Source organism: Pomacea canaliculata, linkage group LG9 (assembly GCF_003073045.1).
Source record: "Pomacea canaliculata isolate SZHN2017 linkage group LG9, ASM307304v1, whole genome shotgun sequence".
NCBI classification, from domain to species: domain Eukaryota; kingdom Metazoa; phylum Mollusca; class Gastropoda; order Architaenioglossa; family Ampullariidae; genus Pomacea; species Pomacea canaliculata.
In genome coordinates, this window is record NC_037598.1 from 4,777,773 (window position 1) to 4,899,922 (window position 122,150).

Sequence of the window (122,150 nt, forward strand, 5' to 3'; positions counted from 1 at the left end):
TGTGGGTTTCAGATCCTTCTCAAATGTAGCCCCGCTTCTGTGGAACTTGCTTCCCCTCTCGACCAAGGAGTCTGATAGTCTTGCAGCTTTTCGGAAAAATCTTGACTCACTTGTTTAAAATTATTTGAAGTTGATCATTTGTCCTGCAGTTTGGTGGCTGCTGGGTTCACCGCGCATTGAGCGTATCTCTGTGATGCGGATACTAGCGCGTTATAAAACTAAATCATCATCCTCATCCTCATCATCATCATCATCATTAACTGTCTAACGGACGGCTAGTCGCTTACTTCCCGAGGACTTCCTCAAATGTGAGAGTAAACAAACATTTATTCATTGTAACTTGGTTGTTGCAGCCCTGGCCTACTCCTGTGGTACGAGTGCTGTAATATTATTCAATAATTTAGCTACAGGCTTTGTGGCTCACAGCCTGCTTGTCTTAGCGCTTACAACAGGAATGAGACAAGGACAACATGAACAGGGTACGACGAAAGGACAAAAAGTTCTTACGACGAATACAAGACAAATACAGAAAACACAGAGGCACCGAGTAACAATAACTGGGAAAATAGTGATTCTGTAGAGGAAGACGAGTAGGAAAGTAGCAATCGGCGGGTGACAGGACTAGCATCCTGTGGACTGTTGCTAATAGTCATGCTGAAGAAAGAAGTGCGTAGTCAGTGCAGATGTAAAGGATTCAGTTGTGGGTGTGTGGTGGTTATCGACAGGAAGATATTTTCATTAGTTTGCTGTACGGTAACAAAAACTGCTGTGACCATATGTTGTTGTTGTTGTTCTGGTGACAGGAATAGTCAAAATACGGTCATCCGACAAAGAGCGGAGACTTTTTGTACTCAATCCAACGGCGGGTGGGTATCCAGTGCAGAAGGCAAATGAGAGGAGTGACATGGCTCCGTTTCCTCGTTCTCAGCAGCTACCTGAGCTCTCTACCTTTTAAAGTCTCCGAATGAGGGATGAGGGGCAGTCTGCGAGCAGGGAGCTGCAATAATAAAGCTGAAAAAGAACAAAAACACAGACAACAGTGCTGGTGGCTCTCAAAAAAAGAATGTGACCGATGGCGCTGTTCTTACGAAGCTTAAAATAGACAGACAGCTGAAACTTGTTTATCATTATAGGTTGACTGAGAGACAACTATAACCTGTTTATAATAATGGTTAGACTGACAGACATCTGTAACTTGTTTATCATTATAGGTTAACTGACAGACAGCTGTAACTTGTTTATCATTATAGGTTGACTGAGAGACAAATATAACCTGTTTATAATAATGGTTAGACTGACAGACATCTGTAACTTGTCTATCAAGAGTCATGTCTACAGTGTCAATCAATCCCATACTTCTGACGGATGACACAAAGGTGATGTAGGTCTCCCTATTCTTGATGTGATTGGGCAGATCAACGAGCAAAGGTCGATATTTTCTTCTAGACAATGAGAGAGCTTCCTTTTTTTCCGTTACGTGTAAGTTTGTTTTTCCCAATCCAGACCTTAAGGTCGCTAATAAGGGTTTATATAGGGCCAGTAGCAGAGTAAAAGTCAGGAAAGTAGGAGCAGGGTGAGATGTTTGACCATCAACGAACACAGACTGGATCCTGTCGGTGAGGTAGGAGTTCAACCACGAGAGTGCAGGTCCAGAAATTCCATATAGAGTGTCGAGTCTTAGAAGGAGCAGAGGTTGATAATGTCGAATGGAGCAGACAAGATAGAAACCTTACTACTGTCAAGGGCAGATAATATGTCTGTGGTCACTTGAAATAGAGTAGTCTCTGTGCTATCAAGACGTTTATTTGCCCCCTGAGCTTTTGGAATAAGATGATGCATTGCCGGAATCAGGCAGTTCTTGTTATATCCGGACATGACTGCCTGCCTCCACTTTGTGAAGATGCGGGTTGCTCTCGTCCCATGTGAGGTCAGAAGAAGGGAGACTACTCGTGGCACTGAACGGAAAGTGCTCGGTGACGACGACAGGACGGTTTGGACAAAGACGGGTAAATTCAGTTTCGCTCACAGGACATTGGTTAGGACACTACGTGTCAATGCAAAATCAACAAAGTATATTTTATACATATAAATTATTACCTTATACCTGCCCTCTGTCAATAGATATTATTGATTACAATCTTAATTTGTAGGAACAAAAATTGCTAGATGTAAGCATTTTACGAAATTACCTTGCGTTTAAAAGAGAAAAGCTGTGAAGAAAGCAATGTTTTACACAGACAGTACACTTTGTTACAAGATGGCTGTCATGAGATAACTAGGAGCAGAACTACAGCGGTCGTGTCGCGAGACATCGTAATACACGAGACGAACACGCGGTCAAACGGATGGTATCGCGATAGACAGGCCAAGAAAAACTCTCGGCCATTATCTCCTCAAAAGTTTGGTCAGCAGCTGGTAGCCACGGATGACTACTGGGCAGCGCTGACCACTGCGTGTTGTGTAATTTACTGATGTTGACATTAACTCCGACTTTATTACAGCCGGCGTCAACGCTGACAGTGAATCAGAAGCTCGACTGTGTGGATCCTCTTCCTCCTTTTGCGGAACAGGAAGGAGAAGGGTGGATTGGATAGGCAGTAGGGAGCTAGAATGACCACCTGTCCATTATGTACGAGATAGGTAGTGATTAGTTGTAGGTCAAAGGTTGCACGTTGTAAGGAGAGGCTGTCAGGTGTGTTGACATCAGATCCTCTATGGGATGTTGGTCGGGTATTTGTGACTGTTTCAGCGCGACATAGTCGGGTGTGCAGACACCATCAGCAATAAAGTGCTGAACGATTCATCTCACCTGTGGCTGTCTGGTGTCGGCAGCGGAATCTCGAGGCTGGTTGTAGATAGTCTGTCAATGATGGTGTAGTTTTGTATTTCTTATTTTTTCTGAGCAAAAGAAACGAAAGTGACGATAAAGATAAAAGATTTAATCAAGTGTCGTTGAAAAGCGCTCACTACTTTAATTATACTGTGTTTTGTACTAATCATACATTAATAAAGATTAATAAAACTAACAGTCATGTCTTCAAGAAACATTTAAAGTGTGCAGTGTTGCTTGTAAATTATATAAAGCAGGCTGAATCGCTCTGCAGAGTATTGTATGATGACAGAAAGCCTTTAAAAGTTGTAGGAAGAGTTGCTCGTGAGGAAATGTATGTTCGTGGTACATGCAGGGATGGGCAAGCTACTTTTAATTTGTAGCCGGCTAGGCTACAGCTACTTTTTTTCAAAATGTAGCCGGCTACACTACAGCTACAATTTTGCAAAAAGTAGCCAGCTACTTTGGGCTACTTTTAAAATGTAGCCAGCTTCTTTTGGCTACTTTTAAAAGCGTGATGTTATAACAAGTTAGCTGTAGCCAGCTGGCTGTAGCAAATACACAAACATCAAACATACACACAAAACACTATTACTTGCTTTACAAAGTTTTTATTATAATAATGAAACGGAGAACTGCGATATACCGACAATTTTATTTAGTGAATCCATAAATGCTTTCATTCATTCCTTGCACCCTTCCTCCCCGGCCTTTTTCACACAATAAGTACACGTATTTTACGATTATATTAAACATTTCTGGATCTTTTTCCTCATCCTGTTTTAGTGACAAAAAAAAAATTATATAAGTTTTCCGATAAACATTTGTTTTCTATAACTATTTGTTCCCTATTACTTAGAAATGAAAACTAAACAGATGCTTAAGTATCAGGTACCTGGTGGAATTTTCAATAAGTTAGGTTATGTGGCGATGAAAAATGTCAACCTCTTATCAATACTGTGACAATGAACAACAGACCATTGAAATAAATGAGTTTGCATGGAATATAAGTAAAACACTGCTTAATCTAATTTAGGCAAGCAGATCATAAGGCTATTTTTTTTCTAACACTGACACTGAAAACAAAGAAAGGAACACAAACTAATTGTTTCCAAAAGCTGATAGGGTGAAAAGTATAGTCCTGGCATACTAGAATAGACTTTAATTATATAGTAGGATGTCAAATGTAGCATATAAACACTGAAATATATTTTTCAAAAATGATCTGATACAAGATATATTTATTTTAAATCTTTAAGCTTGAATTTCTCTGTTTGTCGTTTTTGACATCCAGTCCTAAACTATAAAAACATATTTCTCAAGATTGGCTTGTGCTACAGCAGAAAAATTTGCAATTTTGTTTAGAAATGCATAAGCTACAAAGTGATGCATTTGAGAATATGGTATAAACATTACTTTTGATAAAATTAACATTTTTCTAAATATTTTCTAAATATTTAATTGCCACATTCACACTGAGTCGGGGGGTACCATGTCTGATTTTTTTATATCTCCTAGAAATCTTGAGATATCAAAACGCCTTATGCATCAGTTTTCTTATCAGTGCCTCTAGTTTACAAAAAATCCAAAACCTTTGGTATATGACTTATGGTATTGTGTAAATTTGTTTTTTAAATGCTTGTACGTTTTGAAACAAAATCGTTGATTAAAGTCACAATTTTCACTTTAGGTACTCAAAAACAGTTTTAAAGTGCTATATTTATGTTATTTTGTTACTCTATATTTAAAAACCCTTAAAGATATTTAAAATATGGATTTTAATTTTTGGAGTGTACTGGTAACCTTAAAACAAATCTACATTCTTTTAGTCCTTCATGGAATTGAATTTGACCAGAACTTTGGCCTCGAAGTTGCTGTCTGTCACCCTAGTGCGCAGCTTTGTCATGATAAGTCCTGCCAGACTGAACAATCTCTCAACAATTCTTGCATTTGAAACTATACCCACATTTTGTGGCTTCGCAAAATGTAAAAAAATTTCAAATAAGGCTGGAAATTGATGGGTACGTCCATCTTCGTTTTTCAAATCGCTCCCGCCACATGGACGACCCGGTACTTCCGGTTACTGAGCGTGCGAGACACGTGGTGTCTGGCTGTCAAGACACCGAGCAGTGAGAGCAGTGGCTGTCGTCGTCTTGCTGACACGCTGTCGACGAATGGTCGTGTAACCAACACGTCAAATGGCTACGTAGAGTGGCTGTCGTACCAGAAATAACACAGAGATTGAATTCCACACTGAAGTTTTCTTTAATTCAGTATCTTTTTCTCAGCAGCTGGCCTAACTTCTCTCTCCAATTCACAAAGAGGTCCCACACCACTGTCAGCCCTGCTATTTATTCTCCCTCCCCTCGAACATTCTAGCACAGACATTCTATTTCGTCGCAATAAAGACATTTTTTAACATCACTACTTTGTTGAACATCATTTCCTCCCTCGCACAAAGACATTCTATCTTTTACATTGCTGCCCTGCTGAACATTCTGGAATATAGATGCAAATCTACAACCCAAAGACATTATACTTTGTACACTACTAGAGTGCTACAGTCGTGAAAGTAGCCAACATGTAGCCAAGCTACAGCTACTTTCTAAAATGTAGCTACGGCTACAAGCTACTTTTTTTAAATTTGTAGCCGGCTAAGCTACAAGCTACAAAATTTGTAGCCGGCTACAGTAGCTGTAGCTAGGCTACAGCTACTCCCCATCCCTGGGTACATGGATGAGAGCGCGCACACACACAAACACAGTCGCAAGTGCACGTGGACACACATTTGATGTTCCACGCAGATCATTGACTAATTTACTGTATTTTGGATCATCATCAATCATCATCGATCATCTTCGATCATCCATCAATAATCATCATCATCATCAATCGTCATTCTTCAAGCAATCATCATCACGTTTCTCGTAACCTTGACCATAAATAATTAACCAGGGTGGATTGTTTTCCAGGTAGAGACACTCTGGGAGGATGGGGGGCGTAGGTGCCAGCGTGGAGGTGTTGTGTGAGGTAGAAGCGCAAAGGTGTTATACAGGTGAGACAGGTGTGGAGTGTCGCCCCTAGTGTCGCCGGATGCACGCTGACAACCGCTCACACAGCCGGCACGAACACACACCCACCCGCTCAGCCAGAGGCGGGACACCACGTACCTGTCGAACCTTTGATGAACGCAGACCACACCAAGGACGAAATGAACGGTACAAATAAGAAGTTTAACAAAAAATGTAGATAAATATAAGAAAGAAAAAAATAGTGTAGAAATACACTTGCACGTACACGCACACGCAAGAAAAACGGAGACTACCCGTAGCAAAGAAAAGAAAGGGTAACGAGGAATTTTGGTAAGGGAAAATATTAAATGAAAACAATAATCACAAAAAAAACAAAACCCAAACAGTTAAACACCAGCACACACTGCGGCACAGTTATGTTAGAGTTGTTTCCCCTGAGGCCTTGGGACCTGAGGTACATCTAGAGAACAGTGTACTCTGTTGACACTGTCTCCTTCAGTTATGTGCCTTACGCAAGACATACAGAACCCTTATTGTCTATTTGCTGTTAAGACGAAAAGTTAAGACCGCCTATGCAACGGAGCCTGTCACTAAGAGCGACTGAGCAACTGAAGACCACATATTTTGATGACGTCACGTAAAACAGCGTAGTAGGGGAGCTGTGTCACGTGACCTCATGAGTCCGCAATGGAGTTCAAGGGAACAAACTCTACAACGGGAGGCCATTCCAGTTGATGTGTCGCCGGCGAACCGCGGAACACATTTTAACCCCAAAGCAAGAAGAAAGACTTCATAGCATTAAAAATAAATCCAGAATTGAAAGAATTCGCTTTTCCTGATCTGTGAAATCTAAGAAAAACGGACTGTGTATGATATTTCTGATGAGGTAAGGCTTCACCCGTTTTGTGAAATTACCTGGTTGTCATGGAAGCGTTTGCAAATAATTATGTTATGTCGAGTGGGCCGATGAAGCAAATATGAGTATGCAGGGCTATCACATCTCATCTTTAGCAGTTTAAAATAAGCTCCACTTTTATATCATTTTTATTTTGCGCTGTTGTTGTTCCATGTTTACTTAGTTTTTGGAAGACCAAGATCCAATTATCTCTCAAACTCAAGGAGCCTCATTATAGTCAATAAACCTTTAAAATAAAGATTAAAAAAAAAAAGTGAAAGCTGAAAACATTGGTAACTGCATTATCCACATTTACTTTGACAGTCACTTTTTGTTTAAAATAAGATGACAAATCTCACTATAAGAAATATATAATAACAAAATCTCCAGACTTCTGCATGGCCCATGCCAGCTCGTATTTAATGTAATATGCTGTAGACATATGTAGTTCTCATAATTTTATTAACACCCTTAAGCCATGCTATTATAGTATTATCCTGACCACTTTTACACTGGAATAACTAAAGGTAACACAACTTTTCCCAAACAGGATCCAGTGTGTTAAGTATACATGCTTTAATTTTCTGGCTTAACATTGTTGTTCAATACAGTTTATAAAGGAGATATCTAACCACATTCGACTGATTTTACTCTTTCTCTATCTCTCCCTCTCTCACACACACATGTATCTATACATATTACACACACCTTGCTTAAAGATGCTTTAGTAACACAATCACAGCATGTCAGTACATATTTTCACGATTTGTATGATGCATCTGTTTGTAGACAGTTTCACTGGATTATTAAAAAGTGTTGGTCAAGAAAGCATGATTTTTCTCCCAGAGGAAAAACCATGATCGCATTTTTGCTTGTTTTTCCCACAGATTGAACAGTTGTCTCCCTTAGATCTTGTGAATTCTATAGCCTGCTTTTTCTGACAAACTTGTGTAAACCGTTCTCACGTGAAATGAAGTAAAAGCTTTAATAATATACAGTGCAGTTTATTTTATAATTCATTGAAAACCTATAAGTGTGTGTACATCTTTATGTGCATTTGCATGTATGTGTACATACATATGTGTTTCGGGAGGTAGGGGGCCTGTGGGCATGCATTTTTTAATCTTGCCTAATTTATGTGCTTTAGTAAGAGTTGTGTATATATTAATTTGTTTCAGATAAGGATATTGCCATGAAGCTACAGAAGTTGAAGATGCCTCATACAGCTAAAGATTTTCTAGCAATGGGTGTCTTCTTCTTTGGTGGGATATTTTTGCTTTGGTATGAACTGATACATGTCTCAACCCATAACTTCCCCCAGTGGACTCTACTGTATACATGCCATCTACTCATAGCTGTTTACTTTGCTATAAACATTTACGGCAATTGGTTCATGGCTTTTCTCACTGCCTCCTCTGGACACAATATCATTTTCCCCTCTGGTCCAACACCACCAGGCTGGAGATACTGTGACAGGTGCATAGCCAATCGTCCTCCTCGCTCATACCACTGTCCCGTGTGCGAGGAGTGCATCCTGAAACGAGATCACCATTGCTGGCTTGTGGGACGTTGTATAGGATACAGCAACCATCGCTATTTCTTTGCCCTGGCTGTCCACATGTTTTTGGCTGGTGTGTACTGCAACATCTACAACTGGAACTTTGTCTGGTCAGTCAGAGGAAAGGTGACCTTTCTTAACATTTTATCCTTCATCTTCCCTCATTTCACTACCCTCATTGGTAATGAGACATTATACACTTGCTTCATTTCCACTGTCTCTATGATTGGCTTTGTTTTGACATTCCTGTGCAGCTGGCTTCTTCAAGTCCAGATGACACTACTAAAGTCTGGACAAACACAATTTGAAAAAAAGAAAGGAATCACTGAGTATAATCAGAATCTGTGGACAAATGTTGACGATATTCTTGGCCATCGAAAATTTCTAGTCCTCTTTTGGCCTTGGCTTAGGTCTAACGTGCCAGGTGATGGGCTGACATTTCACTCCCAATCTCAGAAAGAAATTTAAACGAATTGATTAAATGGTGTGCAAATGAAAGTGAAAAGTTTTTTTAGTTTCCTCTGATGTACAGGATAGGGCTTCTAATATACTAGGCAAAAAATACTATTCAAAAACTATTATTCAACTTCTGGCAAAAATGTATGAGACTGTTTTCTTAATTATCTATGGAAATGAATTTGACATACTGCAAACTCAAAAATATTAACCTTTCAATGTTGTATCCACAAGGTTTCACATTTTCTAACAGAGATATTTATATATTACATGTGTGTGTTCATTTGTGCTGTAGGCTTTTTTTTTTTTGGCCACACTTCATTCATTATCAGATCTTGGTATCTTTTCTGCTTATGTGCAATATCACTAATGAAAACTTTAGGCTGCATGAAGTAAAATTATAATAGTCACAAATTGTATCCATTTTTTTAACAGACAGGAATCAAAATAAGTATTCGAAAGAGTGAAACCCCATAGTTAATAATCTTATGCAAAATATTTCATATTGGGTTCTGAAAATATAGTTGGAGCGTTCAGATAAGTGCTACATGTATATGATTTGTACATATCATCCATTCGTACTAATTTCTCTCAAGGTTCATGCTGTACTTTTTTTCACATGCTTAACAGTTGTTAGATTTTATTAAAGAAGAATTTGTATCTCTTTACTATCAAGGAAAAGAGTGGGAGTATGATGATATTTACGAAGAACCAAACAAAATTTTACTATCAGAAGTTTAAATGAAAGTATGTGTATTTTGTGAAATATTTTGTTATTTTTTGAGTCACAATAACAGTGATGTATATTTTGTGTGCCTTTTCTACACTGTTTACTATTTCAACATGCTCATGTATTTGTGCCTTGTGCTTGTAGTATATGCATTGCAATTCACTTCACAAAATTAATGAACTGTCATATACTTTTATTCTCATTTTGGCCTAATTGCCAATAATGCAGTTCTATGGTGGCAGATTTTTCAGAAGCCTTTTTTTCACTTTAATTGCTTTCTTACAAAAAATCTCAGTTATTACTAGTCTAGGAGAAAATATAATTATGACTGACTGTGAATAAGTTACAAATGTGTTTGCCAGAGTTTTGATCCATGTTCGTGTGTTTAGTGACAGTGTCAAGGGGCTTGTGTTGCAAGATAATAGCACTCTCCAGACTAAAACACCCAACAGTATTCTCTGCATTTTCAATGAAAAATAGATGTCTTAAGGTCCTATGAGTAGTTTAGGAAGTTCAGCATCCTTTCCATTTCCAATATTATTTTTAAACTTGCACTTTAACATTCACTGGTTGAAGAGCTTTTCTGTGATAGTGATAAAAGATTTGTTGATGCACCCATTGGCTTCCTCTTATCCTCTCTATATAATTAGTTTTGAGAGACAAATTTTGATTCACTACTTCAAATACAGCTAGCATGAGTGATTTTACTTTTTAAAAGCATACTATTTGTTGAAAATAAGCAGTTCCTATCTTCAATTACTAACATACTCCAGAGATATTGGGAAGATTTGATATTTCTCATTGTTATTTACAGACAGAAGGAAATGCTGGTACTGAAGACAGTGATCAAATACCTGTGAATATTTTATGCTGGGAATAAAACTTTTCACGGATAGATGGAAGGATATGTTTTCTAAAAGACTGGAGGTTTTAGAACTGATGTTTTCATTTTTAAAGTGCATTGTCCTTTTAACAAATTTTGCTTATTTGGCACAGATAAGTCAAGCACATTAGCTATTGTTTACTGATACATATTTTGCATTTCAGCAAACACTGTTTTGGGCTGTGTTGTGATAGATATTTGTAATCTTAGAGGCTTAACATGTTACCAAAATGACTTTTTAGTTTTGTACACATAATAAATTACACAAAATAAATTGAAACTGTGTCGTAAAATCTTATTGTATATCTTATTGATCTACTTCGATTCTTTGGATGGTATATTATAAAATAACCTCTGAAGGAAGACCAGAAGTGGGACAATAGCTGATATCAACGAAAGTACAAACGACTGTCAGCAAGATGCGGAAGAGCAGACGACGCAAGACCTGTCGTATTAATATATTGGTGCAGATAAATCTCAGAATTCTTAATTATTATTGCTTCCTGTTGATACAGCTACATGCTACTGATCATTCGTGCATATCACCATGCCCGGATCCTTGATGAAGACTTTGTTAGACTTTGGCTTGACAATGACAGGTGTACGCTCGCCATCACGTTGGTCACGGAATTCCAATGCTGCGTGATTTTACTTTAAAGTTAAATGCTACTGCTTTAAAAAGTCATTTAGATGCTGAATTAATATACATAACATAAAATGAAGAGCTAGTCTATAATTATTATTTAAGAGCATCATCGCTGCATAAGAAAATCAGTCACAATGCAGGGTCCTGCTTTCTTGTAGGCAAGGGGTCGCAACTCTGCTCTAGCACCATAGACTTGGAGTGACGTCCCTTACAGTTTTCAAAATCAAAATCAAATCAAATCAAAACAGACTTTATTGTCTGCCCAGGAGGACAGAAATTTGTCTTTGCTCACATACCCATACAGACATTTAACAAACAGTTAGGAGTAAAAGTGAGGAGTAAAATAGTGTTGATTGCACCAGTCCATCAAGGCAGTGTATGTTTATCCTAACAACAAACCTTGGGTGACCAAGGGCCTAAAAGCACTGCTGAACAAAAAGAAACATTTGTTCATCACGGGCAGAAGCCCACGACAGAAGATTAGTACATAGAGAGGACCATGATGCTATCCGTTGGGTGGGCAGAGGCTCTACGAGCATACTAGTTAGTCCGCTTTCAGTAGTTTGCCGGTGGACCAACGAGTGTCGACGAGATTGAAACAGAGGTCGAGTTAGCTCTCGCCATAAACCCGATGTGTCAGAATGCGGCTCGTGGTTACATCTTGAGCTCGCTGGAGGGACCTGCCAGACGTCGAGTGTTGATGCTTCCGCATGACGCAAGAGATACGCCGAGAAAGATCTTGGGTGTCCTAGTGGAGGCGTACGGCGAACGGAAAGATGTCGACATCAGTGCCACAGCAACGTGATGAGGTGGTCGACGAATACGCCGCGAAGCTCCAGAATTTAAGCAGGCGAGGTAGAAGGCGGCGCAGAGCGTCGAAGTGGCGGCGATTGACACCATCTCGGATTCCTACCTCACCCATTCTCTCTCTTTTCCCACTTGATACCCTGCACCTCGTTGAGGTAAGACCCAAACCGCTAAAGTTCAAAAACGAAGTTCAGGGACACTTTATTTACTACCCATCCTCCCTATTCTTTTTATTACCCAATTAAGTCACAACTTGGGTTTGTAAAGAATGAGGGCTGGTAAGTGCTTCGAGTGAACAAGGACAACAATTTAGAATGCTATATAAAAAAATATGTTGCTACTTCTGGTTTTGTGTCATAAATCAGCAAAGTGATGAAATTCAGACAGGGTCGAGCACACTTCGAAAACACTCTTCCTACAATGAAGCTTTGCAACAAGCGTACGTGGTTAACCTTTTTTTTTTAATTGCATGATAGGCTATTGTCTTAATCCTTTATTAATTCATTTTCTGCCCTTTGGTAAAACATGTAGTATGGATCGTACTTTGGTATCTTATGTAAAACAGTAAAGAGAGGAGTGGTGTTCACTTGACATCAGTCTTGTTCTTCTTCTTCGACGCTGAAGACGATCGATGTCCTGACGATTAAGATTCTCTGTGCAGTGGAGACGGGGGTCTGGAGACTTTTTCATTACGCCATCAGTCGGCAGGCATACGTGCTTAGGTTCAGATAGCAGGAGCAATTTTTGCCAAAAGCAAGTGGGTGCAACACGCTCCTGCATGCTCTGTAAAACAATGAAAGCATATAAAAATCAGCCAAGATTGTAAAAAGCATCTTTCGTCAAGCCGTGTGGACTGCCTACGTTCAGCAAAGACTATTATGTTTTTTTATATAATAATATTTGTCGGATTGAGCAGAGATCATAACGTCTCACAACGGCTATTGCAGGGAAGATACAGAACTGAAGTAAACAATGGATTGCTATTAGTACTTTCGTAGACCTCCACACAAGAGTAGCAGGAAGCCATATTGTACTAAACGGCCAAGCACAATTAGGAGTTACATTTTTCGTATGTACAAAAACTGACATCATCGTCCTAGTTGAATTGTTGGTAATATCTTGTTTATTACACCGTCTCTTACAACGATATAGCAGCATGACTGCAACTCCCAGTAATGCAGTGGAGTAGAGCAACATTTTTAGAGCTCATTTCTCAAGAATATTTGGCTTATTTTAATCTTTTGAACACAACGCCAACATATTTCCATTTTGAAGCAAGTTCTTCTGACATGTTTGTTTTTACATTGTTACAAATTAGATTTGGTTGTCTACGGACACATCATTTCTTGGGTCACTTTTTATTAACAGCAATACAATCAATTACCTATTCGTTAACCTTAGGTTCGTATGTACTGTGTACCGATCGAGGGCCTTACGCTGACGATTTGTCTTTCGTCCAAACAGGCCTGTCAAGTTAAAGTGTATTTTAAAGTGCAAGGCTTTACATACTTCAAGCTCTACACTTGCAGCAGCGCCTGCAACATCTGGTATGGAGATAAAACACTTTAGAGACAGCTATCTGGGGAAGTGTGCGCGCGTGTGTGCGTGTGCGCTCGTGTGGGGGGAGGGAGGAAGTGGGTGTGGTAGCACTGTCGAATCTTTCTCAGAAAGGTATTATAGTGCAAATATAAAATAATGCACAGAGTAGATGAACTGAAAGATAATGTATAATTAACCCCAGACCATCAATATGAACGAGGTACAAGTTATCGTGATCATCAATTATTTGTACCAGCTTTTATTTTTATTGCTTTCTCCTCAAAGTCAATCACACCCTCGATTTTGACAAAATTTATTGGCCACTTTAAGGTAATAGAGGAAGCGATCTTCCCTCATTCAAAGTTTATGAGGTGTACGATTTGTAACAGTTACAGGTATTCAAGGAGGCGCGTGTCAAGATGGGGCCGGGACCGGGTGGCGCTATTAGCCTGCTCTTGACCTTACAAACATCGTTATAAGCACCGCGCATCCTGCCATGAAAAGTGTTGACATTTTCTGACAGGCGCTCCAGCATTATACAAAAATACTTGATTAACCCCCACCTACCCCTCCTCTCTCAGTCTTGAATACTCTTTGACCTCGACGTCCGTGTGCAAGTAGAAGCGAGACACGCGGCAGGCGGCAGCGGCAAGAGTCGTGACGCTTGAAGATGTGATTACTACGGCTGACAGCGGCGACGGCGCGGCAAAGCGGCATCCAGCTTACCGCTTTTGGTTAGTAGTTTCGTTTCGAGCTCCACTTTTGCTTAAATGTGTTTCGATTCGTGACTGAAACCCGTAGTCAGCACACATAGAAAACCCTGTCTGCTACCTACCTCTGTTAAATGTTAAATCCATCTACCTATGTTAAATATTAAATGTTAAATTACTACTTATGTTAAAAATAAAACAGGACCAACACGCCTGATCCCGCTTCTTCCGCATTCCCCCGGCTGAACACTTGTCACGACTGTCACCGTGTGTGGAGCATGAAGCCGTTTGAGAAACAAATACCTGTGTGTCTGTGTCGGGGGCAGAACACACCAGGCTGTTCTGGACGAGGACACTTTGTATTGTATTTTTATATTATTACTAAGAAGTAGAGGGGAGGGTGGCGAACGGTCAGAACACACCAGGCTGTTATGAATAGGGACAACGTGCATGTTTACAAGTAGGAAGTGTGTGTGTTTGTGTGCGCGCGCGCGCGCTTTCGTGCATCCATTCTGTCTCTTAGTCTCTCTCATTCTCTCTGCGTTGCTTTTCACTATCGAGAAACAATTTGAAACCACTTCATTCATTCTTTCTTTCTATCTTTTTCTTTCATGAAAATACAAAGCTTTCTATTCATGGCGATACCTGCTGTGGGGCAGTTTTTATTACTTCCGCGATAAGCCACACCTCCTTAACAACCGTTCGCATTGTTTGTAAAGCATCACGAGAATGTCAAATGTACAATCTCCAAACAACTTGTCTGACAAGCCATGTAGTTCTTTCCTTTTGGGTAGAACCAGAAACTATAGAAACAACACCACGCACCCGCAGTAGAGTTTGCAGGAAGTTGAGAGTTGTTGTACAATACGGAAACTTTTCCTGATATCGAAGTAATTTAACCCTGAATTATAGTTGGATACGTCTATTTATTTTAGTAGAGATTAATAAAAAAAACTAATTAACTTCTATATACATTGAGAGTGTTGTCATATTTATATTTTCCTGTTAGATGGTTTCACTCAGTAAGCTGATAACCAGGTTCTAGTGTGTTTACAAACATTTGTAACTATTTCGTTAGCTTTACTGGTGGGTTTAGTTCAGATTAAGTTAGTTTAAGGATTTATCCAAATTTCATTCATTTCTCAACTTGTAATGAATGTGTGATGACATTTTATGGGCACCAGTAGTGTGCAGAAAAGAAAGGGCGCAATAAGGATATTTTAATGCAAATTTATTTTATTATAGTGAGAATCAAAGGTTTATATAATATTGTAATATTCTTCAATATTTTATTATTCTGTATATTTTAATTATATTTAATTGATGGCTTAGTCCCTTAATGTTCCATGTAATGTCTTCCACAAATTAAGCAAGTGCAAATTAACTGATGGTGAGCTGCGGCGTGTTGTGGCCCCTGCCCTCCCTACACAATGGCCACGCCAACAAACACACGACCATATAGCCCTGTGGGAGTAGGTTTTCAAACCCTTGTTGGAGCCAATGTGCTTAAAATAATAAAATGTATGTCTATGTATTTCTGTGAGAGAGAGAGAGTGCACTCAGGTGTGTCAGTGAGTGTGTGTTTGTGAGTGTGACTGTGTGAGTGAGAATGAATGGAAGTTTGTCTATGTGTGAGTTAGAGAGATTCTTATACATTTGAATGCCTTAGTCCTCTAGCACTAAAATTTCATTTGAAACTAGATGTATCTTCTCATGCAGGACAAGTTACGTCCCTCTGGATCGCCCATTCCTACATTCAATTTAAAACAAACTCGAATGTCTTTTTTCGGGGTCACACGACACAAGTGTGTTAACCTCTGAACTGTCACGACACAAGTGTGTTAACCTCTGAACTGTCACTTGTCTCAAAAACAGACAAACCAAAACAAAACAAAAATGATGTGTCACCTCACGGAAACCAACTTCACTTATATTTTTAGACGGAGGGAAGTAGAAAGATGGCATTCGACTGCTGGTACCGGAAAAATAAAAGCAGAAAAAAGAAACGTTGACAGCTGTGACAATCTCACCACGAACTTGTATAACTGGACTGCTGGCAGACGATTTGTTCCATCTAACTACTAAGCGAGGCAGGTGTGTACAAAGCTTCCGGTTTATTCACATTCATTGTTTAGGCTCGCAGAGAACTTCGCAAGAGGCTAAGTGTTGGTCTCGGCAGACAGACAGCAGTCCACCCGTGATCTCACAACTCAGGGACTGCAATGAATTTTAAAGGGAACTGTTCTTAGAGTACATCTCGCCACCAAAACTCAGTGAGCTTTCGAAGCTATAAACACCATTACGCATTATCTTTCCTTCTGTCATCGCTCTCTCTCTCTCACACACACACTCGAACATAAACACTCAAGCACACACACACAGAGGGTAGAGAAAGGCAGGGAGAGAGTGGTATGGAGAGAAAAGGAGATGAAAGACATGGCAGGAGATCCGGATAAACACAAAGAGAAAAGCAATATTAATCCACTGGGAATTTTTTTTTTCTGTTTTCGTCTTCTTTCCAACATAAGGTGATTAAAATCTGTTCTTCGGTACTCAGCTCTGAGGGCATATTAGAGAAAGAGGGAGCTCTTACACTTGCACCATCTCTTGTCACCTGTCATGCTTCAATCAGTAAGACGCAGAAGAGACAAGTACTCACTCGTTATACATGACACATTCATCTACTCCACATGGCGATGACTAAATCTTCAAGTAGAAGATTGTAATAATGCGGGTGTGAGTGTCTCTGAGGCCACAGTTATTACTTTGTTTGTCTGTATAGTAGTCATGGCGACAGGACATGCTCAGAGGTCATGCTCCAGTCCTCAGGCGGAAGAAGAAGGCGATGATGGATCATCTTTATCATCATCTGCCCCTTAACCATCCTGCTCCATTTTTCGCCATTTCTTTTGTTGTGCACAGATTCCCCTTGTCCTGTCTGCTTTCGTCTCCATTTGCCGTGTACTGTCCCATGCAGGATCGTCTTTACAAGTCCCGATGATCTCAGGTGTGCCAATACCAGTTGTTGAGACTTCGTGTGCTCGAGGCAAGCATTTCATTGTGGGGAAAACTAAAACAGGCGGAACCCCTCTCAGTCTACACGGAAGGAGAAGATTTTGCTGTTACTTTACGAGAAAGGAACACTAAAGGGAATTTCGTACCTGAACTTTCAAATAAAAAGTGTTTGCTTTAGCTTTACGGTTTCTTTGCCCACGCGTGCAAGGCCCATAAAATTACAATCGTCTGTTTGCATCGAAGTTTCTAGACACGTTAACACTAAGCATTAAACAGTAATTAAAGAAGGCTTAAAAGTGAACCAAACACATTTCATTTCTCGTATGGACGTGTATATGTGGACTGCTGTCTGTCTGCCAAGACAAACGTTTAGTCTCTTGCGAAGTTCTCCGCTGTTAGTCTCGGCGAGCCTAAACAAAGAATGTAGCTAAACCGGAAGCTTTGTATAAACATGCCTCGTTTTAGTCGTTAATCTGAAATGTGAATAAACCGGAAGCTTTGTACTCTCATGCCTCGTTTTAGTAGTTAGCTGGAAAAAATCGTCTGCCAGCAGTCCAGTAATATAAGTTCGTGATTTTTTTTTTTTTTTTTTTTTTTTTTTTTGTAGCAGCGGGCGAAGCAACAAGACATCCTACAGGTGTAACAGCCAATCAAAATTGTGCAGTGGGGGACGTTTCGACGATGACGTGTCATCCGTTCATTGGCTGTGGGTCGCCCTTTGTGGAACAGTCGTGGTCCTCTAGTAACACTCGACTGGCAAAGTACAAAAGTCGTGTAGTACAATGGTCGTGGTATTTCGGTATTAATGGTTACGTGGCACGAATCAGAACAGAAGTGTACATTTCCGGTCGCAGGATGAGCGTAAAAGGCGTATCTTCCATTGTACAGAACATTCCAGTTTCGAGTGGTTCACCGGCTCTGAAAACATGTCTTCCAAGCAAAAAGTAGCCACAAGGTTGGCGTGTAGGCCAGAACACCTTAGTGTTAATTAACCACGTCTCGAAACTGTTGTTGTGGATGAGGTTCTCAAAATACAGAACAGACGCGGAAGCGTGAAGAAAAATATGCTGAGGGCGAGAATGTAAACGCCTAAACGGAATATGCCTGTCATCTCCGCCCCCTTTCCCCCTTGGTTAGTCACGACTTGCTGAGCAGGAAGATCAGCTTGAGCACAGGTGATAGAGACTGAGAGACGCATGACTTGCAGATACACGGCAATAACGGACACAAGTCAGAAAACGGGGGTTGTTGTTGGGGAGGTGAATAGAACCCAGTGACGGGAAAGGCTTTAACTGCTTTACTTGGCTGAAAAAACGGGAAAATAAAAACAACAGACTACAGCCCTCCCACTCATCTACCTACCGACCCTTCCTACATATACTGGCCACGGGAGCAATTAAGCACATGCCTAAGCATACATATATAAGTACACACGTGTGATGAAAGTGCGGGGAGAAGGGATGGAAAGGGGACATCTCTGCTGGCTCTCTGAAACCACACTTGGGACGTGTCCAGTTCATCTCCACCCTCACCGAGGAAAATGGCAGTACCACTCGGCTACCTGATGAAGGGTAGAAGGACAGCTGGTGAGTCGACCGTAGAGCACCGCTGTCACCTCTGACCCCTTTGGCCTCCATCGTTGCCTCACATCAATTGCTCCAAGCAATAAACGACAGCGGCGATGATCCGATAGGTATTTCCCGCAGATTACAAGAAGTTGTGGCGGTGGCAGGAAGGATTCGAATTCACCAGCCACTGCCTCGCATCGCTTGCTGCCGGCAAGGAACCGCAGTAGTGATGGTGGTTACAGCTGACCGGTGTCGGCGCACTTGACAGCAAATACAAAACCTCGCGGCTTTCCAGTCCCGGACTTGTCTCCCTACTTCCAGGTCTCTTCCGAAGTAACTCTTCCTCTCTCTCTCTTGCCATCTGTAGTTGATGGTCAACCTCATACATCACTGTGACCTGTCACTCATTAAAACCTTGAACCTTGACAGAAGAGCTTCCCTCTCAGTGACACACTTCCATACCTGACTCGACCATTTTGTTTTGGTCTTGAACCACGCTGATTAATGACAACACGTACCTAGGCACACACGGACACCCACAAATACTTACACTCATGCAAGCCCACACACGCACACTCTATCACACGCAAGTGCACGCACACACACACACACACAGATGAGAAAGCGAGATAAACACTTTCATGCGACAATGAAACTATTTACACACTACAGAGCCACACATAGCTGAGTGTGTGAACATGTTCACGTTAGCTCACACAGATTCTTTCTCTCTCTCTCTCTGACACACACACAGACACACACACACGCGCGCGCGATGTTGTTTGGAAGCGTTCAAGCTCGCATGTTTGTCTCTCCCTTGTCCGGGTCTACCCACCCCACACCCCGACTACCCGCTGACCGTTAACTAGTACACTAGTGGGACGAAGACTGTTTTTTTCCAGTGTGCATTATTTTGTGTTGTTAACTGCAACTACAACCGGATTTCCTCTCCACGCGTCTCCCATCCCTCGCGCCTCACCACTCCTGGGCCGAAACTTTGCATCCGAAACTTCGCTACAGCAGACGACAGTCGCGAGGGCCGTGGTTGGCGACGAGCCGGAACATTCTACGTGCTGGTCAGTGCTGACAACCTCAACAGCTGGCCGGAAATCCATTATTACAGACGAACCGAAACGTCATCGCTGGGATCGTCAACGACGTTTGCTTACATAACACATGGACTCCTGACTTCGTCTTTGACGTCAGCGCTCCTGGCAGACCTGTCGTCTGGTAACCAACAGACCGGAACCGTTGTCACTCTCCGGGGAAGATGAAGCGGACTAACAACGGTTGTACCGTTATGACGAGTTTGCAACTATTTCACTGACGCGGAACTCTGTGCGAGGAATTAAGATTTCCGAACGAGGAAGTGTACATGGACTGTCGAGTGTCGGTTAATCCGTGTTTACAGAGAGGAAACGATGATGTGCAAACCAACCAGGGTTGTCTGATCTCTGCTCCAGCTGACTGCGTTTCATGAAACTATTAAATGAAACAGAAGTCTGGTTCGTGCCTCGTAAACTGTAGCTGAACATTAAGAAATATTTTTCTTCCCTCCCGGACACTTTTGTTTTTATTGTTGATACTTCGGCTGATTGACGAGGTAGAAGGAAACATTTAGCGAAATTTTCAACCTTGTTCAGCTTCAGCCATCGTTTGTGACCCAACGGTCCGGAATTGCAAGCGCGTGCACGGAAGAGACTGGTCTGGTGAGACGACTGCGAGCTGTTTGCTGCTGCAGCAAGCGAGCGGTTCCTAGAGATCGGTGGCAGCGGGGTCAAGTGGTTTTCGCACAGCAAACGCACCACGACTGGTTTCCTTCGCACCGACTTGCTGCACGCGCGGCAGATGCCTGTTGGACATCGAAGGCCGACAACATGCGCGTGGTGGACAAACCGACCGCAATGACGGCGGCGACAACAACAACAACGACCGTCGCTGCCTCGAGCCTGACGTTCGTGTCTTTTCCAGGGGAAGACGACTGGTGCAAAGGAGAGGGAGGAGGAGGAGGCTACTCGTCTCTTAATCAGCTGTCGTCTGCCGGGCTGCCTGACGATGTAGTTAGTGATGGCGTGGAGGAAGTGTCGGCGCCTGAAGGGTAAGTCCAGGTTTGATTGAATTGTTTTAACCGAGGAGACGGATGTGTGGGTAGATGGATAAGCCTTTGGGTGGAGGAGTGTTGGAGAGGGAGGGGGCGGAGGTCAAGGGACCAAAGGGGAGTAAGTTGATGATGAGGGAGAGAAGGTGGAATACGGGGATGTGTCGGTTAGGTGCTTCTCCGGAAGGTGTGTAAAAAGGTGAAAGGTTAGCTAGAGTTAGTCAATCGTTTAGTCACCCGGCGCTGTGTACGGTTAAATAACACTACTTCGTATCCTGCAGAGGTCAGCCGTACTTAATTAACAAACAGCAGGTAAATAACAGCATGTAACACAGCAAAGAGCATAGAAAATAACAGCAATTAACATCGCAAGTGGAGCAAACAACAGCAATTAACATCGCAAATAGAGTAAACAACAGCAATTAACATAGCAAATAAAAGCATCTATCATAGCAGGTTACATTGTAATTAGCAGCAATTATTGTAGCATACAGAGAATAGCAAATAACTGCGTTTAACTCAGCAAATATTTTAGTCTCGTGTGGTTGTGACAACACTTTAATGATCTAACCTTTGTTTGTCATTTGCATGCACGTGGCTTATTTCTTCTGTTCTCTTTATTTCTGTTTTTTATTTCACACGATTCATCGTCATCATCGTCATCACCATCATCATCATCATCATCAGTTCACTGTATGGTCTAATAGTAAGACTGTTTACCCCCTCTTCACATACACCCGGGTTGACCTCATCGCGCGTGATAAGTCAGATGACCGAGTTCCAGTCCAGTCATGTCTGCTGCAGTATTCTGCCGTGAGTGTGGTAAGCATAGGTTGAAATAATGTTAAAGTCTTTGTGTGACATGAAAAATACAGAAATTAGTGTAAACTAAAGTACACATACACACGTGCTTGCCCGCTATGTTTATCTTGTTCAATATATCCTGAATGCAAATAGGCTTCTGAACAAGGATACACGTGTTCTTACAGACGTCATCATGATTTGCACTTTAATTACCGCCATGTGATCCGTCAACCTATTGCTTACATTCTTCCCCACCGTTGACAGATGCCCATGTATGTGTGTGCATCGTGCTTGGCCTTACATCACCCCCACGCCCCCAGGAAGCGTGGAGGCAGCATGTCGCAATCAGGAGGTCCAGTGGCTCATGACAATGACAGTTGTTTGTCGTAGGTTCAATGCTCGCCTCCACCACACACCTTTGTCTTTTCTGGAAGTGCTACCTGTTCACGAGGTGTAATCTTGACCACCTCTTCGTTATATCGTTAACTGCTGAGTTGGTGTAAAAAAAAAACCTTTATCCCCCTGTAAGCCTCTTGTCCAGCTCAAGAATTACTGCGTTAATTATCCAGTCAACATGCGTGTACACTAGGTCAAAGTAGACTTCAATCGTTATCCCTGTAGGTTAAAGGGTTAAAAAAAAAATGGGGGTAAAGACCCACTGCTCCGCACTGGTACCGAACCGGCCTGCCTCCGGGTTCAGACTTCAGTCCTCCAATCAGTCGGCTCGATCGCCGCTTCCTCATACCTGGCGTGTAGCAGGGATCAAAGGTCATCGAGGTTGGGCTACCACGTGACCATGCACATTGAAGGAAGTGCAGCGCCTCTGTGCTGTCCTCGACACACGACGATTAACGGATGCCTGCAGAGGTTGTCAACGCAGGTGCATCTTGCCAGCCGCCAACAGGCGCAGCAACTCACCGTGACCCCTCTGACGTCACGTGGGGACAAATGTGAGTAATGAAGCGTGTCGGACGAGACCTGTCATACGTCATACATCCCCGGTCATGTCTCCACGCAGGAAAAGAGGACTTGAGTCACGCGACGGTCGGTTTAAACTTAACGTCTGTTGTTTGGAAACAATGTGGTTCTTTAGTTTTCTTGAACCAAAATAACGAGGGCAGTACCATGTAGTTATCATGCAATTTCTAGGTGTTTAAAATATATTTTTAGCAACACTACGGATATGCATCATCTAGCTCGTGTTCTATTAAATCATAAACACACATTCCCCACCTCCCGTGCGCACTCGCACAAACACACGCACAAATTATTCATTCATACAAATACAGAGAAATAAGTGACCTATATCTTTTCGATACTTTTCCTGCCTTTTTACTCTTTCTTTATTCTATAAACGTATGTCATACGTTTGTCACTGGTTAATTAATTAGTTCTGCCACTCTAATGGCACGAAAATATCTATCCTCAATTTTTCCAGAACCTTCCCATCCCAAATCCATTTCGGACTTTATAAACAAGGGAAAACAAACACAAGTCTGTCAAAATTGCTTTCGTTCCCAAGACAGACCGAAGTGTCTCTGTGAATAACACCAACTGTCGTCGAAATACTTTTGCTAAGGACATTCCTGAAAAAAAATGTGTCCGTCTCCCCTTCATCCCAAGTCAAGTCACGCAAAATAGTTTAATTCCCTTTGGGAGAATAATTTTATGGACACTTGTGTCTGATGTATACGTAGACCGGTCTCATTCCTGTATTGCTCCTTCTTTGTTTGTTTTGTTTATTCCGTGCCTCCGACAAGTTCGTCGGCAGTGCTATGTATTTACGAACTTCTCCATGTTTGACCCTTGCCCTCTGATGCAGACCCAACCCTCTACTGCGCAGGCGACCTTCCGAGAACATGACCTACATCATAAACACTCTCGCCTCAGTTTTTCCTGTTCCCGGCAGCTGAACGGGGGACTCCGGGAGGAAAATCTCGTGTTTTCACTTTGCTACAGCAGTTTTTTGCTTTGTTTTGATGATGCCTTGCCTCCGACAAGTCCGTGGCCTGGCAGGATTTGAACGAAGGAGGGATGGGTGGATGGCGGGGTGTGGGGATACACAGCATGTATACCGGATGTGATATGTTTACATATGTACTCTCCAACTACAGGCTGCTGTATGTAATGACGAGACAGGGGAGTGCCGAAAGGTTTATGTTTCGATACTTCGGACAAATAGGTTTGAGACTATCTCTGTCTCACTTCCCATCTCCTGTTTGTTAACGACATTGTTGTGATTACCTGTACAAAAGCTGTTAAACCTATAACAGCCTTGGAAAGATCTTAGGTTAGAAGTAAACCTAGGAAACAAAATCATGGTATTTAACCTTTGGTTGCACCCACTGGCTTGGCCTTGGAAATGTTATTTATTGGGACTTGTGGCCAATGACAGGTGTGTGCGTGTTAGTGAGTGTTTGACGATGTATGTCCGGTTAAGGTTACTATATTTAGCTGTCCACCCGTGAGTGCATACAGGTACTCGTATAATTGCATTCTTCTTGTCTGTTTTAGAGGGAGTTGCTTTTGTGTGTTTGTGACTGATGAGTAGGAGTAATTACTAGTGAAGACCGCAGAATCGTGAATGATAGAAGGAAGAATTATTAGTGTAAAACTCCTAACACGGAATCAAAACAAGGATAATTAACTACGCCTGCATATCTTTAAAATAATCATTAAAAACAGTGTAGCGGAAGGAACAAGGCAAACGGCGACTTCCTACATCTTGTCGGTGGATGATGTCGTTTGGTCTGTGATTTATAGAGTGGCTCACCCTCGCTGTTCCGCAGTCTGGTTATTGAAGGTCGTGTTCAGGGCATGAAACTACACGTTACTCAGTGTTTTTGAGGAAAAATTTTAAAATAGTTAACATTGTCATTTTGGCGTGTCCAACAGCAAGTCTCAGTAAAGATGGTGTCGTTCTAGCAATTTCCGATGTCATGGAAGTGTATAGGTGGACTGCTGTCTGTCTGCGAAGACCAACACTTAGCCTCTGAAGTGATCCGCTGTTAGTCTCGGCGAGCCTAAACAAAGAGTGTGAATAAACCGGAAGCTTTGTTGTCTAATGCTTCGTTTTAGCAGTTATTTGGAAAAAATCGTCTGCCAACAGTCCAGGGATACGATGTGAAGGTGCAGCACTTGTAACTGCTGTCCTAACATAAATTAGTAACTTGAGGCTGCTTTGGGATATACAGACCCATGTGTGTCACGTGTTGTCTAGTGTTACGATGAATTGCCTAGCTTTCATCCCCCACCGTGCACATACACCGGAATTCAGTTCGGAGGACCCCATTTTTCAAATGCACACTAAATTAGTAACAGCGAGCATGCATCCTCTTTGTATCACATTCAGAATAATGGCCTCTAGCCAGGTTGTAGGAAGCCATCTTTCCCACGTGGACTAAACATGCCTCAGGCGAACAAAGGTCTTTTGTTTTATATCCAAAAAGAAAAATAAGCCGTTGAGAATGCACTGAAAATTACATTCTGATGCTTTCCGCCATCATTCAACTAATTTAACATTTACGTATTTCGAATTAGAAAAAGAACTAATCAAAACTGCTTCACGTTTTTAAATTAAGTCATGCCTAGGGAAACTGGCTAAAACGTTAGTTTAACCCTATGAGACAATATAAGAGTCGAAGAAAGTAAGATATTAAAACCTTAGAACGCCATTGTGACAAAGAGGTCAATGACTGTGACGTCAAGTTTGTACACAAACGCCTAAGGAAGATATAGTCGTAGCTCTCCCGTTGGCTGAAGCCCTCGGCATAAACGTGTCTGTGTACAATCATGTTTGTGTTATTTTCTGTGGGCGGAGAGAATGTATTCACCAAGATTTGTGGAAATGGTATCTTGCACTTTATCCAATAATGAAAACTATTCTCACCACTAGACCGTTACAGAGAACTTGCAAGGGCTGTAGGTACAGATGGAAAACAAACCAAAAGAAGGATGTAATTGTAGTTTATAATTGTAGCTCTTTGAAAGGTCTGTATTCAGTACATTTCTGAACCCATCTGTCATGGGAAGAAGGGAGTTTGGGCTTGATGTCCAGGTAAAAATAAAAGGAAAAAGTCACCATGTCATGCATGCCAATGATGCCACACCTCCCCGACTGCGGACCCTGCTTTCATCAGTGGAAATCATCCTCGTTGAACATTTGTTAATATTTTTCCTGGGACCCCAGGTCCTGGCTCCCTTCTACCCCACCTTTACGAACAACCCCCTTGCAAACAATAAATCCCGAAACTACCAGCGAATCACCAACACCAAACTGTCGTAAACAACGAGATAACCGTTGTCTTTTACAAACTACATAAATGGCATTGACACAACATCGGGATACATTGTCTTTCCACACGTATACTACTCTGTAGGAATGCTGTCATATTTTTAATACCGAATATTGTACTTTATTCCTTGCTTCTATGCCATAAACTCTTCACGTGTTTCTGACTGACATGGAGACGTGGTCTGTCAATTTTATAGTAGAGAAAGACTAAACTCTTGACATGACAAAACACATTACCTCTTCTGGTATCCAATGTTTTTCATTGGAGCTTGCGTCTCTCCAAATCAAACCAAAAATATGAACTGCATTGGTGATGATAACAATAAGAAAGGTGCCCAAAATATTTCCCGAAAAAGGTGCTAATCTCACACTTTCGATGAATTATAAAAACGTGAGTAGAGCATGGTTTAATGGGTTCGAGACCGTGTGAATTTAAAAATGCTTCCTTTCTGGACTTAAGGAACAATGTGAAAACAGAAAGAGAAAGTACATCTTAATTTAACAGGAAGTGAATTTTGAATGACTTTCACACAAAAATTAAAAGTGAAAAGAAACAAATAAAATACGTAAGGTTTCGCAGAGACACATAATAAACAAGTTAATATTGTAACTGAAGACTGAATAATCAAACGATAGGAGAAAAGAAAACTTTTGGAGTAAAAAGTTTGTGTCATCTACTTTGACATATTTGTCACCGTAAGCTTTGAACTTCACATTAGGAGAAAGTGAAACCCTTGTGATGCCAGTGTCACGAAAGGTCAAGTGTCGGAGAGATTTACAAAGTTAACCTTTAAGTGCTTGAGCAGTTAGGAGAAACTCAAGTAGAAAGAACTGATGAATCTTTAGTTGAGTGGCAGTGAGAGGTGTGTGTGTTTGGGGGCGGAGGATGGAGAGGGAAGTGAGGAAGAGTTTGGCGAGACAACATGGGGGTAAAGAGGGGTGGAGCTGCATTGATGCAGCCTGGAGTGCCTGAATGCAGTGAAAAGTTGTCCGTGTTTAGACCCAGGGAGAGAGGGGAAAACAAGGAAAGACAACAGTGAATAGATGCAATTTCAAGGGCAACACAAACACACACTTGGTCTTGAAGACATATAAGGAATGTAAATTTAAGGTATAGAGAAACACCAAAAATTGGAGGAAAATACAAACAGACGACTAAACGTGAGTTGTTGTTGCTGTTGTTGTTTGTTACGATCTGAAAGTGCTAGGCGCTTGTATGTGTGAATAAAACGAGTTGATGCGCTTCCTAATCCTAAATCCCATCTTTCAATAAGTTCGCCATTTTGTCCTTCAGTTCTTCCTTTCAATCCATAGCCGCAACCGGATGTATCTTTACACCCGTATTTCCTGGAAGACAAAAACTTATATAACTGGTGGGTAAGCGTGGAAAGGTATATTCTTTACTTTGGCACGGAACTGGCAGAACTCTGGCTTTGGGTTAGTCTTGACGACTGATGTTCGGGTAGAAACTGCGCTGTGCAGGCCACATCAACCATGTAAGTACCAACATTTCAGATCAGAAAACTTTCTCAGTGAAGCTGTATGTATGTGTGTGTAGTATAAAACACACCTCTTGTCTCCCTGACCGCTGTACAATGATATTCATCCCAATTTCCCTAAAAACAATGAAAATTAGTTTCTTCTTGAAATGCTAATATGGAAAAAATAATGCGATGCTGACTTAGTTTCCATACAAAAGTTTTAGTTGAAGAAAGTTTAAAATGGCCATCGAGTTATATGGTATCATTATCTGTTATCTACAGTAGCATACAATAAATGATATGGTGTAATTCTTGTACCTCCAACATGTAAATGTTTTGTAAAGATAAACAGATGTGTTTGTGTGTGTGTCGGTGTGTTATGCTAGATTTACTTTGTAATAATGGCAGTAATGGATGGATGACAGTATGAAGTTCTCTTTCACATATCTCACTCATTATCTGCAGTTATGGATCCCTGTATTTTTATCACATATACCTTTCCCGTGCAAAGATGTCTTACCCTTTTCTGCCAGGGGCACAGAGATAACCACTTTCTTCTCAACGGGAAAGTACACCCGGCACCCGACTGCAAAACTCTGCTCATATTTCGATGCCTTTTGCAGCTGCGATTCCTCGATGGAAGAGAGATATAAATCAGCTATAAATCAGCCCCTATCTTCCCCTTTTCGCCCCTAATTCTTTCTCTTTCAGTTTCTATGAACTTGTCTGTGAAACCCACAATGAAGATTTCCTCATTTTAAGTGATGTGAGCATTTCCCATTCTTTCACCACTCCTCCCACACACACACTGACACACACACACCTACGCATGTACATCTAACCCCATAGTACACAGCTCGAAACAAAATAAAACAACTGCGTGAAGAATCTTGGCATTTGGATGCACCCAGTCTTCCATGTCCTCTCCTGACACTATCTTTGTATCATCGGGTGCTGATGTTTGCATAAAAAAAGTTGGCGATACGTCCTGTTGTTTTGTTGAACCCGACTATACCATGGTGGTTCACTTACTGCCCCACCCAGATAAGGCCTAGCACGTCCAGTTCCCATTGTGTACGTGTGTGAACTTTGACATTTGTAATGCTGCAACACGGTGTATTTTCCGTGTGAACGTGACTCAGTCACAGTTGTTAACTGTGCCACAGTCTGTAATCTCTCGGTGTATCGTCACTGGCAAGATTGGTGTTTATGTCTACTCTCACACTGTGCCTGCGCAATTAACGTTTGAACCCAAAGGTCGGGTGTAGACACCTGACCTTAGCGGTCTTGTGGGGTACGATTTGCATTCCCTGCTAAACGACAATCAGAGCAGCCGTTAAAGGCAAGCCCCGGTCGAAAAAAGGAAATTAAGCTCAAACTGCTAATTACTAACATAGCATTCTCATAAGTTGATTTTAAAAAGATGCGTTACTATTTTTTTTTAAATTATGCAGACATTGATTTACTTAAATTGCTCTTTGACCATTTTTGAAAATCCTATCTTCCCATGCGCACTAAATCAGAAATTAGTTGACTGGTTACATGGAGAGCATTCGACTGACAAAAATTAGCCAATCAAAAAAGTTCTAATGAATTATGAGCTAATGCTACTTTTCAACTTTTAAAACCGGAGGTTGCGTAGTACTGCTACAACTACTAATATGCGTAAATCATTGTCCAATCAGTTTTCCTACTTTGTGACGTCACAGGAAGTGAAGTCATAGTTTCAAAACCTGAAAAACGCGACCAGAGTAGTTTTACACTTAATTACCAATTAGTATAATTTGTTAAATGCACTTTAAAAAATTGCGCTCGGGTCAGCCTTTAAAGGTTGCACGGGTTGGGGGGAGCGGGGAAAGAGCTGAGTGGAGGGAGGTAGAGAAGCCTATGCTATCGGCAGAATCAACAGCTCCTGAGAACTTGATACACTTCCCCAATTTTTTATGAACGTTGGCATTTGTTTCATATTCGCCAAGTGCCATGCCCCCAGTCTCACCGCCCCCTCCCTCTTCTCTGACTGCATGTGAATGGCGTCCTGGCAACCCACAATGCAAAGCGAGAAGCTAGAAATCAAATGGGCAACTGCGAGAGCCTCTTGTTGGTTGTTTCTCGAGTTTATTACAAGTAGAGGAACTATTTTCTTTCCCTGATTATCAAGTGCAAGTGCTGCCTGTGAACATGGTTTGCTCTACCTCAGTGAGCGCGTATAAATGGAGTTCTTCTGTTCATGTGCCCCCTTCTGAAATTATCTTTCCCCTAAAGAATACGCCCCATTTTTTAAAGATTCTCTCCCCCATCTTCTCTGGTTCATAAACATGTCAAAAGACAATGAAGGAAAATATGTAGCCGACCATTTTTAACATGAAAAAGATCAAATTTGAAACAATGAACGTCAATAGTAATTTCCTGTTTTGTGATTGTGTTCAAACACAAACTACAAGACCTCAAGAAACGATGATCTCCATATCTGAACCCCTTACATGACCAGCTAGGGCTGATTTCCATAGTCAGAGAAATTTATGAGCACTTTTATGTGTGAAAACAAAGCGTGAACGTCCAGCCTTGAAAAAGAATAAAGGTGGGAAGAGGATTATTTATAATTAGCTTATAAAAACCCGGAACAAATAACAGTAGTCTATTTTTAAATGATGACATGGTCACGTGACCAGTGTTGCCATCAGACACATGGAAGGTGACATTGGTCGTTTTGGATGCAGCGTTGACATCTTTGCTTCTGTTCCTCTAGGTAAGTTTTAACTTACCATTTGATTTTCTTTTTAATGTTATTTTTCGCTTCAAGAAAGTTTTCAGCTGAGGTTTGTGGAGTGACCCGAGACTATATACATGCGAGACTGGATACATGGTTGGCATGGCAACAACCGCTGATGACCAGTGTTCACTATATACATTTGTGTGTGTGTGTGTGAGGTTACTGTCATATTGTTTACTGTATTATGGTAAACATGTCTGGAGAGACTGTGTGGCTGGAAGCGAGCAACATTCTCTAGAACATTCTCTCAGTGGCTTGTGTGAATCACGGCACGTGCCAGTCACGCAGATGACGCAACGTGATGCGAGGCAGGTTGACCTGGGCGTGTAGATGGTGAACTGTATGTGTCACCCCCAACACACTCTGCCTCACAAGTTTCCTCATCTGCTTCCGATGGCGGACCGTTGACGCAACGGTTAGTTCCTGTCGCCAATACAGTGAGGATTGGAGGCGTTGGGTTCAGATCTCGTCTCGGGCACGCTGCTTTTCTCTCTCTCTGCACCTACTCACAGCGCCGGCTGCTTTACTATGATAAAGCTTTCGCTCCTGACTCGTGCGCGCGTGTCCTGTTACTGGCACAAACATTGTTTACTGTTAGGTTAAGAAAACAAGTTTCAGAGAGTAAAGACCTAGAACATTCACTCAATACGTGCGAGTGAATCGTGACACGTACCAGTGACACACGTGACATGTGACCAGATCAGCACGTTGTTGACAGGTTGGGTGTGACTGTAGTGTTTGTAGGTGTCACACCACACTCAGCTCTTCTCGCTCTTCTTGTCGAACTTTTCTACGGGGTACATACCGTGCAAGACCTGAGGATGATGTAGATATGTCACTCCTGTTTCCATCCACAGTTTGGGGGTTAATATTCTCAAAGATAACATCAGTGACGTATAATATACCTTGGAAGCGTTTTGAGGTGCAGGCAGCCATGGCAAAACTGTGTCTACCGGCGGAAAAAAAAAAAACACTGCGTCACACGGAAATTGAACCGGATACTGAGCGCCTCTGATTTGAGACACCGTTACTCTAACCACTAGGCCCTCCACACCCACATCGGTAGGGAGCACAACGGTTATCTGACAAGGACTGGGGGGATCGAAAGCAGTGGGGGAAGGGGTAGCTGGAGGTGCATCCCGTTCTTTGTTGGTGGAGCGATTTATCTCGTTAATTCCGATAACGAACTACCCCGCCTTCCTACAAAACTCATACAAACCCCGAGATAGCTAGGTGTGGCTACTAACTCCTCGCTACCCAACGACCTAACGGTCACGGCATTATCGGAGGTGTAGAAAGACACCTGGCAGGAGGCCATACTGTCATACAGCTACCCACTCCCACCTGAACATTTTTAACTGTGACTGTCAAGTGTAGGTCTACCACTTCATTTGATAAGCTTTTTCAGTTGAGTACTTGTCGTGGTGTGAGTGTAGCCAAACAATGAAATGTTTGTACTCTCGCTTGATGATACGATTCGCAAGACACTTTGTGTATTGTTTTATAATTGATGTCTCTTCTCTGTGTGGACAAAGTTCATTTCTCTCTCTTACACACAAAGGGGGAGCCATGGGAGGTTATGTTGATGATTGTTATATCAAACTCTTTGACATGGTATACTCTGTGCTTATTTTTAGTTGAAGTCACTGAGAATATGATGAGTAATATAAACATCCTCCACTCATATTGCGACATAGACTTGCGATGTGAACGACTAGATAATTCAACTTGATGATACTCGAAGCTGTGTGTAAAATCCGTTGCATTCAGTTTGTTAAAGTCTCACTGTCGACCTTAGTGGAGGACACATTAATCATGGCACTTTTTACCAATGACCTAAACGACCTGAATCACGTGATTCTTTATTTCTATTTATTAACTGTATGTATGTCTGGTGTGAGATTGCGATGGCATTGTCATTCAATTGGTATTTCGTTGTCATTAACCACAAGGCTTTATTTCCGGCTTGCTTATACCGGTATGAACATTTCTTAGTCATGAGAACAATGGCTGGTAGATGAAATCCTCGCCCCTGATAGAGGGTGTGTGGTGGGTTTTTATTTTTTTATTTTAATAACATTCCTTTGGTCATTAGTCTTCTTGTGTTTAACTTAAACTTGCCTTCCACTTTTATCTTCACACTACATCTGCACATCTCATGGAGCAGACATTTGTGGCCAGACGAAATTCCAGCCTTTCGTGTACTTGTTGGTCCAGCGTTGGTAACCAGTGTTCAGCGAACAGCATGAATCTAACCGACTGAAAGATGAAAGCGACGGGTACCATGCAGGTGCGCGCACACCTTTACCTTTGATGGATTAATATAGATTAGGTTCGAGTCAGAGTATAAGATAAATTCCTGTATGTCACTTCTTACACAGTATGTAGTGTCGTGTGGCGCTGTATCTGGCCCACTGAAGGTTCAGTATATGTCTGCTACCTCACTGCTTTGAATACTGGATATAGAGCCTACATCCGCTGTAGAGGTCGTCCTCTAATCTTTTTTCTGTCCCCGAGAACTGAGGTGTTAGAGACCGAGACTTTTCTCTGTTGGGGTCTGTGTTTTGTGGCCTGGATCCGTCTCTTCAACTCTATAAGCACGGTGAACCTTTCACAGACCTACAGTATGATGGGAACAACTAGGAACTTGTATGAATTGAATTTGGTGCTAAAGTGATACTTCTGCTCTTCCATATTTTGCCGTGATCCTGAGACAAATGTTCACCGCACAGTTGTCGTCTGTCCCGATGGTCAAACCCTGGTTCTTAAAGCTCTGAACCTCCTCCTGCTGTACTCCTATCATGCTGATCTCCACTTTGCCAGGTCCGGTGGTGTTCACAGACACACAGACGGTGGTGTTCACCATTACTTTTCTCGTGTCCGTGCTGATTTCCATCCTGTAAGCACTCTCGCTGGTGGCGAGCTTATCGGTGAGGTCCTGTATGTCATCGGCTAAACGAGGGTTACTTAGGGGTCTCCCTCTGGTGAGTTGCAATGGTTTTGGAGTGTATCTCTTGAGTGTCCTTCTTGGGTGATGCCTTTCTGGCTCGTTCTAGCTCCTCGTAGAATATTTCCTGTCTCGTCACTGTGGATACAAATTTCGGGGTACACCAGTATGACGGTCATATTGTGGGGTACAGAGCCTAAGCTCACCCTCGAGCTCACAGGCGGAAGAACATTGGACGACCGGCTTGGGAGAGACACTGACGGATGAAGGTCAGAATGTGATAAACTATAGACACGGGCATGGAGGCAACTTCCTCGTCCGCAATTAGGTGGTTGGAGCATCATTTCTCATTCCTGCCAGCCACCATCCCCATCCCCAACCCCCCACAGGCGCAAGTACTTACCTATACATGTAAATCTCACCGATCGTCGATCTTCAATATTGGTAGTTTCCATCCCATGCAGAACCAAATAGAAATGGCAAAAAAATGTTTACGAAAATACTGAACATTCAATGCAATTTTTATTTCGATTGTTTAAGCGCCTTTTCCGCATTTCGTCGATTTAACGAGAAAAGTCTCACTCGCCCATTCTTTGTGTGTTTGTTGATTCAGGATCGTTTGTTGTCGTGCTCTTTTCCGTCACGTCTCTTGCTGTGTACTTCTGTAAACACAGGTCAAGGCTACGCTTTCTAATTTAAAAAAGAAACACAAGCGTTTTGTAATGGAAGCAGATTTACTGTATTTTCAGTTACATTATATACAGAGTGCCTCTGACTATTTTTATAAACCTCTAAGATGATGATGATGAAGAAGAGAAGACGCACTATCAGTACAGAAAGGACATGAAGAATGTATGCGTGTGTCAAGACTGATTCATCTCCATCAGTCGGACACCAGCGTATTTTTAGAAATGATGTGTGTGTGCGTGTCAGTGTAGGAGTGCGCTCCGTTTTCCAGCCAGCAGCCCAGACACATCGAGAAATGTGAAACCCGATGTGAACACGTCCTTATTAGTCTACGCAACATCTATATTAAGAGACACTGAAATAAATTAGACTGTATGTGCAGTCAGTTAGAAATCATTTCATCGGCGACTTGATTTTAAGAACCCCCCCCCTTTTTTTTTTTTTTTTTGATTCTGATTTCATTCCATCTTTCCTTGTGTCTGTGTGCAGATGCATGTTAGACATACATTTATCTTTTTTCTATACTGTAACCACACCAACTTTAAGTGAATATAACGCTTCCTCTGTGTGTGTGTGAGAGACAATTAACACATCGTTCAGACGTGTAATGAGCCTGCTTTTTGCGCACTAACTATAGAATGGGCAGTGCTGTGCATTTCCATGTTATTGGTGTTATTTTCTTCAAAAAACTAGCATTCTAACCACTTCGTCAAACACTTTGTCACAAACTTTTAGACAGTTATTTAATGCATATAATTGAATGTAATGCACAAATAAAGACATTAACTGCCTCCGCTCCCAGTTAAAATGCCTTTCTCTAAATACATGTATTTATTATTTTTGTAAGTATTTTGAAGGTTCATTCTTTAATGGAAGTCATCATTTATCACTATTATTCTTAAATGATGTCTCTGTATTTCGAAACCGATCGGTGAATGAAGTGTACGTCGGTCTGTCCACGGGTGTGTGTATAATTATGTCCAAGATACATATTCGTGGTTGAACATCATGTTCATTGCTCTCTTGCAATAAAATCCTAATTTCCATTTCTCAATAATATAATTCATTTTCTCATTAACATTTCACCAAGATCTACATTCTTGATTTTTTTTCTCTCTCGCTCTCACTGAATAACCTGACGAACGACAGTGACCTACAAAGCAGACCCGGAAGTAGAATTATGCATATGCATGAATGACGTCAGCGGGGAAAGCACCAGTCAATGCGCGTGTCTGTGTTCTCAGGCGATGCAGCAGCCTTGCAGACGAAATGGCTGGCGATGGTCAGAGAGCTGACAAGTACATCCTACAAATTCCATACACCGTACTTTCCAGCATCGTCCAGTCGCTAGACGCGGACAAAGGATGGGAAAGTTTAGGTAAGTCGATGGTGGAGTGTGTGGCAGTATGGCGCCTGTGTGTAATGCCTGTAGCCAGCGTTCTCCCCGCTGGCGATAACCTCACGCCTCACCTCACGACTTCGACATCAAGGAAGTCGGCGTCGGCCAATCAGCTGATGGTCACCTACTGGCCGACACTCCTTCGGGAGGACGTCCTTATACAGGCTAATATTTGTTCAAATGAAATTGTCAATGAGGCGACCAAGAATGTGTTAGTTCTTTACTTTGACCTCACGTTACTGTGGAAATAACAGATGCACGTGTGTGGTGTTGACATGTGGAGGATCGTTATCGATAATTTAATCATCGTGTACGCACACTCGCAAAAAAAAACAAACACACGAATCAGACCTATGAATTTTAGGTATTTCTGACACCTGTTCGCCTAACAGAACAATGGACTTCAGCGTAATTTGTTATTCGCTTTTAATAAAAGATTGAAAGGTTAAAACAAACATGAAATGAGGGATACTTGTTGCACAAAGTATTATATATATGTTCTTTACTTTATGAATGATGACAGCTATAGTACTCAGCTATGAACTACTCTTATATAAACAATTTAGAGAGATATAGTGTTGTCAGAATGTTGGAGGTGGCTCATTAATGAAAAAAATGGAGATAATGTATAGGTATTAGATGTACTAAATAAGAAATTTCTTAAGTTCGTTTGCAATGTAAAATCATAAAGGGACCTAAAATTTCCATTTCTGATTGTGGTTTGCAGCGGCAGCAGCAAATTATACCTTTGAGAATATTCGGCTGCTTGAGTTGGAGTCAATGCGACTTCATGGCAGCCCCACAAAGAGCCTTATGTTGGAGCTAGGGAGTCGCAATACCACTGTCCGACAACTGTATGATCGTCTTAATGAAATTCGGCGTTATCGAGAGATGAAGATTCTGGAGGATTATGGTGAGTTGTGTGTTAGCAAATCATTGAAGATTCTGTTTTTTATTTTGGTTTTGGGTGTACTGCTATAAACTGAAAGTCAACCCGTGGAAAAAAATTTGCACAACATGGCAAAAGATAAACAAATTTTATGGCTGTTTATGTTGAGGTCATATTGATATATAGTAAATGAAGGGTGAACTGTGTTAATAACTGCTTGTCTTCAATAAAGTTAATTATTATTGAGATATTACTCTGAGCAAGTTCCTCCATCATAACATGGTAAATTATGTGTGATTCAGCTAACTCAGCTTTTAAAACAGATGGAATAAGCAAAGCTTATATTTCAACTACACTCATTCTGATTTTTGACCTAGAGGATTATTGCAAAGGCCTACTCGTGTGTAAACTTTCAAGATAAAGTGATTTGGTTTACTTCATAACAAATACTCAACTTTCCCAATCTAAACCTCTATTCATTAAATATTACCTTTGATTCAAATTTTTTTATCTTGTGTTGTACAGTAAATGGTGTAGTTCCACCCCAGGCATCTGCAATGAGCAGCGGTTTAAAAGGACTTAAATCTCAGGATCCACCTGATAGCAATAAAGGAATGCCATCAGGTGAGCTGTTAGTTTTAGATAATAGACGAAATAAAGCATGCATATCACTAAACTCTTCAATTCCTATGCAGTTTGCACCTGCAGAAGCAGGTGTCTTCATAGCTACAGCTCTATTGCATCGATTTGTCTATATTGATTGAGTTAATAATAATTGTAATAATTTAAGGAGTTAATTTTTTTCCCCTATGTTGTTTAATTGCTCATTTCAATTGAGAGATTTGTATGCTTTACTGCATATGGGGAGATTAGCACAGTTGGAACTGATTGATATGTCTGTATGACAGTATCAGGAAAATGGATTTTATTAATAAGAACCAGATCCATACAAAGATATAATCAGCTGCATGGCATCATTTTAGCTTAGGGCCTGTTTGTAGGTGTGTCTGCCTTGAAAATTGCACAACGTAACAGGTATTTCAGACATAATAGGCAGAGACAAAGCAGAGAACCCTTATATGTATGTATATTTACAACACATAGGCTTAGTAAAGAACTCTCATAAAAGTCGAGCATAAAATTTATTCCTTTAGTAGGATGTGATTACCAGAAAATATTTTTTTAATATTGAAAGTGGCTCGTTGATATCTTTGGTTGTGTATTTTGTCCTTTAAACTCAACATAAAGTTTTTCTTAGCTTACAATGTATTTTACTGAAGATTTCTTTGCTGTAATATTGTATTAATATTAATATCTATATTAATAGTTTGTTATAAAGAAACATTCTCATTAATTGTATGTATGTCTTCATTATTCTTCATGCTTTCTTGTTTACTTGTCTCTCTGCAGGTAAAAAAGAAGGAAGCAATTTTGGCTCTATGTCTAGTATTTGCAGTGACGAGGTAAATTTTAATCAGCCAAAGTCGAGCAATGATGCCAATGCAAGCATGGATTTACAGAAAGTAAAGCAGTACTCAGGAAAACAGATTCCTGGAGGAAGTAAAATTGCTACAACCTCCAGCTCTGTTTTGAACACCACCCAGCAACAGAGCAGTGGTAGACAGATCCAGAACTACATTAAGCCACCTGCCGTCATTCCAGGAAAAAATGGATCAACTGCTGTCCCCTGTCTGAAAAATGTCCCAGCTCAAGCATCCTCCTCCCAGTGCATCTCATCCTTGGGTTCTCCTTTCAGTTCATCTTCTGTTAGTTTGCCTAGCTCTGCGGGTTCTTTATCCAGCTCCAAGGTCATAAACATGGAGAGCATCATTGATTCTTCTGCCTACAGTTACAGCGAAGTTGTGGCAGCCACCAATAACTTCAATGAGGAAAACAAGATAGGAGAAGGAGCCTTTGGCACTGTTTACTTTGGAATATTGCGGCACCTCCAGTGTGCTGTCAAAAGGATGTCAGAGGTATGTGATGGTTTGTTGGTAAATTTCTAAAAAGCACTTTACTTGGTATTTTACACTTTGAATTTGTTACATATGTTTGGCATCTGAATGGGATGGGAATCCACAACTTAAACAAGGAAAGATAGGGTGACTGAATCTTGCAAGTTTCTTTTGCCAAGTGTGAGATATTTCTTTGGCTAAACAATCAGACACTAAAAGTGGCAATGTTGTCAGCATAAAGGGCTTTTCTTGAAGGTAGATTGGTTAGTAATTCTTATTTACTAATTACTTTATATTTTGAAGTTGAAGATGAGGGAATGTGACACTGACAAAGACTTTAGGCCGATCAGTTACCTTTAAATTTTCAGAAAATTGAGGGGGATGCTCATAAATTCAGTATTCTTTTGATATGGGAGTTTTCTTTATCTATTTATTTATTTTCCCCATTCTGTGCCCAACCCCCAAAAAGAAAGTGCATTATATGCACAGATATTGTACAAAAATAATTTTGGTGTTTTTATTTTTCGAGATTTAGTGCACTTTTTGTAACTTTGTTTTAACTGAACTATGCTGTTTTGGTGAGAATAAATTTCATAATAGTTGGTAAAAAGTTACTTTAAAATTTTGTTGTTTTGTTTTGGTTCTGGTCTTGAAAATGTAATTGTTACTGGTTTACAAGCTCTTCAGATGTCATGTCATTCTGCCAATGCATATAGGATCAGATTTAGATGCTTTACAGAGACAGTGGGCTGGTACATAAATTATTTTTATTGTGAGGTCACTATTTAAGAGTTTATGAAATTGACTTTGATATATTTGTGGTTTATCACATGTAGGCCAACACTGCAGAGACGACTGTTGAAAGGTCTAGTCAAGTCATGAGGGAAATGACATGCCTACTCAAGTAAGAATTGCTTCACTGATTTTTTTTCTTTTCTTTTTGTGAACATAAGCCATTCAGCCTTTTTTTCGGCTTGCTCATTATTCTGATTGGCATCAAATAGCTGGTTACCATGAGTTACGGTTAGTTTTTTCATTTAACCCTGTGTAGTTGCCTAAATTTTAGGTATCTATTGTTTTGGTTGCCATGCATTGCAAAATAGTACACAATTTGTATTAGTGCATTTTAGGGGGGAAGGAGTTTTCAGCAGGGGCTAGAAAGTGTAGATAGTGCAAATGGTTTGTTTTTTTTTGTACTTACAGATTCCGGCATGAAAATTTAGTGACCTTGTATGGATACGCTCTGGATGGGCCTTCTCTATGCCTGATATACCAGTACATGCCAAATGGTTCTCTAGAAGATCGTCTCATGTGCAAGGTATAGACCTTAAGCTCAAACCCACCAAATCAGGTTGTTTACCTAAAAAGTAGATTATTTTATGTATTAATTGTGCTGAACTTTTTCAGCAACAATTTCTGACAATCTTGTGGTTGTGCACTGTAAAATCTCCTGTTTGTTCAGCTCATCGTCAGGCATAGTTCAAATATATTTCTTATTGTCCTCACCAACAGAACAAAACTGCTCCTCTTAACTGGGCACAACGATTGAACATCATGACTGGCGCAAGTCGTGGCCTTCATTTCCTGCACACAATGAGAGAACAGCCTCTAATTCATGGGGACATCAAGAGGTCAGTGAATGTTGACACTCAGTTTCTTCTGCCATTTGTGCTTCAACCTTTTAAAGTTTGTTCTCCCCTATCAACAGCAGTTAATAATAAGAATAATTAGTAGAAACATAATGTTTTTATTGTCAGTAATAATGCCAGAATATTTTGACCACTTTCTTTCTTTTTCTTTGCATAAAGCAAAATTGTTTTGTCTGCTGATAGCCTAAATGCTAGGATTTCTTCCTGGCTTCTGTTTAACATGTTGTTCTTTTACCAACAGTGCCAACATACTTCTGGACAAGAATTTTGAAGCTCGCATTGGGGACTTGGGGCAAGCTGAGCAGGCAACAGGTTGTGAGAAAGGATCATCATCACAAAGGCATACGCATATAACTCGCGCTCAGGTTACCAGCAAGCTGTATGGAACAAAAGCCTACCAGCCTCGAGAAGTTTTAGCTGGTGGATCTCTATCCATTAAGGGGGATGTCTTTGCGATGGGGGTGGTAAGTATTTTGTATGTCTAGTGGTAAATAATCTTGGTAAACTGAGCTACATTTTATTTTAACTTTTAAGCTTTTATGTTATAAGTACTTAAAAAAAAAATAATCATTGTTTGCTGCTCTCCTAAGAAACTGTTTCCTTTTCACACTGTGAAGTAATTCCATGTGTAAAAGCTAGCATTTGCATCATGCTTCTTCTTATTCACAGGAGACTACATTTCTGTGCTTTTTAGAGAATAGATTTTTTTATGTTAATTCGTAGAAAAGCTTGTATAAAGACACATCAAGCTCATTTAGAAAGGTGGTGACATTGCAGGTATTACTTGAAGTCTACAGTGGTGAGCAAGCATATGACAACAGACGAGAAGGTGGTCCATTTCTGGTGAGTTGTTGACATATGTTGCTTTAGAATAGTTCCATCATTATCTCAATGAAAATTTTATTTTAAAGGATAATGCTAATAACACACCATCTAGCCAATTTTTGAAGTGTTGGGAGAAACAGATTTACATTTGCTTCACATACTCATAAAGTGCTTTGTGTTGTCAGTTAACTCTTCCTGTACAGTTCACACCCACAGGTGCATCACTATAGCTACTGCTCAGTTGCATTGATTAATCAGTTTTGAATGGGTTAAGCATTTTTGGTATTAGATATTGATGTTAAAACCTGCAAGTTTGTACCATTTCTGCCATCAAACGTGGTGTCTGCCAGAGTAATCTTCTAGTACTGTTGAACTGAAGAAAATATGCAAAAGAATGCTTAAAATATCTGTTAAAGCCAACAGTTCATAGCAAATTAATCTCTCAAAGGTACTTTCATTTCTTCCCTTATTCTGATAGTCATTTATGAATTGTTGCTACATCCCTGCCACCCTGACCATTCCATGCTAATTGGTGTGGAACATTGTGTGACATCAGTCTGAGCTTTGCTTATTCATACCATGATGACCAAGGACTAATAACACTGTGTTTGTCTAAAAATGAAGTGTTTGTCATTCTATTTCTTATGGATAACTTACAAAAAATATACTGAGGGGGTTTTGGTTTGAGGTTACAACAGAAACAAGAATGTTTCCTTAATTTTTGTGTGCATGAGACACAGGGGGTATGCTGGTCACAGCCTTCTCTAGGGTGTAACCAGGTAGCCTTTATTTCTGGCTGTTTTTCACAGGCAGAGTATTTTCACAACAAAGTAGAAGAAGCTGACCAAAAAGAGAGTGAACTGCTGACCTGTCTGGACAGTCGTGCTGGGGAATGTCCTCAGGAGGTGGCTCTTAAGATGTTACATCTGATCATGCGAAGCATAGACAACTTGAAGCGTGTCCGACCTGACAGCACTGAGGTGAGGATCAAGTTGTGCAGTATTGCTTGCTTCGTTGTTTTGTTGGAAGTGTGCAGTTACACAAAGCAGGTGCTTGATATGCACCTTATTTGATTTGATTTTACAATTTACAAATTTCTTGGATATTGGCTGGGATGAGTAGGGTACTTGGCAAATTGTCTTGAGTGTCATCCTGGATGTCACCCAAAGAAAAAAGAAAAAAAGGTCCAGTTCTGCTCGTGAATTTGTATGAGCAATGACTGTTTGGATGTACCCAGATGCATGCATGCTGTTAGTGAATGTATAAAGTTTTAAAGTTGTTTCTCTCCACCTTGTTGCAGTTCTTAAAGGAGATAACTGCTGTGGAGAATCTGTACCGGCAGAAGTGTGGATTGGGTAAGTGTGAGCAATGTGTGAATGTAATCATTTGCATCCTTCCCTTTTATTTGTGTTCCTCTTTATTGCTCTAATGTGATTATAGGAAAAGTGAAAAAAATTCCTTTAGCACACCACAGGAGATGGAGATATGGCAAGGAGTCATATGCAAACATTACATTTTCATGCAAACATGAATAAAAGTGTACTGATTCTTAACATTATGTGTTATCATGTGTTATAAATTTATTTCTGATCTAAATATAAAACAAAATGCTAAAAAAAGAAGCTTGTATAGACAAGCTTGGCCAAACTAAAATTATGCCATCAATGATAATCAGATTTTAGGGGATTATTATATTTTCTAGTAAACAAGAGTTTTGGGGAAACATATTTTAGGAAACATGTTAAGAGTAACAAAATTTATTTTGCTGCACTTTGGTATTATAAGCAAGTTAGTATGTTTTGCTGTTGCATGATGAAAAGATTTTTTTTTTTTTGGACAGTGCTAATGGTGCTTTTCTGTTGCCTTTTGTTTTCAGGAAGCACTGGGTCAGAGAGCTTGCCAGGCTCTGTGAGGTCTTGTCACGTGTCTCACACTAGCTCACCTCACAGCATTGGCAACCTTGCCGGTGCACCATCCCCACAGGACCAGCAACCTAACACCCAGCCATCATCCCTTTGTCAGGCTAGCAGAGACCAAGAACCTGTTGTGGACAACCGCTTGGCAGCCACCAGCCTGGTTCTAACCAGCAAATATGAGGCACACTTGGATAATCGCTTAGTTGCAAACATGGACAACAGTGCCTTAAACTTCCATGATAAACACATGACAATGCTGTCCAGAAAGGAGAACAGAAGTGTTTGTAATCAGGATGAGGATGGTAGCCTTTATAATCAGGAGGACAGTATCAGTGCCACTCCTGGTGTAAGCCCTATTGAATTGTTCCCCAGAAACCAGCCTCTTCCACCTGCTTTCCGTCTGCAGCAGGAATATGACAAGCAGCAGAGTGCAGCAGATAAGAGGCGTATCTCTCGTTTGTCAAACTGCCCTGACACAAGGGAGCCTGATGGCAAACAAAATGAGAACATTCCTGAAGCAGATCCAGCCAAGCTGGCTGAGCTGGAGCGATTTGATCGAATAAACCTTGGCCAGGGGCAAGTGGAAGGAGACCTACAATGTGATCCAAAGAAACTAGCTGCCTTGAAACAGTTTGATCAGAGGCAGGAAATTGCTGACCCCAGCAGTGTTTCTCAGCATAAGCAGACTTCGTCAGATGACGTTATTTTGGAGTGTGATCCAAAGAAGGTTGCCTACCTAAAGGACTTTGACCAACATAACATGCAGGAAAGACTTTCCCCTGGGCCTGATAGGGTCATGGCTTCAGACCCAAAAAAGCTGGCTTACCTCATGCAGGATGGTGGAGACAGTGACAAAAATTGTGGAGGCTGTGCCATGGATGGGCACCAAGAAGTCAATGCAGACTCAAAGTTCACATTATCAGCAGAAAATGGAGTGAAACATGTCAATGCACAACAGGTGAAATCTGTTGAACCCTGCTCTTTGTCACAGCAGCCAGTTCCACTTCAAGCAGTGGCTAATAATTTCATCCAGAATCCATTACAAGAAGGCAGGTGTAAACTTCCTTCCTCTGCTTCATCAATTCCATCCACCTCCGACCGTCCTATGGCATTAGGTGCAACTGAGATAGCTGCCGCAGAAGAGGCCACTACAGTTGACCCCAGTTTGCTCCAGCGTCAGAGAAATTTCTTTGAAATGTACCAGCAGGCAATGGCTGGAGAAGGTCTGGAGGAAGAAAATGGAGTGGAAGATGAAGAATATGGTGCCTGTGATATGCATGGGGATGCTGACCAGATGCAACCCAGTTATGACAGTAGGAGGCTGGCGTTTTTAAGTAATGAGGCTGGGGGAGCATTCCATAGGGAGGAGTCTGCCTATGGAGCCTCTTATATCCATTCTCACCCTGCTCCCAGTGAGCAAGATGAAGTCAGTGGTAATTGAACCAGACTTAAAACTGAAATGAGTTGTTACTGAAGTATTGTTGAATGGGACACTTTGCCTTGTGCTGTGATGAGGATAGTATTTAAAAAAAAAAAATACCAAAAGACGTGTTGAAACCAGTCACTTGCTTTTTGTTCTGTTAATCAACTCCTGTAAAATCTACATTTGGGTTGAAACAAGCTGAGAACTTGGGGCTTGAAAGTGTCGGAATCAGCTTGGGATTTGGTTCATGTATTCTGGGCATGTTTGCATTCTCTAAGAGAATGAACATCTATGATGTCAAGCAGTTTATCTGGAGTGTAAATAAAGAGTACAACTTTCCCTACCACTACTATCCCCATAAAACTGTGTGACAGCTGTTAAAGAACACATCATACTCATAAGTATAAACATTTAGTTCATTTTTCCATTAAGTGTTTAATGAATAGAAATCATTGCTTGTTAAGTAATTCAAGGAATGTCTGTGATGCATGATATACAAGAGGTGCAAGTATTTTTCAGATTGACTATACTTCAGTTAATTTTTTTTTTTTTACATGCTTCTTTCATTTGGGTTTGCATGTATTTTTGTTAGGGGTATTTTTTCCTAGTACCCACACCTTAAAAGTCTCTTCAGTCTATATTCACAGTATCATGCATTTAGGACATCAGTCTTTCAGTGACCACTGCTTTTTTTTTTTACTTGTCGACTCTGAAAGGAATTTAAAGGTGCTTCATTTGAGATGTTTGCCCTTATGTGACACTTTCATTGCACACAAAGCATGAAATCTAGAATAATCAGCTTACAGTACCAAAAATGCCTCATAGGCAGTTTTCTTTTTATGGTCTGCTCTGTCCAGACTGGAAAATTGTAGCTTTAAACCTGCTTAGAAACTGGAAAATGTCCCCCCAGGAAGAAGATACCGGATTTATCAGGGGATGGCTAGAGGCAGGACAGGGGGGTTAATTGGGTTCTACATTCCTGGCTTTGGTCAAATACATTCCTTGGTCTCTGGGCATGTCCTTCAGGTGTTGCCACCCTTGTGCAATGCTCAGACCTTCACAAATTTGCAGCTAGACAGACTGGCAATCTTATCAGACCTGCGTAATGACCTGCCTTTCATTATGTCAGCTTTATTGCTGTCAGATATGAAATCTTGATAGCTGACTCAGCACAAGATGTACTCAGCAAGTACCCAGGACAGGAATGCAGTAGCTAACACTGATCTACTTTGGCACAGCTTTGCATTTTTCATGGCATCCATTATGGCACATCATGTGATTGTCTAAATGAGTTGAGTTATGGGCCATATGTTGGTGGATGTTTCAATTGAAAACACAGCAGATAGAGTATTCCCAGGAGTCACTTTACGCTTTGAATCTAAATTGTGGAAACTGTAGGACCTGATCATGTTCCATTAGCATATTATGTGTACCGAGGCATACCGTTGTACTCCTTAAAAAATTCCCTTTATAGGGCAATCAACAACTTCTATTACAGGAAAACTATAAGTATACAGGCAGAAAGGTAAAGTCAGGAAGGGTCACTAAATAACGTAACAAAGAGCTGCTGTCTGCTTGTTACCTGGTTTTCAGTTGGCCTTTGTTAGCTCAAAACCCACATGACAGCACTAGAACTGTTTACACTCATCAGAGACTCCATTAAAAGTTGAGTTATTCAAGCAATAGACAGACTGTTGTTAAATTGTGGTTCTTTTGTTTAAACATAACAACTCCTAGTGTGTGTGTGTGCATGCACACATTTGTGAATGCATGCTTGCATATATCTGAGTGGGTGGCATGTGCAAATAGATCAGTTAAGCAATGTGTACTTTCTGAAGGGTTATTGCTAAACATAAATATTTATTTTCACACTCATACCTTGGAGTTACCATAAGCATAATTCTGCTGCATGCATGTGGTGTTGTACTGTAGCCAGTATTTGGGTTTACATCTATTTACACTGATTTAGCTGATGGCTTATGTTTCCATCAAGCAGAAGACAAACATAAAATTGCCATTCTTTGTTTAATCTATAATTTAATTGTAGCCAAAGAGTAAATTACCATCAGAATCTAGTGTCACATTCTATTAGTGAAGCATTTGTTTGCAGAGGCAAATCTATGGAATTAAACAAATACTGCACTTATTTCAAACAAGCACAACTGTTAATGCTTTTGCATTTGGGTGCTAATATTTGCTATTTTTCACTTGCAAATAAAATATTCTTTTAAAATTTCTTATAAAATTTTTAAAATGACAGTACTTTTTGTGTACATGTTGCCCTTAGAATGTTGAATTCTTTGCAACATTTTCATATTGTAAAGCTTAAAAAATCATCACCTACTCCTTTCATCGACCAGCTAGGAGACCACTATATTCCTCGTTAGCGGTAAACTCTTGCTGAGCAATAGTGGTTGTGGCACATGGAGGAGTATTTAAATGGTGAAACTGATTGGCAATGAGATTGAAAAAAAGGCTTGGGATACAACCCTTTTTTTCCCCCTGCTATACACCGTAATGTAGTTACATGCCCACTTTTAATGTATGTTAAGTGCCTGTATACATGTTTGCAGCTTTTTCCTACCCTGCATTGAAAAAATGAAAAATTTAGTTAAACGACTCAAACACTGTAATTTGTACTCATGAGTTAATAAAAAAAAAAGCAGAATGCAACTGTTTATGAATCCCTTTTATTTAAGGCAGCCAGATACACAAAATTTTACATCAGTTCATCTGTTAACAATCACTTGACTGAATTCATTGTCCACGAAGCCTGACGCTCAACATTTATTACACATTAAAGTGTGAACAAGAGGAGGAAGACTGAGCATTGATTTTTCCTACTAAGAGGCACACCTCTCTGGCAAAGATTGAAAATTAGCAGACAACCAAAAAGAAAAATATGATCTTAAGTGTACACACCTTTCATGGCCTTTTGTTGCCTTCAACTCTCCTCTTGCCATATTGGCATTTCCTCACCACATGCATGTACATAGAGCATTGTGAAAGCAAATAATTCCCACTTTTGTACAGTGTGAATAGTAAATGTTGCCTCCTATGAGGTATATAGCTGTGTAGCTATTACTGGCATAACTTGAGCATAATGTGCAAATGTAAGTAAGGATACGAGTATTTCATAACTAACGGTTTGCATTACACATGATAAAAATCACATTTATGAATGAAGCTTCAAATGAAAACTACTCTATAGATAATTTTTAACTTTTTGACTTTAGAGAAGAAGGTAACAGCATGTGCAGAGCATCTGCAATAAATCTCCAGCAAAACATGTTACAACAAATGCTACTGCTTTAGTTCACAAGAGCACTAATAACACCATCTTAGTTAAGAGTGAGCTTGTAGACTGAAGCCTAACAAGCTCAAAACACATTAATGTCCTAAATCGTCTAGCTGGTGTCATAATAAGATAATCACACAACAATGACATAAGGTTTTATACGTCTTTCTTTCTTAATGATCATGTTGAAACTATCTGATTAGGAAGGCCATGAAGCAGATATCAAAAGATCATGCACTATTTCTTCACTGTATTCAGCATCATTCCTTCCAGAACAATTTTTACCTTCTCATAAACACCCAAAAAAATAGCACCACCTATGGAGATCCACATGACACGAGGAACTACTCCAGCAAACAACCTGCAATGTAAGAAATCTGCTTTTATTTGCTCTTCTTAATTTAAAGAGCAAGAAAACAGAAAATTAAGAAAAGAAGGCATCAACATCACAGTTGGGGGCCTCTAGATAAATCAATGAGAAAAATTGTTTTGTTAAGAATTAACCCTTTGAAGCTGAAAACCAAATAGAATATACCAACCCTGGAACACCGTTTTCCCAGTAGATATGTCTCATGACAAAGATAAAGCTGCCACTAGCTGTTGGACTGCCTTTCTGCAACAAGAATTCACAATAAATGACAGCATATCCACAGACACTAAAGATGGAAATTCTACTTGAGGTGGGAAAAAAGTCTTCAAACCATTATGTCCTGTCAGATGGTAGATATTCCCCTTCCTCAGCTTGACAAGCCACCAACTATACAACACTTATGATCAGCAAGAATACAAGTAACAGTGTTACATAGGCATATGCTTATTCTTCTTATTTATATTATTATTAGTCCTTTTCACCCCCAGTGGAGCATAGGGCTGCAACTACACCATAACATAGGATCTGGTTCTGGGCATCCCTTCCCAGCAGCAAATGCCACTAGATTTTAATTATTCAAATTTTAAGAGTTTAATTTTTGATGAAAATCTATTGCCAGATACTTTTTATACTTGAATAAAACAAGCATATGTCTTCTTTAAAAGCCTTCATTGTTTCCTGCCCATTCCTATTAAACATCAAACCTGAGCCAGCATAATGCGTGTCTTGGCGACATCAAGGGGTGTTGTCAGAGCTGCAGAAATCCCACCTGAAAAAAAGAAAATTTGAAAATGTATCCTCTTCCCCTGTCATTCCATACTATTCAAATAAAAAATTACAGTAACATGAGCAGAATTGCCAAGTGCCAAGGGCTCCATCCTATTGTATGACTAAAGGGATGAGGCTTTTTAAGCCTCTGAGGTTCTCTGGTTAAGCTGCAGTAGGTCAATCTTTTGAGTGGTTAGCAGTATTATCTAAAGCTGCATGAGTGGCTTTTAATGTCTAAATATTCCTGTAATAAACATGTAAGCCCATCAGAAACTGTTAAGTAGATGTTATAATGGTGCCAAAGTGTTCTTGTAAACACCTTGCAAATAAGCTGTCTGGCAATACAGCAGAATATTCCGAAAAGAGTATGCAGGTATCAGCAAAAGAACAAGAAATATTACCAGAGAAGCAATGTGACAGTTACCAGCTAATGCCCCACAAAGAGACGACTGCCAAGCAGCAATGGATTTTTGTGTCTTCACAGACCACTGCTTCTGAAATGTTTAGAAAAACTGATTGTATTTTTACCCAGAGATAAAGACCAAAGCATGGAATGATTATATAAGTACAGCTTAGGAAAGAAGTTAAAAATAAAACCTGTTTATTTCCAAATTAGAGCATCACAAAAATGTTGCCATCAATATTATTGATCATGAAGTGTCAAACACTAATTGCTTCTTTCTGTTTTGGTGAAAATAGTTTGGCTTTGAAGAAGTCACATATATATATATAAGTCTGCTCTTCTCTCCAAGGTTATATACAGTCGAACTTCTGTAATTCTGCTCAGCCTTCCGTAAGTTGAAATTCTCTTTAACTCAAATTTTAAACATCTATTGGTTGGTTTACCATTAAAGCATATTCAACTTCCTTAGCTTAAGTCAGCCTAGCCAAAACCTTCCACAACTCAAATAATTTTAAGCTGGTCAGTATGTTGAAACCATTTGAAAATATGTCAGAAAGTGTAAAATTGTGTACTCCTCCCCCATCAACCTTGCACTCCAATATTTTCCTTTCTGTATAGGAAACACATGTGAACTGCCATCACTTCGAACCCAGGAGGAGGCAACAACCACGACGCTCATTCATTGATCAAGTCGTGCAAAGATGTACCCAAGAACATTTTTGACTCAATGTCTGTCATTGACTTGTTTCTTTTAAAAGAAATGAAGAAAAATTGTCATCAGACATCCATAAAAAACTTTTCTGCTGGGAACAATGTGCGAGGAGATGCAGAAATAAAGATAAGTCCACAGTGAAAAATGTTCTTTTTTGACGAATTTCCTGAACTCAAACCTTCCATAACTAAATTTTTTTACATCGGTCCCTTGAAACTTCGACATTCGACATAGAAGTTTGGCTGTAACACATAGAAAAATGCACGAGGAATTCCAGAGTAAATGAAAATTCTGATAACCATTAATTGTGAATGTTGTGAATTAATGGTGGAACTTTTACTTTGATAGAGGGATATCTAGTTTTTTCTGTATGAAATAAGTAGCTGAAAGTAGATTATTGATTGAGGGGAATACTTTTGTAAGCGAAATCTTGATTTTAAAGACTGGTAATTTTCTGTCCAGGTTTTGTTTTATTTTTGTTTCTTTTTTCTGGCTATCTACTTTGCGTTCATCGGCTGTCAGTGGTTGGATCGTACCAAGCTACAAAAAGGGCACTGATAGAAGTGGAGACTATTTATGTGTTTTTTTTGAAGTGGATACTTTGTGAGGGACTGCATTGACAGAAGTGAACAAATATTGGAAATTTGACTGGAAAGGGAACTGTTAGGGTGTTTGGGCTCTGTGTTAAGGAGATTTAGATTTCTTTGGGGTTTTTTGAACATATAATTATTTGAGGTTGAAATTTAACTGTTGTTGTGTTTTATTATTATCTAGTGTGAATGCCACTGTAGAGTGCAGGTAATATGACAGCATGACAGAATCAAATTAAATCAAAGGGAGAAAACTCGAAAGTTAGCTAAACAGCAACACACACTGAGATATCTTTCAATTATAAACTCATGTATAAACTATTAAAACAAAGAAGGCTCATCACCTTGAAGAACTCCCAGAGTGGGAATTGGATGAAGGAAAATGGAATTTCTCTTGCAACAGTAGTGGAATATCCTCTATAGAGTCCATACAAGCCCTGAAACAATTGTTTTAGTTAGCAACTGTTCACATCATCTCAACCAAATTAAGTGCAATTTGATTTTCAAAATAAAAACTATAAATAAATTAAGCATTATGTATTAAAGCTATGTTTCTCCTGCCTCGTTGAAATTAATATTTTAAATGACAATGGGCAATTATGTTCCCACATGATCAAGCAATAGCATCGATATGTGCCTTTCCCCTGGCATGACCTTCAGTGAAGGTCTCTCTCATTTTTGCATAGCACTGCCAGTTTTTAAAGTAATACCTCAGCAGCCAAAGTTTGTTTGAAAATCTTGATGGAAGACAGGGCAGGAGCAGCCTGAGCACGCTGCTTGACTACTTCCACTGGTACACGAATTAAGCAGGCGATCTTGGAAGATAAACACACATAGCATGATTTTGTTTCTGAACCCAAAAGAACACAGGGCTGGTATACTCTCATATGCCAGTGGTTATACAAGGACATAATTTTACATGCTGTGCCTATACTAATCAAGGAAAGAATTCTACACAGGTTTTAAAGGATTGTTGATGCTGGAATCAAACATATTTCTGGAGAAAAAGCTAAGAAAAGAAAGGCAAATGAGCTTCAGTCGTGTTATTCAATAACTATTTAAATCTCTAGTTCATAGCATTTGAAATGCCTGATAACATTATACTATTTGAAAAACACAAAAATTTTCAATTAAAAAAAAATGTTGGACAGCAAACTTTGGCTAGACAAATTTTTATAAGATCTGGCCTTACTTGTAGTTTTGGAAAAATCCTATAATCACAACTTCTTAGACATCTTGGCATGCCATTTTGCATGACAAACAGAATGTCTCCAATAAATGAATCCAAACACTTTATGCATTGTTCCAGTTTCTATTACATTAAGCTTGTTACAAAATAGAAATAAAGTGCATGGTAAAAAAAATAGAGAAAAGAAATGAATGATTACTAGACTAATAATAGTCTTAACTATCAATAGTCTTGTAACATAATAACCCAGGCTTGACTATTACATGAAATCTGGGTATTAAAACATATTTACATTCACTTACCACCTCTCCTGTGGCAGCGGCAACCATATGAGATACTGGAGCCAAGTGCTCTGGCAACAACCTTTGCAAGATGAACTTTGTTGTTTCGTATGAGCCGAAAAACAGAGCAGCTGCAACCAAAAAACCAAGTCATTAAGTAACTGTTTTAAAGAACAGCCAATTTAACTTTAGTCAAATTATTTATATGTAATTCTTAGGCACAAAATTAACAAACACAATGAAACTTTGGGAAATTACAGTAAAGCCGTGAACAGACGGCTAGCATTTTACACAAGGGATGTGTTCCAGAAGGATCTCACACAAATTAAAAATTCACATAAAGAGAATATGTTCATATTTTGTCAGCTTTCAAGCAATGTTTTTATCATTGCTATCTTTTTTTTTTTTTCCTTTTTATGCTGGCTGTTGATTCACCATTCACATACTGAGCAAGTACTTCCAACTTTTGTGCTGAAGATATAGCCTTTCCTCGCCTCTTTAGAAGCTAAAGTGCTTGTATCTTTAGCTGGATCTTTAACTCTTAAGACAGGAACAGGGTAAAATAGACACTTAAGTAAAGAAAGACTCCTTGTCAGAGATAGGACCAAGGTAGTAAACCACTTCTCTCTCAAGCACATTTCTGTCTGCCTGATCTCTGTCTTATGGTATCACAAGAAATCATTTGTGGTTACAAACACTTATGATGGTATGTACTCTTTCAGAAAAAATACTGACACACAGTAGTCAATAGATGCTTAAGTGTGGTATTTCAGCTCCCTGTATTTGCATTTATTTACTTTTTAATTTGTTAATGATGGCAAGGATCATAAAAAAAAATTTCTTAACATGCCCTTAAAGGTGCATAAATTTGTGTCTGCATTTTTCAGATGTAAAAGTGATCTTCCAGCTGTGTATAAACATCTTCTACACACCAGTCGGAGCAGATCCTAGAGTGACTGACAAAAGTCCCGAATAAATGCCTCGAAAACCTCCTGCTGCTCTAAATCCTTGCTGGCTCTGGAGTCTGGTTTTGATTGTGTCCAGTGGGAACAGGGCCACATCCACAGATGTTCCTGCTGCTGCCCCTGCCTGGCAATACATAACAAGGGTTATCTACTCATGAAGTTCATCATCATTATTGTGATATTAGAAAACAGTTAAACTATTCCTGAATTTATTTACTTTTTGTCAATAATATGTGAAGCACAGTGCTATCATATCAATTTTCAAATGAGATGTAAAGTACAATATGCTATCATATCAAATGCTCGTACCGCAAGAGCAACACGAAAATGTGTGGTAGTGCCTGGATGGGCTGACATCTCTGCAGCTAACTCATTCTCCATCTTTTAATGTTTCTGTGAAACTGATGAGTATAAAAATTGAGCTCAGCAATGTCTTTAAAAAGTACTTTATTTTCACAATAAATGCACCATCATACTATTATGCATCAGTTCATGGAAGGATAAATCTGATTGAAAACATTGGATGATTTATAGTGTACTGTAAAGTAAAATTGTATTGTAAATAATACATATATAAGAATTTTTCATCCCAAAGTGGGTGTTCACCAGGTGCAAATTTGTGCAAAGACATACTGTATTATGCCTAGAAAGCTGTCGATTACCCACGCTGTCACTCCATTTTTGAGTCTGGGTCAGGCTGACTTTATCACTGAATACCTTTGATCATCTATAAATGTCACAGAATATATCAGGATCTAATAAAAGATAGTAAGTATCTCTTCATCGACATTTTTTAAATGCATGCAATTGTTTTTACAGATGAACATTCACACGGTTCGTTAGCAAAAGTTATATAGGTTCTTTGGCACGTCGGTATGTATGACGAGGTGGCCGAGTGGTTAAGGCGATGGACTGCTAATCCATTGGGGTCTCCCCGCGTGGGTTCGAATCCCATCCTCGTCGATGAACTTTTTTTTTTCTCTCAAATTTGTGTATCTGTATCAAAATAATAGACAAGGGTAGAAGGAAGTAAATTCTCGTACCAAGGACCTGAAAGTCGTTTTTTTTTTTTCATTAGAACAAGAAGAACCACAAGAAAACGTATCTTTCTTTCGTCATGTAAGCTTCTCTGTCCCATATTCAGACCCTGCAGCGAATAATAGGCTGATTGGATGGTGTGTGCTGTTTAATAGTAATATTAATTGCTATATAGCGCTATGGTTGCGCCTCATCCATCACATCCGATGGCCTGAGAAGATCTCCAATACAGCCCTGTGGGAGAGAACCAACCAAAACCCTGCCAGCCTAGACATCAAGAAGCGAAAGTGGGGCTGGATTGGCCACACTCTACGAAAGCCAACCGACAATATAACGCGACAAGCTCTGGGCTGGAACCCCCAGGGGAGGCGCAAGGTTGGGAGACCCAGACAGACGTGGAGACGATCAGTCCACAGAGAGGCAGAGACAGCTGGCATGGCATGGTCCCAACTAGAAAGGGATGCCCAGGACCGGGTCCGATGGCGGCGTGTGGTTGCGGCCCTATGCTCCACTGGGGGCGAATAGGAACGAAGAAGAAGATATAGCGCTATGACCACTTAGCTCAGCGCGCTTTACACTCGTTAAACACATCGAGTCCCCCACCCCACCCGAGACACACACACGCGATCCTTCTCTCTCTCTCATACACACATAAACCGTGGGAACACAGAGAGCTAAATGCTGTACAAGCAGCGAAGGAAAAGCCAGACAAAAGAAATATATTGACAACTGCGTACAGCAGATGCATTTCTCGGCGCAAAATTCAGCGAGCTTCAGGAGCTCGGGACAACAAAACGGAAGGCACATATCTGAAAGATCAGGACTTGCGACTATCAAGTTGTTTTTTTTTCACTGCAGAACGGAGGCGGCAGACGGGTTGGTAGGTAAGTAAAGAAGCTGAGATATGATAAAAGTGAGTCCTCATAAATATTCTTTTGCGGATTTTTCCTCGCCCTTTGTCTTGCCAGCTGGTAAATTAATTTGTTCCTCCAAAAAAGTTTCAAAGTGCTTCTCTTTTAATACTCAGATAGTTGCCAGACGATACAGACCTTTCTGCCCAATAGATATATCGTAAATACGGAAAAAAAAAAATCAACGATACAAAGTGAACGCTGACAAGCTTCTACTGACACAGAAAGGGTTAGCAGCATTCACTATGCTATTCATAAGCTTAAAAACACCACGTTTCCGTAGGACACCAAGAATGGAAGTACATAATTCCAGAGGGCTTGTGGGCACAAAATCCGTTCTCAACGTAGGCAGTCTTCTACAATCGAGAATTTCTGAAAACATCTCCCTAGCTTGTCATCAATGTCTGCGTCATAAAAGCTTGCAAGGTTCCATCAGTGCACGTTTGACGAATTTCATAAACAATTGTATTTGGGAAAGATAACGAAGGTTGAGAAGAAACACAAATATTTCACGTTGAAGTTTTCAATTTAATCAATACGTACTGACATTTCTAATTGCTGCAATTTGTCAACTTCATCAGTGTTTTTTGCCTGCCTCCCAAAGATTTTATAATTATCGTCTTTTAGTCAACCTTCCCACGTTTCAAACGCACCGCAAACGTTGTCATGAAAAGTGATTCCCTTTTTACAGATCCTAAATTTAGTTTCCCTCAATGTTTTATGTTGCCGAAATATAATGATCTCAAAAAAATATGAAATAAACAAAGAATGGTTTGCACTCTGCACCACTCTCTAACCCTGCACTCCCTTCATACATAGAAATCCGTGGATTCGTCCGAAAACAGAATAAATTGTATTCAATATTTTAAAGAACAGTTTAACAATTTCAAGAAGTGATGGCGTGTGAAGCGGGATGCCGAAGAAGAGCCTGTGGTGTCAATGAAAGAAAAACGACGTAATCAGCGTTGACAGCTTCGTCGTCCTCACCCAGCGTCCACTAGATGGTTCCCTTGGCCTTAGGGTCAACAAGGCCCAGGTCCTCCACACCTTTTGCCGTGACCACCCTCACCATGAAGCGAGGCGTGTCGATCACGAAGCGTGTTTGAATCTGAAAACAAAAAATCGTAATTGTGAAAACAAAGTATATCGAAAGTTGCACACCTTCCTCGGAAGAGACACTTCTTTTGCAGATTTTGGCATCATCATCGTCACAAAGTGTGATAATATAGCACATTCCCCCATTAACATTTACTTAATAGCAAGCTTAACAGGCATAAAAATCTAAAAGCACAATGCGCATAGACAAACTAAAACATTTCAGTATAATAAGAATAAAATTATATAAAAATCTCTCTCTCTCTCCCTCCCCCGTCTTTTATACCCAAAGGTAAACATGCAAATTAGTAAGCAGAACACAATACAGGCACAAATCATGTTGCTCGTTCTGTCAAAAGTTAATGAAAACACAAATTTTTAAAAAACTATAAAAAAAATTGCACTTTTGCAAATCTTGAAAGTCATATTTCTGCATTTGGGCATGATAATGGGGTAAGGTGAGGAAGGAGATAGCCGAGTGCCTCGAGCACTGGCGTCAGAACTCGGCTGCGCGTCCGGTTCGATGCCCGTGTCGAGCAGCAAACTTCTCCCACTCGACCGAGCTATCGGGAATGGGTACCTGACTCCATAGAGGGTTGGGTAAGTAAGTCAGCGAGGGAAAGGAGATGGGCACCGCCCTCACATTAAGTTGGCCCCAGGAAGAGAAAGGTCTCTAGTAAGTCGCTTCCCGATGACCTAAAAAGAAAAATAAATGGTCAGTGGATTTTTTTTTGTTTTTTGTGCAATATTACATTGCGTGAATGCTCACCTCATTCATGCACATCTTCAGTAGATTTAATGCTTCTGTTCTCTGCATTCCTGAATCAGTAAGGAAACCACATGTCACAACAGATCCTGCATTCCTACGTCACAATAGAGCTTGAATTTTAACTTGTCACTAAAGTCCTGTATTCCTATATGTCACTATAAATACTGTACTCATCGTTTCACTGTAGATTTTGTAATTTATTTTTTTAAGTGGCGTGAAAAGAGAAAAGAAAAAATTGTTGAAAGTATTTTTGAGGTGTGTGTGTGTGTGTGTCTTGCACTCTTGCCCATGCTAACTAGACAGTACGCTAATTAGACAGTATGCCAACCCTTAAACAATATGCTAACCAGCTTTGTAGCAATTTACAATTATATATGACCCAATATACCAGGTTTGTAGTACTTGTCCAAGATAGACATCGTGAACATGCCGCCGTAGCCATGAACAGCGAAGGGAAGCTTGACCATAGTCGCGATGTAGTCGATGAAATACAAGGCCGGCCCACCCTCATCCACTCCAGCCATCAGCAAGTTTACCATCTTGGGCTACAGAAAGCAATAGATCACGGCAACCTTAGGTTTAGCAGGCTCACGGTATGGCAGACACCCTACAGCTATCATCAGAATCAAAAGCATTGAGCAAATCTTTAAATGAATGGTTCTTATCTCAAAAACGTGTTTAACATGCATCATAAGATTAAGAATGCATTCACGTATTCCATTCTGCGATTGAAATCTTTGGTTACAAAAATCTCATAAAAACATTTTTAAGTTTCTCGCTACATTGATTTAAATGCACAATTTAAAATTGTTTATTCTGGGGTATGTGAAAATCTTTGGGTACCTTTTGAGATCGCAGCATTTCAGCCAGGATTCTCCTTGTGAAGTTTACTGCGGCGTGAAGGGACATTTCATAACCTGAAAAACAATTTCAGAGAGGACATCTTATGCTCAAATAATAAATAACAACGAGATGATCATTTAACGATATTTACCTGTATTGTACTGATGGATGGCGTAACAACCATTTAAACGAATAGAAGTCGTCATTTTTATTTGCAAACATGACAGATATGCTCGATCGCTCATGGACATGTAGACTCTTTCTCTCACTTCGATCTTTCACCCTTCTCTTCTCTCATCCCTTCCTTTCTCATTTCTTCCGTTGTTTCCTTGTTTCTTTCGTTTTCCTTTTATTACCCTATGATTATTTCCAGCCTTTCTTTTTGATGATGATGATGATGATGTTAGATGATGATGATGACGATGACGACGACGACGATCTGGCATTCCTGACCAAAAAAAAAACTGACTAATGAAAAGATAGGTAACACAGCTTAAAACGGCATAGGACAGTTCTCTAATGACTGACACATTTATTCCTTCAGCTTGCTGCTAAATTTGTCAAATTACCGTTTTTCATTTTGTACAGCTGGAGATTTTTTCCAATCAACTCTGTGAACATCACTGTGTCCCCAGCTTGCCCAACCGCAGCCATCATCATTCGGCTTCCGATCTTGAATATCTTATCCTGATCTTCACAAAAAAATTAACGACATCGTTTTATTTATAGAAAGGTATTTACCCTTTGATGCAATCATGCTTCATTAATAATTGTTAGAAATCTAAATGTAAACTGTTCCCGATGAACAACATAAGGTCAAAATTCTAAAAAGATAAGTTCTTTAATCACGCTTATTAGATTATAAGAGACTGTAAACGATTTTAAATACGTTGCAATGCAATCCAATATGCATATGAGTGTGTGCAAGTGTACTGTGCACGCACATTACACCGTTAATGTAACTCCGAATGCATAACAGACAGACAGGCAGGCAGGCAGGAAGGCAGACAGAGTGTGAAGTCAAATTTGATTCGATATGAGAGAGAGAACTCTAATGTTTTGTATGCCACATATTCTATACTAGAGTTTAGGCTCGCCACAAAAAACAAAAGTCGCACCCTGTTGGAAACAAACACCATAAGATCTAAGTTTAAATCTAACTCTAAATGTATGTGAAAATGTTTCTGTTCACCACACACACACACACACTTTCTCTTTATGTTTGCAAATATTCAATTTTTTCGAAAAATTCAATAAGTTTGGATTTTTTTTTTATTTTTTTTTTTTGGTATTACAAAGCTGATCGTACATCGAGGCATTTTCAGTCGTCTCAGGTAAGCCGAACGATATTACAGTGCTGAAAATTTGTTCAGATATTCATAGACACAGGAAGAGGGTAGGGAAGACTTACATACCAGATTTCATCTTCATAATACTGCGTGAGGAAACTGTGTCTCCTGCTAAGATCACAAAATCTTTTCCTTGAATTCCAAGCAAGCATTCCATGGTAGTACTAAGAATTTTCAAAAAACCAGAACTGCAGATCGAATGACCTTTCAAAAATGCCTTCAACTTCGATTGGTTCTTTTTTCTATTTAGCATATTTAACCAATCGTAAAGCCGTATGGATGTAAGAAAAGGACCAATCCAGAATGTCGTACGTGATCTCCGTGATGTGACAAGAAATCTGACAAGAAATTCAAACACGTTTCATGTCACCACGGATGTGTAAAAATAGAAGTTAATGATATGACACGTCTCTCCTAGGAAAGGTAGACATATGTAAAGCAAATCCCCACAAAGGGGTTGAAATCGTATGAACAGATAAGATCTACGAAGTAGCGAAATAGCTAAACAGTTTTTACTTTCACCACTAAAAGCCCAGGCAATAATATTCAAAAGCAGAAACAAACCAGAAAACAGTGTCCTAGGTCTCTCACCAGAACACCTAGTCCGACAGGCGGCAGATTCACTCACAACCCCACAGATACAGTAGAGGTTGCCACACCACTATATCTAACAACACATCCAACATATCCAAAACACAAATTAATGGAGTAGAAGCAAGCATTACGTACAGCACCTTACGTACACGTATGCGAACCCTAGACACTTCCATAACCACAGACTGACTTTACCAAATACAGCAAAGAAAAGTACCAAACCCAAATCACTTCAGACAAGGCTCAAACGAAGAACCATTTACAAAGACTATGCACAAATATATACTGATGTCACACGTGACTGGACTGCATATAGGCGTTTACTCTCCTGACAGCATGTTCATCTCAGACTTCAAGTTTCACAGAGGAGCTGACTCCCATACAGACAATCAAAGGGAAGGCCTGCATAAGACAGGGTCTCGGAGTGGATACTGTATCCTGCCAGGATTCGCCTAGAATTTTACTGACGTTTTGCAGGTGAAATGTGCTAAACTTCTCTCTTGTCTGATATAAGCGGAATCCTTCGGTGCAGAACTCTGAGACCAATCTTCTTTAAAGTGTTTATCAACAATTTACCAGAAAGGCTTTCAAATATTTGTAGGTTATTCGCCGATGATGCTAAGTTATATGATGATAAACTACTATATGCTCTACAAACAGAAATTATTTAGGTACATGTTTGTCTGACTTGTGGAAATGATAGTCTAATGTGTCTAAATGACATGTTTTACATGTTGTGGAACAAATCAAGAACGGGAACATGATACTTCTGATACTAATAATATGTTATATGAAGAAAATGTGCCATGGAGATAAAACATGACTGTCATATATAGCTGACACTTAATTATCCTTTAACCATCAAATTGAAGGGGCGGTAGGGAAAGGATCGAATAAGATAATTGAAATTATTATCAGAGCATTTAAATATTCAGATAAAATTTTATTTCGAAAGTTTTCACAAGGCATTTGATTGTTCTTCCGAATATAGAATATACAAATTTAATTGGTGCCCCTTTTTAAAATAAAGGCAATCAGTATTATACGAAAGATTATTGTTACAAAGAAAATAAAGACAATGTTGAAAAATTAAAACATTTTAAGGTTCTCTCACTTTGAGGGTAGAAGATCAACTATATACGTATAATATATAATTATTAATAGCATTGTGCTAGTAATAAGCACAATTTTTCAGTGAATCATTATGTCCTGCTAGAAATTTTAAGTTTTTTATTTTTACTAAGCATTTTACATGAAGATAAATAATTCTTTTTCTCACAAAGATTTGTTCCATCATGAAACAATTCCTACCATATCAAATTTGTTTAGAAGACGAACGTACAGTTTTAAAAAATATTCTGGATAGGTTTCCAAAATCTGTGGATCGTTTTTATGAATTGGATTAATGAACATCTTTTGGCATTAGAATGAAAAGATGAAAGGGGGGTGGGGTGGGGTGGGGGGCTTTTTAGCAAGCTGTTAAAAAGGCCTAAGCTCAAAGTTTGAGTACAAACTTATACACGTCCGTCTCTTGAGCGAATGAAGTCGGCAATAAATATATAAAGCCTTAGCACTGCTATAGAGGACTGCGCGAATGAAATACGGAATAAAGCCTCAAGGATAAAATTAACTAAAATATATGTTATCTTTAGAAAAAGACAAAAAAGATGAATTTTTGTATTAAGGAAAAAAAACAAAAAACAACGGATTGGTGGATGGATAAATAGAGAGACGTGTTATTTGAAACTCTCTTACAAGGTTTGATCAAGTGACTATTAAGTTTGCTCATTGTGCCGTCGCCAACGGGTTGCTATAGCCGTTGTTAGCACCGCGACAAACTTCCTCCTGTGCGCATACGACAATGTCGGACGAAGGTAGGGTGCGAATAGTTGTTATCGTATACAAAAAGTTATATTTTCCTGCTGTTTTAATAGTATTCTCAAAAGCTGGCTCAGATAGTCCGTAAAGAGAATGAACAGACGCGCGAGTGTTTATAAATGGCGACAGGACCAAGGGACACGACTCACTTGGTAACCATGACTGCAATGTCGAGCCGCTTTACTGTTAGAAATCTCATGGAAACCAAGGTTTTATGCAGGTTATACACTGCGTGATCTAAGCAATCCTCAAAGAACACAAGTGCTTTGTAAACAGTTCTGGCAAAGCAATCTAGGAGACTTGAGTTCCGATGAACTTGAGAGTGTGTGTCTGTGTGTGTGGCAGAAGCGAGATTTACTGTTGTGAGATAAACGTCCATTTCATAGGTATAAAACTGCTTGTTCGTGGCTAGCAAATACTTTTTAAGCATGGTATCACTGAAATGATATGAAAGGTATCATTAATAGTAATGTCATGGTGATGAATGTAAACAGCTGTTTGAGATATCCTGTGAAAGGATATGATACCAATTCCTTATTTGCTGGTGTAAGCCTGTCCTAAAGTATGCTTCAGTATACTAGATGTTGTAATATTATGACATATTACTCATGTAATGGTAAATAAGTAACGTTTTGGAACTGTTAAAGTTTCTCTTGATCACTTCTAGTTTTTCATGAATTAACAGCAGTTTCAGAAATGTGACATGCTTTTTTTCCTCTCAAAGTTCTGCTCACTGTTGCTGTAGTCTTAACATCATTGGACTTCATAATATTATTTTTGAGGAGGTAACAAAATGTTTTGGATATTTTTGACTATACACAAAATATTTTTTAGCATCTAAATTTGTTCTACTTCCAATTAAACAGGCCCAAAGTCAAAAGAGGTTGAAACCTTGAGCCGGGCTAGCTTGGTGCACTTAAGTCGAGGTCTAGGAAAGGAGCCAGACTCTCTTACTTTCCCGATGCTTCTGAACATGCCATGTCTCAGGATCATCAACTTCATCTATGATACAGATGACGCAGGACTGCTGAATGATGAAAGTGGTGACATCAGAACTACTGTGGTAGAAAAGTGCCTTGTCAAATGGCGTGAACTGACAGCTGGTGTCAAGCCTAAGGAGCAGATGAAGACCTTAGAAAGGGCTTTGCGTGAGATGGGAAAGAATGAACTGGCCGATACTCTTATGGAGCGTTTCATGAACAACCAAGAGATCACACCTGAGGTGTTTCCTTAGTTTTTATGCATCATTTCTAATGTCCAGGTACTGCGATGAAAAGTATTAGACTTCTAGCAATTACAGTTTACCTGAAAGCCTAATCAGATGCTTGTAAATATTTTGAGGCAGTTTTATTTGAGCATAGGATTTTGTTCTAAGACGCATCAATATACACTCAAGTGGTAATTGATTTATTGAATTTTCAATAAAGAGGACACATTTGCTCCAGCTATAAGCTATAGTTGTCCTTTGAGCATGGGCACTGCTTGTTGATGTAATAGTGGTCAGCATTACATTGTACTACATGAATGTAGCACGTTAAGACCTACCACTTCCTGCAGCTGGCAAAGAGTAATGCTTTCTCAGAATTCACATTTCTGAACAATTTTGTTTACTAGAATATATACTTTCATACATGAAAAAAATAGTTGAAAAACATTATTTTTTTCCAGCACTCTCTAAAAAATTATTTTAGCTCCCCAGTTGATATTGTTAACTTTTCCAGCACCCAAACTCAACCCTACTACTTAACTACACAATCCTGCACAAAACCCTCTAGTTCCTTAGTTCCACTTAATGACACATACACTCCTTCTCCCCCATCTCTTGAACACTTATATCTATACACACATGAAGGTAAGAAATCCATACTAAAAGCAGTTTTCAAAGTGTATTTGTTTACCGAAAAACATTCAGTAAGTGTAAAAAGTATGAAGGATATGAAAACAAGTGTTCCAATACAAAAGGTTCCTCATTTTCATGCTATATGCAAAATCAACAAGCCTCCAGATTCCACAATCTACACTCACAGTATGCTCATGTTCCAAACACCAATTTCTGAGAGAACACTTAACATTCTCAAACCTTACACAGGCACCTCTGCTTACACATGAAAAACATAGTGATACACATCTTTGTCAAATCATTTCGAATGACAGCACTGTTAGCAATGCTATGCATTTATCATTCAACTGATCCTTACACATCCAACCCATATTCATTAGCATTATTTTTCCCTCCCAAGACAACTCAATCTTCTAACATCAAACTTTCAATATTCCCCCCTACCCTTCTCCCAGAAAAACTGCATGTTGGATAAACCATGAATTTGCTTACAGTTCAGCAATTTCTGTAAGTGATTAGAAACAACAAACAGATGGAACAACAGAGGTTTGAAAATGCTTTTTTGTAAGCAGAACAGAAAAGTCTCTATAAAGGGATATTCTCACGTTGCAATGTTTTCAAGGTTTGCATATGCAAGATTTCACTTGAAATCTAGCTTTGCAACATTCTCCTCTCATGCAGCAAAGCCACTCACAAATGGCTTGCAAGGTGACATCATCCGTAGGAGAAGCATGGGTAGTTAGCAATACAGAAGACAACATTGATGAAAAGATACTTTCAGTAACTGATGCAGTTACCTTAGTCATATTAAGAGAGAGAGGAAAATACAAATGTAGGTGAGGCAGTGAGGGCTTGGTTAAGCATACATATTATTATCCCAGTGATTTTAACATGAAACATTTTGCCATAGACCTCCTTGGCTTTTTCACCTTGTAGTTTGGAGGTAAAAGGGAGCCTCTATGTTTGAGTATTCTGATTGGCTGCAGCCATGCAATGTCGGTCATGCCTTGCGAAGAATAGAACCCCTTCCTATCCATGAAAACCTTGCTTCAAGACCCCTTGCAAGCCATGCACAAAGTTTCGAGGGTCTTGTGCAAGGCACGCAAACCCCACAAAGTGTGGTACATTGCAACATGAGAATAGCCCTTAAAAGTGTTCAAGGGAGGTTGATTCTTTGTTTCAAACTATTTTTGTCAAAGGATGTGAAAACTGTAACTGCTTCAAGTAATCCCTCAAACTCCCATAGTTTAAAAACTTCTATCCATTGAAAAACCATAAGCACTTTAAGCATTCAAGTAAACATCCCCCAGTCCAGCATCATTTATCTTTCTGCTGGATCTTTTCATAATAAGGAAGCAAATGATAAAATGGAAGCATGCATGCTGATGTCATCCACATTCAGAAAAACTTGCAAACCTTTTCAGAATAGAACAGAACTGCAAATGGTGAATTTTAAGTATACAGTGTTCATACAACAGTCAACTTATTCAGACTTTAGTGGACCTGGACGCTGATCTGTGCAGTGTACTTTGTTCTTGAGGCTGAGGTGTGGATGGCTAGAAAACCCAGTGGTTACAGATGCACCATCACACTTGGCCAGATTCACTGTCCATATTCAGCCATTTGCTCTCATGAATAATTGCTCATGTGAATTGGGATATCTGGAAATGAATGAAAAAGCTGAAAATGCAATCATAAAATAAACAAGCCAAAAACTATATTAATATCCTTAATCACTGATCACATGCATCAATGAAACAGAATGTAGCATGCTTTTCTCCCAGAGAATTATGTGAATATAAAATGCCCTTGCTTTTAAAAAGCTGTGGACAATAAATGATGGCCCTAATAAAATACCTCAGTTGAATAACAAGCTAAGGAAAAAAGTGTAGGCTATTTGGTATCTTCTGTCTTGATTTCTTTTACCTGTAAAATGGGTTTGTCTGCCCTTAATGAGGAAATTAATGCTGTTTGAAAGCAGGTTTCAAAAAGGAAAGAGTACTTGACTTAAACAAAAAACATCTATTACAAAGGAATAATTATTGAATTGAAAAAAAATTATTGCAGATTTTTGTGCAGACAATATTCTATGCCATAACTATGTAGTAGCAGGATCATTCAATTTGGATTTTAATGGTCTCTTGCCTGTCCAGGAGCAAATGATGTGTAGATAACATTCTGCTGCCCTGTCTGGTCAGTCAGGATAGCACTCCCACTTAGACTATGTCCTGAAACACAGAATCTGGATGGTAAAAGAAAAACTATGCTTTACACTTCAACAATACAGCCGTAGGGAGTCAGAGTATTTGGCATTTCTCAAGATGAGAGTTTCTTTTAACCTGAAGATGAAAACCCTGTGATCAGTCAACAGGTCTAGGCCAGCCCAGTAGAGGGATACAGCTTCCTGTATTGGTTGAAGGTCAACGCACCTCTCTTTTAGTCTTCTCAGTATCTCCACTAAGTTAGTGGTGTAGTGCACTAGGGTCTTTCCTCCACTGACAGATTTGGGTAAAGGGGTGCCTGGCAAGCTTCAGAATAATAATAATACTGGGTATTTATAATATGCAGCACCATGACCAAGACAGATCCTACTCACAGTATGCTAATATAATCTTTGGTACCAGGGCACATGTGCTTGTGCACCATCTTAATCACTATCGTGTTGAACTCAATGACTGATAACATTTTCAGCACCTGCATGATTAAGGCCTTTTTTTCTAACATAGATTGTTCTGCCCTTGTTAACTTATGGTCTAGCAGGCTATCTTTCACACCTCATTTGTTATTTGCTCACTTCTGCAATCAAACTGTTTTGTTATCAGTTTGTAATGCTTTAGATACCGATGACTGGAACTTTCCCCTACTGACTCAAGTGTCCTCGATCCCATTCTGACTTCAGGCCTAGTTCCATCCAGTGATGCACTTCTGCCACCATATCATTTTGTATTTGCATGGTTAAAAGATTGTGTTCAGTTCAGCTACAAGATTTTTAATGGCTACTAACTTGTTACAATCTGATTCTGATGTTCATCAGACAGAAATCTGCATTTTCAACAAACAGAATTTCAAAATACTATTTTAAACAAATACTCTACTATGACAGTAAAAGGAGGAAGGAATGAAAAAAGGGCGAGCGAAAACAAAAGAAAAAAGAAAAAGCTTATCAGAATGCAAAGAAAGGCAAAAATAACAGATGCTGACAAGAGGGTTGTTTTTTTTTTCACCACCTAGTGATACAGCCAAGAATGCTATAACTTGCTTTTTTTCTGTCAAAAGATTCTGATACAAAGTATCCAGGTCTTACATGAGCTATGACAAGCTTAGATTTCTTTTTTTTTGGAAGATAGATAAGTGGAAGGGTTTTTATATGGAGCACCAGCTCCACTTTAGCAAGAGTAAACAATATGTGAAGAACATACCGATGACATCCTCTCCAATTTCTCCTAATCCATCACCGCCAACCCCAGCTGCAGTTTTCTCCCCCTTTGCACTCTGCAAAAGGCAAGAATATTTCAAGAATATGCAGGCAAGAATATAAATGTTGGGAAAGTAAATTTACAAGTAAAATTTCTTCTATGTAACTCCACAAATATCTACACATGTAGTCTGCATTTACTTCAGGTGCGGTGGCTCAAGTCATACAGTGTGTCACCTAAGGGCCTGCCACGAGCACCAATATAAAATCTGCAGACATGACAACTGAAAAACTACAGCAGACAAGTTACAACAGAATGCTTGCATATAACTATCCTTTTGTCAAATCAGGATCAGGAATATATAGTAGATTTATGTTTCTCCAAAGTAAAACAGTACCAAAATTAAGCTATCTCACACACAATGCAGGTGCTCACACACAGTAATGCCAAAGGTTAACCTCTCTATATTTTTGTAGATATAACTTGAGTGGCTCAACATAGTTGTCAAACCCAAGTGTTGACATAGCAAACAAAATGTCCTCTCCATTGATCGTTTTTCGTTTTTCTTGATGACAGCGTTCACTAGCTCTGAATAATGTTAAGGAGAAACATAAGGCCCATTGTTTCTCTACAGGAAAAAAAAAATTAATTCATTTCAAACGTATGTCCAGCCTGTTTAGTCCTTGTTACTCCTCAAGGAGCATAGTGCTGCATTGACAGCCTGGCCATCCTAAATACTTAAATTTCCATGGTCTGCAAAACATAAACATTCTACAGTATTTTTTCTTTACATTACAGTAGTTAGGTGCTTCCACTGACTATACTATATGGTAATGCACTTAACTATCGTTATTGACAGAATAAAAGTCCTTTAGCTCCACTTATGCAAGTCTCCTCTCTATACCGTTTTCATTGTCAAGCACATCCTTGTACACACATATGAACTCATCTCAATCATGCTTTTGTATACACAATGAACAAAGATAAGCAAAGGAATTCAATTCTTGGCAAAAGGATATTCGCTGGTTATAAAACTGATGAATTCAGAAACACATTCCTGCACGCACTCCTTTGCATCTTTTGCAATCTACACAAAAGAATGGGAAGCAAAAGAATGTGAAATGAGGAGCAGTACAGAAAAGCAAGTTGCTTATGGCTACTGTTGTTAAACTTGAAGATTAGAGCAATTTAAAGGGTACCTAAAAGTTGCTTTTCTTCATTTTGGCAAGCAGCTGTTGATTATTTCCCTTTATGCTCATCATATACATTTGTATTTTTTTCTGTTATCCAGTTTTACTCTTTATACAAATATCTGTTATGTTTATTTTAAAAATTAATAAAATGTTACTACTCTTATTGTGAAATGCATGAACGGAGGTGCGTGTGCACACACACACACACAAAGATAAAGTTAAAAGAAGGAGAATAAAAATACTGATTAGCACTCTTACCTTTCCTGAAGCTGGTATAGCCTTCTTCATTATCCTTGCCACATTAGCAATGGGCAGGAAGCGGTCCTATTCCAGAAAGAGATTTTCCATAACCAGACAAAATACTCTGAAGTACAAATACTAATCATTTTTCTACAATAAGCTCACATTAACCACATGTCAGCAATGATAAGTTACTGCTGATTTTTTTTTCAATTTTGTGGCAAAAGATGTACAACAAATAAATTAACTCAGCATGAATTATCCCAAATATCTGAGACATTCATTAAAAAATAGACGACAATCAGCCAAACCTGCTCTCTTAACGGTGAGTTACTCTTCTCATCATCACCATCACCAGATACAATTGCTTCATCAGTATCTGCGGACACAGCAAAAGTCTTTACTCCAAATTGTAATAAAATAAATCAAGAATATATTATCATTACAATGACACCTACCTGTTTGGGAGATTTATTTGGAAACTTCACAGAATTATTGATCGAGTGATGAGCAAAGAGCTAATTCACAAATTCCAAGTCTTAAAAACCCAAGAAAACTGCTGTTAATGAGATACAGTGATACCTCGGTTCTCGAACGCCTTGACTTTCGACCAAATCGGTATTCGACCAGGAAATTCGAGAAAATTTTGTCTTGGAATTCGAACAAATATTTGGAACTCGAACATCCGAACGTCCGAGATGAGCCGAGTTGAGCCGAATGGCGTTCATTGAGCCCAGCGCGCCTTGCTTGCGTCATCAGTGACAATAACCATCCCCCTTACCTCCTCCCTCCACATTCATTCCCTCCTGCCATAAAGTTTGGTACAGGTACAGTAAATGAAACACAATTTACTGTACTGTACAGTACATTTTTTGTTTGTTTTTGTTTTAATAAATACACTTTTATTTCTTATTTCTTGTTGAGACTCGTGTTTTTCTACATATTATATACAAATTAGGCCAGTAAATAGGCATTTTCTGGGGCTTGGAACGAATTAATCCAGTTTCCATTATTTCCTTTGGGTTTCATTGCTTCGGTTCTCGAACAATTTGGTTCTCGACCGTCCTCCCGGAACGAATTATGTTCGAGAACCGAGGTATCACTGTATATGATTTCAAACATCAACATGCAGCTGGTGGGGTCTGGGTGGGTGAGGAGTGAAATTAAAGAATTTGATCTTAGCAGTCAATGCCCTCCTTTTTAAGTTAAAGTAATGTCTGGAATAAGTGTATGTATCGATCCCTACTTCCTGTAATATGCCTTACTCTTAAACTTCAAAAATGACTCCTATTTTCGGTATATATCAAAAACTAAATCAATTTAAAAACATTAAGTATTTAATACAAATCACTTTTTGTCATAAACCACAATCAATAGAAAAAAATTAGAATATGGCTGAGAAAAATCATTTCCTACGTATAGTCATTAATTTATATGCAGTTTTTATATGATCACACATTAAATATGGTTTTGATAAGAAAATGAACTTAACAAACAGCTAAGTATATGTTACAGAAGGACCTCAATGTTCGTAGCATTTAATTTACTGTCCAAAGTATGCTTACCTTCAACAACATAAGCATTTCCACCACTCAGATAAGCCTCATCACTTGTATCATGATTTCCATCCATCTGGACTAATTCTGGAGAAAAGGGAAGAAAGCAAACTTTTTAATAATATATTATTAGTCTGCTTTCTTTAAAATGCATTCATTATGCAAAGATTCACACTGCACATGTAACACTGTTTGATCTGAATAAGAATAACAGGAATATAAGTCGAGGATAGTGAAAAATGGGTGTTAAACACCACAAAAAATCAAAATCAGTGCATGATTATTGATAACACAGATGTGTGAAGTATTATTTAGAACAGCACATAGCCTGGTAGTTCTTCAGTTTTTTAAACATATTAATGCCTATTATTTGCAAGGACAGATTACACTCAGAAGCCAGCAAAAGATTTGAATACTTCTAGTCGTGACAAGCTTTTCTACCTTCTTTGATGACATAATGATGTGCACTTTAAATCTTGTTTGACATGCCTAACTTAATTCTTTGGAAGCTACATCTTTCTTTAATTCTGGGAAAATCATGAAAATCATATTGGGGCACTATGATCCTCTAGGAGTAGCAAGGACTAATCTACACTAAAATGTATATTGAAAGTTATAAGAATTCACAAATCTCTGTACATTAACAAAAACTGTCATCGACACTATAAATAGTATCTAAGTCAAAACTTCATTATGTGTGAGAAATGTTTGGCTATAGTATTCTTCCATCCCCACATTCTGACATCCATTGATTTAAAGATATCTCTACTGAACAAAAAAATTAGAAACATCTGATGAAACGGATAGTACATGATTTTATTTGAGGCAGTGTGCAGTTTTCTTTATCACTGAGAACTATGTTGCTTAATTCTCAGATCAGGAAGTATTTTTTCAAAGAAATCAATGATCTCATCTGTGACCAGGTATCAGAAGTACAGTACATGTACTCGCAAGACTATTCTTAGGAGCGCACACAAGTCCAAAAAAAAAAATACCAAGAGTAACAAATATGGCGGGCAATGGTTTATGCAGTTTGGAATTGGCTAGATCACAATCTGTCTGACAGTTAACTTGTGATTAAAGCGTTAACTCGTTTCCCAAGGAAGCATAACAGAAGCACGTGGATATTATCAAGCAGGGAATAGTAACAAACCTCTGTGATTGAGGCGAGTTTGAGAAATTGGTTGGTCAGCGAGTGAACCAGTGAGATTGCAGGAGACACGCAGCCACTCAGCGAGGAATGTAGCAAGTCGCGATTGCCAACCACGTCACGCGCACGTATACCAATGTAAAAGAGCAAAATAAACCCTTGTTACTGACTTCGTATAATCTTAAATATATCGTTAGCAGTACAAAAAAATGCACAGAATGAAAAAGCACAAAGTTATTATCTATGAAGACGATGTTAAAAAGATGTTTGGTAGCAAATGATTATATCAATGAATATTTAACATTTCTTTTATTACACATACCGTTTAAAAATTACAATTTCATGTGTTTAAATTCAAACAATAAAATATACAGAACTATTTTTAATACATTAATATTGTAAACTTAATTTGTTTCCCTGTTGTTTTGAAGGTAAAATTCCTACGCATTAACCTTTCAAATTGTCTCAAACGCTAAAGCACATGAGAAGAAGATGGCAAGTAGAAACACAAGATAAGGGAAATCACCATTTTCACGTTTTACGGCTTATGGTCCGGTGAATACACATCTCACGCTGGTATAATGCATATTTCAGTAAAAATATTGAATGGTCAAGAATGCACCGTAGCGGTAAGTTGAAATTACAAAATTAAAATTATCACAGCTGAAAGGAGTTTTAATAGCAAATTGAAATTTTCCTATTATTATTTTTTTTTGTCGCGGTTGGTGTTTCTTCGTGCCATTAAAATAGCATCGATGAATATTTCCAGTCTCAGTCTTGATTGAAACGGTTCTGCTTGTCCCTTTTTACCAGAGAAAACAAATGGCTCATTTTGTCTGTTTATAGTATATCTTATTGATTTTTATCGTCTAACGAAGGATAGTTGGCTTCTCTGACCTGTATATGTGTGTGTCCGTGAAAGCGAGGTAGAAAAAGACATTAGAACGTTTAACAAACCAAATTAATTGTACATTATACACAAGTAGTCAACAAGCAGAATCTGCTAATAAAGTAATGTTCCTGACCTACCCAGACTGATAGGAATGCTTGTCTGGTGCAGAGACGTTATTTAATGTGGTAACTGCACCAGTCACATACTCTTGCAGGTGTCCCCGAGTAGCCTAGTGAGTGAAGTGAAGGAGCAAGTACACAATTTACTTTCAGTTCCAGTGGCAGAACAAAAGTTGCTTTTTCGTGGCAAAGCACTAACAGGTTAGTAGCAGTTTTGGAACCAAAGTATTACTCGAGGGCACGCTCCGGAAATATGGTGAAGCCCAAAAGGTAGATGAGATTCAGTCATTACTAGTTTGGATTTTAGAAAAGATGTAAGTCAAGTAACGCTTCACTTAAGGAAGTCCTAGGCCTACTTTTAACACATACAAATAAACCAAATTATCATTATCATCTGGTTCCATAAAGATACACAACTTCATGCTTCATTATCCTCTGTTTAATCTGCTCAGTACTTCAGTTTAGTGAGTCATTGTACCCATAGGCAAGCATCTAAGTTCCATAACTCTACCCCTTTTCCTCTGGTGTAGTTTGTGAACTTTTGAGTAATGCATTTGTATGGAACTTTACGTTTATTGCTTACTATATGTGAACCGTTACTGTTTTCGGTGACATATTAAAAGAGTATATCTCTTGGTTTTTAAAACGGACTGTGTGTTCATTAGTTTTCTCTTTTTTTTTCTAAATATTTTACACCTTATAAATTTAGTATATTATAAACTTGCAGTTTGAAGCAGGCTGTCATTTTACATCTTCATTTATGTAGATGAAAAACTTCTCAAGGACTATGATATCCAGGATGGAACAAAATTGACATTGGTGGTGAAAAAGTCTTCCAGAGACAGTCCTTCGCCATGCACCCCTGACCTTGCTTCCAGTACCTCACTCCCCCCTGTGTGGGAGAAATTGCATATGTTCTTGAGGCGCCATTTCCGAGAAAAGGATGCTGATCTTGTCTTGGCTGAGTTTAGGAAGGTATGGTAGTATTGCCTTCAATTTTTTCCCTAATCCTTTGCTCCCAAAGGAGCAAATTTCTTGGCAAGCATAGTAACTGTTTTGTACACTGTAATGTGAACTGGGTTATGTAAAAAATCACATTGTGCTGTGCAAAAATAATAAAGGAATAAACTGTTGGCTCATTCAAGGGTTATGTTACTATGGATTTCTTCCCTTCAAAAGCTAAACTATGCAAGCAGTCAGGTATTTTGTTATATTTGAAAGTAAGCATGTTTCAATTAATCTAGGTCTAGCCATGACTGAAATAGTTGCTAGTTACTTTGACATGGATTTACACTACAACAGCAAAAAATGCTATATGATGGTAACAGTTGAGTTTAACATATTTTTCTAATAAGGCATTTAATTATTTGGCTCTTTATGTATAATGTGTACGTTTTATTTTCTGCCTTGTTGCCTAACTTTATTACAGTGGCTCTTCATTTTGTCACCATGTTTTCATTTGAATTTACTTAAAGAAAACAGAAGATATATTTCTGTGCAGGGCTTCTGCTTACGCAAAAAATTGCGTACAGTACGCATTAAAAGTTCGGAGGACCCCCTCAATTTTCGTCTATGGGGTCCCATTCAAAGTTGGGCGAAGAACAGGGACCCCTTAAAAATCTGAAGAAGGGGTCCCTGGGACCCCAAAGAATTTAGCCTTAGCAGAAGCCCTGTCTGTGCAATATCAGTTTTGAAAAAAGTTCCTTTAAAGTCGGGTATTGATTATGGTTTTCTCTATTGTAGATGTATTTGAATACAGATGTACTTCCATGCCAACACTAGTGATTCACTAGCAGTTTAGTGATTCACTAGTGTTCCAATGCCTTTGTTTTCATTACATAGTGAGTTGCAGAGCTCACAATAAATGATTTGGCAACACTTTAGGTGTATCCCTTTTCAAAGTTAGGATAAGCTGGTTATGAAGTTTCAATTATGATCAAATGGTGGATTATGCTGGATGCTTATACAGTGTCAAGATTTGTTTTTTTCCTTCCACCATTCAGCTTCTTTCTTTTGCAGAATTTTGAACATGGACTTTCACAGCTTAGCCTGGATGACATTGATAGGTTGGCCGCCACCAAAATCAGACAGCAGCAAGAAAAGATAAACTTGCTGTTTTCTTAGCATCATTTCTTAAGAGCTGTTGTATGTATTTATTGGACTGCATGACATTTTGAGCTCTTCTCTGGTGATGCTTCAGTTCTTTTACATGATTTGACTGGAACATGCTGCTGAAAATACTGTGGTGTGTAGTTTTAAAGTTTTATGAATGCCTTTTTTCTCTGAAGGAGTATTGTCCAGTTAGCAAAACACTTTTTATTTGGGAGAGAACTCACTGCATCTTGTTGGACATGTGTAAATAATTGAATACATCTACAAAGTGTCCAGGATTTCAAACGTGTCAGGTATTGTATAAATCTGCTAGATCATATGGTTCACTTGTAAATAGGGCAATGTGTACATCTGCCAGGATATTTGAACTGTAAATCTTTTAGTGTGCTCTGTGTTAAATTTCCAAGTGACACTTTTAAATGCCACAAGGCAGTTGCACAAGTCTTTTTTTCAAAACATGTAATGCAATGTGTGTTAAGATACTTATACTTTTAAGTGGGACAGTAAAGAGGAGTTGAGGTGTTTTAGGTTATATGCTATAAATTTGAATTACAACAATCCATGTTCTTTCTGTTTTAGAAATGCTATCTTGTAATATAGACTAAAATTAAAGTCTAAAGTACATGAAAGCTTAATCGTAAACAGAAGAATCATGAGTTGAAATCTTTGCTAGCTTTGTATTTTGGTCATTGATGATGCTTTTAAATTAAAAAAAAAATTATGGTGGCTGAGTATTTTGGTCATAAGACTTTAAAGAAAAACCACCATACATTTTATGAATAACAGTTTTGAAAATGTTATCTTGAGGTAGCATACAGAATGGTAGCATTTATCAAAACCTCACATTTTTCTATACATCTTAAAGCATGTGTGAAGGAGAGTCATATATTTCTTGTGCAGTTAATGTTGCCTTTATAACTTCTGTATTTGAACAACCTAAAACAAGAATGTGAATTAAAGTTATCAAATATATTTTTTCATCATGAAATACCTGTGCACAATGTACAATCTTAGGTGAGACTTCAGGGAGTGTGATCTATCTTTGTCATGGTGCTGCACATTACAAATACCCATTCTTATTAAAACCCCTTAGAAAATAATTTCAAAACTGGATATAACTCTACCCCACAAGATCTCTTACAATTTATTCTAAAAAAGCTGTCTTGAATTACCTTGTGTGTATGTATTACAGCTACTAAAATGCTTAACGTCTGCCATTTAAAAAAAAAAAAATCATTTGTCTAGAGACCATAAATTTTGTGATGTAATTTCAACAGTCATGAAATGTGAGTGATAAAAAGTTAACTGTATGTTGACAGTTTCAAAACAACAAAACTTTGGCTTAAAGACAGCTGGAACATCAAATTCAGCACCTTATTATCTGTATATTTTGATTGCACACTCTCTCCAAATATGCACCTGGCTACCTGTTTTATCTCGCATGTTGTGTTAGACAAGCATACAAAGTTTCTTCATGCAAGGCATTCACTCTTACAAATAACAGAGTGAACCATTCAGGTGCCATGGTAGAATTTAATGTTTATGGGGCAGTAACCAAGGAGTAAAGGAGCAGAACTACCTATGAGGTAGCTTTCCCATGATGCATTCCCATTTTTCTTGCCCAGAAAATTCAGAGACTATTTCTTCCATTTTTGTTTTTAATTAGCTTTCAGTTCATGAAGTGGATAACAGAGTGGTTAGAGCACTGGTTCAATAACCCTGTGGTCCCGCGAACTTCTTCCAGTAGTCTCTGTTGTCGGGAATGGGTTCCTCACTTCATAGAGGGTTGAAGAAAGAGAAGACGTGGGCACCACCCCGCACAAAAAAGTTAGCCCTGAGAAAAGTGTGTTCTTTAACACTTTGCTCCCAACCCTGACCATCTAAAATTGGTGAGATTTTACCTTATAGCTATCTTGAGAAGAAAATAAATCTTCAACACATAATTTCAAGCCTCTGTTAGATGGCAAGATGGCCTTACTTGCAGAAATATAAGGACACCATAAATGCCATCATAATAAATGTCTTCACTCTAACAAATGAATCACCTTCAATACTTTGTACATTCCCGCTCAGAATTGCCATTCTCACTTCCTCCTAAATGGAAAACATTAACATATACATATGTGGTTGCTTGAACCACATTTTAAAAACTATATTCTGCATGGTGTCATAATACTGACATAACTAAAACTATTTACATAGCATAAGTCCATCTCTATGCTATACAAATTGTCATTCAAGCTTTCATTGGAATAGGTTAGAAGGGAAAGTTCTATAATATACAGGAATGTAATTTGTAGGAATAAATCTGTCAATACATCAACATGCATCAAATTCTCTTCTGACAAATCTCTATTTTTACATTAAGTCACAAACTTTGAAGGTGGGGGAATAAAAGTGGTGAACACACAAATCTGTCATTGCTCTTCATTGTCTCATTCAGCTTTACAATAAAAACAAATTTGACTTTGCAGCATTCCACACGGGAAAAATCTGATAAAAATACAAGAAGTGATCCATGATTTACATGTTATGCATTTTTACATTAATCCTTGTACAAGACCAACATTTGGCAATAAATCTTTGTTCATAAACACACCTTATATTCCTGTGAACTGTTGAATTTACCTTCTGATATAGTAACCCAAAATAAAATTGACAGTAAACAGCAATTACATCCTCAGTACAAATTCGCAATAGTATAACTATCGTTAAATTTTGTCTAGATTAACAACTTCATAAAGTCAGATAAGTTAAACCATAAAGGAGAGGTTTACAAACCTGAAATGCTGAACACAACCTTTGAAGGACAATAAAATTTTATCCTGTTAGTAGTAATCAGTCTGAGAAGTGCTCTACACCACCCTCCCCTACCTTCTTGATCGCTGTCATTACCAGTGACCTCTGGAACCCTTCTGCTCAAACAAATCTCCAATTCTGTAGCTAATACATCTGCAAAAGTCACTTTTTTTGTCCCAAATTTATAAGACTATAAATTTACATAAGCAAAAGTAGAGGCAATTAGATCTTGCTAAGGATGCTAAAGCTGGAGATGAGTTTTGGGATATGGATAAGATTTAATTAAAAAAATATTTTTCATATGCCGATGTCAACTAAGTTGTTGAAAATATCTAATTCTTGTTGCATGTTTTACATTTCATGTCAGTTTTGTGCTTCTTTCCATTTCATACCTCACAGAAGTTCTTGTAGAAAGAAACATTCATGATGAATGATTCATCTTGATAAACATTGCATATTAACCAAATGAGATAAATGTTGATAAAAATGGTGTGCAACACCATAAAGAGCGACCATTGTACCTTAAACATTGCACACCTGCCGAAATGCACTGTGTGCACTGATCTTAGAGCAGTGATTACCTTTTAGGTGACTGTACCCCTAAAGGGTGACAGTATGTCAGTGGGTACCCCTTGCGCATAAAAGTATTTATTTTTATAATGGTGTGTGCTTATTTATAACGCTGCGTACCCCTGCATAACCCTTGTCATACTCCTAGGGGTACATGTACCACTAGTTGAGAACCGCAGTCCTAGAGAGTGGCTGCCCTCCATGTTTTAATGCATGGATTGGGGTTAGTTTTAATATGTGGACTTGGATCACAAAAACAGGAAGGGGCTCTAGTATGTAGATCTGAACTGTGGAGAACTATCTCCACATTCTCTTAAAAACTAAATAAAATACATCTCAGATAATACACATAACATGATAATGCAATTAGTGCTGTGGCTGATAAGTCACAAGCACTTCTGTTGGTAAGTGAACATATCAATGCATATGAACTTTGAAGGACATGGAATATCACTGCATCATGTTTTGAATAGTGAGCAAGCCACCAATGTGGAACTTTACAAATCATTTAAGCACTCTTACAAATCTGCAGACTTCATTGTATGTATCAAGAGATGAATAAAGAGTCTTCACAGAACTTCAGCTGCCATATCTTGCCAGCATATTCATCAAATTTGTCTTTTCCCAGTAGCTCCATCAGCTTGGGCTGAAATAAAACAACAAAAAATGCAAAAACATCTGGGCTATGTATGCATGCATGAACATATGCACAAAACATACAAAAGCACCCTCCTTGCAAAACCTCGAACATGGTTAAGAAAAAATATTGTAGCATGTAAGGTACCTCTATTTCATCCTCTTCTATGTGGTTTAGGATGTCATAAGCCTTCTTCAAGACTGCATAGCCCACACCCTGTACACAATCTCTGCAAAACGGAAATGAACACTAGCTATATTTAATTTTTTAATGTACTTAATAACAAAGACATTTGATTTTGGACTGGGATGAGGGGTTTCCTCAAAGTATGATATATATATAAAGATGGATGACTTCTAAAATTAGTTATTAACAGCTAATTTACCAAGTATGGTGATCAAGAGATTGGATACAAGTAGTACGAAATTCTGTCAGAAATGACTCAAAATCATGTGTTTGCTTTAAGGTCTGTGTCCCTTTAAGTCTAACCTTTATGAAACAAGTGATATTAACTCAAAGAATGGAATTATGTGAATATTTTGGCCACCACCGAAACCAACTTGCAACGAAGCAAAACAATACTATAAAAAGACTTAAAACAAGCATGTGCAAATGTAAGCATTTTAGACGTTTACAAGGTATTCTTCATTTCAAAAACTGCAACACTGATTTTATTAACCTGTGAAGCATGCGTATTCGGTTTGTTAGCCTTGTTGTACTTGTCAGTGTTTCAATGCCTGCACAAAAACAAACTGACCTGTTTATTATGACTCATAAATAATTGAATTCTACCATAATATTAACTGTTTTTCATTAACAAGGACAATGAACTGAGTAACAATAATATTATATGTCAATTAAATTCATGAGAAAATCATCCAGCCACCATGTTTTTATTAATTAAAAAGAAAGTCTAGTGGATTTTGTATTATTTGTATCAGCAACAGCATATAGCTGAAGAGCAATGATGCACAAAGTTTAACATGAAAGGTTGTTATTGTAAATATAACAGTAGAGATGAGACTCATGCTAACTAGGCATAGAGGCAGATGCATGGGCTTGATATGTTTGTTCAGGTGGTGTCTTGTGTTCTGTTTGCATTTCCATCAAGCCCTCGCTGGATGTTCTTCGCATTGGTTGTCTCCCATCAGGCAGGGAAGGCTGGCCATTGACGTGGACCTCCCCTGTCTTTTCTTCGTCTGATTTGGATGGTCCGCTGTTCATCTTGAGCGTGCAGTCCAGCACACTTATGAACTGGTCCATTTCCTTGATTGCCCTGTAAGTTGATCAAAATTAAACAGTTTGATACAAGTGCATCTCACATTAATCACAGTCAGTTGATGAATGGTGCAGATTATAAAAAGTAACTCTTCAGAGTCTTACTAAATTGATGTCATAAGGTTCATTCAAAAACCATGCACATTGTTAATTATCTATTCAAGGTTACAACACAATTTCAAGCTGGCAGTCATTCATTCCAATAAAAATAAGTATATAAAAATAACAATTCATGTGAAAATGAGGAGAGAAAACAAGGCAATCATGTGCATACAGTGAAATAAATACTATAATAAAATCAGTACTTTTTCAACGAGGTTCGGCACACAATTAAACAATGGAAATCAAAACAGACCCACACCATTCCTCCCAGATGACCAAAAGTGAGCGAAAATGAAAAGTTACAAGTGTGAGAATGCAAGACTTCAATGAAGTAATGCACATAATCTACCTCCCACACCCTGTACCTTGACAACCTGGAATGGTGATATGAATCAACAACTTTCCCACAGTGCTAAAAGAGGAGGGTTTTTGTTGTCAACAAGTACCTTTGTTTTTCTCTTTCAGTTGTACTTTCGCCTTTTTGTATCCCAGACTCTTCAGATGAGCTAGAACTATCTTTAAGTAACTGTTGTCGGTGTCGTCGGGGTCCTGATGAGCTTGATTTACCATGCTGTAAATGACATGAATTAAGGAAAAAAGAAAAGAAAACAAAAAAAAAACAACCCAAAAAACAAGCCCAATATAAATTTTCACTTGCACTTATTCACATTTCTCATCCTTTCCATCTTTCATCATCATTACAGTCACCATGATGATATGATAATACCTCCTGTGAACTAGTCCTTTCACATTTTTCAATTTTTCAAATATTTCAAATAAAGGTCATATAAAAAATTTTCATCACTACTACCATTACTAAACTTTATTTTATAGTCACAGAAAGGTTATCGTACTTTTTACTTGTCTTAAAATGAAAATGCACAAAGATTACCACCATAACTTACAGTTTCTTTCTCAGATTTCGTGACTTTTTCAGATGATGATCTCTCTGGAACTTTTCGTAATTTGACTCTTGCAGAGTTTGGACACTCCAACGCTAAATAAAACAATCAGTTGACTCAGCTGTTAATAATGGGTGCCTGGCCATTAAAATGTTGGGAAAGAGGGAAAGGTAATAGTAATCACCCTCACGGAAATGCTAGCCCTGAGATAAGCGTGTTTTCTTACTCCCCAAAAACAGAAATGCTGGCCCGAGATAAGTGTGATCTCTCATATCTCACTCCTCTACAACTGAAAGGTTACCTTCTATTTTAGTCACATAATTATTTTCTATTATTGATTTTACTAAATATATATTATTGTTTTATATTTAAATAGAGTGGGTGGGATTCAAGGGAAGCAAGGGTCTTTATATCACCAGTAATATTATGTCATTAAGTATCACTTCTATCATCATCTAAAATTATACTTACAGTTGCTAGAAGGATTCTTTTGGCGCCTTCTCTCCCGTGCTGACAAATTTGGCAAACTCTGTAAAGTATAAACTCTAATCATAAACTTTATCCTTGCTAGATATTGCACATGCTGTTAGCAACAGCCTTTAATGCAATTTTTGCATCACTGATAAAAAAATATTGTACACAATAACACACTGCTCATTGGTGGATTAGACAGATGTATTGGATGACAAAGTGCATTTTAGAACAGAATAAGAAGATTCTGAAAATTTCTTTTATCATAATATGACTGTAGAAATTAAGAGATCATGCCAAAAATATTTTTTCTTAGTGTAACAAATGCAAATTATCAACAAAAGATTTTGTTTTAAAGTTTTACAATTAAATGCAAGTGACAGGAAAAAAATCTACATTAAATATCATTTTGGGGGATTTCCATTAACACAGGAGCAAGAAACATTTTCTTAGATGTCACAGAAACCATTTGCTCACTCTTGGAGTGTCCTCAGCATAGCCATCTGACTGCGAAGAGGATTTAGAGGAGGTTGAATCACTTGTTCCCTTCTCAACCGGCTCTGCCTTTTGCTGTTGTGAAAGTGATTCACTCTTTTTAGGCAAACCATAACTTACTTCTGCTTTTGGCAAAGGCAATGGCCGTGCAGAGTTGGGTCTCTCTTGCTGTGATAAAGAAGACAGTTTTTACATAAGAACAGACAACATATGGCTAAAGTTCTCCACTCCACATAGCTGTATTTCCACACTTCAATCAAATTTGAAACTGAAAGGGAGGAAACAAATATACCTATCTTGCATCTAGGAAAATTGCTCAAAGAACTTTAATCAAACATTTGTAAAAGTTTTATTAAAGATATTGTTACATTTGTCTCCCACTATAAGATATCTCTAATCAACGTAAATGAACGACATGGATTCTCCACAAATGATGATAATGATAGTATTTATAAAACACATTTTCCTGTGTGGAGGTAGAGATACATATATCTCTGGCAGTAGTGAAATCCAGAGAGAACCTAGTGACATGAAGGTAAGCCCTAAATGAAAATGGAAAAATCCTTTTGGAAAAAAAAATTTAAATATATCCTGTTGTAAATAGCACACCTTAAGTAGTGAGCTGCTTTCAGTTCTAGCTATGCTGTCTCCTGATGCAGAAGGATCAGAAGTTTTAGTAGGAGCTTGGTTGTTGGAAGCATTTCGTGTAGGTAGCAGTTTCTTCTTTTTCTTTTTCTTTGCTTCGACTTCCACAGCCGTATTCTTTACCTAGAGAATGCAAAGTCCAGAGTGTATTTGATGCCCCAAGGGAAACTGCTTCCCAACTTAAATGCTGTTGATGTTATCAACATTTCATCCTGAACAATATCAAAAGTGACTGAGAGATAAACATTTTATCACCAAATTTTACATACTTTTTGATTTCTTTGAAAATTATTATTCATTATTTATCTGACTAAAATTAAGTTACTTGTTTCTATAAAATTAAAAAAAAAAAAAAGAACAATTACATGTATTAAGCACACAGACACTCTCTTCCCCATCACACCACACAGTCTCCTCCACTCATTTGTCTAGCTTGGTTGTTTCAGTATACAGTATCAGCATATCTACACAAATATGGGCAGGCATCATAGTAAGACAGTTATGTGTCTGAAATGTTCTGCACTGAAGTACCTCTTTAACAGTGTTGGGCACAACTGTGTCTTCTTTACTGCTAGATAAGTCATCAAACATCTTTGCTGACGCCAAATCTTCTTGAATAGTCTCTAGATCTTTCTGCAATGCTCCAGAGGGCCGTCTCACATGGTTTGGTCGGAGTGGAGCATCTCCACTGTCAGCCACCTGGTTCTTCACTTGTGCAGCACTATCTAGTTCATCCCTATACAAATATATTCTGATGTTTGCCTTTTCTTCCATTGCAAAATAATAAAATAGTCTCGGCAAATGAGCATACAAAAGTGCTGGCTATCATCAGGGATCAATTCTTGGATCAGTGTATTCCTATTATGTCAAATAGTCTGACTTTAGTTAAAGAAGTAATGGGGTTTTGGAGGAGTAAAGTGCAAGAAAACAAGCTTTTATCTAGTGATTGCTCAGTGAAAGAAATTAATTGGCCACCTTCCATTCTCAAGATACAAACCTACAAACACCATTCTGCACAGAAAGAATTCAAAATCATAACATTTGTAACACATATGCCTAACTAACATATGGTCTCACTTCTGCCATTGGCAACATATAAGTATCGCTAGACAATCCTCATTTATGTGTGCTTTAACCCTCTAAAGGCTGCTGGGGTCCATACAGACCCCTTCCGAAGTTTTGATATGTATAAAACACAAACCATTTATCTCAACATTTTGAAATTTTTTTACTTTTACACTTTGGTGATGGACTCATTGTGGATGAAATGAATTTCCAATTATCTGCAAAAATTGTAGGGCAAATTAAAATTCTATTGTTAATCACTGGTGGGGTCTGTGTGGACCCCGGGTATAAATGCCACATGCTAACAAATGAATTCCAAGAAATAAACATCATGCCTTCCAAATTTTTCTTGTTGTCTTATCTGTGTGCGCCTGAACTAACGGTACTTCTTATCTCTGTCAAATTACACTAACTCCCTTTAGAACCTAGTTCGGTGTCCATTTCCTTTCTTCAGTCAAGAAAATTCCTTCCTTATTGTACGATAATTACAGTAGCGATTTGTGACATCAGTATAAAATGGACAAAGAAAGAGAGTGAACTAGTTTATGGAAAAACCTGCTTCTATTTGTTTATGCGGCTGAACAAAGTCTAAGGTGACCCGATCAAAAGTTATTACCAATCTCTGAAATATTTGATGCTTGGGTGGATAACTTGAAAGAATGTTATGAACCCTTAGAAAATGTGACTATTGATGAACAATTAGTCATCTCTAGGGGCAGACCAAATGATTTAATGAGAATCATATGCCCTGCAGGCCAGATTTTAGATTCTTCTGCATTTTTTCTCCTACTTCACTGAAATATTTAAGATCATTAGACAAATAAAACATTAATACCTGGCAAATGTTTCTTGCTTTTTTGATGCATTCTGAGGTGCTCGTGGGGGCATGCCTGCAGATGCTGAACTAGGTCTTGAAGGAGATGAGGGTGCCACTGCTGGTGAAACTGAAGCTTCGCTGTTCCCAGTGGCAGAACCTGCTACAGGCACAGATGGCACAACAACATGTGCGGATGGAGCTGATCCTGGAACCCGGACTCTCCTAGGACCACTTCCTGCTTGGCAGCTAAAAAAAAAAACCCCAAAAAATAAAAAAACTGAACTAGTTTAATACATGACTAAACATTTTTTATTATTATTTTGCTTTTTAAAGACTCATAAATATCTTTTATTTTACAAATCATCACAATTTGTAGAGCTATTATTATATGTTAAATGAAAAAAAGTTAGGACATAATGCTGATGACACTAAAATATTTAGTTTATTTGAATTAACCTTGTGCATATCTACCTTTTCTTTGTTTCTTCTAAAAAAATTGCAATATTACGCTTGATGTATGGATCTCGAAGAATGCGATTAACACTAGGTCTTTTCTCAGGATCTTGATGAAGCATGCTGCGTATAAGAGCAATTAATTCAGACCCATATTGTCGAGGCATTGGTGGCATCTGTAAAACAAAACACAAGCCTCATATAGTACGCTCGAATTTTAAGTATAATCTACTGGCAAAGTAAATGATTAATGATAATGTTAAAACAGATAAAATAGATTCAGTTCATATTCACCATAAAGATGCATATTAATAAACAGAAATCCCATCATGCAACATAATGCCAAACCTCACATAATATGATGTCTCCATGGTATGCATTATACTAATGTTATAAGAGAATAAGTAACATTTTCATGATCTGAATTTTCTAAAATAAATGTTTTTTAAATTAAGGCATAGCAAATTTGTTACACATAATGAGCAGAACCTAAACAGAATACTTCAGAGCAAGCAACTAAAAGGACAGTAGGGTTTATGAAAAAAATAAATGACCCACCCTTCCTTTGAGGATCTTATATACTAATGAGTTCATGTCCTTTGCATTAAAGGCATGTTTCAGTGTCGTCATTTCATACACACAGCAACCAAGAGCCCAGACATCTGACTGAAATAGAAGATATAGCAAAAAGTCAGCAATATAAAAAAGAAGCATCTTGAATGCTTAATCGGGTATTCTATTCAATTCATAACCAGATGGAATGAACCTTTAATCAAACATGCAAAAGTGGTCTAAGTGAACTTCTTTTTCTTTAAAAGCTTTAAACAAAACTATCAAACAAACCAACCTTATGGTTATAAGGCTTGTTTGAAAAGAGTTCTGGGCTCATGTAATACGGTGTGCCAATCAGAGTTGTGGCCATATCGTTGGAGTTCTCTAGGACTCTGGTATGTTACAATAGACAAATTAAAACATATCAGGAATATTCACTCAAGACATACATATTTTCTCCCCTCTTCTATACAAATATATGGGTAAACGTGACTAGCCATTAGTGCCCAATTTTGCCCCACAACAGTAATAATAACAGAAGAAGCAGAACAAACAAGAAATACACAGCATTAATTATTACCCAAATTATCTAAGCAGAAGACTATTTCAGATAAGTAAGTGAACAAATAAATTGATGAAGCTAGTAACTGACTTGTGTATGCATATCCATTAAAACAATGAATTATAATGCTGCATTAAAAATAGTCATATTATAAACATCCACCTTGCAATGCCCAAGTCTCCAACTTTGATAATTCTGCTCTTGGTCAGAAATATATTCTGTGTCTTTAAATCTCTATGAAGGATGTTTCTTTCATGCATGTACTGCACAAAATGAAAATGAACTTGCAGACAGTTATTTGATCAATGCATTTAGTTTACTTTTGTCATATTCATAGCAATAACTATATTGTTGCATATAAGATTTATAATTAACAAGACGATGTTAATTATACTGGAGGAGTTAAATAATGTACAACCGTTTCTATTTTCAGCTCTCTGGGACATGATGTATTCATCTTTAATAAACAAAAAGCTTTGTCAACATTTAAATAATTTCTTGTGGTAGGCTGTCTCCTTTTTAGTACTTGTTAATATAGGCCTCAACCAATCTGGCATGATATTTCATTTCCACTATCTATCCATGTCTTGTCTCTGGAATTACATTTGGTAGCACCCATCTCCTCTCCAAGTGAGACCATAGCAGAGAGACTTCAACTGATGGGATGCCTTGGTCATGAACATAGGGGCCTTAGACTTTGATTGGTGCTTTTATAGCAAGCTTTTGCCCAGTGCCATGCTAACTGTAATTAGGGGTAGGAGTTTACTCCCTCATTCTTTACCCTTCTCAGAATCACCTAAAAGGCAGTAGGTAACCTGCTCAATTAAAGCAGAAGATGTAGACCACTCAACAATCACAGCACACGTTTGTCTTACCTGTAATGCCATAGCAATTTGCACAAACCATTCCACAACTTGTCGTTCTTCCAGTGGATTGCCCTTTTGTTCTTTGAGGCGTGTATACAAGTCTCCACCCTCACAGTACTGCATGGCTATATACAACAAGCCCTCACTTGATTCAAAAGAGTCTTTGTATGAGACTATGTTGGGGTGTTTCAGCTTCGATAAAAGCTTTGCCTCTTGCTCAGCTGATTTACGTTCCCGCACAGATGCATGCTTCAGATTTATTCTTTTCAGTACATACTGTTTAAAAAAAAAAAAAGAAGAAAAGATTGGTTTCCAAGAAATAGCATTCTCAGTGAGGACTAATTTATAAATATAAATTGGATCTTTAATTTTTACTTCCCTGATCATCTTGCAGACGTACTAACATTATTGATTTATGCACTTAGCAAAAAACATACTGTGTGTGCATAAACAGAAACGTTTGTTTCCACAGTTTAAACATAATGGTTTCATTATTTCCTAACATTATTCAAAATGTTCATACTGCGCTGTACGTGCTGTCTAACTTACATTCATTTTTGTTGTTGTCTCTCATTCTATCGCACTCTCTCTCTCTCACACACAGAGACAAGATTTTTAAGAAAAGAATGTAAATAGCAGTAACGATTACTGCTATGCTACTCTTCTCTATGACTTCGTACTTGTCTAATAAACCATCACTGATCCATTTTTGGTTTTGCATCATTCACGCTGTTCATAAATCTAGATAAACTGGTTTATAAATATTTTTAAGACAAATAAACACATACACTTAAAAAAATTAAACTATGGTTTTGAAGAAACTTTTTACATTATAACGATGCTCTTCTGCCTCTATTCCGTCATAACTCATTGTCTTTGTACAAGAAGCATTGATTAGTTACGGACGTGTTCGTAAAGGTAAACTGATCAGTACCGAATACTTGGGGTTTGTCAATACATGTACTTAACACAAAATCATACCTGCTTTTTATCCGTTTTGTGCTGTGCAAGCCATACTTCTCCATAGCTGCCTTTTCCAATAACTTTTTGACGTTCAAACTGTTCCATCATTCATTTCAAGGTGCAACTTTCTTGCCCTATTTCATTTCGACATTTGACACAGTTTTGTATAAACATGGACTTCCAGAAATCCGGAACGAACTAAAGTGTAAACGAATGACGATCACGTCCCATTTTACCGTTATATCGATCCTAATTCTCAGCGACACAATGAGTTAACGTAAGCACAAAGAGTACCTAGCTAGCGTCCCAAACGACAAAGGCGTGATGCACCTTCATTCCGGAAGTGAATTGCATGTTGGTCTATGTTTGGGTCACGACGAAAGGGAGGTCAACCACAGACCACGACTAAACCCCTTCATTTTGTCCTGTCGCTCTCCTTCTCTTCCATCCCCCTACCACCCACAAAAAAGCGACGAAACTTGATGATTGTAACCGCGTTGTTTCAAGACAGTTGACATTAGATAACCACTGGTCGATTTGGCAGCGCTAAGTCGATTCGACCACCGAGTACGTAAATTAAACCATGGACGTGTATTTAATTAAAATGTTCGGTGTCATGACACATTGCTCGTCGTATATTAACAAAAGAAACTAGATTTTTTTTTTCCAGGACAAATTAGATACATGATATTATATAGGCCACTCGCAATCGTTATCAAATGAAGATAAATGGACGCTGTTCGAAATATTGCGCATGGATAATTATTTATCAACGTATTATCGAGAAAAATACATTAATTCCTTGGCTAGAGAGACAGCAAGAGCGACGTGAGCAGGTCAACCGAGGACGATAAAAAAGGAAAGATTAAATCAAAAATTATTTTGTGAATTATCGCATAGATGATGCTCTGGCCGAATCGTCTTAGGGTTATGGTCGTTTTATAATGTAACCGATCCGTGGTTCTCACATGAGCATGGGCCCCGAGCTGCTCCTCCAGTAATTTAACTCCATGGTTGAATCACGAACTTGTATTACAAATCCATGGTTGAATCAACTGTTGGCTGTGGTCATGGTCGACCACCGCCCCCACCTACCCAACCCTTATGATTACCTTGTTGCGCGACAACCTTATTTAAAGCTGCTTTAATTTAGTGTGAGATATTTTGCTTTAAGGGTTGGGATTCAATAAAAGTAGTATTATTTGTTTGAATCTTTGAATGTCTCACAAACTTGTTGCTTTAGACTTTTAATTTTTAAGAAAACATAAAACAAACTAAAATTCGTTATCATAGTAACAATCACATTTCACACACTTTTATACATGAACGAAGATTTTATATTTCATCATTGTGTGTAGGTTCTGTATACATGTACTTTAATTTGTGTCAATTGGACTAACAGTGAAACTTCTAGAACGACATATATAGTTTATTTAAATTATATATATATATACAGTAGGTTAATGTATCAGTGTATCAGGCTGCTCCTGATTTTTAATCACAAGAAAACAAAGATCATGGAAAGCACATATATATCACATATAGAAAAAAACACCATGAAGGTGGGATCCTATCCCAGGGCTCACAGTCTTCATTGCACTTATAACCGCTGCACCATTATAACCGCTGCACCACTCAATGCACAAAGTCCAATAAATCTCTCCCAAAATATGACAGTGAAAACATTTTTAGCCCCTGTATTAAAAATAACACAGATATATAACAGCCAGATATATAACAGCCATAATTTGAAACTGAATCTTATTTTCTTCCCCTTAAAAAAAAAAATTACTTCAAGATGCATAGACAAATGCAACCAGCAATCCAGCCTACAAATCTGGCATTTCCGGCAGCTAGAAAAATAGACTAAATGCAGTCTGCATCCTAAGCTCTTACTGCCAAAAAAAGAAAAAGAAAAACCTAAGAACAAATGAAAAAAATTATTGCTTGTGAAAAGGTATATATCTGATTCTGTATGCAACTCCTTTTAACTGGAACCCACACTTTTCATATAGTTTGATGCTGGCAATATTTTCTGGATTAACAAAGACATATGGGGTCTGCCCATCTGCAGTCATTTTTGCACAAATGTCTGCAACAACTATCTCCCCAAAGCCTTTCTGACGGTAATTAGGATCAGTGAAAACTGAACCAAATGCACTGGTATGATGAAGAGCAACATAGGCAACAAGTTGTCCATCTAAAGTTTGCAAACAGCTGCTAGGTAACAGTAGTGAACATCTTTGAAAGTAGTTAACTGTGTCTGCTGGCTTAACTCGCCATGCTGAATACTGAAGTCCAACTATATGTGCATCTTTCTGGTCCAGGGTAAGAAGATTAAAGCCAGATGGTGCCTCTTTTCTGCAATTAAAGGATTTTTATCAATTTCTTTCACCAGACATCGCAAATATAAAATACAAAAAAACAACAAAAAAAAAAAAAACAACAAAAAAAAAACAAGCTGGATTCTACAGCACAGAATGAAAAGCTAAACAACTCAAAGCTCAACTCCAGATTCTCTGAAAGTGTTCACTTGTTTTCCTGTGCCAGTGCCTGCTAAAGACATGAAGCTTTAATTGCTTTACTGGCGTAAAGGGCACTTTATGACAAGGGTGTGAAACTATCTTGACAATTACACAATCTTTCCGCATATCGCTAATCTGACAGTTTCTTCAATATGTATAGAAAAAAACTTCTGAAAAACATTTAGAAACCATAATTTCAGAAATTTTGAAAGTTCTTATAAGCCAGATAATCTGTACAGAAAAAATGTAAAATTGGTGGTTTAGAAATGCAAGTGTGGGGTACACTTAAATGCGTATGTGTAAGAGAGAGAATTAAAATACTATTAAACATCATACTTTTGTGGCAAGGATCCAAGAGTATAAATGTTGCGTTGAACACAACTGCTAGTATCTGAGCTTTTGTTGACCAGCTCTTGTACCTGGTGTATGCCTGTCTCTCCAAGTACTGCAGCATGTTAAAGTGAAAATATTACTATTTCTTCCACATAGGTACACGTGCATGTTAGTGAATGTGTATGTTGAACACACTGCTTTATGACACGTGCTGTTCTGCTAAATACTACCATCGATTTTATTGTAATCATTACTGATACAGGATGTATACAGAAAGATTCATCATCAGGTATGTATGTATCAAATTTCCCATAGAGAAATATAAGGCAATGGACACTTTTCTAAGTCACCAAGCTTAAAAAAAATTGAATTCTAAAGCTTCAAATGACCCCATGGTTGAAGAAACAAAATGCATATTATTGCTTTACCTCTGAAAAATATAGGTTGTGTCCAGTCTACAAGCTCACTGTCATGTAGTACACTCTCAACTTTTCTTGGATCCTTGGTCCAAATATCAATTGTTGTGCGATAGTTGCACAGCTTTGCCCACAAAAATCACAAATGGTCATTTAATTTATGCAACAAATGTCATGCATATGTTAAGCTCAGTTCACATTTTCAATTACTCTTTAGTCAATACCATATACATCTCCCTCCCATCTCCAAACCCCACCCCAACCCTCCTTTGTGCTGTCAATCCAGTTCCTTGTGGCCAAATGCAGATGCATGTTGTGAGAAATATGTTCATTTTTGAAAAATATTATTTTATTTGCTGCTGCTCAAATTTTTAATTAACGATCAATTCTTAATTTCAGATGATCATGATACTTATGGTGAACTGACATATACATCAACATTAACTTCGATAAATAAGAGATGATTCTCAGATGAGCCATGGCATTAAAATGTTGATGTAAAGATTTTTTTTTTTTAGCGTGCTGTTTCTTGTGAATATATGTATTGACATCTCAGGATGCCTTTCTGCACAGAATTACAAAGTTCTTCCTTTCTACCTTTGGTAAGTGCTCTTTTACAGCACTTGAACCAACAGTTATAAATCAAAATTTAAAGGCATGGGTGAACTGCTGATTGTGCACAGTCAAAATTTCTCGATCCATACCCCTAATGAAGTGAATGAATAAAATAAAATGTCGAAAAAAAAACAAACCCAACTGGGATAAATAATAAACAAATACTAATACACTAGTACTAAAAAAGGGGGTTTCTTAATATTAAAAGCTGCCACATTTTACAGTAAAACTATTGCAGAAATGCTGGAAAAAACTTAACTGTTATCCTTTCATCAAATCCATTCTGACATAAAACATCTGTTTAAAATTTCAAATATATATATATCAACACACATAGCATTTGGGTAAGTGTGAATATATACATATACATCCCCATACACATTTCTACTGCATTACAGTTTTTGCACTGATGTCAACTAAAGAAAAAAAAGATTATGAAATGGGGATAGTATTCAGAATGCCATGGCAAGGATGATATTGCGTGACTCCTATTTATATAAATTCTTTGTTGCGTAATAATTTAAACTGTTTTTTATTATTCATAAGTAAAACAGCATAAGCTGGTGAAGACAGACTTTAGTACTGCTAACTCATACTCAAAAAGAAAATGTGATAGAAACCTGTCCTTCGTGAGCTGGTGAAACAGCAATAACACAGGAGGGACTGGGCCAAGTGTCTACACCAAAATGTACTTCTGCAGTTGTCAGATGCCCTCTGATCACATTGTCTGCTGTAAAATAAATCTGGAAATAGACAACAGTAGTATCTTTAAAATGTTTTTATAGTGTATTATACGCATCATTATTATTTTCCCTATTGAGACATGTACTTTTGGGTGTGGTTTCTGCATTGGATGAGAACACTGCATGTAATATGTGCACTGAACTGTAGTTACTCATCTCTTGTTGGCCAAGAGCGCTAGCTATTGCATAATGAATAGGTATCTGTGCCACCAGCATATAAAATACTGGGAATGAATACAAGAAACTCTGTCAGTGATCTAGTGAGTCATGAATGCCTTAATTTCATCCTGAGGACGTGAAAGTTAAATAATAACCCAGAAAATTGTACAGATGTGTCCTGCAAGTGCACAAACTGAAAACTCTCTTTACATATATCACTGTTTCGCGGGGAAGGAACAAGGATGGAGGTGTGGGAGTTTAGCGTTTTGCGCCAAGCCATGGCCCTGTAAACCGATGATACAAAGAGAAAGAACATACTCGAGTCGAGATCGATACATAATAGCTAGCCGATCATCACTATATCGGTGAAAGCGCACCACACGACTGCGCGGAGTAAGCAAAACCGAAACCACCACCCCCACCCCCCCCCAAAAAAAAAATGAGTATCGGAATGTTGTTTTAGTACAATGTCATACATAATGACAATTTAAAATATTAATAATTATGTACTGTATTTGTTATCGAAGTTTTGCGGCCCTATGCCCGGCCCACTGGGGGTGATTATAGGAACAAGAATTTGTTATCGAACTTATACGTGTGTAAGATTTAAAGTACTATTTAATGATCAACGCCAGTGATGGCCTATTGCCACACAATCAGTGAGTAAATCAACTAACCGGTATACTTTCTGGTAAGTATTCGTGCAGAAAAGTCATCAACTTTGGCAAGTCGCATGCCCTAAGTTGAACTGCCATTGATTATTCAGCAGCTGCAGTTTGTGTGTCAGGCTACGGTAATCTGGTAACTTGAGTGACTCGATCGATTATTGGGTCGTATAGTACCTACTAAGGCTTAGGCAACGTCTTGTTCCTAGTAACATGATCGAGCTAAAACCAAAGATATTGAATACTACTTCGTGTCTTCGCTGGAACTCCGGAAGCTCAATATTTGCCTCCATCTGGCAAAATAAACGTCATTTCGGGAAAGCCGTCACGTGCGTTTTATTTTTCTCACCGCCAGGAAATATTGAAACTAAGATAACCGAAACAAATTTATCTATAGTGCATATACTGTGGTGAGCAGTGATATTAAGCAATATTTTCTGAGAGTCAAGCAGACGAGTGAAAGTGCGGAGTCAGAAAAGCTGCGGAGGAAAAAAAAAACGCAACAGGCATATCATACATCACATAGAGATGATCACTCACTGATGCAGCGAAGGTTTGCTACGCACATGACCTTTCGACAATTTATCCAAGTTGTTAGTTGTCACTTGTAATTTACTACCTCAAACCGGTATTCATAACAGATGGTACTTAGTCAAACACAACGAGTTATTAGCCCGAAGTGTAGCACTGAGCGGATTGTTTACCCCATCTCGAATCACCATATAGTTCAACGATAGCTGTGAAGATACATAATGTCCAACAGTGTTATGCGTTCAGCATACGAGGACCCAGCAGACAGACCTCTTTTTGGAGACAGTAGGCGGCCAACGGTAAGAAAATTAATACACTTTTAATCTTGTCTCGTTCCCCGTTTCCTATCACCATGGGTGCTAATTTCACTTAATAATATATTAGTATTCGTAGAATGTTTGTATTTTAGAATACCCTGTAACAGCTGCAGATACGGCGTTAAACCACACTGTATAACCAACCTTATATTTCAGAATATTCAAATGGCTTTTATTTTAGAATTCTTTGAATTATACTGTATAAGGGTAATTAAGTGGAGGATAAAGAGGAATAACTATAGTTTAGAAATCTACTGGTTTGGCCAAAATATTGTTCCAAATCACATGCCTGTGACTCATTGTAATATATCTTAATCATTTACCTTGTGTCTATAAGAGGGTGTGATTGTGGAGAGAGAAATTTATTTTCTCACCAGTAGTGTTTGAAACAACTGTTCTTATTTTTTTCACAATGTTTTGTGTTTCATTAAACAGGACAGGGTCTTGAATCTGATTGTTGGTGTCTTTACAAGCTTGATAGTTGTTGTAAGTATGCTTAGTTGTAGTTAAGAGATCAAAAATGTATGTGTAATTACTATGAGATGACATAAAAATGAAATCTAGAATCTGGTTTAGATTTGTATTAAAGGCTAACTAGAATTGTTTTAAAATACAGGAGGCAAGTCATTACATTTTTCAAATTGAGATAAAATGTCTTCTTCCTGTTTAAAGCAGAATAATTTGTTTTTGTGTTTTGCTATGAAACACTATTTGTCTTGGTGACTTCCATAGCCGAGCATATTTCCTAATCTATAACTGCCCATTTTAATTGGGATTAATAAAGTTGGTCATTTGTCATTTTTTAAAATTTTTCATCAAGCTGCAAGTTGAGATGCATCAATAAATATAGAAGAGGAAACAATAAAAGTGTTGAAGCACACATAGTAACAGTATCTAAATACATAGCCATCTTCTCCAATGATTTTTACTTCCATTCTGTGCATGTTGATGTTTGAGCTTTACAAGCAAGAAATGGGTTATTTGTTCACATTGGAAAAGTGACCATCTTGTAATAACCCAATTGCTTTACAAAATTGCGCTTCAGTTAGGATATAAGCATAAGGCTCTTTCTAATCTTTTTTTTTTTAGGCTATTAGGGGGTGAGATGTTAGAAACGTTTTTTTTTTTTTTGCGGGGGGGGGGGGGGCAGCTATATGTGTGGTGCCTTACTCCTATCCCTTGCTGTGAAATTGTATAAATATGTTTTATTTTAATCTATGCCACAGATCACATTGATCAGTGCCTTCATTTTTCCTTCATGGCCACCCAATGGAATAAATGTGTTTTTTGCAATCATCATTGTGTTGATATGCTGCTCACACTCCTTACTGGTGAGTATCTGCATTTGCTAAGACCTCAGTCATGAATATTGTCAGGCAACACAATTCTGCTTCTAAGATGGCTGATTGAAGCAAATGGTGTGTTTGTTTATTTTTGTCTATATATAATTGTCTCATGGTTTTCAGATTTACTGGTACAGACAAGGTGATCTAGAACCCAAGTTTCGGAATATGATTTTCTATAATGCTTTCACAATCATTCTTCTGTGTGTGTGTGGAAATCTCTACATCCATGAAATAGGCGTGTCAAAGAGCAGGTAAAAGTGAATGGACTGATGGCCATATGTTCATTATAAGCTTAACTATTCACAGTTCAGTCATTTATGTATAGTTGAAAAATCACATTTACAAAATGGCTAGACAAGAAACTCAGAACTGTAAAGAGTTAATTTATAGTGATACTACTACTTGTGGAACTTTGTCTCGGCTGATAGAGATGATGTTGTTTTTTCCCCTCTAGGTTTCCTTTTTCATTTGTTATTTTTGTGAGAATTTTCTGAAGTTTACAGTTGAGTCACCTGTTTGGACACCTGTGTACATTAAAACAGTAATTTAATTTATAGAACTGTGACTGGCTTTTCACTGTGGGATATGATCACATTTGAATTGCCTTTTAAGCACCATTTAAAAATAGATCAGACTTCCGAACCATTTTAATGACTTTATAAAAAATATAATTTTGTATAATCATAATCAATTTGGTGTAGCAAATTTCTATATGGACCTATATGTCAGCAGCTACTTTTTCTAGCTATTACATCATTAGAGCATCATGGCAAGAGCAGATTTTTTTTTTTTACGGAAATGAGAGAAAGGAAGTGAGTCAGGGTATCAGAAACAACATTTGGGCCATATGGGCCAGAGTAACACCTACGTACTGTACTAATACAATTTTATTGATTTCTAGGGCAATTCAAGATAGTGCTTTTACTAGCAATAACATATACATGATTATATAATTATCACAGTATTATTATTACTGTCACAGTGAAACATATATTTCACAGGGTTAAAACTCAATCTGTGGCTGCGCATACTTTCTTTAAAAAAATGTCTGCCTTTGCTGTGAAAAGAAGTTTGTTAAAGGAAGGGAAGTGATGAATTCAGTAGCTAGAACAATAATATTGGAAGCATTTGCAAAACAGTCATATTGGTTTACTTTAAGGAATACAAACACTAAGTTTATTCTTTATAAATCTTTGGGCACAAATGTGCATTGTCATGATTTTTCATAACAACCACGGAATACTGATCTGAGTCATAGCATCTGCTTGTACTTTTGGCTCCCCTCGCAGAAGGCTATTAGACTTAACAGCTGTCACAGAATATAGCATAATGGAGTGAGAGGGGAGGGGGGACATGCCAGGGTGCTTATTACCCTATCTGGCATGAAATAGAGTTAAAAGAAAATTAAAAAATTTTGTTTAGTAGTATGATATAGTGATCTATAATGTTTGCTCTTTCAGTGTGTTTTTATCCATTTATTAAATTAAAGTATTTTTAATAGTACAAAAGTATATTTGCAATCCCTTTGCAGTAGTATCAGGTACTTGCATAATATTTTAGACATAAATTCATAAATACCCTAGTTGCATCTGCAACAACAAAGACTATGGCTACTTCCTTAGTATTCACTCCTGTTCAAAATGATTTAAATGTTTCTTAAAATGTTGCTGATTGCAGAAGATAGGTTTCCCTATATTATAACAGTAGGGTCTTCTGGAGGGGTTTTATGCAGGACCTGATTTTCTGAATTTGTCAATATTTTCACTATCTTTTACTTTCTTTTTCCTGAAAGACATATAGTTTTGCTAGTTTATTTTGTTTGGAAGGGCCTAAAGAAGAATGACTGCTATATGGGACATTGTTTTGTGTCTGAGAGATAGCTCTATTCAAAATTGAGCTTGTGGATGGCCTTGGTAAATGTTCATGGTTATATGTAAGTATCAGAGATTCTGTCATATACCATATTGGTAAATTATACAAGTGTACTGTATCATTTGTACTGCTTTGTAACATCCCTTTAACTTGTTGCATGATATATCATGGGCATTAGACTGGAATCCTTGATGGATTTCATATTTTCCATTTATAAATGGTGCATCCTTGATTCAAAATTCCATGTGTGTTTGGTTTGAATGATTTATTGCTTTCATTGTAAAACCTTCACTGAACTAAATCTAAGGTTGTAAAATCGTATGCAACAAGCGTTGTATGTTTAGTTGTTATATGCTTGATGCTTGGTGAGGCTTGATTCTGAATAAACCAAGAGACTGCAAGGAGATAAAGCAAAATGCATGTAATGCAAGAAAATGAAGATAAAAGTGTTAGTTAATATGATGGAATGACTACATCTTATGTGGGTGTGAACAGGATTATTTGCTTTTTTAAAGAAAAAAGTGTACATAATTATAATTTATTTTCTGCTGGGAATTAGCGCAGAATGACAATTTGACCAGTTGTTGGTTTTGTTGGACAGCATTATTAGAAATATAAGGAAAAATGCAGTTTTATATATATATTCATTAATAAATGTCGTTCAGTTTTGGTTGGAAGTGTCTTTCCTCATAGCAAGTATGTGTATGCTTGTTTAAAGTACTTCTGTTTTATTCCTGAACTTTTATAATTATTTCCTGATTTATATTGGTCCAGTGCCCTTGCTCTGACCTATTTCCATCATCTTTTTACTTCATGCTGGTAGATTCTCATTGTAAAATGGTTTCCTTCCTTCCTGGTGATAAAAACCAACTGTAATAATGCATTTAATTGCAGATTCTGCAGTTTGGCTTTTCACCTTTGGACTGCTGGCCATCACCTTTTTTTAATGGAAAAAACAGGGTTTTAATGGGAGTTTCTAAACTTCCTTAAAAGCCACTTCCTTAATGGTCTTGGAGAGATGTGCTCAGAAATGTTTAAGCAAGCATAATTATTTTTTCCCCACATTCCTTGCAAAATGTGAAAAATTATGTTATGTGCATATGTGTCCAAAGTGCAGACACAGAGTGTAGGCCACATATGTTTAAAAAGAGTTAAAATTCTTGAGATCTTGAGTCATATCTTCTCAATTTTTTTCACCTGTTGTTTGAAAAATGCATTGAACGTGTCTAAATCATTGTAAAGCAGGGTTAAAGTGACACAAGTTTTGCCGATCTGGTTAAAGCATTATTTGCATGTAGTAATTACTTGTAACTTCTTAGGAAAGAGTCAAAAAACACCTAAATCATAATCACAGTGCATACAGCACTGCAGGTGAAATATGTCTGGAATGAATTTATTCACAGAACACTCGTAACAATATAGTACAGTAACACCCAGATTCTTTGGAGCAAAATGTGAGGCAATCTTTCCAATAACAAAACAAAAAAAAAAAAAAAAAAAAAAAAAAAAAAAAAAAGAAAAATCTTGATCCTTTCACAAGCAGTGTGCTAACTGGTAATTCGCAGAGGCAGTTGAAAAACTCTGAAAGACACTTGTGTAGCAATTTGTGTATGAAAATTAGGAGAAATTCTCAGAAATAAGGAGGAGCAAAGAAAGCTTTGCTATCTGATGTGCAACAATGAAAAATATATCCATGACATAATGCGATCAAAATAAATATTCTGCATTGATGAAGTGTTTGAAATATCGACTTTCAATAAAACTCATCTTGCATGTAAGTAAGATCTCCAAAACTAGTTTTAAAAACATAACAATGACGTTCTTATGTCTACCACACAAAACAGCAAAAGTAAACATGCAAAGAAGTGACTAGTATAAAAGTGGTAAAGTTTCTGTTTTCATCCCATGTCATGCTAGACTGGTGGTATCCTTCTAGAAAAATGTGTCAACATTGAAAGAAAAGCAACATATTATACCTGCTTGATGCACAATTCGGGTTTTTTACATGCACATTTTAGAGAGAGTAATAAATTACATGAGTCCATTACAGTGAAAAGGAAAAGAGATGTGCCTTTAATGCAGGTATATTCTCCACTGTCATCTCCATATTTACTTAACCCTGGACTCTAAACAAGGTCTGAGCACCTGTGCACTAAACTCTGGGGAAAATTCAAGGACCTGTGAACAAATGCTTCAATTTATCACAGCGTTTAGTTGGGTATGACAGCCATCATACAAGAAAAAAAAATCTGTGCTCATCTGATGTTGTCTAAATACTACTGTCACAGTTTTACAAGGATATTGGAAGTGTTTTTATGTACAGGTGGCAAGTGAAAAATGCAAGAATACTTTGTTAGTCTTGCTACAGGATGTACTTAAGAAAGGGTTGTGCAAAAAAATAGCATACCACAGAAATGGTTACATAGCTCTTAAGAGTAAATTAAGACTGTCTTTAAATAAAAGATCTGTTGTGAAAGGGAGGTAATATATAACAAAGGCAGTCAACATACCTCGAGTTTTAAACCCCATAAAGCATATTCTTTTGCCTTGATGAGAAATGCCCAACAAAAGCATGTTCCAGATAGCAATCAGAAATGTGCAGCTATGGTCTGACAATCCACCAATGACTAATTCGTTAATCATTGGGAAAGGCCCAGTCTCAAAACAAAAGATACTTTTTGCAATGAAAAGCTTACACAGCATTATGGGAAACAGATGAATCACCTAGGAAGTTCTTTCCCCGACCCCTATTATTGTGAAATATGAGATTCACACACACAGCCAGGATCATGTATGGCCAAGAGGCAAGTGTGTCTGTTCTAAAAATGTGAGAAAACAACAAAGAAAATGTCACATGCAAAATAAACTGCTCTGGTTTTGGGAGATCTGATCGTGCAATTGATAATGCCCAACACTTCAAATAGGATAGCAAATGAGATTTAAGAGTTCTCTGCTGGAAGCCTGGATTCTTAGAATCCACTGTTCTTGTTGCACACTGCATAAATATTTCATTGCAAGTCATCCCCAAGCCCATGGCCATGAACCTTTTCTGACTCCAAATCAGAAGAGTTTCCCATGAGATCAGCTTCGTTTGAAGTAAGGATTGGATCTGAAAACAAAATCACAAGGCACATGTGACTAAAAAACTAGAGTTAGATGCATTGATTATACAGATTTTTTTGAAGCAAATTACTTCATGGACCACAATCAGAACACAACATCAACATTATCAAAGATATATAAAAATCAAACTGGGGAGTTCATCTGAATATATGCAAAACTTGGCTTCAGCAAAAAGCAAGACAATCACCTGAAAGACTAGTCATGATTTCAGCATCATTGCTGGATGACTGCATAAAGTGTGGTGGTGATGACACTGCTCCACACCCTATCACCAGATCACCACCTGACACCACAGCTTCCTCCATTTCCACACCACCAACACTTCCAGCCATCACAGAGCCACTCACCACCTGTGAAAGGAAAACAACACCTGCAATTGTCATAAGCAGTAGAACAACAAATGATAATTATTAAAATGTTAAGTGAAAAATGCATATTTCCTATTTGTTTTCCTATTTATCGCACTATGCACACAGAGCATATCTTAAGAATTAAAAAAATATAGGAGAGTGAAAACTCTGAAAGATAATGATGGACCTGCACCTGCACTTCATATGAAGACTCGGAATCGATAATCTGTTGGTCCCTGATATGAGTTCCTGTTGTTAAGTCATCTTCGTCCATACTGGCTTCTCCTGCTATGCTTTCATCTTCTGCTAAAACTAACATATAAATGCTATCTGAGCCATGGATCAAATTTCTATATGAAGATTAGCCTAAAATAGATTAGACACATTCACTCCCAGGATGGGCAAAAACCAGTCCTAGTTTTATGAATTGATGGGATACATTAAACAGAATTAATAAAACTAAATAAATAGCTCCTACTTAGCTCATGGTTTTGATCATCCTCTTTTACCATCTCTTACTCAACCAAGATGGTCAAGTTGAAGTGACAATTAAGTCTTTCGTTTGGAAAGTCAAAGCCAATAGCAAAATGAATCATGCTGTGAAATAGGAGTGGGCATTAAGGAGGCATTTTACAAAGGGACAGTTTGTGAGCATTCAAAAGTTCTATATTGCTGTTTGCAAACTGGAAGCCAGCTACAGCTTTGTTTCCATGGATCTATGACTAAAAAATATTATTCACTTAAGGATTTACACCAAAATTTTAGCCCATAAAGAATTTCTAATTATATATTGTGCATCAACTGGAACAAAACTCTGGGCTGGACGTAAGCAGTTTTACACATACAGTAAAGAGAAAGAAACAACATACTTCGTTCACTGTGCGATAAACCATCAGGGAGGTGTATGGTTAGAGACTGATCAAGCTCTGTCACTCCTTCATGTTCACTTGTTCTGATGATCACCTGCTGTGGCTGTGGGTTCAGCTGCACCTTCACATTTTCCATTTTACTACTGTCCTGTGAAATACATAAGGAATCTAACTTACAGATTTGTCTCAAAGCCTGTGATAAGGATATTTCATGCTGCATGTGACACACAAGATAAACTTAATTGCAACAACAGCAACAAGAAGAAAATGTACAGATGTAGATGTGAGCAACACATAATAGTAAAATAGACCTGGCATGACAAAAGATACTAAAATGGGCAATATAGCCATTTTATAATATGGAAAAACACATTGCTGATTACACATATTCAGAGATCTACAAGTTACGATAAAGGATATAAAATAAAATAGGTAAAAACATAGATGTAACACAATACTTTGCGAAGCTAGTGTGTTAGCAATGTCATTAACATTTACATTGAGGAATATATTATTTGTCTATAAAATTTTTCAAACTCTATGTCACAAAAAGTACCTGCACAACAGGCAAGGCCTGAACAATGATATGGTCTCCCCCTAACCCAGGAGTTGCATCTACTTGGGATGAAGAAGGTGATGTGGTTGTGGTATTGATGCAGGGCTGAGTAATGAGGAAAGCTGTGGAGGAGGATGGAGTCCACTGCTGCAGCACTTCAAATGCCTGAAAACTCTCACTGTCCTCACCTCCACTGTCCAGACCTGAATCATCCAAAACTGAGATATCAAGAATTAACTTTAGATGTTAAATAGTGACTGAACAAGTGAAAATATGGACAGGAGTAGGAATAAATTTCTAAAAACTGTCCATAAACACCACACAAACATATTTCTGAGATGTTCAATTATTTTTACTCTTTACTAGTTATTCCATTTGGGTCATGCAAAAGCATTTTAACCATTAAGAAAAGTAATCACTAGCCTTTTTTGTTTCAGTTTCTTCCCATGCATAAAATGAAGTTATCTGATGCAAAATTAGATGATGGAGCTAAATAAACAAACAGGCATAAATCATGAGTGAAACACAATTTTTGACTGGCCAAGCAGAGATGATAAGGATCCATACCCCATTTGGTTAAACCCATATGAAATATTTTAAAAGGGAAAGCTGCCAATGAATTAAAAAAAAAGGTTCCTCAAGTCTCCCTACACCAAAGAAAAAAAATACAAGGAAAAAATACAATCTGTAACTCACCTGCTTGAAGTGAGACAGGTATGTGTAATGCCATCTCACCAGCAGCACCAGATGAAGGGATATCAACTCTTGTCACTCTCATTGCACTCTTCATCTTGACATTCTGATACTGCATGGCTAGAAGAGAATCTAAAAGGTCTGCACACGCACACACCCACAATACAAAATTTGAATTCAAGCACTTACTGAAGTCTGCTTAAGTACTAAAAGAATTAAAAGCAGAAATGCAAGTTAAAAATTAAGACTTTTAGTCTATAACCTCACAATTTTTTATGCACATGTTTTTCCTAAATATTTAAAGACTGTCAGAAAAATTAAACACAACTTTATTTAGCTTTTCTAGCATAACAATGTGGTCTGGCTTCTGCAGAGCACATGCAAACATTGATCCACCCACACACACAAGCACACTCTCTTTTATCAGAAATCTGGGACACACGAAGTGCACATTCAAACCAGGGAAATGTCTCAATTTCCAAGCAGAATTTCTTAAAACAGTAAAAAAAATCAGGCCTCGGTTTAGTCCCCAGTTCACACATCACTGCTTCCCTCCCAAAAAGCTCCAGAAATAAAAATTCTTTTTCACAAAGAGAAGCACCAAAAACTGAAAGTTAGTATAATCCCAAACTCAGCATAACCTTTCAAATAATTATAACCCTAACCTCCACTTATCAACATCCTTAGTTTACAAAAAGTACAAGAAAACACACTAGCATGTATACAAATAGAGCACTTGACTCTATCCTACACATCACCTTGAAATGAGAGATGCTGATAACCAGATACATGCCTCTTCAGAGACCACCACTTTCCGCGAAGCCATTGAGGTGATCGCACACTGTCAAACCAAATATAAAATGCTATCAACTCTACTAACAATAAAAGAGGCATGCACCTTAAAACAAGCAGATAAATAGGCAACAGATTTGTAAGTCTTCAAATGCTAAATAGTTTTATGTTTGCTGGATAATGTACTTTAATATCATCTCCTTTTAGTAAAGGAAGAATCTATAACAGACCTGGGCAAAGGCCGGCCCGCGGGCCGGATCCGGCCTGCCGCCTGTCTCTGACCGGCCCGCCCCCTGGCCCGCCCGCCAGTATATATACTATATATACAGTATTGGGTAAAACTGAGTTAACTATATTAGTCCGGCCCTCTAAAACCATCCCAATTTCTCAAGCGGCCCCTTGGGAAAAATAATTGCCCACCCCTGATCTATAATCTAGAATGTATCTCCTAATTTGAGATGTTAGACAATATCTAGGTGTTAAATGTAGCATGGATGTGATGAGAGTGATGATGAGAGAGCATGAGAATGATGTTCCCTTGCCTAACTGAATGGAGAGGACTAGCTCATTGTATTTGTTGTTGTCTCCGATGACCTGTCTTGAGGTTCGTCCCTATTATGTTACAAGATTCTTCATCTTTTTGTTTAATTGATCTGCTTGTCTGCAGCCTTATTGGTTCAATTACAGATTTCTGTTGTCTCATCAAAAGGCAGCCTGTTTGTAATAGCTTCTTTGCACTATTCGATCGCCAGTGAGAAGGTCACATAGTGCAGTCCGCTCAAAACCATCTCTGCTTCACTGTCAATGTATCCTGTTGTTCAAGTGATAAACAGATGATTTTATCTACAAAGAAGACTATTTCCACGTTGATCTGTTTTTATCACAGATTCATAATGACTGTGTAGATCTGCACTACAAAATCTTTGAACTGGCCTCCATTTACCATTAGTGACTATTTGGTGCTCTTTAAAAGAAAAAGAATGAAACAAAACAAAAACACTCTAGTAATCTATCTTTTGTGATATTATTCTTTTTCCTTTTTTTTTTTTCTGAGGAAACTTCTACCAGTGCTCAGCTACCAACACTTTTCTTTATGTAGTCATATGTGTGGGGGACTGCATATGTGCATTTAAATGTGTGTGTTGCACGCTTGTCGAATTTGTATCACTCTTGTAAAGCACATTAAGCCTACATGGGAATAGTGTTGTCTAAACATACTAATATTATATTATATATTATATTAGCATGAACTTCAAAAACACTATCTGCCAAAATAAAAAAGAATGATGGAGAATCGAGTTTAAATGCTACTAATAATATCACAACAAAAACAATTCTTATATTCCCCACATCCTCTGGTCATCAACTGACCTTGTCCAGTTCTTGGCAAGCTCATTCCAGTCAATTTCAGTGTCATTACTCACATTCAGTTTAGAAATCCTGCAAAAGGAACACCAGCAAACAACATAAGAAATAAACTGTTACTGTAAATTGCCTTTCCTTGATACTTACCAGACGACCCCACCATAGGAGCTTAAGGGCTACAACTGCTCTTTAACTCAATGAAATTTTGCCCTGAGCAGTGCGAGACAGAAGTCCCAATTGCTCTCTAACTTAAGCCCAGTCCTGCCATCAGACTACTATATAAAAAATAACCCTTTCCATGTGGGTTCAGCAGTCTTTTTGCCAGTCCTCAAGGCAGAAGTGGGAATGGTTGGGAGGGCATTTGCATCAAGTCGTCTGGTAAGTATCAAAGAAAGACAGTTTATAAAAGTTTTATTTCTTCATTAACTCTACCAGATGACCCAGCCTTAGATGAATAACTATCAGGAGGATTTCATTTGGTTAAAGAGCAGTTGTAGCCCTTAAACTACTATGGTAGGGTCTTCTAGTAAAGTTAAAGAAGAAATGTAATAACAAAATGATTAAAAGACTTAAACAATCCAAAGAATCCAATCACTTTTAATAACAGCTGACTGGTGGCAAAGAATCTGACCAAAGATAAACAGAAGCAGACTTTCTTCATTTCTATTCAACATGTTATCTACACCAATGTGATAATGAGTCACAACTTTATGTATCTTCATAATGTGAATCCTTGCTGATGAGATTCCTCTGCTGCATTTTACTACTTTGATATACCATATTTCTTGAGATTTTGCCTTTGGTTGATATTATTTTCTAAACTGGAAAGTAAAAATTCACAAGGAAAGCTCCAAATCACACATGTTTTTGAAAACTAACTTTTGAATTAGTGTTAGGTCATCTTGACGAGTCCAGTCAGCACCTCCCTGCTGTTTCCAGTTGAGGTAATTGAGCCATTTAGTGCGACACTGCTTTTCTGACCGCGTGCCCACCTGATCTGCTACAGCAGCCCATGACAAGCCTTGTGTAATACTCTCACCTGCAACAGAAATCTGTCTCTATGTTCAATGCTTAAAACATTAAAATAATTCTTGCTTTAATCTTTTCTCCCCCCGAAACCAATCCCTAGATCTGCCTGCACACAGTAAAGAATAAACCATGAAACACAGTGAACATCATATGTGTACATGTGACTAAAATTATTCTTTGTGAAGTTAATACTTTTGAAGAGTGAAAATGGAAGATATTTATTCATGCTTACTAGGTTTTATGCCAGTGAGATTGTAGATTGCCTGTGCCAGCCGCCTTTCTTCTTCAGGATACCACTTTCCTGTAAAGAAAAGACATCAGAACTGTTACTAATATCGATGCCATTCTCCTAAAACCTGATGCATCCAAACATGGTTAGAGTGTATTACTCAATGCTACACTTTTGAATTTGTAATATTGTTATCAATAAAAGACTTGAGACATTTCTGGTAATTAAAACAGGAAAAAAATCCTCTAAATGCTAACCTGAGTTACAGTTGTCCTTCATCAGTCGACATTTGTCCTTTACAGATGATGCACTGCGTCCTAGTGCTAGGCCAATAGCTGCCCAGTCATTTCCATGTTTTGCTCGCAGTCTGCACACAATAAGAAAAAAATCCTTTAACAGGAAAATACTTTATCTTAAGATGATTGTGGAATAATTAAGGCTAGAGAGCCAATGTCTAACAATGCAGCATGTGCATAAGCTGAAAGGCTCCATTTGGTTTGTCATGGTACAAGCATTCACATTTTTCACAAGTCTTTGCATATGCTGGAAGCTTAAAAAAACACACACAAAGAAACCCTCCAAAATAAGTGTGCAACGTACTCTCTCAATTTTTTTATTTCATCTTGGGTGTATTTTCCCATGTGATTTTTCTGGTCATACATGCGCGTCACTCGACGATACACAGAAAACAAAGGACGCTGCAGTCCTCTAGCAATTGTCCGGTAAAAATCTTTCCGTTCATCCTTGGTCATCTCAAAAATGATCTCTCTTGGGTCAGATATATTTTCATCCTGAAAGGTTAAAAATTGAGACATTATATTAAAAAATGAATTAAAGAATTATTTTTAACAATTTAACACTAGAGAGAAATCTTACATAAAACAGTCAGAAACCTTACTCTCAAAATGTTATCAATCAAGCCAATTGCCTTCAGGTGTGAAGTTCTGCGCACTAAATAATCTTCCACAAATAACCATCCAGCTGTTTCAAGCTCAGGAACAAAATGCTGAAACGGAATGCGTAAGAATACAAGGACTTACTTTTTATCTTCCCATAAGATTTTATGTGAACAAAATATCTGAATGGCTACTGATGCTTGACGAGCTGACATTTTATGTCCTCAAGATTAAGTTGGGGTTTGAGGGGGGGGGTTTGATATTTGTTTCATGACAAGAAAATTCTAAGCATTAACTGATCTGCTTTTAAAACAGATTAATAATGACTTTGTAGATATGAGCTACAAACCATAGACTCCTGTTCCAACACTAAAACACTGGTGTGGACAGAAGCATTTGCAGCCTTGATTACAATTTTTATTTAATTATAATCATTATCTGTAAATCACCATAAGCTTGCTCATAGTGATGGAATATGGCGCTTTAAATGTACTTTATAATAATAATACCTTGCAGTACTGGGTAATATTATTCTGCAAAAGATCAATCTCTTCTTGTGTCCACTGTCCTTGTTTCCACCGATGTCCTTTAGCACACAAACACACACACAGAGGTATTGTTAGTAAATCCTGAGAAAATGCAGCTCAGTCAACTACACTAATCATACATAACACATTACAATACATGCAACATTTCATCTCCTTCAGCTTACAGCAACACTATGACATATATACTTTAAAAGAGTTCAGAATGTAATCTGCACTTGAATGTTTTTGCTTTGTCTGTTTTTAACTGTGTAAATCTGAAAGAATATCTGAAAATGACAAGGGGGTGTTGCACAATACATTTTTAATTTTTAATCTATTTAGATAATCAGTTTTTAATAGAATAACAGCATCGAATACAGTTTAAGAACATTTCTCAACTGAAATTGTTTTAAATTAGATAAAAGTGTTTAAGCCAGACTTTCATTCATTCCTTTCATCACAACTTTTCATATGCACTTGTGAAACAATTCTAAATGGCACAGGAGCTATTTTGGGAAAAAAGATTTTCTAAATCTGCTTCTTTGAGAACAGTTGTAATTTTTAGAAACATGCTGTGGAGCTAGCCCTAGAAATGCACATAATTACATGGTCTGTTCCTTGGTGAGTAACACTGTGTATTCTGTGGAAAAGAGAGAGAGAAAGGCTTCTTTAAATGGAGAAGATTACATGGCTCAACAGTCCTTAAGCGGTCTGACAGCAAAATCTTCTTTTTACCTTGTTAATTCTAGCAATATAGATTTCCAAACAATGTGACTAAAGGTCTATTTTCTGATTCCCCATGCTGGACCAGAAAGCATGTCAACTTTGAAGTACAGAACTCAGCAGAATAAATAGTTTTATTAGCTGTCATCCTCAACACACCTCCCAGGCTCAACAAACATCAGAACTGTTAACTGGTAAAGTCTTCAATATGAGAGCAGACACAGTCACATCAATTTCAAGTTTCATCATGTTTAAGACAGCATTAAAGGCCCTAAGTCAACTGAAGTGGCGCAACGATGCATAGTTACCTCCTTTCTGGTAGGCATGCTTGTCATCACGAGTGGTGAACCAGGTTTGGTTGACGCCTTCAGCTACCAATGAAGATGCTGCTGCTGCTGACTGTTTTTCACTATCGGAAGAAGCAGCAGAATCTCCAGCACAACCAGACTTTTCTGCCTGAAAAATGAGAAAACATGAGAAAAATTCACTTTCAAAACAGTAACTGCCACTGAGTGGCCATCATAAACTACAGTGAAACTATTTTCTTTAAAAATATCTTGTAGTAAAAAAAAAGATAAATTACATAATATTATTTTCCTAGAAAACGGACTGACATTCTTGCATGTAATATGAAAATATCTGAAAACTGTGTCCTGTCCACACACGCGCGAAAATTCAAACAAGATTAAATATTTACAGAAATGGCTGCAGCTGTGATTGCACTTTCATCATCTGTCTTCACCTGCACTTGACCCAATGCACCCGAGTCCTCTGAACAGACAGAATCCGCAACTGCAAAACAAATAAAATTTCAACAGACTGCTTACCTCTTTTGCAATTAGGACATTATTTGGAGATGGCAATAAACTGCAGTAGCATTTCTATTATTACAATATAATAGTAATGCATGCGAAATCTTTATGAGGAATTGACATCAACTATGTTAAAAATATAATAATAAATACTAGATATGCTACTACTATGTTCTAGTATCGATAGTTTGTCATATCCATAATATACATTGATGCTTGCTGGCAGTTTTGCATTTAAACAGCAGCATCTAACAAGATATTATATTCAATCTGCTATAAGCCAAAGCATACCTGTCACCGCAAGGACATACGTCTGTCCATCATCTCCTTCTAGTCGAATATATTTAGATGTAGGCTCAAGAGTTGTTCCATCCTCTGAAGAGAAAAGTAAAGTATCTTTTAAGCTGACATTCACTGCATAAAGAACAGATAGAAGTAGCAAGATCATAAGGATATTCCCAATTAATCTGTTTTCCAGCATGAAACAGAACACATGACAGTGATGTGTTTGCAAGTTCACTAGCCATATAATAGAACACATTCTTCATTCCTGCCCATTTTATATGAGTGGTGCTCAGAAAATCCTTCTTTATTTAGGCTTCATGGTGTGCCCATCAAATTTCATATCTTTTTTGATTTTACAAAAACCTTTTTGACCTCACATGAAGCAATGTCTAATTAAATGAGACAAAAGAGTGAATGGAAGTGAATTTCTTGGTTTTGCAAATGAACATATAAGCCATTTTTCTACTTTTTTTTCTGTGGCTGTGAACAATTATTGTACTGAGCTCATCCTAGTAATTTGAAAAGAAAAAACAATGACCCTTAGACACTGAAACATTTTCTGACAAACATTCAACAACTGCTTACTAAGGCTCATTTCTTTGGCAAAGAATTCACTTAGAAAAAGCAAAAACTACCGCTCACCAGAGTCATTGCGGGCAAGAATAATATACTGTTGTGGTGCAATGGTCAAAGTGTCACCAGGCAGGCTGATTACTTCTGTCTTAACCTCAGCCACAATACACTCTGGCAGCCCTTCCATGTCTGTCATATGAGTTCTGTCAGCTTCTGTCCTCTCCTCTGATTCTGATGCTGCTCCCCCATCTTTCTCCATTTTCACTTCATCACAAAACACAGAGAAGTGTCACCACACTGGGCAGAAATACTTCCATCGTTGGTCATGGAATATATTTTATTGGTGTATGTTCCCCTAGACTGCATGTTTATTTTTTTTTTAAGATGATACTAGTAGCTCAAAATGGAAAAAAAACCAATAGCAGAAGAAATTGCAACCAACCTCTGCAGCACAATGTTGTAATCTGAGATAGCACCCTAAGTGAGAGTGAATGATTGACAGGAAAGGAGAGAAGGGGAAGGGTGGGAGTTGTGGCAGTTGCACTTAGAGTGTTGTGACCCCATTGCCCAGCATGTCAGCCTGTCAGCAAATTAGGGACAAACTGGACAATCAAGAGTACAAATGTCTTATTATTTCAACAATATGAAATGTGCATGAATAAGCTTCGCCCAAATGAATTAATAACTCAAACGTTGGAAGAATTTGTATCGGAAATTAATCTAGGCAAAGACAGGTAGCTAGTGGCTAGTCTTGAATGAAAGTTTACAAATGATTGTTACATCTTCATTTTCTAATTCAGTGCAACAGAGATAGAAATTTCTTAGCTGGCAGCATATGAACTAAACAACAGGTAGACATATCCCATGCACCCATACAATCACTACACCCATAAGTCCTAAAAATAATTATTAAAGGCATGTGCACATACATGATGAATGTAACTTACTAAAAGGCACTCTTTAAGTTATTACAAACAGTTAAATTTGTATTTTATTTGCACATTACCACTAAAAAATTACTATAAACTTTCCACATCCCTACTGCTATGAAAATTTTTATACAGTTTAAGCACTAAACTGATCAATTATAAAATTTGTAGTGTTTTATTTATATTAAATAACAATTCACTGCTATGTTGCTTGTTCCTCTATGCTTGCTTATCCTGGTACTTGTCTCCCTTCCTTCCCCAAAACAATATAGAAAGGCAAATGATTAAAATTTAATTTTTAAGAGATCCAGTAGCCATTTTTACAATCCCATTCCCAGTTATTAATATATAAGAAACATACTAATTTACATGAACCTTAAATTCAGTGTCCTTATTTCTAGGGGAAAAAAAGTTCTAATATAACTTGTAACAAATGACAAAGTCACTATATTTAAAAAAATAAAATCTCAGGAATACAATATGGTCTGCATAAAGTAATGTAGATGTAATGCACAAACATATCTGTAAATAAAGGTGTAATATGTAAATATGGTGTCACGCAATGAAGGTTACTTATAAACACAATTTTTTATTAGCTATCTGACACTCCTTGTAATATGCATGCAGGGCCTATGCCACGATGGATGTCTTGCATGAAGACAATCTAGCCACGCTTGCTCGTCTGAGATGCAGCACGACTTTCTCACAAATTTATGCCTAGCACTTAAGAGAAAGAGCTCCTCATCTGATCACTGAAGCACGATTTAACTAGACACCGAAGTAAAATCGAGAGAATACTGGTTACCAATAACAACATGTAATCACCTATTACATTTTGCGCACCCGACTACAACAGCTAGAGACATGCCTTTTCGTTGGAAGGCAGTTGCTAATCAAGATTCGGAAACGGCCATTTTGAGGCAGGTTGACAATAAACTTTAACACGACCAAAACGAATGTTTTCATCCAGATTATATGGAAAATAATCAATCACTAGCGTGAAACGTAACCAGCTATTATAACCCACGTGTCGGACGGCCAGGCAATGTTTTCGTCCGGGTGTTTCTTAAAGAACCAGGATGATTGAAGGACCAGGATGGAGGTTACAATGAAGCGGATGAGTATACAATGGTGTATCGGACTGAAGACCATTGATTCATAAAGTATACATTAAAAAATATATTTTTATACTCTAAATCGCCTAAACATGTTAATATTAAACTGTTAGTAATCTTGTTGTAATTTCTGCAAGCTAGATGTATAAGACTCATTTATGTTGCGTTAGTAGTGCCTTTTCACTCCTATCTTGTTGGTCTCCTCTCGCTACGTCTCATTCGATCACGCGTGGACACGACCATGGCGTCTGCTTTACGTTGGTGTGCATTTCGGCGACTGTCCCCTAGAAGTGTAAGTGTCTACAAAATGTCTAAAATTTGACACGGAAGCACTAAAGATCAGTGAACACATTAGAAAGCCTATCTGAACTTGTGTGTAGAATGTAATGCTAGTAATGACAAACTAGACTGCTCAGTAGTACCTAATATTCTGTAGCCTACAGTGTAGGTGAGAAAGGTGTTTTTTGTAAGGTTAAAAAAAAATACTGTAATGGTTAATCATAAGAGGCCTGTCACAAACGTTGTAAATATTTCAGATGATCTGAGCAGTGAGATTCCTGCCAACAGAAATTGTAAGAGGATGTCACTTGAATAATGCAGGAAAATAACTGTTAAAGGCTTAGTAGGGTGCGTTTTAGTTAATTTTTTAAATTAATTAAAATATTTTTTTTTGCTAGTGAGTGGTAAAGCTCAGCACAGAACACTGTTTTATAAAAACCATGTGAATAGCCCAGTTTTGGTATCAAGATACGCATTACAAACATTCAACCATTGCATGATGCAAGGTATAGGGGCCTTGACACAAGATTTGAAAAGATGGGATACTGTTCTGTTCCATTCTAGAGGTGGCATTGCATAGGAACCAGGGGGACAGCCATTCCCTGAAAAATGATACTTATGAGGCAAGAATGTAATCTTCATTTACTGTCATTTTTTTAGCCCCCCCCCCAAAGCCACGCATCTTCCAAGGACATTGCTAGGCTAGATTCAGAGGCGGCGTTAGGAACCGTTAAGAACACGCGGGGCCTGGGGCCGACCATCCGCGCGGGGCCGGGGTAATGGAGTATGTGTATCAATATCCCTATTGATGTGATGCCGGAAACACTGATTTATATACAGTTAGATAGGCTGGATATATTTCGCGAAATAACGAATGAATTTAGTGTTTTAATTGTTCGTTACCTTTCCCACCGTTTGTGACAGTAGTGGTTTTTCTTGAAGCGAAATAATATGGTGACTATAACTTAAACTGCTTGTTATTATTGTCGGGTTTAACGTGAAGACATGGGTTCAATAATTTGCTTAATTAAAACTTAGAGGTGTTTTCTGAACGTCAATTTTTTTTGGTCACAACTTGTTTAACACAGCTAGCAATAAGTCATAAACATGACCTCGGGGCTAAAGCGCGGGGCCCCTTCGAGAGCGGGGCCTGGGGCGGCCGCCCCATTTGCCACCCCCAAACGCCGCCACTGGCTAGATTGCATGGTAGAATAAGGTATGCTCCATTTTAGAAATAGTGATGTCAAAAGGAAAATTGTTTACAACTGATATTGATGTTGGAAAATACTTGTATTTGTTTAAAAATCAAGCTCATCCTGATTAAATAAGGGATAAGGCTAAAGAAGGATTTATTGAAATTGAGCACTAGGCAGTGTCTTGTTTGCAAAGTGTCATTTTGGAGTTCTCCTCATTTCCCCTACCCCCCTTCCCACTAAAGCCAAGCATCTTCCTATGCCACTCCTAAGTGACACAGTCTCACCCACACCTCTTTTTTTTCTTTTTTTGTTTCTTCTGATTATTCAAATAAACTGACTGTGGTACCTACAGTGACTACCACTAGGGTCAAGTGTCTTTTTGCTAGCATTGCTTTACTCTTCTGCACAGATGTTATTATATCACTTTGCAAGGTAGGTCCAAAAGGCCTTTGACAAGTGAGAAGAAGGGTGTTATACATTGAACGGGCAATGTTGCACAAGCAGTCTTTGAAAACATTACAACATTTGAGTTAGCCTCAAGCTTGTTATCTTTGTACATAGCTATGCCTTTTTAACATATTCTCCCATTACCTAATGCTTTGATAGCATAAATTTGTCTATACATAATCCTGACATCGATGTCAGGTGATCTTATTTTATATGTTTTGATTGTTGGCATGTGTCCCAAGAACAGAAGGTGGGTATTCATCCGAATATGGGGAAATAGCGTCTTGCTCTGAGCTTTATTTATTAGAAGAACAAAAATTGTACAACACTAATCATTTAAAGGGTGCTTGATACATATTTAATTATGTTCATCTGAATATGACTATACATAATCCCAAATTTGACAGCATGCTTTTTAGCTAAGATGTCCATATCTTGAATGTGGTGGTGTTTGTTGCTTTCAGCTCTTTGTTAAGAAAACATGGGAGTGAAGAGGAAGTTAAAGTACAAATTTAGATAGGAACCTTGGGACATTGTGATTGTAAACTCATAATGAACATTGAAGATCACTGTGACATGATCAGGAGCTGAGTAAGGATCCCTTATTTAACTTGAATATATGACAGCTAAACATCTTTTACACGTATTTGCAATTCAGAAATACATTTTGGGCTCCACAACTTTAAAAGGATTAATGATACATATACAAAGACCATAAATCAGACTAATCCAGAATTGTTCAAAAATTTTAATTTGAGTCATTGAAAAGTGGCCCTATCTAACCACTAGCAGGTGTAATGAAAAGCAGTAACTTTACATTCCATTTTTTTAAAAAAAGTTCCCTTTTGCTTACTTGCATGTATACATGCGCTTTATAATGTAAAAGAATATTAACTGTTGTTACATTGCCAGTTTTGGCAATCAAAGTATGAAGGCTATTTACTCTATGTTGATCACTTATTCTTGTCAGCAATGCATCATTGGACTGTTTGCGAATAAAGAGCACCTTTTGTCAGTGATAATGCAAATGAAAATGCATTAACTTAAGCTGATTTCTGGGTGGGAATAGGTAGGTAGAGCTCATGAGAATTGCTGTACTAACAGTTCATTGGTTCAGATAGATAGGACCAAAGGGTTTCACATGCCATGAAAACTTTTGCCTTTAGATTAAGAAAAAAAAAATGGGTAAATGTGAGCTGTTGACCTCTTATAACTGGCTCATAAATTTTAATATGCATACTCATGTGGATCATCATGGCTGTTTCTGTTGTAAAATTGGTGAGTTAATGGATTCAGTTTCAGTAGAGTGTTTTTTAGTCTGTGTTGTGCGTGCATGTATGCCTTTGTGGAAAGTGCTTAAACAAAATCCTCAAGCTTTTAACTTTTTTTAATGAAGGCATAGGAAAGGTGATTAAAGCAGATAAAGAAGCTTGGTAGCAAGTCTGTGAAGGTTGTTGTGTACAGTGTACCAAATGCTTCAGTGACTTGTTTTTGTTTTGAGTTGCTAAATTTATCCTGATGACTGTGTGGGAAACCTGGCACATGTGACCAAAATAAAACCCAAACTTAACAGTGCTGATGATAAATGTATTATGGTTATTCTTTTTTGAATTAAAAAAGGGGGGAAATGAGGAACAAAACGTTCTGATATCCTGCTTCAGGGTATTGCCAAAAACATGTAGCAGAAAGTGCACCAGCTGATTGGGTTGTAGTTTCTGCCTCCTGTATAAAGGCATTCTAAGGACCATGTTTTAGCCTGAATCTGACAATATACACTCTGTGGAGATGTACAGAGATGACCTAGATGATCAAAACCCAAAAGACTTTATTTACTTTTTAAACCTTGTGTAGCAGATGCTGTGGCATTGAATGAATTAATAAAATTGACAGTGAGACAGTTGGTAGCAATGCTGTTTAAGAGTTGCATAGCACACAGAAGTATGTCAATTTCCAAGGTTGAGTAGTATGTAGTAAGCAACTTTTACTTTCTTTATGGTTAGACGCTCAGTACTACCTACATTTATGCAGGTAAGGAAAATATAAAGTAGTATACTACATGAAGTTCCTCCATTTCTTCTCCACCTTCCCATGAAATAATGTATCTGATGGTGGAAATACAGCATATAGACAGGTTTTTAATGTGTGATACATAGCTTTTGCCAGTTATTTTGATAAACGCTTCTTGAAGCAAACAACTGACTGTGTGGTAGTTATGACTTGGCTGTTATCTTTATGGAAATTTGTTGAAAAATTATTGTGCTGTGTCACTTTGTACAGTTGTCTGGAAATTGACTTTTGTTTTTACTGCGGCAATGTTTTGACTGCTTCCAGACATCTGTGATGGCCTGTCAAGTGCGACAACTTAATTTACAAGAGTACCAAAGTAAAAAGCTAATGGCAGATGCTGACATCTCCGTGCAACAGTTCCTTGTAGCATCATCACCTGAGGATGCATCAACAATAGCTAGCAAACTTTGTAAGACAGTTTTTAATTTTAAGTCCAGAAAGATGAATTTTAGTCTAGTGTATGTGATATTCATGTTTGTAAAAGTCCAAATCAATGATGATCCTAATGATTAACCAGTGATGTGATTTTCAATGACATAATTTCACCATGTCCCTATGCTACATTTATAGTTACCATTTAACAAATTGTTTCAAAAATACCATTCCTTTTAGTATTTTTATGAAGCTTTTTTATTTTATTTAAAAAAAAATTTTACTGTTTAGGTGTGCCAGAATATGTAATCAAAGCCCAGATTTTGGCAGGTGGAAGAGGCAAGGGAGTATTTAATACAGGTTTCAAAGGAGGAGTCCATCTTACAAAAAAGTGTGTTCATATTTCACTCTTTCATTGCATTATGCATGTAGAATTTTAATAAAATATTTTTGACAAGGCTCTCACCATTTGTTTACTATTTTTAAAGGGAAAAATACTGAACATTATTTGACATGCATATGAAAGTTTATTTTGAGAGATAATTTTAATTGTAAATATTCTTATTAAAAATAGGAAGATAAAAGTAAATTATTCAGTATGTTATTATTATGCAGAAATGGGAAAAATAGTTTTTTTCCACATTAGTGATTAAAAATATTTATTCTGCCTGTACATTTTGGTCAAACAGCCCAGACAAGGTAGAAGGACTTGTAATGAATATGCTTGGAAAGAAGCTGGTTACAAAGCAAACACCTAAAGATGGAGTGAAAGTAAACAAGGTAAGCATGTTTGTGTGTTCATACATGTGAATCAGTACATAAGAATTTCAGAAAGTGTTTTTCAGTCAATTGTATATTACACTACAGACTTTTTTTAAACTTGAGAGTTTATTTCTTGGTGTTTAAGGAAGACACATTCAGCTGTGATGTTTGGTTCCCCGAATAGCCCTCTGAGAAATAAAGTGTTACCTTAAGCACAAGTGGAGTGTGCAGTCCGTAGGTATTGCAGAAAGTTAGTGTTAGGACAATAACTTATCATTTAAGTATGTGTGCTGGGGCCAAACAGCTGCTAATTTATAAGTGTCTATTATTGCTGGTCATTCAAAGAATGTAATTTTGTTCAGTGCAGCATTAGCCATTTCCAGTTCCTATAGAACACTAACCCCTTTTTCTTTACAGGTTATGGTAGCTGAGGCACTTGATATTGCACGGGAAACTTATTTTGCTATTCTGATGGACCGGAGTTTTGGGGGTCCAGTCATGGTTGGCAGTCCAAATGGTGGGGTGGACATTGAAGAAGTGGCTGAGAAAAATCCTGCTTCCATATTTAAAGTAAATTTGATTTCTTGAAGCTCATATTTGACAAAGGGAGATTTAACAAATTTTATTTGTTGTATGTGTGCATGCTATTTTTGTTTTTTAGTGCTTTCATTTTATTTAAAAATGGAATGATGTGTGTCAGATGATAAAATTGTTTGAATGTGCATGTAGTGTAATTAAATAACATAATTTGTTTAGGAACCAATTGATATAGTGGAAGGCATAACAGACGTGCAAGCAGATGCCATGGCCAAAAATCTTGGGTTCAAGGGACAAAAAATAGCACAGGTAGGAAATTAGAAAAAGTTATTATGAGACAGTGGCTATCTAAGTGACTCTCCATTATTGTCAGTTTTTATAATACTTGAAATAAAAAAGATCTGGCAAAACCGAAAAATCAGCTATGTTTTGGTACTAGTTAAATCTTTATATAAAAGCTGAATATGATTTCAGATTTATAAAAATGTTTGTAACTGTTTATGCATTTTATATTTGTCATTGATTTATGAATAAAGTAATATGCATTTATATACAATGGAACCTCAATTATTCAGCTTAATGACCCTTCATCTGGATAATCAAAAATCACGGTTAATCAAAATCTCAAAATTCACAAATGATAGAAGAGGTGCAATACTATGCACTATTTGATTTCCGATGTTAAATTCTGATGAAAGTTACACAATTGATTCCCCCTTTTCGGCACATTCAAGAAATTGTAGTTTTGTACTATTTGGAGAAACATCTTTTATTTTTTTCACTCCTGCACCGGACCCTGACATGTCGAAGTTGTTTTCTACTCTCGAGGTGCAGACACCAACTAAATTAACTCGGAACAAGGTGTTGCCTACATGGATGATGTGACCCATACACAATTTTTTCCAAGAAAAGCGATGAAGCTGAAGACAAATGTCAAAACTTATTGACAAATGGCAGTCGTCAAAATATGGAGAAAAAGGAAAGAGGAGTGTTCAGAATGAGTCATCAGCATCAGATTGATTATAATGGTTTTCCACAACATAGTATTACCTGGTGGTCTTCTGATGTCTAGCAGTTTGTCTTTTAGGCAGTCCCGGATAACCAAATGCACAGTTAATTTAAGACCGGATAAGGTTCCACTGTATTAAATATAGATAGAAATTATAACTTTACAACAATGTGGAACCTTAGTAAGTGCACAAAATCCTTTTGCAGGCAGCAAAAGAAATCAAGAACTTGTACAAGTTGTTCTTAAAGGTTGATGCAACACAAGTTGAAATCAATCCATTTGGTGAAACCCCTGATGGAAGAGGTACTTAGAAGATACTTTATTACGCACATTTTCTTTCAGAAGTTTATCAAATCCATATATCCATGACTGTGGTAGTCATGCAGTATTTGTTAGCAAGCATAGCATATATAATTGTACTTATCTGTAAGGGTTGCATGTGCGTCTTGTGCATCTTGAATGAATTACAGCCTACAAATATATCAAATGTATTTCAATATTGAAAAATGCTGTGGAAAAGTAATCTATTTTCTTCTTAGTCGTGTGCTTTGATGCTAAGATCAACTTTGATGACAACGCTGCATTCCGGCAGAAAGAGATTTTTGCGCAGGAAGACTTTTCCGAGTCTGATCCACGTGAAGTGCAGGCTTCCAAACACAATCTTAATTACATTGGCATGGATGGCAACATAGCATGTCTTGGTAAGACAATGCTATATACTTAGTTTGTTAAGAAAGAAGTGTACCAGTAGATTGTAATTGTCATCAGTTAGATTTTGGTCATGCATGCCTATCAAATTTTTTTTTAGTTAAAAATAAGACCCATCGCAGTTAACGTGGGATGCAAGGTCTTCACTTGCTGGCAACATATACCTTTGTTTCCATTCTGGCAGAAATTACAAAAAGTCAATTCCATGACCTGTAAAAAGACGGCTAGATAGATCTTGGGAGGTTAGCATATTTTTTTTTAATGAAAAACATATTTTGAATATTTTTTTCTTGATTTTAATTTTTATATTATTACAGTGAAGTCAGTACCATGAAAATTTGTGCACTTTTGATGGTGTGTGTGCATGCATGTGTGTTCTAAAATAGTGAATGGTGCTGGCTTGGCTATGGCCACGATGGACATCATCAAGCTTCATCGAGGATCTCCAGCCAATTTTTTAGACGTTGGGGGCACAGTAACAGAAAATCAAGTGTACCATGCATTCACTTTGCTCACCTCTGATGTTCAAGTTGGTGAAAGTTTACTTTGAGAATTATCTTTGGTTTTTCTCTTCTGTTATAAGTGCCTTTGGAGAAAAAAGTCCATCCTGGAAATCTATAATTTGTATGACCCTAATTTTACTGCATAGTAGATACTGCAAAATTTCCTGTCAGTGAGCTTACAATTTCAGGATGCCACATTAAACTTGCAATTAATATTTGCTTTATGCTGTTTGTGTGTCAGAGAGAGAACAATCCTTTTGAAACATTTTAGCAATTCTGTGTGCATTGAAGCTGTTTGAAGATGTTTGAAATCTATAATAATAAGAATTGTGATGCATATTCACTTTTGTTCTATTGGTCCACAGGTAAAAGCCATCCTGGTTAATATTTTTGGTGGCATTGTGAATTGTGCCACCATTGCCCGTGGTATCACCAATGCTTGCAAGTCTATTAACCTCAAACTACCTTTAATTGTTCGTCTTGAAGGTAAGATTGACAGGTGAACAGAAAAATAGTAACACCTGAAAGATTTTATTTGTTATATGTGTTCTTTAAATCAGAGTATCATAACAACCTTAGAGTGAATGCTTTTTATGCATAGCACTGAATAATATGGATGATGACGTAAACTTGTTTATTTTCTAAAGTTTATGTGCTGGTATGCAGGAACTAATGTTGAAGAAGCCAGGAAGATTCTGAGTGAAAGTAATCTGCCAATCATTACTGCTGTAGACCTTGACGATGCAGCATCAAAAGCAGTGGCAAGCATAAGTCCGAGAGTTGTTGCTGAACGCCTGTAGGTGAGTGCACTGCAAATGTAAAGATGGGTTATGCATTGCAAATGGTTGCATGTTAAGGATTTGTTATAAGGATTTGTTATATGCATGAAAAGTTTTTGTAAAGTGTTTAAAGAACTTTTCAGGAAGTATTGATATTTCTGAACCAAGTTTTTTTGGTGCTCAATAGCAACATGCTTGACTCCAGAAGTTGGTTGTGTCTACTTAGTAATGATACTGTGATGTAGAGATATACAAATGAAGAGGAAGCAGCTTCAAGTTAACTACAAATTAGTGGAAACTTCTTAGATAACATAAACATTAGCTATAATGAGTGATGAAACTCCATTTATATTTGTCTTATTCTGGTTTATACTGCATAAAATCTGTGTGTGTGTGTGTGCATGTGTTTTGCAGGAATTTGGTCAGTAGCTGGTGAGTGACGTCCCGAGTGATACTTTTCTTGTCTTTTTTTCGAACTGAAAAAATAAACATATTTTAGTGCCAAGGAAAAACTGCTTATGACATTGTTATTGTCAGAGACTCATTCAATGCTCTGTCTCAGACGGGGAGTGTTGGGGATTTTTTCCCCTCTGAGATGAACTATTTGGAGGTTTGTGAATTTGCTGCATCATTTTATGTCATGGGAACTGTTCACGTGAGTTATATTAACAGTTCACGTGTTTTAGCATTATGATGAGGCACTAGTGCTTTGTAAATTAAATTGCAGCCATTTTTAAAAATGAATTGTTACTGAGGAGTTGTACCTGTATGGTGATTTCATGTTTTTTTTGATTTTGGAGTATGCGCTTATTTTCTTAAACAGTTACAGAAAAGAAGAAGAGAAAGTTGACACTTGGATGTTGCCTGTGCTGTCTGTTTAACATGCAGCTTAGTTATTCTTATTGGAGTACCATCCATGTTTAGTGAAACTTTTATGATGTTTACGTTTTGGTAAGCATTATTGTGCTGGAACTGAAACCCTGTTTTAGACATTTACAAACAATACTTTCTATCAGAGGCATGAAGAAACTTTAAAATTTGTTCATTCCATCAACTAATGACTGAACAAGTGTATCTCTAGCATTTTGATCCTAAGATTTGTAAATATTTTGTGAATAATTTTGGTGCTCATGAGAGATGGATTGAATCTTTAAATAACTGGTGTTGGTAGTGGAGTGGGGATATGTGTGCAAGAAAATATGAAGTTGTGAGTGAAAGGAAAAGATTAAAGTGTCTTCATAAGCTTTAGGAGCCTTAAAATGTTTGAGAGAAGTGCCACGAAGGCTTCTTGCTGAGACCTTGAAGTGATGGCACATATTTTCACAGCCACAAGTGTAAGAAGATTATTGTGGGTTTAGATGTGCATTTACTCAAGAAGAATAAATGAAATTTAGAGGTGAGCATTTTCTGTCAGTTTTTAGGAAGAGGGGGGTAATGGATGACTGTTGACAATGGAAAGTGAGCAAGGAAAATGGCAAAATTCAGAGGTCTGAACCAAATTTCCCAGTATACTAGTGAACAACAAAACTTGCAGATGTCCATACTGAGACTTGGAGTGAATTGGTGAAAATGTACACCTACCCATTAAAGGGAGTTAATGAGCATTTAGGAGAAAAAGTAGGTGTCTCATTGTAAAAACTGAGAAATCACAGTTAGATTATTTCCCTTTATCTTTTAAGTCTCATCTTTGATGGACAGATTGTAGGATAAAACATTTCTATATTCATTGAAAATGAAGAAGTCATTTTCAAAAATAAAATGGCAAAATAAATGTAATTTGATAGTAAATACATTGAAAAAAAAGGGGGGAAATGTGGGCGGTATAATCAGAAGACTTGTTGAGCACCTTAGCCACATCCAAAGCTAAGCTCACTGCATGTTACAAAGATACATTTTATAATTAAAAATAGTGAGAAAATATACAGTGCATGCACAGTGAGATATGTACATATATTAATCCTTAAAATCCTCAACTACCAATCCTCAAAATACACGTCCACACACAAAGAGAGTGGCTACACACCAAGAAAATGCTCCTGTGAAACAAGTAACAAAAGTTATGAAAGTTTGTGAACATATGCATTTTTAAAGTGGTAAAATAATTTTTTATGAAGATTATATAAAAAAGATAATGGCTGCTAAGTTTCAAATGAATGTTCTGTTTGACACCTCCTAAAGTATTTTTTCAGTAATGATGTAGAGTGTAGACTAATGATTGATATTCTGTAGAGCGTAAAATTGTAAAAAAAAAGAAAAAATGAAGAAGAACCGGTTTTAACAGGAGAAAATGATGCTGGAAGTGCCTTCACAGAAAGCGGGTGATGTATATGTAAGTACATTTCCTAGCATGGCTTGATAGTGGTTTTTATTGAGGGAGAAGTTAATAGTAACTTGGCATTTAGGAGTGAATATAGTTATCAAAACTAGAATGAGGTCTTGTGTCAGAAAAGGATTTATTTGATTAAAAGTTGTAGCTGAAAACTACTTACGACTGCACACACTAAAATCTTTGAATTTTAGAAAATTAAATACTAAATAATAACTTCAGA

General features: G+C 37.9%; 11 protein-coding genes and 1 non-coding gene across 19 annotated transcripts; 6 read left to right on the forward strand and 6 right to left on the reverse strand.

Moving 5' to 3' along the window:
* The first annotated feature begins 19,687 nt into the window (after window positions 1–19,687).
* On the forward strand, window positions 19,688–46,474 carry LOC112571551. Of its 3 annotated transcripts, none has more exons than XM_025250606.1 (13): window positions 19,688–20,767; window positions 34,995–35,128; window positions 35,877–36,062; window positions 36,564–36,662; window positions 37,449–38,014; window positions 38,830–38,897; window positions 39,197–39,311; window positions 39,506–39,624; window positions 39,884–40,106; window positions 40,420–40,485; window positions 41,277–41,447; window positions 41,768–41,822; window positions 42,344–46,474. In XM_025250606.1, the coding sequence occupies exons 1-13, from the start codon at window positions 20,547–20,549 to the stop codon at window positions 43,822–43,824; spliced, it is 3,504 nt and encodes a 1,167-aa protein (XP_025106391.1). In that variant the 5' UTR covers window positions 19,688–20,546; the 3' UTR covers window positions 43,825–46,474. The 3 variants fall into 3 exon arrangements, with proteins under 3 accessions (XP_025106391.1, XP_025106392.1, XP_025106393.1); XM_025250607.1 differs by lacking the exon at window positions 19,688–20,767 and adding an exon at window positions 22,404–22,521; XM_025250608.1 differs by lacking the exon at window positions 19,688–20,767 and adding an exon at window positions 30,034–30,092.
* Window positions 46,475–46,478: 4 nt separating this feature from the next.
* Window positions 46,479–53,560, reverse strand: LOC112571552 (S-adenosylmethionine mitochondrial carrier protein-like). Of its 2 annotated transcripts, none has more exons than XM_025250610.1 (10): window positions 53,049–53,560; window positions 52,692–52,783; window positions 52,350–52,506; window positions 51,439–51,548; window positions 50,658–50,762; window positions 50,292–50,384; window positions 48,667–48,736; window positions 48,179–48,243; window positions 47,644–47,717; window positions 46,479–47,465 (listed from the first exon to the last, which is right to left on the reverse strand). In XM_025250610.1, exons 2-10 carry the CDS (start codon window positions 52,761–52,763, stop codon window positions 47,342–47,344), a joined length of 870 nt encoding a protein of 289 aa, XP_025106395.1. In that variant the 5' UTR covers window positions 52,764–52,783; window positions 53,049–53,560; the 3' UTR covers window positions 46,479–47,341. The 2 variants fall into 2 exon arrangements, with proteins under 2 accessions (XP_025106395.1, XP_025106394.1); XM_025250609.1 differs by having other exon boundaries at window positions 53,016–53,462.
* Window positions 53,264–53,345, forward strand: Trnas-gcu. The gene has a single exon. It is a non-coding gene; the product is annotated as a tRNA-Ser (tRNA).
* Window positions 53,561–54,838: 1,278 nt separating the features above from the next.
* Window positions 54,839–58,629, reverse strand: LOC112572885 (proteasome subunit beta type-2-like). The gene is made up of 6 exons (XM_025252864.1): window positions 58,454–58,629; window positions 57,608–57,730; window positions 57,039–57,112; window positions 56,584–56,740; window positions 56,196–56,245; window positions 54,839–55,439 (listed from the first exon to the last, which is right to left on the reverse strand). Exons 1-6 carry the CDS (start codon window positions 58,542–58,544, stop codon window positions 55,329–55,331), a joined length of 606 nt encoding a protein of 201 aa, XP_025108649.1. The 5' UTR covers window positions 58,545–58,629; the 3' UTR covers window positions 54,839–55,328.
* A 2,080-nt stretch (window positions 58,630–60,709) lies between these two features.
* Window positions 60,710–62,307, forward strand: LOC112572381. Of its 2 annotated transcripts, none has more exons than XM_025252035.1 (2): window positions 60,710–60,855; window positions 61,726–62,307. In XM_025252035.1, exons 1-2 carry the CDS (start codon window positions 60,843–60,845, stop codon window positions 62,091–62,093), a joined length of 381 nt encoding a protein of 126 aa, XP_025107820.1. In that variant the 5' UTR covers window positions 60,710–60,842; the 3' UTR covers window positions 62,094–62,307. The 2 variants fall into 2 exon arrangements, with proteins under 2 accessions (XP_025107820.1, XP_025107819.1); XM_025252034.1 differs by lacking the exon at window positions 60,710–60,855 and adding an exon at window positions 61,093–61,245.
* A 424-nt stretch (window positions 62,308–62,731) lies between these two features.
* Window positions 62,732–70,407, reverse strand: LOC112572379 (nuclear transcription factor Y subunit beta-like). Its single transcript, XM_025252032.1, has 9 exons — window positions 70,258–70,407; window positions 69,114–69,191; window positions 67,860–67,927; window positions 67,567–67,632; window positions 67,135–67,202; window positions 66,574–66,703; window positions 66,119–66,191; window positions 64,845–64,927; window positions 62,732–64,360 (listed from the first exon to the last, which is right to left on the reverse strand). Exons 2-9 carry the CDS (start codon window positions 69,178–69,180, stop codon window positions 64,343–64,345), a joined length of 573 nt encoding a protein of 190 aa, XP_025107817.1. The 5' UTR covers window positions 69,181–69,191; window positions 70,258–70,407; the 3' UTR covers window positions 62,732–64,342.
* Window positions 70,408–70,687: 280 nt separating this feature from the next.
* LOC112572380 (ubiquitin-like protein 4A) lies at window positions 70,688–74,365 on the forward strand. The gene is made up of 4 exons (XM_025252033.1): window positions 70,688–70,883; window positions 71,361–71,466; window positions 72,032–72,240; window positions 73,285–74,365. The coding sequence occupies exons 1-4, from the start codon at window positions 70,836–70,838 to the stop codon at window positions 73,387–73,389; spliced, it is 468 nt and encodes a 155-aa protein (XP_025107818.1). The 5' UTR covers window positions 70,688–70,835; the 3' UTR covers window positions 73,390–74,365.
* Window positions 74,366–74,890: 525 nt separating this feature from the next.
* Window positions 74,891–86,924, reverse strand: LOC112572375 (serine/threonine-protein kinase Nek4-like). Its single transcript, XM_025252024.1, has 17 exons — window positions 86,573–86,924; window positions 85,601–85,867; window positions 84,888–84,988; window positions 84,459–84,555; window positions 84,170–84,277; window positions 83,630–83,787; window positions 83,177–83,404; window positions 81,808–82,012; window positions 81,241–81,399; window positions 80,614–80,799; window positions 80,137–80,194; window positions 79,669–79,760; window positions 79,210–79,334; window positions 78,418–78,659; window positions 78,063–78,120; window positions 77,531–77,612; window positions 74,891–77,392 (listed from the first exon to the last, which is right to left on the reverse strand). Exons 1-17 carry the CDS (start codon window positions 86,660–86,662, stop codon window positions 77,294–77,296), a joined length of 2,355 nt encoding a protein of 784 aa, XP_025107809.1. The 5' UTR covers window positions 86,663–86,924; the 3' UTR covers window positions 74,891–77,293.
* A 994-nt stretch (window positions 86,925–87,918) lies between these two features.
* On the reverse strand, window positions 87,919–92,300 carry LOC112572378 (glycine N-acyltransferase-like). Its single transcript, XM_025252030.1, has 5 exons — window positions 92,023–92,300; window positions 91,064–91,186; window positions 89,841–89,952; window positions 89,416–89,524; window positions 87,919–88,915 (listed from the first exon to the last, which is right to left on the reverse strand). The coding sequence occupies exons 1-5, from the start codon at window positions 92,098–92,100 to the stop codon at window positions 88,495–88,497; spliced, it is 843 nt and encodes a 280-aa protein (XP_025107815.1). The 5' UTR covers window positions 92,101–92,300; the 3' UTR covers window positions 87,919–88,494.
* Window positions 92,301–92,354: 54 nt separating this feature from the next.
* LOC112572382 (transmembrane protein 243-like) lies at window positions 92,355–97,248 on the forward strand. The gene is made up of 4 exons (XM_025252036.1): window positions 92,355–92,840; window positions 93,294–93,344; window positions 94,085–94,189; window positions 94,325–97,248. Exons 1-4 carry the CDS (start codon window positions 92,763–92,765, stop codon window positions 94,457–94,459), a joined length of 369 nt encoding a protein of 122 aa, XP_025107821.1. The 5' UTR covers window positions 92,355–92,762; the 3' UTR covers window positions 94,460–97,248.
* Window positions 97,249–97,453: 205 nt separating this feature from the next.
* Window positions 97,454–110,972, reverse strand: LOC112572376 (cyclin-D-binding Myb-like transcription factor 1). Of its 4 annotated transcripts, none has more exons than XM_025252028.1 (18): window positions 110,855–110,972; window positions 108,968–109,162; window positions 108,332–108,415; window positions 107,926–108,020; window positions 107,537–107,684; window positions 106,488–106,564; window positions 105,683–105,873; window positions 105,340–105,449; window positions 105,086–105,154; window positions 104,704–104,863; window positions 103,831–103,899; window positions 102,426–102,508; window positions 101,671–101,808; window positions 100,975–101,177; window positions 100,419–100,566; window positions 99,743–99,861; window positions 99,387–99,549; window positions 97,454–99,185 (listed from the first exon to the last, which is right to left on the reverse strand). In XM_025252028.1, exons 2-18 carry the CDS (start codon window positions 109,155–109,157, stop codon window positions 99,085–99,087), a joined length of 2,148 nt encoding a protein of 715 aa, XP_025107813.1. In that variant the 5' UTR covers window positions 109,158–109,162; window positions 110,855–110,972; the 3' UTR covers window positions 97,454–99,084. The 4 variants fall into 4 exon arrangements, with proteins under 4 accessions (XP_025107813.1, XP_025107810.1, XP_025107811.1 ...); XM_025252025.1 differs by having other exon boundaries at window positions 100,975–101,192; XM_025252026.1 differs by lacking the exon at window positions 110,855–110,972 and adding an exon at window positions 110,653–110,847 and having other exon boundaries at window positions 100,975–101,192.
* A 146-nt stretch (window positions 110,973–111,118) lies between these two features.
* On the forward strand, window positions 111,119–121,001 carry LOC112572377 (succinate--CoA ligase [GDP-forming] subunit beta, mitochondrial-like). The gene is made up of 12 exons (XM_025252029.1): window positions 111,119–111,234; window positions 115,196–115,340; window positions 115,595–115,694; window positions 115,993–116,083; window positions 116,483–116,635; window positions 116,822–116,911; window positions 117,818–117,914; window positions 118,151–118,312; window positions 118,706–118,848; window positions 119,188–119,308; window positions 119,489–119,622; window positions 120,016–121,001. Exons 1-11 carry the CDS (start codon window positions 111,184–111,186, stop codon window positions 119,620–119,622), a joined length of 1,287 nt encoding a protein of 428 aa, XP_025107814.1. The 5' UTR covers window positions 111,119–111,183; the 3' UTR covers window positions 120,016–121,001.
* Window positions 121,002–122,150: the final 1,149 nt, after the last annotated feature.

Excerpts from the sequence above, each read along its gene's own strand:
- LOC112571551 (XM_025250606.1), top strand. The coding sequence starts at position 20,547 with ATGCGCGTGGTGGACAAACCGACCGCAATGACGGCGGCGACAACAACA. Across the intron at positions 20,768-34,994 it reads GAAGTGTCGGCGCCTGAAGG|GCGATGCAGCAGCCTTGCAG; the intron begins GTAAGTCCAGGT and ends CTGTGTTCTCAG. Across the intron at positions 36,063-36,563 it reads GAAGATTCTGGAGGATTATG|TAAATGGTGTAGTTCCACCC; the intron begins GTGAGTTGTGTG and ends TGTGTTGTACAG.
- LOC112571552 (XM_025250610.1), bottom strand. The coding sequence starts at position 52,763 with ATGGAGAATGAGTTAGCTGCAGAGATGTCAGCCCATCCAGGCACTACC. Across the intron at positions 47,718-48,178 it reads CACGCATTATGCTGGCTCAG|AAAGGCAGTCCAACAGCTAG; the intron begins GTTTGATGTTTA and ends TTCTTGTTGCAG. Across the intron at positions 47,466-47,643 it reads TGGGAAAACGGTGTTCCAGG|GTTGTTTGCTGGAGTAGTTC; the intron begins GTTGGTATATTC and ends CTTACATTGCAG.
- LOC112572885 (XM_025252864.1), bottom strand. The coding sequence starts at position 58,544 with ATGGAATGCTTGCTTGGAATTCAAGGAAAAGATTTTGTGATCTTAGCA. Across the intron at positions 57,113-57,607 it reads GCTGTACAAAATGAAAAACG|GTTATGAAATGTCCCTTCAC; the intron begins GTAATTTGACAA and ends ATTGTTTTTCAG. Across the intron at positions 56,246-56,583 it reads GGACAAGTACTACAAACCTG|GAATGCAGAGAACAGAAGCA; the intron begins GTATATTGGGTC and ends TTACTGATTCAG.
- LOC112572381 (XM_025252034.1), top strand. The coding sequence starts at position 61,170 with ATGAACTTGAGAGTGTGTGTCTGTGTGTGTGGCAGAAGCGAGATTTAC. Across the intron at positions 61,246-61,725 it reads GATAAACGTCCATTTCATAG|GCCCAAAGTCAAAAGAGGTT; the intron begins GTATAAAACTGC and ends CCAATTAAACAG.
- LOC112572379 (XM_025252032.1), bottom strand. The coding sequence starts at position 69,180 with ATGGATGGAAATCATGATACAAGTGATGAGGCTTATCTGAGTGGTGGA. Across the intron at positions 66,192-66,573 it reads ATCTACAAAAATATAGAGAG|AGTGCAAAGGGGGAGAAAAC; the intron begins GTTAACCTTTGG and ends TGCCTTTTGCAG. Across the intron at positions 64,928-66,118 it reads AATTGGAGAGGATGTCATCG|GACATAGTCTAAGTGGGAGT; the intron begins GTATGTTCTTCA and ends TCTGTGTTTCAG.
- LOC112572380 (XM_025252033.1), top strand. The coding sequence starts at position 70,836 with ATGCATATTTCAGTAAAAATATTGAATGGTCAAGAATGCACCGTAGCG. Across the intron at positions 71,467-72,031 it reads TCGTGGCAAAGCACTAACAG|ATGAAAAACTTCTCAAGGAC; the intron begins GTTAGTAGCAGT and ends TCATTTATGTAG. Across the intron at positions 72,241-73,284 it reads TCTTGGCTGAGTTTAGGAAG|AATTTTGAACATGGACTTTC; the intron begins GTATGGTAGTAT and ends TTTCTTTTGCAG.
- LOC112572375 (XM_025252024.1), bottom strand. The coding sequence starts at position 86,662 with ATGATGGAACAGTTTGAACGTCAAAAAGTTATTGGAAAAGGCAGCTAT. Across the intron at positions 85,868-86,572 it reads ACAAAACGGATAAAAAGCAG|TATGTACTGAAAAGAATAAA; the intron begins GTATGATTTTGT and ends TTTTTTAAACAG. Across the intron at positions 84,989-85,600 it reads AAATTGCTATGGCATTACAG|TACATGCATGAAAGAAACAT; the intron begins GTAAGACAAACG and ends CATTTTGTGCAG.
- LOC112572378 (XM_025252030.1), bottom strand. The coding sequence starts at position 92,100 with ATGGCAGTTCAACTTAGGGCATGCGACTTGCCAAAGTTGATGACTTTT. Across the intron at positions 89,953-91,063 it reads CACCAGCTCACGAAGGACAG|CTGTGCAACTATCGCACAAC; the intron begins GTTTCTATCACA and ends TTGTGGGCAAAG. Across the intron at positions 88,916-89,415 it reads CTTGGATCCTTGCCACAAAA|AAAAGAGGCACCATCTGGCT; the intron begins GTATGATGTTTA and ends CTTTAATTGCAG.
- LOC112572382 (XM_025252036.1), top strand. The coding sequence starts at position 92,763 with ATGTCCAACAGTGTTATGCGTTCAGCATACGAGGACCCAGCAGACAGA. Across the intron at positions 93,345-94,084 it reads TTACAAGCTTGATAGTTGTT|ATCACATTGATCAGTGCCTT; the intron begins GTAAGTATGCTT and ends TCTATGCCACAG. Across the intron at positions 94,190-94,324 it reads GCTGCTCACACTCCTTACTG|ATTTACTGGTACAGACAAGG; the intron begins GTGAGTATCTGC and ends CATGGTTTTCAG.
- LOC112572376 (XM_025252025.1), bottom strand. The coding sequence starts at position 109,157 with ATGGAGAAAGATGGGGGAGCAGCATCAGAATCAGAGGAGAGGACAGAA. Across the intron at positions 108,416-108,967 it reads TCTTGCCCGCAATGACTCTG|AGGATGGAACAACTCTTGAG; the intron begins GTGAGCGGTAGT and ends TTTTCTCTTCAG. Across the intron at positions 106,565-107,536 it reads GCATGCCTACCAGAAAGGAG|GACATCGGTGGAAACAAGGA; the intron begins GTAACTATGCAT and ends TGTGTGCTAAAG.
- LOC112572377 (XM_025252029.1), top strand. The coding sequence starts at position 111,184 with ATGGCGTCTGCTTTACGTTGGTGTGCATTTCGGCGACTGTCCCCTAGA. Across the intron at positions 115,695-115,992 it reads GGAGTCCATCTTACAAAAAA|CCCAGACAAGGTAGAAGGAC; the intron begins GTGTGTTCATAT and ends TTGGTCAAACAG. Across the intron at positions 116,912-117,817 it reads AGGGACAAAAAATAGCACAG|GCAGCAAAAGAAATCAAGAA; the intron begins GTAGGAAATTAG and ends ATCCTTTTGCAG.